The 135,328-nt window shown below is 44.1% G+C and overlaps 3 protein-coding genes across 6 annotated transcripts; 2 read left to right on the forward strand and 1 right to left on the reverse strand.

Annotated features, from left to right (window-relative positions):
* Window positions 1-5,608: 5,608 nt before the first annotated feature.
* On the forward strand, window positions 5,609-11,997 carry LOC129851246 (transmembrane protein 183A-like). Its single transcript, XM_055917657.1, has 8 exons — window positions 5,609-5,824; window positions 8,010-8,099; window positions 8,203-8,367; window positions 8,645-8,804; window positions 9,030-9,210; window positions 10,723-10,803; window positions 10,941-11,099; window positions 11,720-11,997. Exons 1-8 carry the CDS (start codon window positions 5,761-5,763, stop codon window positions 11,900-11,902), a joined length of 1,083 nt encoding a protein of 360 aa, XP_055773632.1. The 5' UTR covers window positions 5,609-5,760; the 3' UTR covers window positions 11,903-11,997.
* A 31,770-nt stretch (window positions 11,998-43,767) lies between these two features.
* LOC129851248 (transcription factor EB-like) lies at window positions 43,768-121,386 on the forward strand. Of its 4 annotated transcripts, none has more exons than XM_055917662.1 (13): window positions 43,768-44,229; window positions 50,043-50,226; window positions 54,369-54,462; window positions 64,192-64,296; window positions 66,033-66,200; window positions 74,046-74,144; window positions 74,244-74,432; window positions 103,151-103,240; window positions 109,828-109,945; window positions 111,223-111,279; window positions 117,731-117,806; window positions 117,957-118,104; window positions 118,504-121,386. In XM_055917662.1, the coding sequence occupies exons 2-13, from the start codon at window positions 50,132-50,134 to the stop codon at window positions 119,026-119,028; spliced, it is 1,764 nt and encodes a 587-aa protein (XP_055773637.1). In that variant the 5' UTR covers window positions 43,768-44,229; window positions 50,043-50,131; the 3' UTR covers window positions 119,029-121,386. The 4 variants fall into 4 exon arrangements, with proteins under 4 accessions (XP_055773637.1, XP_055773635.1, XP_055773636.1 ...); XM_055917660.1 differs by having other exon boundaries at window positions 43,862-44,229; window positions 74,244-74,441; XM_055917661.1 differs by having other exon boundaries at window positions 43,869-44,229; window positions 74,244-74,441; window positions 111,229-111,279.
* On the reverse strand, window positions 45,414-49,340 carry LOC129851247 (serine-rich adhesin for platelets-like; the record flags this gene model as incomplete). Its single annotated transcript, XM_055917658.1, has 2 exons — window positions 45,414-45,600; window positions 45,922-49,340. Coding segments are annotated over 2 exons (3,606 nt in total), but the record flags the coding sequence as incomplete, so codon positions are not given.
* Window positions 121,387-135,328: the final 13,942 nt, after the last annotated feature.

Here is a 135,328-nt window from a genome sequence, read left to right on the forward strand (position 1 = left end):
ACAAGGTTGGATTCCCCTTTGCCTCCAGAACACCCTGAATTCTTTGGGGCATGGATTCTACAAGGAGTGGCATTCAAACGCTACTCAATAGGTATCAAGGGACCTAACGTGTGCAGGAAAACATTACAAGACCGCCACCAGCCTGTACCATTGACACCAGGCAGGATGGGGCCATGGACTCATGCTGCTTACGCTAAATCCAGACTCGGCCATCAGCATGACGCAACAGGCACCGCGATTCGTCGGACCAGGCACTGTTTTTCCACTCCTCAGTTGTCCAGTGTTGGTGATTGCATGCCCACTGGAGTTGCTTCTTCTTGGTTTTAGCTGATATGAGTGGAACCCGGTGTGGTCATCTGCTGCAGTAGCCCATCTGTGACAAGAACCAATGAGTTGTGCGCTCCGAGATGTCGTTCTGCACACCACTGTTATACTGCACCGTTATTTGTCTGTTTGTGGCCCGTCTATTAGCTTGCACGATTCTTGCCATTCTCCTTCGACCTCTCATCAATGAGCTGTTTTCGCCCCCAGGACTGCTACTGACTTGATGTTTTCTGTATGTTGCACCATTCTCAGTAAACCCTAAAGTCTGTCGTGCGTGTAAAGCCCAGAAGGCTGGTCATTTCTGAGATACTGGAACCAGAGAGCCTGGCACCGACGATCATACAATGCTCAAAGTCACTTAGGTCACTTGTTTTGACCGTTCTAATGTTCAATTGAACAGTACCTGAATGCCTCGATGCCTGTCTGCTTGCTTTATATAGCAAGCCACGGCCAGGTGACTCACTGTCTGTTCGAGCGAACCATTTTCGTGAACTGTGTAGGCCTAATGAATAGCCTACCTATCCAAGACTAGGCTTCTGTTTGTCTTAATGTGTCGTTCAGAAAAACACCCCGCCTCGTGGCCCTAAATGCTGTAAATGCTACATTTACAGTTCATAAATCCCATTCCCATCTGATACATTTTCTAATGCATTTTCACCGATAAAGATTTGACATAAAAGTTCTAGTAGTACTATGGCTGACATTGCAATAGCCCAGGCTTGTAGAAATAAATGATATCAAAGTTTATTGGTAGCGTAAACAGATTTGCAGATGTTATCGCAGGTGCAGCGAAATGCTTGTGCTTCTAGCTCCAATAGTGAAGTACAATACACATAATCCAAAAAGTAAAAAGAAAGAAATTAAGAAAAATACAGTACCAATCAAAAGTCTGGACACACGTACTCATTTAAGGGTTTTCCTTTATTTTTACTATTTTCTACATTGTATAATAATAGTGAAGACATCAAAACTATGAAATAACAAATAGGGAGTCATGTGGTAACCAAAAAAGTGCTAAACAAATCAAAATATATTTTAGATTATTCAAAGTAGCCAACCTTTGCCTTGATGACAGCTTTGCACACTCTTGGCATTCTCTCAACCAACTTCACCTGGAATGCTTTTCCAACAGTCTCGAATGAGTTCCCACATATGCTTAGCACTTGTTGGCTGCTTTTCCTTCACTCTGCGATCCAACTCATCCCAAACCATCTCATTTGGGTTGAGGTCGGGTGATTGTGGAGGCCAGGTAATCTGATGCAGCACACCATCACGCTCCTTCTTGGTCAGATAGCCTTTACACAGCCTGGAGGTGTGTTGGGTCATTGTCCTGTTGAAAACAAATGATAGTCACACTAAGCGCAAACCAGATGGGACGGCATATCACTGCAGAATGCTGTGGTAGCCTTGCTGGTTAAGTGTGCCTTGAATTCTAAATAAATCACTGACAGTGTCACCAGCAAAGTACCCTCACACCTCCTCCTCCATGCTTCATGGTGAGAACCACACATGCAGAGATCATCTGTTCACCTACTCTGCGTCTCACAAAGACACGGCGGTTGGAACCAAAAATCTCAAATTTGGACTCATTAGACCAAAGGACAGATTACCACCGGTCTAATGTCCATTGCTTGTGTTTCTTGGCCCAAGCAAGTCTCTTCTTATTATTGGTGTCCTTTAGTAGTGGTTTCTTTGCAGCAATTTGACCATGAAGGCCAGATTCACGCAGTCTCCTCTGAACAGTTGATGTTGAGATGTATCTGTTACTTGAACTCTGTGAAGCATTTATTTGGGCTGCAATTTCTGAGGCTGGTAAATCTAATGAACGTATCCTCTGCATCAGAGGTAACTCTGGGTCTTCCTTTCCTGTGGCGGGACTCATGAGAGCCAGTTTCATCATAGCGCTTGATGGTTTTTCAAAGTTCTTGAAAAGTTTCTGAATTGACTACCATGTTTTAAAGCAATGATGGACTGTCATTTCTCTTTGCTTATTTCAGCTGTTCTTGCCATAATATGGACTTGGTCTTTCACAACACAACTGATTGGCTCAAATGCGTTAAGGAGGAAAGAAATTCCACAAATTAACTTTTAACAAGGCACACCTGTTAATTGAAATGCATTCCATGTGACTACCTCATGAACCTGGTTGAGAGAATGCCAAGAGTGTGCAAAGCTATCATCAAGGCAAAAGGTGGGTACTTTGAAGAATCTCAAATATAAAATATATTTTGATTTGTTTAACACTTTTTTGGTTACTACATGTTTCCATGTGTGTTATTTCATAGTTTTGATGTCTTCACTATTATTCTACAACGTAGAAAATAGTAAAAATAAAGAAAAACCCTTGAATGAGTAGATGTGTCCAGACTTTTGACTAGTACTGTATAAACATATAAGGGTGTGTAAAGACAGTATATGAATAGAAAAGGTGTGTACAGCAGTAGTTACAGTATATAGGATGATGAGCATGACTAGAACACTATATATATATATATATATATAAAGTGGGTAAAACAGTATGTAAACGTGTAGACCAGTGTTCAATGACTCTATGGACTGTAAATAGGGCAGCAGTCTCTAAGGTGCAGGGTAGAGTACAGGGGTGGTAGAAGGCTAGTAACAGTGACTAAGGCAGGGTTACCTTGACCCAGACCTGCTGTTTTTGAGACCTCTCTCCCTCTCTCCATCAACCGCACCTTTTGTCTCGACCTTTGAATGCTCGGCTATGAAAAGCCAACTGACATTTACTCCTGAGGTGCTGACCTGTTGCACCCTCTACAACCACTGTGATTATTATTTTACCCTGCTGGTCATCTAGGAACGTTTTAACATCTTGAAGCAAGATCTGTCTTTAATGGCCATGTACTCTTATAATCTCTACCCGGCACAGCCAGAAGAGGACTGGCCACCCTCCAGAATCTGGTTCCTGTCTATGTTTCGTCCTCGGTTCCTGCATTTATAGGGAGTTTTTCCTAGCCACCGTGCTTCTACATCTGCAGCCGACGTGAGTAAAACATTTAAACATGTTAACCCTCGCAAGGCTGCAGGCCCAGACGGCATCCCCAGACTCGTCCTCAGAGTATGCGCAGACCAGCTGGCTGGTGTGTTTACGGACATATTCAATCAATCCTTATCCCAGTCTGCTGTTCCCACATGCTTCAAGAGGGCCACCATTGTTCCTGTTCCCAAGAAAGCTAAGGTAACTGAGCTAAACGACTACCGCCCCGTAGCACTCACTTCCGTCATCATGAAGTGCTTTGAGAGACTAGTCAAGGACCATATCACCTCCACCCTACCTGACACCCTAGACCCACTCCAATTTGCTTACTGCCCCAATAGGTCCACAGATGACGCAATCGCAACCACACTGCACACTTCCCTAACCCATCTGGACAAGAGGAATATCTATGTGAGAATGCTGTTCATCGACTACAGCTCAGCATTTAACACCATAGTACCCTCCAAACTCGTCATCAAGCTCGAGACCCTGGGTCTCGACCCCGCCCTGTGCAACTGGGTACTGGACTTCCTGACGGGCCGCCCCCAGGTGGTGAGGGTAGGTAACAACATCTCCACCCCGCTGATCCTCAACACTGGGGCCCCACAAGGGTGCGTTCTGAGCCCTCTCCTGTACTCCCTGGTCACCCACAACTGCGTGGCCATGCACGCCTCCAACTCAATCATCAAGTTTGCGGACGACATTACAGTGGTAGGCTTGATTACCAACAACGACGAGACGGCCTACAGGGAGGAGGTGAGGGCCCTCGGTGTGTGGTGTCAGGAAAATAACCTCACACTCAACGTCAACAAAACAAAAGAGATGATTGTGGACTTCAGGAAACAGCAGAGGGAGCACCCCCCTATCCACATCGACGGGACAGTAGTGGAGAAGGTAGTAAGTTTTAAGTTCCTCAGCGTACACATCACGGACAAACTGAATTGGTCCACCCACACAGACAGCGTTGTGAAGGAGGCTTGTCACCAAAAGCACTCACAAACTTCTACAGATGCACAATCGAGAGCATCCTGTCGGGCTGTATCACCGCCTGGTACGGCAACTGCTCCGCCCACAACCGTAAGGCTCTCCAGAGGGTAGTAAGGTCTGCACAACGCATCAACGGGGGCAAACTACCTGCCCTCCAGGACACCTACACCACCCGAAGTCACAGGAAGGCCATAAAGATCATCAAGGACAACAACCACCCGAGCCACTGCCTGTTCACCCCGCTATCATCCAGAAGGCGAGGTCAGTACAGGTGCATCAAAGCAGGGACCGAGAGACTGAAAAACAGCTTCTATCTCAAGGCCATCAGACTGTTAAACAGCCATCACTAACACAGTAGAGGCTGCTGCCTATAGGCATAGACTAGAAATCAATGGCCACTTTTAGAAATGGATCACTAGCCACTTAATATAATGTTTACATATTTTGCATTACTCATTGAGTGGCTGCTGCCAACATACTGACTCAACTCCAGCTCACTTTAATAATGGAAATTGATGGAAATTGATCAAAAATGTATCACTAGCCACTTTAAACAATGCCACATAATATAATGTATATGTATATACTGTACTCTATATCATCTACTGCATCTTGCCATCTTTATGTAATACATGTATCACTAGCCACTTTAAACAATGCCACTTTTATATGTTTACATACCCTACATTACTCATCTCATATGTATATACTGTACTCTATATCATCTACTGCATCTTGCCTATGCCGTTCTGTACCATCCCTCATTCATATATCTTTATGTACATATTCTTCATCCCTTTACACTTGTGTGTGTATAAGGTAGTAGTTGTGGAATTGTTAGGTTAGATTACTCGTTGGTTATTACTGCATTGTCGGAGCTAGAAGCACAAGCATTTCGCTTGTGTATGTGACAAATAAAATTTGATTTGATTTGTTTTGGGTTTTAGGTTGGGTTTCTGTATAAGCACTTTGTGACATCTGCTGATGTAAAAAGAGCTTTATAAATATATTTGATTGATTGATAGATGACCAAATCGTTATATTTAGGAAGTCAGTGTGCTACAATGGTTTCATAGTAGCCGACCGTGTCTCTCTGCTGCTACACTGTAATAAGATTTTAGATGATGACGTAATCCTTTGGGAATTTAACTCCACCTCCATCCAGTGAGAGTGAACAGACTAATCTGACTGGCCAATGACCACTCAGAAGACGTCTTGTCCAATCAGATTCGAAAATGATGAGCTAGCCATTGAATAACGATACGAAGAAAGTCTCGCGTGATTTAACGTACGTAAACTCACTTACGTCAGTCCCATGATGGCTGAAGATCCTGGAGGAACATTTTTCAATTTCTCTCCCACTTTTTTATTTTTCTCTTTACCTCTGCTTGTCATAGAGACATGGCAGGATACACAGCCTCGATAAGCGGCCACAGACCCTTGTTACCGCCATGCCCAAGAAAGGGAACCGAAAACGGCTGAAATTTCGGGCCGGGGACGTCTGCTCGGAGTCAGGTACTGTAGTTAGCTTGCTAAAGCTAACTTGTTTCCCCTGCCGGTAACAGGCCGCCGTACGTAATCTGTAACGTACAGTGGTGCGCAGAGTGGGTGGGTCCTCGAGGACGAAAGTCAAACCACCCGATTCTGCTACCATCATTAATATTCAATACATTGCTTGTTCATATTAAGGACGATTTCAATGTTAGACATAAAAATAGAACGTTCAGATACAAATATGTAGGCCTATTTTTGGAGGATGTCATTCAGACATACCCACCAGTTGAGTTTAAAATTAAACGCTAAATTGGGCGTAGCTACGTCCGACTTTGGTATCAGAATTTACACCTGTTGCACCAACCTAAAATTAAACTAGTCGTAGCTAAATCCGGTGTAAGTAATGCGCGTTCATGATCATTTATGTTTTATAGTGATGGTTACTAGGCAGCGCCTCTATGCGTGCACGTTTTCTTAACCACAACTGGATGGATCAATCAATAATTACTGTTGGAATGAATATCACTGATGAAAATATTGAAATAAAGTAGGCTAATGACATTGAAAGCATGTATCATATTGTTCCTTACCGAAGCTCCCAGTCATCCAACAGTTTTAAATACTTTAAATCAATAGCTGTGTGTGGTGAACTATAATTTCAGCTCTTTATGATTGGGACAGCGTTATCGCGCTGGTTTGAGACAGGCGTGGGGACTCGTCTCAATAAATCCATTCAATGTCAGATTTTTGTTTTCACATACACTCCGTCTGGTTATTTGGTTACAATTAGGCTGGGAAAATGTTAGCCAAATTGAGGTGAGTGTTCATGATGATTACCGTCTACCATTGTTATGAGAACATTTTGCGTGTATGTTCTGTAGCCTATGAATTCCATGGTGAAGGAAGTCGGCTAGGCAAATAAGTGGCGGTGGCAGCTCATCTATTAGTCTGATAATATCTGAGACACATTTAGAAAAACCTGCGGAGGTTGTGAAATATGACACAAGACTCACATCCTTTTGAAAATATAGTTTGCTATTATTTTCTGTCTATATCATGAAATTGCACCCTACTCCTGCTCCCTACTGGGCGTTGAGTCTACTCCTGCTCCCTGCTGGGGGCATTGAGTCTACTCCTACTCCCTACTGGGCATTGAGTCTACTCCTGCTCCCTACTGGGCGTTGAGTCTACTCCTGCTCCCTGCTGGGGGCATTGAGTGTGCTCCTGCTCCCTACTGGGCGTTGAGTCTACTCCTGCTCCCTACTGGGCGTTGAGTCTACTCCTGCTGGGGGCGTTGAGTCTACTCCTGCTCCCTACTGGGCGTTGAGTCTACTCCTGCTCCCTGCTGGGGGCGTTGAGTCTACTCCTGCTGGGGGTGTTGAGTCTACTCCTGCTGGGGGCGTTGAGTCTACTCCTGCTGGGGGCGTTGAGTCTACTCCTGCTGGGGGCGTTGAGTCTACTCCTGCTGGGGGCGTTGAGTCTACTCCTGCTGGGGGCGTTGAGTCTACTCCTGCTGGGGGCGTTGAGTCTACTCCTGCTGGGGGCGTTGAGTCTACTCCTGCTGGGGGCGTTGAGTCTACTCCTGCTGGGGGCGTTGAGTCTACTCCTGCTGGGGGCGTTGAGTCTACTCCTGCTGGGGGCGTTGAGTCTACTCCTGCTGGGGGCGTTGAGTCTACTCCTGCTGGGGGCGTTGAGTCTACTCCTGCTGGGCGTTGAGTCTACTCCTGCTCCCTGCTGGGCGTTGAGTCTACTCAGACGTAGTTCATTGAAGGGCTTACAGGGTGCAACATGTAGAATTTTTAGGTCCGGCATAGATCACATTTTACATCGGACATAGTTACGACCAACTGGTGCAAGCGGCCGCACTACTAAGGGGAATCTCAGTAGTGTAGCTAGACTTGTTCTCCTCCTTGTCTTCCTTCCTCTGTTGTGTCCTGAAAAAGGTGCAAGGCTTTGTTCCAGCCGGTTCGAGGGCATGAAATCTGTGATGCGTTGTGGGTAAAGTAGTTAATTATGATGTAAGGTGATTTGTTGATCAGTCAGTAGGCAGTCGCCTACAATGTTGAACAAGCCCAAAGCCCAAAGTGTCTGACAATGCTTTCACCTAACCAGTGTTTTCAGGTCAGTGCAGACAAAGGAAAAGACCCATGCCACCCTTTGCTATTGTGAGTGATTGGTAAACGGCACCTTCTCCCCTCTCTTGCAGTGACAGTTGCTGATTTCGCCAATGCCGACCCAGCCGTAGTGAAGTCAGGGAGGGTAAAAAAGGCAGTTGCCAATGCAATTGAAAAAGAAGGTAGGAGCGTCATTCTAAATGTTTCCATTTGTTCTACAGACATTGTGTTTAATCGATAAACCACATTATTGTGCTTACTAACTTCACACTGTTTGTCCTGCAGTGAAGATGTTGTGTGGGCTAGAGGGGTCGCAGGGTTCCTTACAGGAGGTGTTCTCGTCAGCGTCCACCCTCACCGGAGACACCCTGGAGAGTAGCGACGACCTCGGGGAGGATGGAGAGAACGAGGCCAAACAGGCCCGCAAGAAGAAAAACAAGAGGAGGAAAGGTACACTTCACCTCCGTCTCTAGTCATGCGTTGGAAGAGTTGAGGACTGTGTTTCATTCCAGAGGGTCGCTCCCGTTCCCCTGTACTCGTTCATGCTCCTTCACAGATATTATACAGTGCAACTGGGTAGGTAATTGCAATAGGCTGTAAACTAGGCCATCTTTTCTTTCACCTTTCCAGTCGTCTCGGATCTGTAAGGGGAAGTGAACAAAGACAGATGGGTGTGAACAACCTTCCTGACTATAACAGCCCGTTGTTTGACTGTCTGTTTTCCCAGAGTGCAGTGAGTGCAGTGATGGGGAGGACTACACAGTGGATATCTGGCTGGTGCTGGCTTCCTATATCCGTCCAGAGGATGTGTGTACATTTGCTCTGATCTGCAGAAACGCCTGGACCGTCACCTGCACTGCTGCCTTCTGGACCAGACTATACAGGAGGTAGTGTTAGACCCTGTCATTCCCACAACCTATTTTCTAGGTGGGTTCCCACGGCTCTTGATATGACTTGAATCCTGGGAAGTCAGATTCACATTGCCCTTGAATTGGCACCTGAACGAGTTGTACCCTTCTTATTTACATATGCTGTTTTTCCGCCTCTCTCTATGCTCTCACTTTCACCTCCCTTTCTCTTTCTCCCTCATTCTTTCTTTCTCCCCCCCATAGACACTACAGTCTGGATACTCACCTGCCGTTCCGTCTGCAGCCAGACTCCATAGCCAGGAAGCGTTGTCTACGGGCTCGCGTGATTCGCTCCCTCTTCCACCTGTATGAGCCATTCAGCTCACGTGTCTCCCTGAACCCTGCCCTCCCAGAGTCCACGCCCACCACGCTACTCAACTCCAAGGTAAAGAACCAAGATGGCGCCAAGCAGGGAAACAGGCTAGTGGTTTCCAAAGAACTATTTGGTTTGTGGAGTTTGAAGTTCTCGCCTTCTTATTTGTATCCTGAGAGGGTCTGGGTACCTGATCTGTGCTGTAACTTACTAATCCTGCTCCATCAAATCCTGCCATTAATGTCCACTTGAACTTGTGCAATCAAATCCAATGTTATTGGTCACAGACACGTGTTTAGCAGATGTTTTACATGTGTAGCAAAATGCTTGTGTTTCTAGTTCCAACAGTGCAGTAATATCTAACAAGAATATCTAACAATTTCACAACAATACACACACATCTAAATAAAGAAATGGAGTTAAGAATATATAAATATTTGAACGAGCAATGCCAGAGTGGCATAGGCTAAGATACTTTTTATTGATTTATTTTTTATTTCACCTTTATTTAACCAGGTAGGCAAGTTGAGAACTCATTCTCATTTAGAATTGCGACCTGGCCAAGATAAAGTAGATCGGGCAGGGAGATACAGTATATACATATGAGATGAGTAATGCAAAATATGTAAACATTATATTAAGTGGCTAGTGATCCATTTCTAAAAGTGGCCATTGATTTCTAGTCTATGCCTATAGGCAGCAGCCTCTACTGTGTTAGTGATGGCTGTTTAACAGTCTGATGGCCTTGAGATAGAAGCTGTTTTTCAGTCTCTCGGTCCCTGCTTTGATGCACCTGTACTGACCTCGCCTTCTGGATGATAGCGGGGTGAACAGGCAGTGGCTCGGGTGGTTGTCCTTGATGATCTTTTTGGTCTTCCTGTGACATCGGGTGGTGTAGGTGTCCTGGAGGGCAGGTAGTTTGCCCCCGGTGATGCGTTGTGCAGACCTCACTACCCTCTGGAGAGCCTTATGGTTGTGGGTGGAGCAGTTGCCGTACCAGGCAGTGATACAGCCCGATAGGATGCTCTCAATTGTGCATCTGTAAATGTTTTAGGTGCCAAGACAAATTTCTTTAGCCTCCTGAGGTTGAAGAGGCGCTGTTGCACCTTCACCACACTACACTGTCTGTGTGGGTGGACCATTTCAGATTGTGAGTGATGTGTACGCTGAGGAACTTGAAGCTTTCCACCTTCTCCACTGCAGTCCCATCGATGTGGATGGGGGGGGGGGGGTGCTCCCTCTGCTGTTTCCTGAAGTCCACGATCCGCTCCTTTGTTTTGTTGAGGGAAAGGTTATTTTCCTGGCACCACTCCTCCGCCAGGGCCTTCACCTCCCTGTGTGCTGTCTCGTCGTTGTTGGTAATCAAGACTACCACTGTTGTGTCGTCCGCAAACTTGATGATTGAGTTGGAGGTGTGCATGGACGCGCAGTCATGGGTGAACAGGGAGTACAGGAGAGGGCTGAGCACACACCCTTCTGGGACCCCAATGTTGAGGATCAGTGAAGTGGAGGTGTTGTTTCCTACCTTCACCACCTGGGGGCGCCCCATGCTAAGTAAAGTTTTACCCGTTTTCTCCTCTGCAGTGTCTGCTGTTCTGGGTCAATAAGGTTGTGGGTACTCGACCTGATCCTATGTGGGAGTTCAACTTCAAGTTTGTGAAGCCGGTATGTATTCATGCCGAACTGTCTGAAGGACACTAGTGAAGCATGTTTACTTTACAATTAAAATGTTTGATTTCAAATTCAATCAGGGGTATGGTAGTTTCTATATGTTTCTATATGTTTCTGTCTCCCTCCACTAGGCGGTGAGGTGTAAGGGTGGTAATGCCACCCGGGGTCTGCTGTTGCCCCGTCAGTATGAGGATGTCAATGCTAACCCAGACTCAGACTGCTACTTGCTGCAGGTCACCACCCTGAACTTCATCTTTACCTCTGTCGTCATGGGGATGACCCTCGCCCTGGTCAGTACACCACTCTCCCTGGCTTTCACACTGAATTGAGTCTGTCTCCATCCATGAAGTTGCATTGTTAAAGGCCCAGTGTAGTCAAATCAGTTTTTCCTATGTTTTGTGTCATATTGTATAACAGCTGATGAAAGGGAGACTTTAAAAGGGGGAACAAATGTGGTCAGTGTCATTTCCTGATTGTTGTTGGTTGAAAATACAGTTGACACCTTCTAATCAGCAAGTTTTGCATGGGTAGAGTTTGGGCTTGGCTGGTGACATCACCAGGCGGTATAAGTTAATAAACCAACAAAGAGTTTCAGACCTCTGCCAATAGTGGCTAGTTGTCAGGTTACAGATCCCTTCCTTTAGGCCCCTCACTCAAATTCTTGCTTGAGAAATCGTTTTTTGCAATAAAGTGATTTGTTTCTTTTTTGCGATTTCTTTGAAAAGCGACTACAGTTAGATACTCAATGGTTACCTAGAAATGATTTAATATTGAGATAAAAGAACAGCTGCTTTGGGCCTTTTTAAAATCCCATTATGTGGTTGTAAGTCGTAGAGTGGGCCTGTTTTTATGATAGGCAAACCTGTGTCTCCGGTCTGTCTAACCCACTCTGTCTCTGTTCCCTTCCCAGTTCAACATCAACGTGAGCACGGACATGCGTCACCACCGAGTGCGCCTGGTATTCCAGGACTCTCCCCCCCAGCGGGGGAGGAGGGGGGAGCAGGGGGGGACACAGGTGGTGCTGGATCCTGTACACAGCGTGAGACTCATGGACTGGTGGCATCCGCAGTACCCTTCCTCCCCCTATATCTAAAACCCATGTCTCATCACGTGTAGAACCCTCTTACTATCCCACACACACATTACCCCCTTTACTCCTAAAACCCTGACTGTACCGTCTGCCCGTACACCTAGAACACCCAGTATCCCCTTACACCAAAAACCATCCACATTACCCCCCTTTACTCCTAAAACCCTGACTGTACCGTCTGCCCGTACACCTAGAACACCCAGTATCCCCTTACACCAAAAACCATCCACATTACCCCCCTTTACTCCTAAAACCCTGACTGTACCGTCTGCCCGTACACCTAGAACACCCAGTATCCCCTTACACCAAAAACCATCCACATTACCCCCCTTTACTCCTAAAACCCTGACTGTACCGTCTGCCCGTACACCTAGAACACCCAGTATCCCCTTACACCAAAAACCATCCACATTACCCCCCTTTACTCCTAAAACCCTGACTGTACCGTCTGCCCGTACACCTAGAACACCCAGTATCCCCTTACACCAAAAACCATCCACATTACCCCCCTTTACTCCTAAAACCCTGACTGTACCGTCTGCCCGTACACCTAGAACACCCAGTATCCCCTTACACCAAAAACCATCCACATTACCCCCCTTTACTCCTAAAACCCTGACTGTACCGTCTGCCCGTACACCTAGAACACCCAGTATCCCCTTACACCAAAAACCATCCACATTACCCCCCTTTACTCCTAAAACCCTGACTGTACCGTCTGCCCGTACACCTAGAACACCCAGTATCCCCTTACACCAAAAACCATCCACATTACCCCCCTTTACTCCTAAAACCCTGACTGTACCGTCTGCCCGTACACCTAGAACACCCAGTATCCCCTTACACCAAAAACCATCCACATTACCCCCCTTTACTCCTAAAACCCTGACTGTACCGTCTGCCCGTACACCTAGAACACCCAGTATCCCCTTACACCAAAAACCATCCACATTACCCCCCTTTACTCCTAAAACCCTGACTGTACCGTCTGCCCGTACACCTAGAACACCCAGTATCCCCTTACACCAAAAACCATCCACATTACCCCCCTTTACTCCTAAAACCCTGACTGTACCGTCTGCCCGTACACCTAGAACACCCAGTATCCCCTTACACCAAAAACCATCCACATTACCCCCCTTTACTCCTAAAACCCTGACTGTACCGTCTGCCCGTACACCTAGAACACCCAGTATCCCCTTACACCAAAAACCATCCACATTACCCCCCTTTACTCCTAAAACCCTGACTGTACCGTCTGCCCGTACACCTAGAACACCCAGTATCCCCTTACACCAAAAACCATCCACATTACCCCCCTTTACTCCTAAAACCCTGACTGTACCGTCTGCCCGTACACCTAGAACACCCAGTATCCCCTTACACCAAAAACCATCCACATTACCCCCCTTTACTCCTAAAACCCTGACTGTACCGTCTGCCCGTACACCTAGAACACCCAGTATCCCCTTACACCAAAAACCATCCACATTACCCCCCTTTACTCCTAAAACCCTGACTGTACCGTCTGCCCGTACACCTAGAACACCCAGTATCCCCTTACACCAAAAACCATCCACATTACCCCCCTTTACTCCTAAAACCCTGACTGTACCGTCTGCCCGTACACCTAGAACACCCAGTATCCCCTTACACCAAAAACCATCCACATTACCCCCCTTTACTCCTAAAACCCTGACTGTACCGTCTGCCCGTACACCTAGAACACCCAGTATCCCCTTACACCAAAAACCATCCACATTACCCCCCTTTACTCCTAAAACCCTGACTGTACCGTCTGCCCGTACACCTAGAACACCCAGTATCCCCTTACACCAAAAACCATCCACATTACCCCCCTTTACTCCTAAAACCCTGACTGTACCGTCTGCCCGTACACCTAGAACACCCAGTATCCCCTTACACCAAAAACCATCCACATTACCCCCCTTTACTCCTAAAACCCTGACTGTACCGTCTGCCCGTACACCTAGAACACCCAGTATCCCCTTACACCAAAAACCATCCACATTACCCCCCTTTACTCCTAAAACCCTGACTGTACCGTCTGCCCGTACACCTAGAACACCCAGTATCCCCTTACACCAAAAACCATCCACATTACCCCCCTTTACTCCTAAAACCCTGACTGTACCGTCTGCCCGTACACCTAGAACACCCAGTATCCCCTTACACCAAAAACCATCCACATTACCCCCCTTTACTCCTAAAACCCTGACTGTACCGTCTGCCCGTACACCTAGAACACCCAGTATCCCCTTACACCAAAAACCATCCACATTACCCCCCTTTACTCCTAAAACCCTGACTGTACCGTCTGCCCGTATACCTAGAACACCCAGTATCCCCTTACACCAAAAACCATCCACATTACCCCCCTTTACTCCTAAAACCCTGACTGTACCGTCTGCCCGTACACCTAGAACACCCAGTATCCCCTTACACCAAAAACCATCCACATTACCCCCCTTTACTCCTAAAACCCTGACTGTACCGTCTGCCCGTACACCTAGAACACCCAGTATCCCCTTACACCAAAAACCATCCACATTACCCCCCTTTACTCCTAAAACCCTGACTGTACCGTCTGCCCGTACACCTAGAACACCCAGTATCCCCTTACACCAAAAACCATCCACATTACCCCCCTTTACTCCTAAAACCCTGACTGTACCGTCTGCCCGTACACCTAGAACACCCAGTATCCCCTTACACCAAAAACCATCCACATTACCCCCCTTTACTCCTAAAACCCTGACTGTACCGTCTGCCCGTACACCTAGAACACCCAGTATCCCCTTACACCAAAAACCATCCACATTACCCCCCTTTACTCCTAAAACCCTGACTGTACCGTCTGCCCGTACACCTAGAACACCCAGTATCCCCTTACACCAAAAACCATCCACATTACCCCCCTTTACTCCTAAAACCCTGACTGTACCGTCTGCCCGTACACCTAGAACACCCAGTATCCCCTTACACCAAAAACCATCCACATTACCCCCCTTTACTCCTAAAACCCTGACTGTACCGTCTGCCCGTACACCTAGAACACCCAGTATCCCCTTACACCAAAAACCATCCACATTACCCCCCTTTACTCCTAAAACCCTGACTGTACCGTCTGCCCGTACACCTAGAACACCCAGTATCCCCTTACACCAAAAACCATCCACATTACCCTGCCTCCCTGTACAGCCAGAACCTTGCTTCAGCTCAACCTCCTACAGCCCCAGACACAAAACACCTACCTCCTCAGTACCCTGGCTCTCCAGAGACAACCCCTCAATACCTTCCAATCCCCTCACTTTGTCTACCCTCAGACCACCCTACAAGTTTATGTTGAACAGATGCAGAGACAATGTCATTGCTTTTAATATCTCCTCCTTTCTGTAACTGCTAAATCTTAGTTTAAGGCCATTTTTAAATGGGAGACTTTTGATTTTACATTTTGGTTTGACTTTAATTCTAGGGTCCAAAATTATGATTTTCTGCTTGTGTAATTGTATTTTATTTGATACCTGTAATCATTGGTACTTTGTAAACCCCTACACCTCCTCATGAAGGCTGTGATAGGAGCAGCATTTTATTTCCTGCTTATGTCTGTGTTAGAATGTTTCTGATTTGGGTTTATGAACACAAGGCCAGTCTTGTGTTCTATAATGATCAGGAGAAACATGCCAATCTTGCTTAATTTGTAAGGAGGGCGGTATTTGAAGAATCAACATGTAATACCCACAGGAGACCGGGTGGCAGCTCTGTTCTACTGTTCACTCAACGTCCAATCAAAATGACCTTTAGAACAGTAGTGTTTGATTTTAGTGTGAATATAGAAGTTTATCGTATGTAGTAGAAAGCAAAGCTTTTTGTTGATGATCAGACCTGAAATTGCTTTATTGTAAATGAATGTATAGCCGGTTGACCTTGTGAGGGACGTATGTATGTTTGGCTGTGAGAGCCAACCATCATTTCAGTCCCCATGTAAAGCCTGTGGATGCTGTCTGATTGTTTGGTCAACCTCCTGTACTGAAATACAACTGGAAAGAACCCCCTCCATTTTGTAAGATTTTGTTTTTACAGATTTAATAAGACAATAGACATCAGCTTAACATTTCCACCGACATAGATCCACCAAACTAGACGTGGCATTTGCAAAGACTGAATAGAACCCCCCTACATGCTGTGCTGTATTTATCAGTACAAATGAGGTTTCCTACTATCATATGTTTTGCATATGGTGATACCTACTTCAAATGTGGATATACAGCTTGAGGGGTAAACATGAGTAAATGAATACAGTACTCAGTCCTATGTGTTTCCTTGACAATAGTGCCCTCTTGTGGTCAACTAAGAACATGGAAAGTGTCAACTTTGAAGCACAATGAGAAGGTTGCTTGTACATTGATTTGATAGATTTTTGGGTAAAACAATTTAAACCATAGCAGTACAAAGAAATTCCAGAGGATCACACAGGTAGTCTAGTGGTTAGAGCGTTGGGCCAGTAACCAGCAGGTAGTCTAGTGGTTAGAGCGTTGGGCCAGCAGGTAGCCTAGTGGTTAGAGCGTTGGGCCAGTAACCAGCAGGTAGCCTAGTGGTTAGAGCGTTGGGCCAATAACCAGCAGGTAGTCTAGTGGTTAGAGCGTTGGGCCAGTAACCAGCAGGTAGCCTAGTGGTTAGAGCGTTGGGCCAGTAACCAGCAGGTAGTCTAGTGGTTAGAGCGTTGGGCCAGCAGGTAGCCTAGTGGTTAGAGCGTTGGGCCAGTAACCAGCAGGTAGCCTAGTGGTTAGAGCGTTGGGCCAATAACCAGCAGGTAGTCTAGTGGTTAGAGCGTTGGGCCAGTAACCAGCAGGTAGCCTAGTGGTTAGAGCATTGGGCCAGTAACCAGCAGGTAGCCTAGTGGTTAGAGCGTTGGGCCAGTAACCAGCAGGTAGCCTAGTGGTTAGAGCGTTGGGCCAGTAACCAGCAGGTAGCCTAGTGGTTAGAGCGTTGGGCCAGTAACCAGCAGGTAGCCTATTGGTTAGAGCGTTGGGCCAGTAACCAGCAGGTAGTCTAGTGGTTAGAGCGTTGGGCCAGTAACCAGCAGGTAGTCTAGTGGTTAGAGCGTTGGGCCAGTAACCAGCAGGTAGCCTAGTGGTTAGAGCGTTGGGCCAGTAACCAGCAGGTAGTCTAGTGGTTAGAGCGTTGGGCCAGCAGGTAGCCTAGTGGTTAGAGCGTTGGGCCAGTAACCAGCAGGTAGTCTAGTGGTTAGAGCGTTGGGCCAGCAGGTAGCCTAGTGGTTAGAGCGTTGGGCCAGTAACCAGCAGGTAGCCTAGTGGTTAGAGCGTTGGGCCAGTAACCAGCAGGTAGCCAATTGGTTAGAGCGTTGGGCCAGTAACCAGCAGGTAGTCTAGTGGTTAGAGCGTTGGGCCAGTAACCAGCAGGTAGTCTAGTGGTTAGAGCGTTGGGCCAGTAACCAGCAGGTAGCCTAGTGGTTAGAGCGTTGGGCCAGTAACCAGCAGGTAGTCTAGTGGTTAGAGCGTTGGGCCAGCAGGTAGCCTAGTGGTTAGAGCGTTGGGCCAGTAACCAGCAGGTAGTCTAGTGGTTAGAGCGTTGGGCCAGCAGGTAGCCTAGTGGTTAGAGCGTTGGGCCAGTAACCAGCAGGTAGCCTAGTGGTTAGAGCGTTGGGCCAGTAACCAGCAGGTAGCCTAGTGGTTAGAGCGTTGGGCCAGTAACCAGCAGGTAGCCTAGTGGTTAGAGCGTTGGGCCAGTAACCAGCAGGTAGCCTAGTGGTTAGAGCGTTGGGCCAGTAACCAGCAGGTAGCCTAGTGGTTAGAGCGTTGGGCCAGTAACCAGCAGGTAGCCTAGTGGTTAGAGCGTTGGGCCAGTAACCAGCAGGTAGCCTACTGGTTAGAGCGTTGGGCCAGTAACCAGCAGGTAGCCTAGTGGTTAGAGCGTTGGGCCAGTAATTAGTAGGTAGCCTAGTGGTTAGAGCGTTGGGCCTGTAACCAGCAGGTAGCCTAGTGGTTAGAGCGTTGGGCCAGTAACCAGCAGGTAGCCTAGTGGTTAGAGCGTTGGGCCAGTAACCAGCAGGTAGCCTAGTGGTTAGAGCGTTGGGCCAGTAACCAGCAGGTAGCCTAGTGGTTAGAGCGTTGGGCCAGTAACTGAGAGGTTGCTGGGTTGAATCCCCGAGCTGACAAGGTAAATCTCTGTCCTTCTGCCCCTGAACAAGACAGTTAACCCACTGTTCACCGGTAGAACGTCATTGTAAATAAGAATTTGTTCTTAGACTTGCCTAGTTAAATATAGGTAACAAAAACGTTGCATTGATATTACAGAAAATGACACCTGATCAAAATCAATTCATACGGGATCCACAAAGGCGGTTGGGCGAGACCCCCTAGGGCAGGGTTCCTCAACTGGTGGTCCATTTTCATTTAGACCCCCCCCCCCCCCCCCCAGGGTTCCTCAACTGGTGGTCCATTTTCATTTGGACCCCCCCCCCCCCCCCCCCCTGCCAGGGTTCCTCAACTGGTGGTCCATTTTCATTTGGACCCCCCCCCCCCAGGGTTCCTCAACTGGTGGTCCATTTTCATTTGGACCCCCCCCCCCCCCAGGGTTCCTCAACTGGCGGTCCATTTTCATTTGGACCCCCCCCCCCCCCCCCCCCAGGGTTCCTCAACTGGTGGTCCATTTTCATTTAGACCCCCCCCCCCCCCAGGGTTCCTCAACTGGTGGTCCATTTTCATTTGGACCCCCCCCCCCCCCCCAGGGTTCCTCAACTGGTGGTCCATTTTCATTTAGACCCCCCCCCCCCCCCCCCCCCCCCAGGGTTCCTCAACTGGTGGTCCATTTTCATTTGGACCCCCGAGTTTTCTGAGGGTGATTATTTATTTTTACACACTTAAAAACAACAGAAAATCAGCTTCAAGGGATTTTAATTTAGGAAATATTTTCAAAAGTATGCCCACGCATAATAGAGATATACACTGTACCAGTCTATTAGTTACCCCCCCCCTCCCATCATAATAGAGATATACACTGTACCAGTCTATTAGTTACCCCCCCCCCCCTCCCTCCCATCATAATAGAGATATACACTGTACCAGTCTATTAGTTACCCCCCCTCCCACCATAATAGAGATATACACTGTACCAGTCTATTAGTTACCCCCCCTCCCATCATAATAGAGATATACACTGTACCAGTCTATTAGTTACCCCCCCCCCCCCCTCCCTCCCATCATAATAGAGATATACACTGTACCAGTCTATTAGTTACCCCCCCCCCCCTCCCATCATAATAGAGATATACACTGTACCAGTCTATTAGTTACCCCCCCCTCCCTCCCATCATAATAGAGATATACACTGTACCAGTCTATTAGTTACCCCCCCTCCCACCATAATAGAGATATACACTGTACCAGTCTATTAGTTACCCCCCCTCCCATCATAATAGAGATATACACTGTACCAGTCTATTAGTTACCCCCCCCCCCCCCTCCCTCCCATCATAATAGAGATATACACTGTACCAGTCTATTAGTTACCCCCCCCCCCTCCCATCATAATAGAGATATACACTGTACCAGTCTATTAGTTACCCCCCCCTCCCTCCCATCATAATAGAGATATACACTGTACCAGTCTATTAGTTACCCCCCCCCCCCATCATAATAGAGATATACACTGTACCAGTCTATTAGTTACCCCCCCTCCCATCATAATAGAGATATACACTGTACCAGTCTATTAGTTACCCCCCCCCCCCCTCCCATCATAATAGAGATATACACTGTACCAGTCTATTAGTTACCCCCCCCCCCCTCCCTCCCATCATAATAGAGATATACACTGTACCAGTCTATTAGTTACCCCCCCCCCATCATAATAGAGATATACACTGTACCAGTCTATTAGTTACCCCCCCCTCCCATCATAATAGAGATATACACTGTACCAGTCTATTAGTTACCCCCCCCCCCTCCCTCCCATCATAATAGAGATATACACTGTACCAGTCTATTAGTTACCCCCCCCCCTCCCCATCATAATAGAGATATACACTGTACCAGTTTATTAGTTACCCCCCCCTCCCATCATAATAGAGATATACACTGTACCAGTCTATTAGTTACCCCCCCTCCCATCATAATAGAGATATACACTGTACCAGTCTATTAGTTACCCCCCCCCCTCCCATCATAATAGAGATATACACTGTACCAGTCTATTAGTTACCCCCCCCCTCCCATCATAATAGAGATATACACTGTACCAGTCTATTAGTTACCCCCCCCCCTCCCTCCCATCATAATAGAGATATACACTGTACCAGTCTATTAGTTACCCCCCCCCTCCCATCATAGAGATATACACTGTACCAGTCTGTTAGTTACCCCCCCCCCCTCCCTCCCATCATAATAGAGATATACACTGTACCAGTCTATTAGTTACCCCCCCCCCCCTCCCCATCATAATAGAGATATACACTGTACCAGTCTATTAGTTACCCCCCCCCCTCCCTCCCATCATAATAGAGATATACACTGTACCAGTCTATTAGTTACCCCCCCCCTCCCATCATAATAGAGAGATACACTGTACCAGTTTATTAGTTACCCCCCCCCTCCCATCATAATAGAGATATACACTGTACCAGTCTGTTAGTTACCCCCCCCCTCCCATCATAATAGAGATATACACTGTACCAGTCTATTAGTTACCCCCCCCCCCCTCCCTCCCATCATAATAGAGATATACACTGTACCAGTCTATTAGTTACCCCCCCCCTCCCATCATAATAGAGATATACACTGTACCAGTCTGTTAGTTACCCCCCCTCCCATCATAATAGAGATATACACTGTACCAGTCTATTAGTTACCCCCCCCCTCCCATCATAATAGAGATATACACTGTACCAGTCTATTAGTTACCCCCCCCTCCCATCATAATAGAGATATACACTGTACCAGTCTATTAGTTACCCCCCCCCTCCCATCATAATAGAGAGACTGGTACAGTGTATATATTAGTTACCCCCCCCCCCCTCCCATTCACACAAATGGTTTGCGCCTACAGACAATGAGTCACTGGCTGTGGCTTGCTCTATATATATATAAGTAGGCAGTCATCGAGGCATTAAGTTACTGTTCGATTGAATGTTACAATGGGTTAAACAAGTGACCTAAGCAACTTTGAGCGTGGTTATGATCGTCGGGGCCAGGCGTGTCGGTTCCTGTAACTCAAACGGCCAGCCTCCTGGGCTTTTCACGCATGACAGTGTCTAGAGTTTCCCCAGAATGTTGTGACAAACAGAACAAAGTCAGTGTCAGTCCTGGGGGTGAGAACAGCTTGTTGATGAGAGAAGGAGAATTGTGCAAGCTAACAGGTGGGCTGCAAATAACGGCTCAGTACAACAGTGGTGTGCAGCACGCACAACGCTACATAATAAACTGGCCAGTGAGTAAGTAATCGAATACAATTGTAAACAAGGTTTGAAATGATTATTTTAGTTAAATAATATATCTCTTTGGGCATATTGTGGTCAAGTTGCAGTCTAGAAATTATTTGTAATTATGTTCAGGTCCCCTGACCATCGCTCTAGAAAAAAAATCATCCTGCAGCTGAATTTGGTTGATAATCCCTGCCCTAAAGCCTAGGCTACCTGATTCAGGATGATATTGGCCTTGCGACCTCGCTGAAACAGATCCATTCAGTTTCAATACCATGCTATAATTGCAACACACATGCACGCATTAGTGAGAGGGAAGGCAAGGAAGGTGTGCACTATTGTAGGCCTATGCTCCATTAGAAAAATTGTCAGGCAGTCAGGAATGAGTGACCATTAAAGCCAATCCTGGGGCAACCATGAGCTGCGTGCACTGACAGTCAACGGGCATAACGTCACTCTCCCGAAAATACCCGTCCAACAGAACTACATCCCCCAGAATTCCCATCACGCTCTGCCATTGGTGGCCCGAGTTGTCACAAGTGCATACAGGTGACCAGGGACGCTCCGAACTCCGCTGACAACATCACAGCCAGCCGGACGAAAACAATCAGCAGCTGGAGAGCCACGGGAGAGTAGCAGCCATTCTACTGAAATTAGAACACACAAAGACGCCTCTTATTTATTTGTATTTTTTTTCGTAGTATGTGTGTGAGGGTCCTAGCCTTTCCGCGGACAGTATCGGAGCGCACTGGTGGAAGAGACACCTAGTTTCCAGAACCTGACTCTAACTTCGTATCGTCTGACCTTCATAGCGGGTAAGTGATATTCCACCGCTGAACTTCTGCTGCGCAAATCCACCACAAATGGGTCAACTCTGGGAAAAGTCACTGGGTTGCATGTATTGTGCGCCATAGTTCAACAGAACTTTGGAAATAGATTTCATGGTCATCTTGATAGAATGAAAGTTAATTAGCTCGAGCGTTCACTGACACTGCTAGATAAAAAGGCATGTGTTTTTATAAAAAAGGGCTTATAGTTTTAGTGCATTGAAAACACATTTTATATAACATTGTTTGCCTAATAAACAGTAGGCTAGGCAACTACATGTATTTGTTGATTTAAGTTGATTGTCTAGTCAGCTGCTTATTGTAAAGTTATTGGTATTTTTCTTTAAAAATTGACAGCTACGAACATGGTATGATCAATGTTTATGCTATGTTTAGTGCATTTTAGTGCACTTTCCCCTGAACTGTCAAATTCAATATCCTACCCAGATGCCTTTGCCATTTATGACCAACCTCTGGTTTCCGTGCAGCGCAGAGAAGGACTGGGCATATCATTGAAGACACTCTATCCAGAGCTATGCTGCTGCTATGTACAAGCCGTGTTTGTGATACTCAATATATGTAACGAGAACTGCTGGAAAGCTGCGCGCGGGGCACCAGACAGCCGAGCGATGGCCTCTCCTTCGCGGTCTACCGCGCGATCTTTCCGCTTAGTTACATACAGGGTGTGTTTGTTGTATGTGTGTGTGCATGTAGGCCATCATGTAGTAGGTTATGTTTGTGTTTATATATAGCAGGAGGGTTATTTCTACCTCGGGTTTGTTGCGCAGTGTGAATACTTCTCACTGAGCTGTGTGATGTTTGCTGTAACTCGAACAACCTACGCCACGGCCAAAGCCCTGTGAAGTGATGTCACATTCTGGGTGGTGGTCTTACAATACTTGACTGCTGCACCCAATGTCATCTGTTGGGTTTTACCTGTTGAATATTTAGGCAGGATATCCAGTGCTTTACCAGTTCTCTCTCGTTGGAGCACTCTCTCTTCCCATTGAGGGAAAAATAAGGAGCAGAAAAAAAGAGGGGATGAGGAGAGAGAGAGAGAGAGTGTGCTCCAACGAGAGAGAGAGTGCTCCAACGAGAGAGAGAGTGCTCCAACGAGAGAGAGAGTGCTCCAACGAGAGAGAGAGTGCTCCAACGAGAGAGAGTGTGCTCCAACGAGAGAGAGTGTGCTCCAACGAGAGAGAGTGTGCTCCAACGAGAGAGAGTGTGCTCCAACGAGAGAGAGTGTGCTCCAACGAGAGAGAGTGTGCTCCAACGAGAGAGAGTGTGCTCCAACGAGAGAGAGTGTGCTCCAACGAGAGAGAGTGTGCTCCAACGAGAGAGAGTGTGCTCCAACGAGAGAGAGTGTGCTCCAACGAGAGAGAGTGTGCTCCAACGAGAGAGAGTGTGCTCCAACGAGAGAGAGTGTGCTCCAACGAGAGAGAGTGTGCTCCAACGCTCACCTCGCTGTAGTCCATACTAGGCCTATTTGCAATAAATGTAATCCCATGAATATGACTAATAGCTCATTGTAATAACACACAATGAGACCTAGGGGTCCATTGCCTGACCCATCACTGGTCCATTTGATCATGTAGGCCATTTAGGACAATAGTGTTGAAAGGTCATTTGGTCAGGCCAAGTCAACTGGCCTATTGTCCATCTCACTATTATCTGACTATACGCCACTGTTATGTTTTAGAGGGAATCTCCCATTCTCACCCTGACTCAACAACTTTCACTATTAGGCCATTTCTCAGAAATGTCTTTATCAGTGTGACCTCAAAGCAACCTACTGACAAGGATTCATGTTCATATGCTCAATATCAGCAGGAGACAAGTCAAGTTCCAAGCAGAAACTGTGGATAAAATGATATCTGAGCCATTTTTGGAAGTAGTGGCAGACAGTTAAACTGGTATAACTAGTTAGTAACTTTCTGTAATGATATATCACATGTGTATTTCTACAGGTCATCAGCAGCACCACAGTGTAATATGGAGAACATGCAGTAGACTAGACCCAGACTCTGTAAATTAGGAAATCACTATTTGAGGAATGTGGATAGATGGACCTTTGTTTGGACGCGGAGGGATGCCTCTTATAAGCCCTGTCTGTCTGCAACACTCCCAGCATCACCTCTGTTCTTCCATACAGGATGACTAACTTCTAACTTGTGTCCCATTATGGGCCGGGTTCGATGCCCGATGAGATGTAAATATACTATAAGTTGAACACAATGTGCAGGTGAATGAGGCTGAGGTGAGATCAGATAGATACTGAAGACAGGGAGCCTCTTCTCCTCTCTGTGACCACGGTTCAAGATAAACAACAAGTCACAGATCATTGACAGGTACCTACAGTAGTGGCAGAGCACGCTCCACTCTCTGCTGCGTTAGTTCACACACACACACACACACACACACACACACACACACACACACACACACACACACACGAGTGCTAACAGGTTCAGCTGGGGGTCAGAGGACATATGGGAGGTAGGGGAACGACAGGCCTAGGGCGGCCATGTTTGTTTTGATGCGTCTGACTGACTCCAGATCAGATACACACTGACAGGACAGACAGGCTTGGAGAGAAGGTTACTCTGACACACACACACACACACACACACACACACACACACACACTGGTGAATCCACGTGTGTATCAGTTGCTATTGGTACAATCATGCAAGGTATAGGCCTACAGTAGACTCAGACTGAGTCGTATCTTTCCATTGCATGTGTTTGTTTAATATCGGCCTCAAGGTTCATTCTAAATTTCCATTCTCTTGGCGAGACACAAACCCCGCTTCTGTGTGTGTGTCTCAGTGCTGTGCATGACTGTTTGTGCTGTAGGTCATGAATTACAAAAATGTATATTGCCAATGACAAATATGAGAGGAGACAGTATTGCTAGCCCTTTCTTTGTAATATTTTAATGAAGATATTGAATGACTGTATGGTATCTGAGGTCAGACATCTTAATATGATTTAGTTATGAAACCATTGAACTAAATCCAGGTACACAGCCATTGACCTGCTCGCACAGAGACCTTGTGTGTGTGTGTGTGTGTGTGTGTGTTGGTGCCAGTTGGGCCTTTTTCTGTTAATGTGCAACCTGATCTGGACTGTCTCTCTCTTCTCTCTCTCCAAGACAGCTGATTGAGCTGGGGGGGGGGGGGGGGGGGGGGGGGTGAAAGGTCAGAGGCTGTTGAAATCAAACTGATCAGCTTGGCTTTCAAAACAAAATGCAGCTGCATTACACAAACTACTCTTGGAACATTTCAGTCTGCAGAAACTCACCGTAGGTCATATTGGGGACATTGTTTGATTACCTTCTAGTTCACCTGATGCCTGGTTACATTTCACAGCATACTTCTAGTGATCGTCTATCAGTAGCACATATTTCCTGTTTACAGCTTCTATTTCCTCAGAAAGGTGTGTGTCAGCTGTGAGACAGAACCTGATGGGCTTGTTCCAGTGCTCATGTTATGTCTGTATCCTGTTTGCTGTGTGTGTGTGTGTGTGTGAGCTGTATTTTCTGCCTTATTGGACTAGTGTCCACATGGAAGTGGTGGTGACAGGGTTCATTTACTACAGGTAAACACAGGCACCCAGAGATGGGGTCAGTGGTGCCTGTGATCAGATGAGAAAGAGCAGCAGGTGTGTGTGTGTGTAAACACATCCCCATCTCTTTCCCCACGTGGCACCGAGGACCCAGAGCCCTAAAGAGCAGGAGCAAAAGGTCTCCCATTAAGCCCGGCCCTGGTTCCTAGAAATCAGCTTATTGTAACACTTCCGTGCGGAGCTGTCTGATGCGTGTTTACTAGAATGCATTCATGGCTGAGGCTTCAGTAGCACACACAAGGTCTGTCATATTGACTGATATCACTTACATTAGGCAGGTTTCCATTGACCCAGGTTTATGCGACACAATCCTTGCGAAATGTGTAATGGAAACGGCAGATATAGGATACATTTGAAAATAAATCTCAAATTTTTTCTGTTCGACAGGGGTGGATTTTTCTTTAGTCAAACTTTATTGCGACCAAATGATGATGGAAACAGTGTTTTTGAATAAATGATGATTAGAGAATAATTTTGAAGGTATGCAGGGTAAGTCATTGAATTAATGATGATTAGAGAATAATTTTGAAGGTATGCAGGGTAAGTCATTGAATAAATGATGATTAGAGAGTAATTTTGAAGGTATGCAGGGTAAGTCATCGCGTATCTATAAAGCCTAAATATTTAGGCTTACTTTTTGCTAAATACATTTCAATCAAAAAAGGTCCAACTGGCACTAACGTTCTCATGTGCCAACATATCAGCACGATCCATGCCACGGTGAAACCTGCACTCCCGTAGAGTTTAAATAATTGGATGGGGAAACTTGCATCCAGCTGACCAGAAAAGCAAGACAAAGAAATGCAGGCCTTCTTGAAGGTCAGGACAAGGATTGTCTCATGAGAATGATTTGAATATGGCAAATATTAGTCCATTTTTGCTTTCTGTCCATGCTGTCTTTGGTGGCTACCTGAGACATGAAACAGATAGGTGGGATGGCATTATTGTCGTATAATTTGCCTAAATTGATCATGTAAACACGTCAACTACTTAATTATTCTTCGACACTAGGTTTTTATCAATGATGATATTTATTTTGGTCTACCGTCATTACCTTCAGTTGTTTTTATCATCACAAGATGCACCATAGCAGGTAATTGTCACATCTATTTTCTATGCAAACGTTCTAAATGTCGACAAAAAAATCACTGGACAAGTTAATGGAAACATTGCTAATATGTAATAACTATGTAATAACTATGTAATAACTACTACATACTAGCTACTATGTAATAACTATGTAATAACTATGTAATAACTATGTAATAACTATGTAATAACTACTACATACTAGCTACTATGTAATAACTATGTAATAACTACTACATACTAGCTACTATGTAATAACTAAGTAATAACTACTACATACTAGCTGCTATGTAATAACTATGTAATAACTACTACATACTAGCTACTATGTAATAACTATGTAATAACTACTACATACTAGCTGCTATGTAATAACTATGTAATAACTACTACATACTAGCTACTATGTAAAAACTACTACATACTAGCTACTATGTAATAACTATGTAATAACTACTACATACTAGCTACTATGTAATAACTATGTAATAACTACTACATACTAGCTACTATGTAATAACTATGTAATAACTACTACATACTAGCTACTATGTAATATCTATGTAACAACTACTAAATCCTAGCTACTATGTAATAACTATGTAATAACTACTACATACTAGCTACTATGTAATAACTATGTAATAACTATGTAATAACTATGTAATAACTACTAAATCCTAGCTACTATGTAATAACTATGTAATAACTACTAAATCCTAGCTACTATGTAATAACTATGTAATAACTACTAAATCCTAGCTACTATGTAATAACTATGTAATAACTACTACATACTAGCTACTATGTAATAACTATGTAATAACTACTACATACTAGCTACTATGTAATAACTATGTAATAACTACTACATACTAGCTACTATGGGAAATAATGATGTTGACCTTCAATGATTTGCAACTGAAGTCACGTACAGTGCATTCAGAAAGTATTCAGACCCCTTAACTTTTTCCACATTTTGTTAAGTTACAGCCTTATTCCAAAATGGATTAAATAGTTTCCCCCCTCATCAATCTACAGACAATACCCCATAATGACAAGCAAAAACAGGTTTTCTGAAATTGTTGCAAATTTATTCAAATAAAAAAATTGAAATATCACATTTACATAATTTTTCAGATCCTTTACTCAGTACTTTGTTGAAGCACCTTTGGCAGGAATTACAGCCTCAAGTCTTCTTGGGTATGACACTACAAGCTTGGCACCCCTGTATTTGGGGAGTTTCTCCCATTCTTCTCTGCAGATCCTCTCAAGCTCTTTCAGGTTGGATGGGGAACATCGCTGCACAGCTATTTTCATGTCTCTCCAGGGATGTTCGATCAGGTTCAAGCCCGGGCTCTGGCTGAGCCACTCAAGGACTTTCAGAGACTTGTCCTAAAGCCACTCCTGCGTTGTCTTGGCTGTGTGCTTAGGGTCATTGTTCTGTTGGAAGGTGAATCTTTACTGCAGTCTGTGGTCCTGAGCACTCTGGAGCAGGTTTCCATCAAGGCTCTCTCTGTACTTTGATCCGTTCATCTTTCCCTCGATCCTGACTAGTCTCCCAGTCCCTGCTGCTGAAAAACATCAGCATGATGCTGCCACCACCGTGCTTCACCATAGGGATGGTGCCAGGTTTCCTCCAGATGTGGCGATTGTACTCTTTGGCCTGAATGACAATCTTCATTTCATCAGACCAGAGAATCATATTTCTCATAGTCTGAGAGTCTTTAGGTGCCTTTTGGCAAACTCCAAGCAGGCTGTCATGTGCCTTTTACTGAGGAGTGGCTTCCATCTGGCCACTCTACCATAAAGGCCTGATAGGTGGAGTGCTGCAGAGATGTTTGTCCTTCTGGATGGTTCTCCCATCTCCACAAAGGAACTTTGGAGCTCTGTCAGAGTGATCATCGGGTCACCTCCCTGACCAAGGCCCTTCTCCCCTGATTGCTCAGTTTGGCTGGACTGCCAGTTCTATGAAGAGTCTTGGTAGTTTCAAACTTCTTCTATTTAAGAATGATGGAGGCCACTGTATTCTTGGGGACCTTCAATGCTGCAGAAATGTTTTGGTTCCCTTCCCCAGATCTGTGCCTCGACACAATACTGTCTCGGAGCCCTATGGACAATTCCTTCGACCTTATGGCTTGGTTTTTGCTCTGACGTCCACTGTAAACTGTGGGACTTTATATAGACAGGTGTTTGCCTTTCCAAGTCATGTCCAATCAATTTACTTTACCACAGGCGGACTCCAAGTTGTAGAAACATCTCAAATAAGATATTTCTGTTTTTAATTTTTAATATATTTGCAAACATTTCTTAAAACCAGTTTTCGTTTTGTCATTATGGGGTATTGTGTGTAGATTGATCATCATTTGTTTTATTTAATCCATTTTAGAATAATGTATCAAAATGTGGAAAAAGTCAAGGGGTCTGAATTCTTTCCAAATGCAATGTAGGCTGGCAAATCTAACAATTGTGGGAAAATTGATTTCCACTTGCTCCCTAACATGTACTGGCATATTCTGCCAATCACTACTGTTCTCCTCTTCCTTTTTGTTTTAAAAACCAAAACACCAGGGACAGACAGACTCCTGACCAGGGTGATGTGATGAGATTGGGGGGTGGGGGGTTTTGAAACATGGGCTGAATGTGTGACACTACTTCCTCTTCTTAGCCCCGCCCTCAGGGTCCCACTTCCTCTTTCTGGGTCTGAGATTTTGTGGTCTGTGTATCACCTCTTTGCTTGGTAGTAGTCATTTCTGGAGCCTGCTGGAGTTTTTCCTGACCACATGACCATAAAACATTTTGGGCCCACATTATAGGCTACAACGAAGGCTAAGAGTTCTTCCTGGCCAGCTCATATGGTCACTAAAAACTCCTGACCCTGTAAACTTTTCATAGCTAGTGCTACCAAACGTTTCCATATAATATAGCCTACACCATCACAATAAAGACATGATTTATTTTAGACAAGTCCAAAGAAACATGATTTGAAGAAAATGTTGCCTATCTCAGAAGAACAGAATAGCATCCTCTGAGTTGTCATTGTGTTAGGTCCTGATCTGGCTATATGACTGTGGGCTACACTGGTTCATTTAGCGGATGAGATTTGCTTAGCATTATTTTATAGTTTGAAGAATACAATTGAACATAGCTCAATAAAATAAAGTATATTTTCTCCAAATGATTTGAGGGAGTGTGCACATGCGTCTATTATGTGTTGAGCGGTTAACAAAGACACAGGTTCTCCTATATGCTTCATTTAGAGTTATTTATGCAACTTTAGTTGTGATACAAATGTTGGGCTATATGTTTGATTTTTAATACATTCTAAGGCAGCATGATGAGACTCCAAAGATGATTTGAAAAAAGTAGCATGAAAGGCATGAGCTCTACTTTGTTTTTTTGCGCAGGCTGTACACACTTCATCAGTCTCTCATTCACAATTTGACAAACACTTGATAATGCCTCAAATTTCCCGGCTGCATCCCCTTTTTGTGGCCGTAATGCCCCCTAAAAAAATCCATGCCTTTTGCAGCCAGTGGCATTTCTGCCCTTGGGCTGAATAAAATCATTATAATTCCGTTCTCCCTGCTGCGTGCCAAAGCACCTCTCACTCAAATGGCTCTCAGTCACGTGATCGGGTCTTTCTCACAGGCTACAAGTAAAGACGGATACATCGGGGATGCAACTGCCTGCGTCCTTATCCAATTCTGAGGTATATATTGAAGATATTGGAAGAACTGTCCCCATCTACTTTTCATCAGCCAACAAGATGAGTAGGCCTAACAAACAGCAAAAGCACTAGCCTGTGTCAATCAACTATCTCCCATAGTACAAGTTGACCTGTTCTGTGCAAGAAATACCTATTACAAACAGTTGTGGGATGCGATAGATCCCAAATGAACACAACAACTAGCATCAACTGTTTTAAGCAATGAACCTGACACTACAGATGAGAACGTTTAGCTTAAAATGATGATAAACTATTAGGCTATTTCTTCACAGTATAAGTGCAGCAATGCGCACACGGCAGGAGGCTATAAGCATGAATGTTCCATTAGCAGGAAAACACCGTTCTCAAAAGTGACCACAAATGTGATTAGGCATGTAATGCTGTTATTATAAAGGTGCATTTTTATGGTGAAATGATCTCCCCACACTTGAAACTCACGCACTACATATGCATGCCAGTTAGGCTCTACACCAGTTGTAAATTGGATTAGTGTGCTTCATATTAACAAATGATCTGGCCACTAGTTGTGATACCGACCTAATCTAAACATATAGGCCTATGGGCAAGGCTACATGAAGAGTGTGACTATGATTTGAAAAAGTTGCAAAAAAAGCATGGGCATCATTCACAAGCGATAATACATCATTCACAAGCGATAATACATCATTCACAAGCGATAATACATCATTCACAAGCGATAATACATCATTCACAAGCGATAATACATCATTCACAAGCGATAATACATCATTCACAAGCGATAATACATCATTCACAAGCGATAATACATCATTCACAAGCGATAATACATCATTCACAAGCGATAATACATCATTCACAAGCGATAATACATCATTCACAAGCGATAATACATCCTTCACAAGCGATAATACATCAATAAAATATCCCAATGTCCCAGGGCAGTGATTGGGGACACTGCCCTGTGTAGGTTGTCGTCTTTCGGATGGGACGTTAAACGGGTGTCCTGACTCTCTGAGGTCATTAAAGATCCCATGTGTAATGGCAGCCTTCCTCCTCTTCGTCTGAAGAGGAGGTGTAGCAGGGATCGGACCAAGACGCAGCGTATTCCGTGTTCAACATGATTTAATCAACAAGACGAAAACTGTGGACACTTACAACGATACAAAATAACAAATGTGGCAAACCGATACAGCCCTATCTGGTGCAGAGAAAACACAGAGACAGGAAACAACCACCCACAAACCCCAACACAAAACAAGCCACCTATATATGATTCCCAATCAGAGACAACACAAAACATCTGCCTCTGATTGAGAACCATATTAGGCCAAACATAGAAACAGACAAACTAGACACACAACATAGAATGCCCACCCAGCTCACGTCCTGACCAACACTAAAACAAGCAAAACACACAAGAACTATGGTCAGAACGTGACACCATGGCACTTATCATAAGAGTAGAGGTGTTAACCCCGGTGTCCTGGCTAAATTCCCAATCTGGCCCTCAAATCATCACAGTCACCTAATAATCCCCAGTTTACAATTGGCGCATTCATCCCCTTCCTCTCCCCTGTAACTATTCCCCAGGTCGTTGCTGTAAATGAGAACGTGTTCTCAGTCAACTTATCTGGTAAAATAACGGATAAATAAAAAACATTTTCACAAGTAATAATACATCATTCACAAGTGATAGGCTAGTATTGTCACTAATCACACTATTCTTAATATAATGTTGTCTTTACATATACTAAAGAACATATGTGTTAAATTTGTGTAGATTTAGAATGGACCATTTATCATGCGCCTGTCTCAAAACAGGGGCAGCGGGAAAAATACATTACATCTACAGTATGCACTTAAATAGAGAATGGAGGACGCTTTTCCTGTGGTTCAGGCAGGCAGGTAGTTTGGTAGGCTACTATTAACCATCAGCATCAGAGCTTGGAGGAACCTCATTACTGTGACTAAACGGTCACGTGGAATTTGACTGCCGTCATGACTCCACTGGTGTGGCTGTAATACGGTCACCGTAACTGTCACGCCCTGGCCATAGAGAGGGTTTTAGTCTCTATTTTGGTTAGGCCAGGTTGTGATTAGGGTGGGCAATCTATGTGTTGTATTTCTTTGTTTTTGGCCGAGTGTGGTTCCCAATCAGAGGCAGCTGTCTATCTTTGTCTCTGATTGGGAATCATACTTAGGCAGCCTTTTCCCACCTGTGTTTTCTGTTTTGTGTCTGCACCTTACAGGACTGTTTTGTGTCTGCACCTTACAGGACTGTTTTGTGTCTGCACCTTACAGGACTGTTTCGTTTCTCACTTTGTTATTTTGCTTGAGTGTTTTTGGTGAATAAATGATCATGAACACGTCCCACGGTGCGCTTTGGTCCACTTCTTCAGACGAGCGTTACAGTAACAACCCTATCTGAGTCCATATTTCCTCCTAAATGCATTAGAATAAATCTGCAGGCCTCAATCCCAAATGAATTGACTCAGTCCAACCCAACACCACTTTATTGGCAGGAAAAACATGAACAACATTACCAAAGCAGAGCGATAGGAAGAGATGAAAATGAAGGTAGCCTACTGAATATGGATTGATTATATAACACACTCAATCAGCCTGTTATGTGAACGGGATGACGTAAAGATAAACTCTACTATATCCTACACACACACACACACACACACACACACACACACACACACACACACACACACACACACACACACACACACACACACACACACACACACACACACACACACACACACACACACACACACACACACACACACACACACACACACATACAGTATACACACCCACACTTTCTCCCAGGCTGTTAAGTGAGGGTGAAGACACTAAAGACTATCTGTCTGTCCTACCATCCCTCCAGCTCAGTACTCAGACAAAGTTTTTTCTAGTGCTTAAAGCTGTTGGATATCAGCACTTCTGTCAGTGTTTAAATCACTCCTTCCCTTAGTGATGATAGCAGTACCTCAGCTCGCTGTCCTCCCTCCTCTCTAAGCTCAGTCTCAGCAGAACACTTATCTAGCAGGATTAGTAACGCTGGAAATCACAGCTATTTTAATAGGTTCTATATGACACAGATATGCTTTATTTGATAAAAACCTTCCTCTTTTGCTCACAGGGAATTATTCACAGGCGCTGACAGATTGTCTGTGTGATGGTGGGCTTGATTGTGCTTCTTTAATGTGTGTGTGCAGCATTCCTGCCTGGTGTTAAATTCACCAGAAACCCCTTCATGTTTGGTGATAGTAAAGGCGTTGCTGAGCAGATCCTGAGTTTCTGTTATAGTGACTCCCATGATGATGTCACCAGTATTAGCACATTGAGATATGATGCACGTACACTGTTTATTATTCTGTCAGCATTTACCGACACGGCCACCATCGGCAACAGCCCTCTACGCTCACTGACTAAGCTCCCAAAACATCTTACCCCTTCTCTCTCGCTCTCCCTCAGCCTTCCTCGCTTCCCTGTCCTCTCTCTGTCTGTCCCTGCTAGCCCATGTCTCTCTCTGTCTCTGTCTCTCTCTGCTAGCCCATCTCTGTCTCTGTCTCTCTCTGTCTCTCTCGTGTCTCTCTCTGCTAGCCCATCTCTCTCTCTGTCTCTCTCTGTGTTTCTCTCTGTCTCTGTCTGTCTCTCTCTGCTAGCCCATCTCTCTCTCTGTCTCTCTCTGCCTCTCTCTGCTAGCCCATCTCTCTCTCTGTCTCTCTCTGTCTCTCTCTGTGTTTCTCTCTGTCTCTGTCTGTCTCTCTCTGCTAGCCCATCTCTCTCTCTGTCTCTCTCTGTCTCTCTCTGTGTTTCTCTCTGTCTCTCTCTGTCTCTCTCTGCTAGCCCATCTCTCTCTCTGTCTCTCTCTGTCTCTGTCTCTCTCTGCTAGCCCATCTCTCTCTCTGTCTCTCTCTGTCTCTCTCTGTGTTTCTCTCTGTCTCTGTCTGTCTCTCTCTGCTAGCCCATCTCTCTCTCTGTCTCTCTCTGTGTTTCTCTCTGTCTCTCTCTCTGTCTCTCTCTGTCTCTGTGCGTGTGAATGTAGATGCCAGCTAGGTCAAAGGCAGGCATAGTTGTCATACTTTAAAGTGAGCAGCTCCCTGCTAATCCCCCCCTGATGTGGCGAGAGGGGGAGGGACAGAGAAAGAGATTGGGAGAGAGAGAAAAAGCGAGTTGCAAAGATAGAACAACAACAGTAACACAATTAGACCCAACCAAATCATGAGAAAACAAAAAGATATAATTTAAAAAACATGGCAAACTGGAATGTTGACCCTAAACAGAAAGTACACAGTGGAAGTATACCTGACCACTGTGACTGACTTTAATTAAGGGAGGCGTTGACTATGTACAGACTCTGAGCATTGCTATTGAGAGAAGCTGCCATATGCAGACCAGGCTATTTGCACACTGCCCACAAAATGAGGTGGAAACTGAGCTGCACTTCCTAACCTCCTGCCAAATATATGGCCATATTAGAGACACATACTTCCCTCAGATTACACAGACCCACAAAGAATTCCAAAACAAATCCAATTTTGATAAACTCCCAAATCTACTGGGTGAAATACCAGTGTGCATCACAGCAGCAAGATTGGTGACCTGTTTCCACAAGAAAAGGGCAACCAGTGAAGAACAAACACCATTGTAAATACAACCCATATTTATGTTTATTTATTTTCCCTTTTGTACTGAGGGGGAAGAGGCGTTGCCGTGCCCTCTTCACAACTGTGAGGGTGTAAAAAAAAAAAATATATATAATAATCTTGTCGACAGAGAGTCGTCTGTTTATTCGACCAATCGATTGGTCGAAATGGTTAAACGTTTATTTTTCCATATATAGACACACCCTATATTTGAATAAAATCCACTATATGTATGCTACTGAGCTTGTCTGATGCTTTATGCTCCTCCCGCTGATGCTGGCTTTCGCAGATTCTGCTTTTAAGCTCCTGAAGTTAACCGGTAATAGGCTACACCAGCGGCCGACAACCTTTTACATTTGGAGTGACGAGTTATCATACCATTTCTACTGATCTGCGCACCAGTTGTGATTTTCATCTGCACATTTTCATGGAACAGTATAATTTAATTTATAATAAGGTCTTCATAGCTCAAAATCAATGTCATGTGGCTATTAATCAAAACTCCAGCTAAATGAAAATGATACAAATCTAAAAGTAACTGCTATTGCCAATATGTAAAAAGAGACTACATAAAGCCAACAAATAAAAACATTGCAGCCTGCAGGTAGAAAATATCCTGATTTCAAAATGAGTATTCTATAAATCACATTGTCTACGCCTGGCCGGTCTGCAAGGAACTGGAAACATTGTATCAACTATTATCTTGGTCAACCTGAAGCTTGCAATATTGTAATTTTCAGTTTCCTGCACAGTGAGCTCTGGACAGACCGACACAGCTGTAGGCTATCCGCTGTAGGCTATCACCTGTAGGCTATCCGCTGTAGGCTATCACCTGTAGGCTATCAGCTGTAGGCTATCAGCTGTAGGCTATCAGCTGTAGGCTATCACCTGTAGGCTATCAGCGGTAGGCTATCAGCTGTAGGCTATCAGCTGTAGGCTATCAGCTGTAGGCTATCAGCTGTAGGCTATCCGCTGTAGGCTATCAAAAAAGTAATCAGCTGGGCCTATGTTATGACGTTTCCACAGGATCAGAGGATGACATTTTGTTATCAAAAGGGAGAGAGCTGGAAATGTTTTTCAAATAGACTACGTTGAGGAACTATTGTCATTCTCAATGGATGTAAAAACACACTTTGTTCTCTTACTGTTTGTTACTTACAGTGATGGTGAGTTAAGACAATCAGAAATACTATCAGATCCCCCAGTAGGCACATTTCTAGGTCTACATCTGATTTCTAGGTCTACATTTGATTTCTAGGTCTACATAGGTCTACATTTGATTTCTAGGTCTACATTTGATTTCTAGGTCTACATTTGATTTCTAGGTCTACATAGGTCTACATTTGATTTCTAGGCCCACATTTACACTCAGGCCAGGTAGTCTAGGCCTAGTTCTATGTGTAATCAAGAGTCTTTACTCAAGATTAACAGGAGTGATCCAAACAAAAGACAATGAATACATTGACTCGTAAATGGAATTAAATAAACCTTTTTTCTCAAGGTTATCCTAGTTTGTGCGCTCTGCCAACAACGTGTCCACTCCTACAGTGACAACAGTAAGACTGAAATAATAATAAAAATACTTTATATAGACAAATAAAACTCATAGAATGAAAAGGAAAGTTTTCCATCTTCCTAAATCTAAGGGTGGTTTTAAACTTCCAGACATGGAATTGTATCAACTCACCACCCAGGCTTTTACTTGCCACATGTAGTTAAATTCACTACAGAGGAACAATGGGAACATATTGAAGATGCTCATCCACCTAGTTCCAGTGAAGGGAAATCTTAACGCTACAGCATACAATGACATTCTAGACCATTTCTGTGCTTCCAACTTTGTGGCATCAGTTTGGGGAAGGGCCTGCACAGAGCCCTGACCTCAACCCCATCGAACAACTTTGGGATGAATTGGAACGCCGACTGTGAGCCAGGCCTAATCGCCCAACATCAGTGCCCGACCTCACTAATGGTCTTGTGGCTGAAGCAATGTTCCAACATCTAATGGAAAGCCTTCCCAGAAGAGTGGAGGCTGTTATAGCAGCAAAGGGAGGACCTGTTACGCGGAGCAGGTGAACCCAAGAGCAGACTCAGACGAGGAAACTGGGATAAGGTGACCAAGGTATTTATTGAAAAACGGGGAAGATGGGGTGAAGGCCAGGGAAAGCTCTGGCGGGTTGCAGGGAGCCAGGTGCTGAAGCTGAGGCTGGAGCGAGGGGAATTAGGGCTGGGTAAGCAGGTCTGGAGAGGAATCCAAGGAAACAGTAGAGTGGGGAGTCCAGGACAGGGTAGAAGGACTGACAGGACAGGGTAGAAGGACTGACAGGACAGGGTAGCAGGACTGACAGGACAGGGTAGCAGGACTGACAGGACAGGGTAGCAGGACTGACAGGACAGGGTAGCAGGACTGACAAGACAGGGTAGCAGGACTGACAAGACAGGGTAGCAGGACTGACAAGACAGGGTAGCAGGACTGACAGGACAGGGTAGCAGGACTGACAGGACAGGGTAGCAGGACTGACAGGACAGGGTAGCAAGACTGACGAGCCGTGGGGCTGGAGACAGGGACCAGAGTCGTAGCGGAGAGGACAACGGCGCCAGGCAAGGGAAAACAGGATCTATGCAGGAACAAACGGCAAAAAACGCAGACTGACTGAGCAGAGGTTACGATCTGGCAGTGTGGAAGTGGCAGGACTGAGTATTTGATTAGGTCTTGATTATGGAACAGGTGCAGCTGGTGGGGATCTGCTCTGTCTCAGCACACCTGTTTCTGCCCACACAATCACACACAGAGAGAGAGAGGGAGAGAGCACTGGGGGAGTGGGGGCAGGTTAGGGAGACACAGGATGAGCAGTAGAGGGCGTGACAGGAGCAGATGTAACAGGACCAACTCCATATTAATGCCCATGATTTTAGAATGAGCTCTTCGACAAGCAGGCGTCCATATACTTTTGATCATATAGTGTACTATAAAGTACAAAAGTTATGGGCAGAATTAGAAAGTTGGCTGTCAGAAGTATTACAATGGAAATTAAGATTTAATCCGTCTGTCAGCATATTTCAAGACATGAAATATGAGTGCTGGAAATCAACCAGTCCTCCGTCGCTAACACAATGGAAATCAACCAGTCCTCCATCGCTAACACAATGGAAAGGTCAAATGCTTTATTATCTGAATGTTGAAAGTGCGTGGGTGACGGAGAGAAACAATGGTTTAAAGCGATGAGAGTGATGCGGGAGATGGGGGTGTGAGCAGGTGGGTCTGTGCAGGGTGATGTTGTGGATGGGGGTGTGAGCTGGTGGGTCTGGGCAGGGTGATGTTGTGGATGGAGATGGGGGTGTGAGCAGGTGGGTCTGGGCAGGGTGATGTTGTGGATGGGGGTGTGAGCTGGTGGGTCTGGGCAGGGTGATGTTGTGGATGGGGGTGTGAGCTGGTGGGTCTGGGCAGGGTGATGTTGTGGATGGGGGTGTGAGCTGGTGGGTCTGGGCAGGGTGATGTTGTGGATGGGGGTGTGAGCTGGTGGGTCTGGGCAGGGTGATGTTGTGGATGTTATTGTGCGTCTGTATGTTGTCATTTGTATGTGTATGCTATGTATAGTAAAAAAAATATATAATAAAAACATTGAAAAAAAGAACATGGTATTCCGTCTGGCCCAGCTGCAAAAACTGTTAATTGTTAACATGTTTCAAAGTTTTGCTCCCATCGGCCACGGAGACATCGATCATTTACATCATTTAGCTCTCAGCGAGAACGATTTACAGGAGCAATCGCTCAAGGGGACATCGATTTCTTTTTCACCTAGTCGCCTCGTGATTCAAACCAGCAACCTTTCGGTGACTGGTCCAACTCTCTTACCCGCTAGGCTACCTGATCACACAGTCTTACAGAAAAACAGGGGCTTTCATGCAAGGCATAGTGTTATATTCCTTGAAGCGAACATTAAAGGCATTTAGCTCGTTTGGGAGTTCTGCATTGCTGGGCAAGTCATGGCTGGGTTTCCTTTTGTAATCTGTTATCGTCTACAAGTCCTGCCACATACAGTGAGCTCAAAGTATTGGGACAGTGACTCATTTTGTTGTTTTGTCTCTGCACTTTGAAATGATACAATGACTAGGTTATTGATACAATGACTAGGTTATTGATACAATGACTAGGTTATTGATACAATGACTAGGTTAATGAGACAATGACTAGGTTAATGAGACAATGACTAGGTTAATGATACAATGACTAGGTTAATGATACAATGACTAGGTTAATGATACAATGACTAGGTTAATGATACAATGACTAGGTTAATGATACAATGACTAGGTTATTGAGACAATGACTAGGTTAATGAGACAATGAGTAGGTTAATGAGACAATGACTAGGTTAATGAGACAATGACTAGGTTAATAATGAGACAATGACTAGGTTAATGAGACAATGACTAGGTTAATGAGACAATGACTAGGTTAATGAGACAATGACTAGGTTAATGATACAATGACTAGGTTAATGATACAATGACTAGGTTAATGATACAATGACTAGGTTAATGATACAATGACTAGGTTAATGATACAATGACTAGGTTAATGAGACAATGACTAGGTTAATGAGACAATGACTAGGTTAATGAGACAATGACTAGGTTAATGAGACAATGACTAGGTTTATGATACAATGACTAGGTTAATGATACAATGACTAGGTTAATGAGACAATGACTAGGTTAATGAGACAATGACTAGGTTAATGATACAATGACTAGGTTAATGAGACAATGACTAGGTTAATGATACAATGACTAGGTTAATGATACAATGACTAGGTTAATGATACAATGACTAGGTTAATGATACAATGACTAGGTTAATGAGACAATGACTAGGTTAATGAGACAATGACTAGGTTAATGAGACAATGACTAGGTTAATGATACAATGACTAGGTTAATGAGACAATGACTAGGTTAATGAGACAATGACTAGGTTAATGAGACAATGACTAGGTTTATGATACAATGACTATGAGGTTAAAGTGCAGACTGTCAGCTTTCATTTGAGAGGATTTTCATCTATATTGGGTGAACCTATAGAAATTACGACACTTTTTGTACATAATCCCCCCATTTTAGGGGACCAAAAGTATTGGGACAAATTCACTTATACAGTATGTGTATTAAAGTAGTCGAGTATTTGGTCTCATACTCCTAGAACGCAACGATTCCATCAAGCTTGTGACACTATAAACTTGTTGGATGCATTTGCTGTTTGTTTTGGTTGTGTTTCAGATTATTTTGTGCCCAATACAAATGAATGGTGAATAATGTATTGTGTCATTTTAGAGTCACTTTTATTGCAAATAAGAGTAGAATACGTTTCTGAACACTTCTACATTAATGTGGATGCTACCATGATTATGGATCATCATGAATGAATGTTGAATAATGATGAGTAAGAAAGTTACAGACACACAAATATACTACCCCTAAGACATGCTGAACTCTCACCATTACAATAACCGGGGAGGTTAGCATTTTTTTTGGGGGGGGGGGGGTTATGATACAGTATTTGTACGTCTGTAACTTTCTGACTCAGCATTTGGTCCCCACGAGGATAGTAAAACAAAGTTGTGTGTGGGCCCGGCCTCCTCTCTCCATAGGCCATTGTCAGGAGCACAACTCTTTCTTGGTCAGATTTCCATCCCACACAGACGCTTAGGGATTGGTCAACAACAACCGGCATGCAGCTGCTCTAGCCAATCAGCAGGCTGCCTGCCCCAGCCCTGCCCTTGCCCCAAAATAACACTGTAAATACACTGCTGTCTCTATCAGGCTATTAAAGGTGCCCCAGTGTGTTTGCAAACAAGGCCTTGTTGTTAGCACGTATGAATGTGAGAACCATGCCCCCCAGTGTTTCAGTGAGCCTATGAGACGAGAGTTCAGTGCAAGTCTGTGTTAACTCATACCGCTGAAACAGATGTGTCTGAATATATCTAGTAGGTTTGTATGGCAACCACAGGCTGGGGATGGAGAGACCCTAGCAGAGAGGTGAGGAGAGGGGAAGAGGGGAAACGTTGGGTACGCTGGTCCTTTTTAAAGCACAACACGCTTCCCCTTAAAAAAGCCTTACTAAATCAGCCTGCTGAATCTCTCTGTTGTTGGTGGTGTGTCACCCTGGGGCAGATCCTGATTGATTAGTCAAAGGCCACATTCTAAAACACACTGACCAACCAATCAATACGCTCGACACACAGCACTGTCCACAGTGCTCCCCAGACCCATTCTGTGGTGTGAGATAGTTTGGCCATCACAATTTCAACCAATAGCATTAGGATAAACATAACTATATTATATAACTAGAAGACATAGTTTGATAATACTCAAGGGGCCAGAGAATTTGCAGAATTGTAAATCCTGTTTGATTGAAGGTCCATAAAAATGTGTTGTAGTGAAGAGGTCATGACCTTTAGAGAATGAACCTATGTTCAGCATGCTGTTCCTGTGTCCGAGGTCACATAGCCAGGAAATGCATACACCAACAGTGTTGTTGGTTCTGATTGGTTATATATTTAGTAAATGCTGTTCAGTGACAACCATCTCATCAGGGTACGAGAGACAACCAGATGTTCACTACCTAGCAACTGTCCCATTCACCTTCTTATCACCATGGTTATCTGTATCAGTAACCGCCGCAACCCAGGAGGAGTTAGCTGAAACCCACTAGTGGGCCGGACCAACTAGAGAGAATCAAATACCTGATTTAATCTGGGTCAACTGGGACTGACTGATCTACAAAATAGTTATTTGTGATGCAAGTTGATATCAAGTTTTTAATGTCACCTGCACAGTGAAATGCCTCTTGTACATCAGTGAATCACGGCTCGCTGGCAGTGCCGTCTGCAATGTTGAACAAGCCCACTGCCTTCCTCACCAGCACTGAGGTGAGGAATTTGGTATTTGTGTTGTCTTGATTTGTTTTGTCTGGTTGTTCCTTTGAGTGATCACATGACTTGTGGTTCTTGTAAACATGAACCCAGTGACCCAGGCAATCACAGGGTTGCTCTGTGTGTGTGAGTCAGTTGTTATGCAACCTCGTTTCTGGTAAAGGGAACCTCACACTTCCTGTAAAATCACTACTACATCAAGAAGGAGCTTTTCTCCTCTGTAGAGACTCAGAGGTTCAGCCTATCAGGGAGGTTGGTACAAAGATCTTTAGTGGTTCACCCTATCAGATGTGTCTGAACAGGATCAATACAGAGACTCCACTACACACCCAATTGGAAGGGTCAGAAAAATGACCCTCAGGGACACAGCCAATCGGAGGGGTCAGAAAAATGACCCTCAGGGACACAGCCAATTGGAAGGGTCAGAAAAATGACCCTCAGGGACACAGCCAATCGGAGGGCTCAGAAAAATGACCCTCAGGGATACAGACTATGAGACCTTGGCGTGGTACAGCATAGTGGAGAGGTGTGACTGGGGAGTGAACTGAGTCACTTCTCTGGGGTCAGGCTGTCGAGACACTGTCTTCTATCTCTCATCTGTGTGTCAACACCAGACCTGAATCGGGAAACAGGATATGATCTCGTAAAGGGGCAAAATGGGGATGGGAATGGGAAGTAGGTAGAAGCTGCCCTTAGCCACTGATACAGGGTCAGATGTTAATTAATCCCACCCTCTAATGATTTAGGATTGTGAGTAGGGTCATCTGGTTAAATACTACCTAGAGTGCAGAATTGCACCAGCAGAGGGGGCTAAACTATTTTCTGAACAGACTGGAGAGAAACACTTACCTGTGTACAGGTAGAATGTGTGTGTGGTTGTGGGAGTGTGGGGGGGGGGGGTTAAAGGACACTGACTGAGTGAACACAGTGCACAGTTCCAGAAAAACCTGGATTTATTATCCACATATCACTTATTGTTTTTGTAAGCTGTCATTCAACCAGTATCAACCTGTTTGGACCAACATTTCCTTAAAATAATCACAAGGACGGACATGTTTTTAAAAAGTTATCATTGTTGTCATGGTATGAGAAATTCAGTTTGTTGTGGTTGTTCACCTATTATATTTTTCTAAATGGTTTGGGCAAAGTTTGATTCTGCCTCTGTACTCATGCCTTTATGTCTCAGCATTGTCATTCCTTATGCTGGTAGCTGATGGAAAATGCCCTCATTAATTTCCAGTCTGTCATTGTTAATAGCAGAGGGAGTTGTTGCTCACATGGTTGAACAGCATTCTGTCATGTAACAGACAACATTATGGTCTGCTACCATTCTGTTGAAGATACCAAGCACTATAAACATGTAATACCTGTGTGTGTTATCAGAGAACCATAGCCTGGAGAGCCTTATCGCTCTGAGAGCCTTATCGCTCTGAGAGCCTTATCGCTCGGAGAGCCTTATCGCTCGGAGAGCCTTATCACTGTGGAAGGGTGTGTGTGTGTCAGTGGAGTCTGTGCGATTCGAGGGCGTCAGGCCCCGTCTCTCAGAGACGTAGCTGCCCCCTCTTTCTTGGCATTTGTGTCTGTGTTTTTGTGTGTGTTTCAGCCATACTCACAGCTCACAGGGAAGGTGAATGGATTTCCCAGCTTGGGGCAGAGTTCTGTGTGTGTTTGACAGGGGGCATCTGCTGCGGGGTTCCGGACACTGAGTCCCCTTTGTTCCTCCCACGGACAGCGATATTCTGGACACCCTGGCATTCATTTATGAGGAGGAGGAGGAGGAGGAGAGGAAACGCAGTTGGTTTGGGGAGGAAGGGGCAGTGACTAACCCTGTCCCTGTGACTCTTTGAGTGGAGAGGCCGTGTCACGAGCAGAGACCAGAGAGAGACTGTATAAGAGCTCAACCCGGCTAGCAGAGTACTCTCTCTGAGTGTCTGTATGAACGCTGTGTAGTGGTGTCTGGAATACAGTAACAGACAGTATGTTGATCTGACGATTGTTGAATTGTCCGCCTCCCTGGTAAGGATGTAGGATCATCCGTGTCGTGATCTTTCCCCCCTTCTGCCTCTGTTTCCATCTGGCTGTGGGATTGTCTCTGTTTGGATATAATACGATACAATATGACTGGACTGACTGTATCAGCAGTTTGTGACTGGACAGTAAGCAAGGAATGGGATATAATTTGTGACTGGACTGTAAGCAAGGAATGGGATATAATTTGTGACTGGACTGTAAGCAAGGAATGGGATATAATTTGTGACTGGACTGTAAGCAAGGAATGGGGTATAATTTGTCACTGTGCAAATAGGTTGTTTGAATGCATGCTTTGTGTGGTGGGTTGGTGAGTAGACTGGCTTCATTGAGTCACAGATATATCCTTGATTAATGGATAACTTGCCATGGAGAATGGAACAGTCATGTTTATATAAGATTGGATGGAAATCTCAGTTATGTAAATCCAAACTGCTACTGTTACTGCTACTGTAATTGTTACTGCTACTGCTACTGCTACTGTAACTGTTACTGTAACTGTTACTGTTACTGCTACTGTTACTGCAACTGTAACTGTTACTGTAACTGCTACTGTAACTGCAACTGTAACTGCTACTGTAACTGCTCCTGTAACTGCTACTGTAACTGCTACTGTTACTGCTACTGTAACTGCTTCTGTAACTGTTACTGTTACTGCAACTGTAACTGCTACTGTAACTGCTACTGTTACTGCTACTGTAACTGCTTCTGTAACTGTTACTGTTACTGCAACTGTAACTGCTACTGTAACTGTTACTGTTACTGCAACTGTAACTGCTACTGTAACTGCTACTGTAACTGCTACTGTTACTGCTACTGTTACTGCTACTGTAACTGCTACTGTAAGTGCTACTGTAACTGTTACTGTAACTGCTACTGTAACTGTTACTGCAACTGTAACTGCTACTGTTACTGCTACTGTTACTGCAACTGTTACTGCTACTGTAACTGCTACTGTTACTGCTACTGTTACTGCTACTGTAACTGCTACTGTTACTGCTACTGTTACTGCAACTGTTACTGCTACTGTAACTGCTACTGTTACTGCTACTGTAACTGCTACTGTTACTGTTACTGTAACTGCTACTGTAACTGTTACTGCTACTGTAACTGCCACTGTAACTGCCACTGTTACTGCTACTGTTACTGCTACTGTTACTGCTACTGTAACTGCTACTGTTACTGCTACTGTAACTGCTACTGCTACTGCTACTGCTACTGTTACTGTTACTGCTACTGTTACTGCTACTGTTACTGTTACTGCTACTGTAACTGCTACTGTAACTGTAACTGCTACTGCTACTGTTACTGTTACTGCTACTGTTACTGCTACTGTTACTGTTACTGTAACTGCTACTGTAACTGCTACTGTAACTGCTACTGTAACTGCTACTGTTACTGCTACTGTAACTGCTTCTGTAACTGTTACTGTTACTGCAACTGTAACTGCTACTGTAACTGCTACTGTTACTGCTACTGTAACTGCTTCTGTAACTGTTACTGTTACTGCAACTGTAACTGCTACTGTAACTGTTACTGTTACTGCAACTGTAACTGCTACTGTAACTGCTACTGTAACTGCTACTGTTACTGCTACTGTTACTGCTACTGTAACTGCTACTGTAAGTGCTACTGTAACTGTTACTGTAACTGCTACTGTAACTGTTACTGCAACTGTAACTGCTACTGTTACTGCTACTGTTACTGCAACTGTTACTGCTACTGTAACTGCTACTGCTACTGCTACTGTTACTGTTACTGCCACTGCCACTGCTACTGTAACTGTTACTGTTACTGCTACTGTTACTGCTACTGTTACTGCTACTGCTACTGCCACTGTTACTGCCACTGTTACTGTTACTGCTACTGTAACTTTTACTGTTACTGTTACTGTTACTGCTACTGTTACTGCTACTGTTACTGCTACTGCTACTGCTACTGCTACTGTTACTGCTACTGCTACTGTTACTGTTACTGTTACTGCTACTGTTACTGCTATTGTAACTGCTACTGTAACTGTTACTGTTACTGCTACTGTTACTGCAACTGTTACTGCTACTGCTACTGTAACTTTTACTGTTACTGCTACTGTTACTGCTACTGTTACTGTAACTGCTACTGCTACTGTAACTGTAACTGCTACTGTTACTGTAACTGCTACTGTTACTGTTACTGCTACTGTTACTGCTACGGTTACTGCTACTGTCACTGCTACTGTTAGTGCTACTGTTACTGTTACTGCTACTGTTACTGTTACTGCTACTGTTACTGCTACTGTTACTGTTACTGCTACTGTAACTGCTACTGTAACTGCTACTGTAACTGCTACTGTTACTGCTACTGTTACTGCTACTGTAACTGCTACTGCTACTGCTACTGCTACTGTTACTGTAACTGTAACTGTAACTGCTACTGCTACTGTTACTGTTACTGTTACTGCTACTGTAACTGCTACTGTAACTGCTACTGTTACTGCTACTGTTACTGCTACTGTTACTGTTACTGTAACTGCTACTGTAACTGCTACTGTAACTGCTACTGTTACTGCTACTGTTACTGTTACTGCTACTGTTACTGCTACTGTAACTGTTACTGTTACTGTTACTGTTACTGTTACTGCTACTGTAACTGCTACTGCTACTGCTACTGCTACTGCTACTGTAACTGTAACTGTAACTGCTACTGCTACTGCTACTGCTACTGTTACTGCTACTGTTACTGCTACTGTAACTGCTACTGTTACTGCTACTGTTACTGCTACTGTTACTGCTACTGTTACTGTTACTGTAACTGCTACTGTAACTGCTACTGTAACTGCTACTGTTACTGCTACTGTTACTGCTACTGTAACTGTTACTGTTACTGTTACTGCTACTGTTACTGCTACTGTTACTGTTACTGTAACTGCTACTGTAACTGTTACTGTTACTGTAACTGCTACTGTAACTGCTACTGCTACTGTAACTGCCACTGTAACTGCCACTGTTACTGCTACTGTTACTGCAACTGTTACTGCAACTGTTACTGCTACTGTTACTGCTACTGTAACTGCTACTGTTACTGCTACTGTAACTGCTACTGCTACTGCTACTGCTACTGTTACTGCTACTGTTACTGTTACTGCTACTGTTACTGTTACTGCTACTGTAACTGCTACTGTAACTGTTACTGTTACTGCTACTGCTACTGTTACTGCTACTCCTACTGCTACTGTTACTGTTACTGCTACTGTTACTGCTACTGCTACTGTTACTGTTACTGTTACTGCTACTGTAACTTTTACTGTTACTGTTACTGTTACTGCTACTGTTACTGCTACTGCTACTGTTACTGTTACTGCTACTGCTACTGTTAATGTTACTGTTACTGCTACTGTTACTGCTATTGTAACTGCTACTGTAACTGCTACTGTTACTGTAACTGTTACTGCTACTGCTACTGCTACTGTTACTGCTACTGTTACTGCTACTGTTACTGCTACTGTTACTGCAACTGTTACTGCTACTGTAACTGTTACTGTTACTGCTACTGTTACTGCAACTGTTACTGCTACTGTAACTGTTACTGTTACTGTAACTGTTACTGCTACTGTAACTGTTACTGTTACTGTAACTGTTACTGTAACTGTTACTGCTACTGTAACTGTTACTGCTACTGCTACTGTTACTGTTACTGTAACTGTTACTGCTACTGTTACTGCTACTGTAACTGCTACTGTAACTGCTACTGTTACTGCTACTGTAACTGCTACTGTTACTGCTACTGTAACTGCTACTGTTACTGCTACTGTTACTGCTACTGTAACTGTTACTGCTACTGTAACTGTTACTGTAACTGTTACTGCTACTGTAACTGTTACTGCTACTGTTACTGCTACTGTAACTGTTACTGCTACTGTAACTGTTACTGCTACTGTTACTGTAACTGTTACTGCTACTGTAACTGCTACTGTAACTGCTACTGTAACTGCTGCTGTTACTGCTACTGTAACTGCTACTGTAACTGCTACTGTAACTGCTACTGTAACTGCTACTGCTACTGTAACTGTTACTGCTACTGTAACTGTTACTGCTACTGTTACTGCAACTGTAACTGCAACTGCTACTGCAACTGTTACTGTAACTGCTACTGTAACTGCTACGGTTACTGTTACTGCTACTGCTACTGTAACTGCCACTGTTACTGTTACTGCTACTGTTACTGCTACTGCAACTGTAACTGCTACGGTTACTGTTACTGCTACGGCTACTGCTACTGTAACTGCTACTGTAACTGTTACTGCTACTGTAACTGTTACTGCTACTGCTACTGTAACTGCCACTGTTACTGCTACTGTTACTGCTACTGCTACTGCTACTGTAACTGCCACTGTTACTGTTACTGTTACTGCTACTGTTACTGCTACTGCAACTGTTACTGTTACTGCTACTGTTACTGCTACTGCAACTGCTACTGCAACTGTTACTGCTACTGCTACTGCTACTGTAACTGCCACTGTTACTGTTACTGCTACTGTTACTGCTACTGCTACTGTTACTGTAACTGTAACTGTTACTGCTACTGCTACTGCTACTGCTACTGTTACTGTTACTGTTACTGCTACTGCTACTGTTACTGTAACTGTAACTGTAACTGCTACTGTTACTGCTACTGCTACTGCTACTGTTACTGTAACTGCTACTGCTACTGCTACTGTTACTGTTACTGTAACTGCTACTGCTTCTGCTACTGCTACTGTTACTGCTACTGCTACTGCTACTGCTTCTGCTACTGCTACTGTTACTGCTACTGCTACTGCTACTGCTACTGTTACTGTTACTGTAACTGCTACTGCTACTGTTACTGCTACTGCTACTGCTACTGCTACTGTTACTGTTATTGCTACTGCTTCTGCTTCTGCTTCTGCCACTGCTACTGCTACTGCTACTGCTACTGCTACTGTAACTGCTACTGCTACTGCTACTGTTACTGTTACTGTAACTGCTACTGCTTCTGCTTCTGCTACTGTTACTGCTACTGCTACTGCTACTGCTACTGCTACTGCTACTGTTACTGTTACTGTTATTGCTACTGCTACTGCTACTGCTACTGCTACTGCTACTGTAACTGTTACTGTAACTAGTTACTGTTGCTGCTACTGCTACTGTTACTGTAACTGTTACTGCTACTGCTACTGTTACTGCTACTGTTACTGCTACTGTAACTGTTACTGCTACTGCTACTGCAACTGTTACTCTAACTGCTACTGTAACTGTAACTGTAACTGTTACTGCAACTGTTACTGTAACTGCTACTGTAACTGTAACTGCTACTGTTACTTGCTTCTTTCGTTGTCACAGTCAGTGAAACAATGTATATTTTGAAGCTTAATGTTATCTTCTATAATTTATACCGAATTTGGTGTGTCCACTGGCTACTGATACTGTTCCTTTATTAGGGCTATTATGTGTGTCTGTTGTATTTGGAAGTGAAATATTCATTTCTCATGTCTGAATCAGTTCCTGATTAGTGGGGCAGGATGAAAACCTTGAGTTCTGTGGACCTGAATGTGAAGAGCCGTTGTTTAAGATTTGTGGTTGAAATGGATGTTTCCCTGGCCTGGTGTAACAGGAAGTTGTTGCCTCACTCCTGACCTTAGGAGTTGTGAAATCTGAGGCGACGAGGAAGGGAAACATAGAGTTGTGGTTGTTTTGGTGATCTAGCTCTTTTGGGTTTACCTAGGACTGATTTGGAATATGAAAAGGACTGCACCTCTCATTGTAAAGTGTCTTTCTCTCTTCGTCTTTTCCACTGACATAAAGATGTGGACAGGTGAAAGCAACATCCTGGTAACTTACATGCTGAGCTCCTCCTCTTCCTGTAGAGCATAAGGCCGCAGAAAGCCTCCGCCATGCCGGGTGGCCCTCCGCTTGCCCTCTGCTTTCTGATCAGTGCCAATGAAGGAGATGAAGCTACGTTGGGACTCTTGAGTTCTACCCCATTTAAGTAATGTGCTGAGCTCATGGTTTGGGAGGGTGGGCCGGGAAATGGGGGGTTATTTTTAGAGTTCTGTTGACTCCAAACTAACAGAACAGGAGATGAAGGGATGAATGTGTTATTAGTGTGTCATTTCTCCGTCTGTCTGCTAGTTCACTGAAATGGATTTCAGAACATTACATGTTAGGCCATAATATATGAGCAGCTTCATAAATCACACCCTCTTCAGGGGTATGTGCCGTTGTGATGAATGCTTTCGAGAACTATTGCAGCCATATGGAAACTCCTCATCACATCATGCACACACACACCCACACGGTCCATTGCATCAATTGTTTTGGAAAGTCATTTCTATTATAAGCCTGAGCATGTGTGCTGTCCACATGTTGCCTAACCATGGCCTATGATGCCAGACCACCTGACTAGAACAGTTCCTTGTACTACTGTAATATCACCATGTACTCCCTTGTACTACTGTACTATCACCATGTGCTCCCTTGTACTACTGTAATATCACCATGTACTCCCTTGTACTACTGTAATATCACCATGTACTCCCTTGTACTACTGTAATATCACCATGTACTCCCTTGTACTACTGTAATATCACCATGTGCTCCCTTGTTCTACTTTAATATCACCATGTACTACCTTGTACTACTGTACTATCACCATGTGGTCCCTTGTTCTACTGTAATATCACCATGTGCTCCCTTGTTCTACTTTAATATCACCATGTACTACCTTGTACTACTGTACTATCACCATGTGGTCCCTTGTTCTACTGTAATATCACCATGTGCTCCCTTGTACTACTGTAATATCACCATGTTCTCCCTTGTTCTACTGTAATATCACCATGTGCTCCCTTGTACTACTGTAATATCACCATGTGCTCCCTTGTACTACTGTAATATCACCATGTGCTCCCTTGTACTACTGTACTATCACCATGTGCTCCCTTGTACTACTGTAATATCACCATGTTCTCCCTTGTTCTACTGTAATATCACCATGTGCTCCCTTGTACTACTGTAATATCACCATGTGCTCCCTTGTACTACTGTAATATCACCATGTGCTCCCTTGTACTACTGTAATATCACCATGTTCTACCTTGTACTACTGTAATATCACCATGTACTCCCTTTTTCTACTGTACTATCACCATGTTCTACCTTGTACTACTGTACTATCACCATGTGGTCCCTTGTTCTACTGTAATATCACCATGTGCTCCCTTGTACTACTGTACTATCACCATGTACTCCCTTGTACTACTGTAGTATCACCATGTGGTCCCTTGTTCTACTGTAATATCACCATGTACTCCCTTTTTCTACTGTACTATCACCATGTACTCCCCTGTACTACTGTACTATCACCATGTTCTACCTTGTACTACTGTAATATCACCATGTGCTCCCTTGTACTACTGTAATATCACCATGTGCTCCCTTGTACTACTGTACTATCACCATGTGGTCCCTTGTTCTACTGTAATATCACCATGTGCTCCCTTGTACTACTGTACTATCACCATGTGGTCCCTTGTTTTACTGTACTATCACCATGTACTCCCTTTTTCTACTGTACTATCACCATGTACTCCCTTGTACTACTGTACTATCACCATGTACTCCCTTGTACTACTGTACTATCACCATGTGGTCCCTTGTTCTACTGTAATATCACCATGTGCTCCCTTGTACTACTGTAATATCACCATGTACTCCCTTTTCTACTGTAATATCACCATGTACTCCCTTGTACTACTCTAATATCACCATGTACTCCCTTTTTCTACTGTAATATCACCATGTGCTCCCTTGTACTACTGTAATATCACCATGTGCTCCCTTGTACTACTGTAATATCACCATGTGCTCCCCTGTACTACTGTAATATCACCATGTTCTACCTTGTACTACTGTAATATCACCATGTACTCCCTTGTACTACTGTAATATCACCATGTGCTCCCTTGTACTACTGTAATATCACCATGTGCTCCCTTGTACTACTGTAATATCACCATGTGCTCCCCTGTACTACTGTAATATCACCATGTTCTACCTTGTACTACTGTAATATCACCATGTACTCCCTTGTACTACTGTAATATCACCATGTACTCCCCTGTACTACTGTAATATCACCATGTACTCCCCTGTACTACTGTAATATCACCATGTACTCCCCTGTACTACTGTAATATCACCATGTACTCCCTTGTACTACTGTAATATCACCATGTACTCCCTTGTACTACTGTAATATCACCATGTACTCCCTTGTACTACTGTAATATCACCATGTGCTCCCTTGTTCTACTTTAATATCACCATGTGCTCCCTTGTACTACTGTAATATCACCATGTTCTCCCTTGTTCTACTGTAATATCACCATGTGCTCCCTTGTACTACTGTAATATCACCATGTGCTCCCTTGTTCTACTTTAATATCACCATGTGCTCCCTTGTACTACTGTAATATCACCATGTTCTCCCTTGTTCTACTGTAATATCACCATGTGCTCCTTTGTACTACTGTAATATCACCATGTGCTACCTTGTACTACTGTAATATCACCATGTGCTCCCTTGTACTACTGTAATATCACCATGTACTCCCTTGTACTACTGTAATATCACCATGTGCTACCTTGTACTACTGTAATATCACCATGTGCTCCCTTGTACTACTGTAATATCACCATGTACTCCCTTGTACTACTGTAATATCACCATGTGTTACCTTGTACTACTGTAATATCACCATGTACTCCCTTGTACTACTGTAATATCACCATGTACTCCCTTGTACTACTGTAATATCACCATGTACTCCCCTGTACTACTGTAATATCACCATGTGCTCCCTTGTACTACTGTAATATCACCATGTACTCTCCTGTACTACTGTAATATCACCATGTACTCCCTTGTACTACTGTAATATCACCATGTACTCCCTTGTACTACTGTAATATCACCATGTACTCCCTTCTACTACTGTAATATCACCATGTGCTCCCTTGTTCTACTTTAATATCACCATGTGCTCCCTTGTACTACTGTAATATCACCATGTTCTCCCTTGTTCTACTGTAATATCACCATGTGCTCCCTTGTACTACTGTAATATCACCATGTGCTCCCTTGTACTACTGTAATATCACCATGTGCTCCCTTGTTCTACTTTAATATCACCATGTGCTCCCTTGTACTACTGTAATATCACCATGTTCTCCCTTGTTCTACTGTAATATCACCATGTGCTCCATTGTACTACTGTAATATCACCATGTGCTCCCTTGTACTACTGTAATATCACCATGTGCTCCCTTGTTCTACTGTAATATCACCATGTGCTCCCTTGTACTACTGTAATATCACCATGTGCTCCCTTGTTCTACTGTAATATCACCATGTGCTCCTTTGTACTACTGTAATATCACCATGTGCTCCCTTGTACTACTGTAATATCACCATGTTCTCCCTTGTTCTACTGTAATATCACCATGTGCTCCATTGTACTACTGTAATATCACCATGTGCTCCCTTGTACTACTGTAATATCACCATGTGCTCCCTTGTTCTACTGTAATATCACCATGTGCTCCTTTGTACTACTGTAATATCACCATGTGCTCCCTTGTTCTACTGTAATATCACCATGTGCTCCTTTGTATTACTGTAATATCACCATGTGCTACCTTGTACTACTGTAATATCAACATGTGCTCCCTTGTACTACTGTAATATCACCATGTACTCCCTTGTACTACTGTAATATCACCATGTGCTACCTTGTACTACTGTAATATCACCATGTGCTACCTTGTTCTACTGTACTATCACCATGTACTCCCCTGTACTACTGTAATATCACCATGTGCTCCCCTGTACTACTGTAATATTACCATGTACTACCTTGTACTACTGTAATATCACCATGTACTCCCTTGTACTACTGTAATATCACCATGTGCTCCCTTGTACTACTGTAATATCACCATGTACTACCTTGTACTACTGTAATATCACCATGCACTACTGTAATATCACCAGGTACTACCTTGTACTACTTGTACTACCTGAATGTGTATTGCTGTATCTCATTGGTTTCTCTCTCTCTCTGTCTGTAGTGTGCAGCCCACCCTCTCCGGGGTGTCCAGAGATGTAGAGAGCAGCGTGAGGAGCACAGCCCCATCTTTCCCAGCAGCACTTTCTCACCAAGAGGTAACATAATGTTTGTGTGTGTCACTGTGTTTGCTTCTCACTGTATATCTCTGTGTGTTCCTGTGTGTTAGATACTGTATTCAGAGAGAAGGGGAGAAGCAGGGTGTGCCAGGGCTCATGTGAATGTGACTTCCCTGGTTAAATCATGGATACAAGGCGAGAGATTGAGATATTCCTGGTCAGGTGGTATGACGTGCTAGTGGTCAATGTTAAAGGAACTGGTGCCTGGGGTCACCTGGATTCACCTGCTCCTGACTCCTAACCTGTCCATGTCCCTGTAGAGAAGCAAGGAAACCCCTCAACTCTCTGTTCCCTCTCGGGAGTCTCTGTGGTTGAGTCTTCTCAAACCACCTCTCCTCTCACAGAGTGGATACAGGCCGGCTCTGTCTGTGATCTCAGACGGTGGTCGGTGTGTTTGCTTTGTGTGTTTAAAGTGTATTAGGTGTATCTGCTCTGAGGGTGAGCAGCAACTGTATACCACATACACTGTCTCTCGATAAAGGAGGGTGTGTGTTTCTCACTACCTACAGCAGTGTCTTGTATTGGATGACACTGCATCTGATGTAACAAAAATAAGATTAAGTGAAATTTCCCTATAAAGGACATCAGACACCAGCCAAAGCTTCAGACTGAGAAATAATTGTTTTCAAATACCTGAGAATCAGATACAGTCGGTATTAAATTGTACTGTATATCTATTTTTAGTTTTAGCTACCGTATATCAAAACAGACCCTGTATCAGAACAGTCAGAGGCAGTACAGGAGCAGGGTTGTGGTGTGTGTGTCGTTGGGGAAGTGTTGGGGGTCTGTGGGTTTGTGGGTTTGTGGTTTAGTAGTTTAAGGTTAAGTTGTGTGTGTGTGTGTGTATAGTCAGAATCACAGTTAGAGTGTGTATCCATGGTCGTCGGATGCAGCTGTTTGTGTGCGTGAGACCAAACGGGAAGGAACAGGGGACTCACACTGTCACCATAGCAACTCTGACACATGACACCCCACCCTGACACCCCACTCGTCTGAGGTGTGTAGGTCTGCCGGTAACGGCTGTGTACTGGCTGTATTCTGGCATGCCACGGACACACTAGCGGAAGGGTCTGTGCTCTGTGACAAGTGTTCCACACGGGCCCACGCACAAGTAAGGGGACGGGCACAGGTACCAAATCTGACAGAACTCTCACCCACTCCTTCTTACTACCACATGCACGCTCGCGCACACACACACACAGGGCTCAGGGGAACAGGGTGTTCTTCAAAAGGGGAACAGAGAGTGAGGAGTTATTTTAGGCTTTAGGTCGGGCCGGCAGACATTTCACAGCGGAAAGGCGTGTGTGTGTGTGTGGGTGGGTGCGGGTGTGTGTTTGTGGTAGTGAGAAGAGGGGTAGAAGTCTGTATGACTTTAAATCTGTGCCCCTCCCTTACTGGACAATCCTGGAACCCCCTTACCCAGGAATGACCACTCTGTACTGATTGATTGGAACCTGGCTGAGATGAGCAGGAGAGCAGGAGGGCTGATCACACTCCCGTAAGCTTACTACACTGTGTACTGGACACACTCTACGTAATGCTGAGGGAGGTAAACATGCAGGATTTCATTCATACTTCTTCTGTTTGCTTGTGTTATTCATACAAATATCTTACACAGTATTTGTGAGCATTGAATGGATATCAAAGGAGGATGGGACCGGAAAGAGTTGTCATGGATCTTAACCCGTTTTGATGCCATGCAGGAAGATAAGTTAGTTGTTGTCACTTTGTCACATCATGAATTGGCACCCAGCCAGCCAGCCTATCATATCATGGTTTCCTTTATATGTTGAAATATTAACAGGTGTCTGTGTGTGCTAGCATCTATATCATTTGTCTATTCATGACAGTATTAAACTTCCATAAACTGTTGTACCAATGTCAAGCTGTGTGTGTGTGGTTTTGTCTCTCTGTGTGTCTTTCTATTGTCTATATTCATTCTTCCATTCATGTGGGTACCTCCAGGTGTGTGTGTCCTTCTATCCTCCCATTCCTCCTCCTGCAGCGTGGCTGTGCCCCTGCCATGGAAATAGACAGCTGCCTTTTTATTCTCTGGCACAGATGACCCACAATCCAGTTATAAGCGCGCCCCTTATTTAGCTCTGCCCTGGGCAGAGACTGTAATAAGGTGTGTGTGTGTGTGTGTGTGTGTGTGTGCAGCCCTGATTTAGCTGCTGTGGGACGTTATAAGGAGCTAGCGCCAATGGTACCACCAGAACTATAAATAGACTCACACACATTAACAACCTGAGCTGATGTTCCAGCCTCTGTTCTCTCTGTCTGTCTGTGTGTGTACGTCTCTGCACGTGTACAATGTATGTGTAATTCCCAATGCTTCTCCAATGTATGCTGTGTGTCTGTGTGCACATGTATTTATGTTAGTACGTAAGTATCTGCATGAGTATCAGCGAGTAAACGTGTTTGTGTTTGACTAATCTGTAGTGTAGTTCAGTTCTAACCCCTGACCCTGCCCCCCTCCTGTCTCTCCCCACCCACTCCCTGATGAGAGAGAGCTTTGAAACAAAGCCGCTGTGACATCACAGCACCCGGCACACAATGGCTGCTTTTTGCACCCACCGCGTCACAGATGCCTGCAAAACTGAGTGTATGCCAGGCAACTGGAGGGCCATGTGGGAGAACCCACTGCCGGGTAGCGGTTTGTCAGTAAGTGAGATGTGGAAGGAACTGAAAGCATGTGTGTCAGCAGCAGGAGAGGGGAAATAGAGAGGTACCCATGTACAGTATATTAATCTATGTATTACGTATCATTGCCACCATGCAAAGCTACAGCTACAGTGCTTTCAGAAAGTATTCAGACCCGTTGACTTTTTACACATTTTGTTATGTTACAGCATTACTCAAATTTATTAAATTGTTTTTTTCTCCCTCATCAATCTACACACAATACTCCATAATGACAAAGCAAAAACAGGTTTTTAGTTGTTTTTTTTGCAAATGTATAAAAAATAACATATGAGAATCTTGAGAGTCTTTAGGTGCCTTTTGGCAAACTCCGAGAGTGCTGTCATGTGCCTTTTACTGAAGAGTGGCTTCAGTCTGGCCACTTCCATCAAGGCCTGATTGGTGGAGTGCTGCAGAGATGGTTGTCGTTCTGGAATGTTCTCCCATCTCCACAGAGGAACTCTGGAGCTCTGTCAGAGTGACCACCGGGTTCTTGGTCACCTCCCTGACCAAGGCCCTTCTCCCCGATTGCTCAGTTTGGCCGGACGGCCAGCTCTAGGAAGAGTCTTGGAGGGTCCAAACTTCTTCCATTTTAAGAATGATGGAGGCCACTGTGTTCTTGGTGACCTTCAATGCTGCAGAATTGTTTTGGTTCCCTTCCCCAGATCTGTGCTTTGACACAATCCTGTCTTGGAGCTCTATGGACAATTCCTTTGACCTCATGTCGTGGTTTTAGCTCTGACATGCACTGTTAACTGTGGGACCTTATATAGACAGGTGTGTGCCTTTCCAAATGATGTCAAATCACTTGAATTTACCACAGGTGGACTCCAATCAAGTTGTAGAAACATCTCAAGGTTGATCAATGGAAACAGGATGCACCTGAGCTCAATTCCGAGTCTCATAGCAAAGGGTATGAATACTTGTGTAAATAAGTTATTTCTATGTTTGTTTTGTTATACATTTGCAGAAATGTCTAAAAACCTGTTTTCCTTTAGTCATTATGGGGTATTTTGTGTAGATTTCTGAGATGTTATATATTTAATCTATTTTAGAATAAGACTGTAACGTAAGAAAATGTGGAAAAAGTCAAGGGGTCTGAATACGTTCCGAATGCATTGTAACTGCCAAAATAAAGAAAACACCAACATATAGTGTCTTAATAGGGTGTTGGCCCACCATGAGCCACCAGAACAGCTTCAATGCGCCTTCATATAGATTCTACAAGTGTCTCTGGAAGTCTATTGGAGGGATGTGATGCCATTCTTCCATGAGAAATTCCAGTTGGTGTTTTGTTGAAGGTTGTGGAAAACGCTGTCTCCAGAATCTCCTATAAGTGTTCAATTGGGTTGATCTGGTGACTGAGACACACACACCATTTAAACCCCCCCTGCTCCTTTGAGACCCCTCTTTCAAAGTCACTGAGATCTCTTCTTCTAGCCATGGTAGCCAAAATAATGTCAAACTGGGCATTTTTATACATGACCCTAAGTATGATGGGATGTTAATTGGTTAATTAACTCTGGAACCACACCTGTGTGGAAGCACCTGGTTTCAACATACTTTGTATCCCTCCTTTACGATGTCATCATGGTGAGCGTGAACTGAGTGTGTATGAGAGTGAGAGAATGCACAGGCAGCACTGAGCATTGAAGGAGGTGGTGTCCCGTAGGGTAGCTCAACCAGACAGAAGTTTTGCCTTTTTCGCATAATATTTCCAATCGTTTACCTTGGGGTAGGAGTAAAAAGTATATTTGGAACTGAACATGATTAACTATGTTGAGAGTGTTAGCATGCATTAGCATTAAACTAAGTTAAACTTTGCCATATCACGCAAAGGTTTGCTTCTGAATCTCAGCTAGCATTCTAAGCTAAACCAGCAAGAGCACATTGAGACATGCTGGGAGACTAGCATGTTGAACTAAACCAGCAAGAGCACATTGAGACATGCTGGGAGACTAGCATGTTGAACTAAACCAGCAAGAGCACATTGAGACATGCTGGGAGACTAGCATGTTGAACTAAACCAGCAAGAGCACATTAAGACATGCTGGGAGACTAGCATGTTGAACTAAACCAGCAAGAGCACATTGAGATGTGCTGAAATCATTGGCATGCTAACATGAAGGGCCTTTTCTTCTATTGTGTTTTTGACTGTACATTTGTTTGTGTGTAACTCTGTGTTGTTGTTTTTGACTGTACATTTGTTTGTGTGTAACTCTGTGTTGTTGTTTTTGACTGTACATTTGTTTGTGTGTAACTCTGTGTTGTTGTTTTTGACTGTACATTTGTTTGTGTGTAACTCTGTGTTGTTGTTTTTGACTGTACATTTGTTTGTGTGTAACTCTGTGTTGTTGTATGTGCCGCACTGCTTTGCTTTATCTTGGCCAGGTCACAGTTGTAAATGAGAACTTGTTCTCAACTGGCCTACCTGGTTAAATAAAGGTGAAATTAAATAAATAAAAATGAAGCTCAACTAGATCACCAAGATATGCAGGAAATATCATCATGCTAAGCTAAACGTAGGAGTGGACACAGAGGCACTCTGGATGGCATTCCTAGGCGAGCCGATTGAGTTTGAAAATGTAATCACCCAATTCGTCAGGGCCTATAAATACAACCAGAGGCATTGTGTCTGTCAGTGTGTAGCTAGTGGTGTAATAGTGTTAATAGTAGCAGTAGTGGTGTAATAGGGTTAATAGTAGCAGTAGTGGTGTAATAGTGTTAATAGTAGCAGCAGTAGTGGTGTAATAGTGTTAATAGTAGCAGTAGTGGTGTAATAGTGTTAATAGTAGCAGTAGTAGTGGTGTAATAGTGTTAATAGCAGTAGTAGTGGTGTAATAGTGTTAATAGTAGCAGTAGTGGTGTAATAGTGTTAATAGTAGCAGTAGTAGTGGTGTAATAGTGTTAATAGTAGCAGTAGTGGTGGTGTAATAGTGTTAATATTAGTAGTAGTGGTGTAATAGTGTTAATTGTAGCAGCAGTAGTGGTGTAATAGTGTTAATATTAGTAGTAGTGGTGTAATAGTGTTAATAGTAGCAGTAGTAATGGTGTAATAGTGTTAATAGTAGTAGTGGTGTAATAGTGTTAATAGTAGCAGTAGTAGTGGTGTAATAGTGTTAATTGTAGCAGCAGTAGTGGTGTAATAGTGTTAATAGCAGCAGTAGTGTTGTAATAGTGTTAATAGTAGCAGCAGTAGTGGTGTAATAGTGTTAATATTAGTAGTAGTGGTGTAATAGTGTTAATAGTAGCAGTAGTAATGGTGTAATAGTGTTAATAGTAGTAGTGGTGTAATAGTGTTAATAGTAGCAGTAGTAGTGGTGTAATAGTGTTAATAGTAGTAGTGGTGTAATAGTGTTAATAGCAGCAGTAGTGGTGTAATAGTGTTAATGGTAGCAGTAGTGGTGTAATAGTGTTAATAGTAGCAGTAGTAATGGTGTAATAGTGTTAATTGTAGCAGCAGTAGTGGTGTAATAGTGTTAATTGTAGCAGCAGTAGTGGTGTAATAGTGTTAATTGTAGCAGCAGTAGTGGTGTAATAGTGTTAATGGTGGCAGCAGTAGTGGTGTAATAGTTTTAATAGCAGCAGTAGTGGTGTAATAGTGTTAATAGTAGCAGTAGTAGTGGTGTAATAGTGTTAATAGTAGTAGTGGTGTAATAGTGTTAATAGTAGCAGCAGTAGTGGTGTAATAGTGTTAATGGTATCAGTAGTGGTGTAATAGTGTTAATAGTAGCAGTAGTGGTGTGATAGTGTTAATATTAGTGTTAATATTAGTAGTAGTAGTGGTGTAATAGTGTTAATAGTGGCAGTAGTGGTGTAATAGTGTTAATAGTAGCAGTAGTAGTGGTGTAATGGTGTTAATTGTAGCAGCAGTAGTGGTGTAATAGTGTTAATAGTGGCAGCAGTAGTGGTGTAATAGTGTTAATAGTAGTAATGGTGTAATAGTGTTAATAGTAGCAGTAGTGGTGTAATAGTGTTAATGGTATCAGTAGTGGTGTAATAGTGTTAATAGTAGCAGTAGTGGTGTGATAGTGTTAATATTAGTAGTAGTAGTGGTGTAATAGTGTTAATAGTGGCAGTAGTGGTGTAATAGTGTTAATAGTAGCAGTAGTGGTGTAATAGTGTTAATAGTAGCAGTAGTGGTGTAATAGTGTTAATAGTAGCAGTAGTGGTGTAATAGTGTTAATAGTAGCAGTAGTAGTGGTGTAATAGTGTTAATAGTGGCAGTAGTGGTGTAATAGTGTTAATAGTAGCAGTAGTGGTGTAATAGTGTTAATAGTAGCAGTAGTAGTGGTGTAATAGTGTTAATAGCAGCAGTAGTAGTGGTGTAATAGTGTTAATAGTGGCAGTAGTGGTGTAATAGTGTTAATAGTAGCAGTAGTGGTGTAATAGTGTTAATAGTAGCAGTAGTAGTGGTGTAATAGTGTTAATAGCAGCAGTAGTAGTGGTGTAATAGTGTTAATAGTAGTAGTAGTGGTGTAATGGTGTTAATAGCAGCAGTAGTGGTGTAATAGTGTTAATAGTAGCAGTAGTAGTGGTGTAATAGTGTTAATAGCAGCAGTAGTAGTGGTGTAATAGTGTTAATAGTAGTAGTAGTGGTGTAATAGTGTTAATAGTAGCAGTAGTGGTGTAATAGTGTTAATAGTGGTAGTAGTAGTGGTGTAATAGTGTTAATAGTAGCAGTAGTAATGGTGTAATAGTGTTAATAGTAGTAGTAGTGGTGTAATAGTGTTAATATTAGCAGTAGTGGTGTAATAGTGTTAATAGTAGCAGTAGTAGTGGTGTAATAGTGTTAATGGTATCAGTAGTGGTGTAATAGTGTTAATAGTAGCAGTAGTGGTGGTGTAATAGTGTTAATAGTAGTAGTAGTGGTGTAATAGTGTTAATAGTGGCAGTAGTAGTGGTGTAATAGTGTTAATAGCAGCAGTAGTGGTGTAATAGTGTTAATAGTAGCAGTAGTGGTGTAATAGTGTTAATAGTAGCAGTAGTGGTGTAATAGTGTTAATAGTAGCAGTAGTGGTGTAATAGTGTTAATAGTAGCAGCAGTAGTGGTGTAATAGTGTTAATAGCAGTAGTAGTGGTGTAATAGTGTTAATAGTAGCAGTAGTGGTGTAATAGTGTTAATAGTAGCAGCAGTAGTGGTGTAATAGTGTTAATAGTAGCAGTAGTGGTGTAATAGTGTTAATAGTAGCAGCAGTAGTGGTGTAATAGTGTTAATAGCAGTAGTAGTGGTGTAATAGTGTTAATAGTAGCAGTAGTGGTGTAATAGTGTTAATAGTAGCAGTAGTAGTGGTGTAATAGTGTTAATAGCAGTAGTAGTGGTGTAATAGTGTTAATAGTAGCAGTAGTAGTGGTGTAATAGTGTTAATGGTATCAGTAGTGGTGGTAGTTGATGTAGTTGTGGTTTGTGTTTGGCTGGTCCTGGTCAGGTGTTGGTTCTCTGTGTGCTGCCATGCTGTAGTAGAGAGGGCTCTTGGAGTCAGAACGCTGTGCGTGCGTTTGGACCAGCCAGTATGCACAAAGCGGGCACTGAAATGTACACGGCAGACAACAGGCGGCCTCAGTCCTTCTCAATAGGAGCTGCCCTTCTTATTGTACCTCACACACAGTGAGCTTCTCTCTCTCTCTTTCCCTTCTCTCTCTCCATGCCCATGTATGGCCTGTGTATCTGATGAAGGTTGTTATGTCTGCTCTGATTGGTTGACGTCTCTCTGGCTTCTTATTGTGCATCTGGATGAAACGGTAGAAACATACTCTCAGGCCACGGCTGCACTTTTATTCACATTGACTTATATTTCATTTGTCTGAAAGGAACAGTCCCAGATAGTAGAATAACAGCAGATCAGGTGTAGTTGTAACACTGCTGAAAGGGGAACTCTGGGGCTCTCCTAAGTGAGAGAAGGGTGGGTTGGAGGTGGAGGAGGAAGGGTGTGGAGGTGGGCGATGGTGAGGGTGTTCCCCCTCACATGACCTCCACACAACAACCGGACCACATGACTCCCACATGACTTCCCCAATGGTAACCATGGGTACGCTCCTAGGCCCAGGGGCTGGAGGGGGTTGGTCTGATGTGCCCACACCTCCACCCTACCCCTCCCGTCTCCCCAAACCTCCCCCACCCAGCCTCCACTGCCTCCTAATGCACAGTGTTATTCAATCTCAACCACAGAGAGGAAAGGGCATTAAAAGTAGCATGCACTTGAGATTCCTTTTAGTTTCAAACTGTAAATATGATGATGTTTTTGTCTTATTCTGGAGACCAGGTTTCTATGATTGAATACGGCCCTTACCTACTCTTAAGATGCCTAAAGACTTAGTGTATTATCATGCTGAAAGACTGGCTACTGTGCTTGTCATACACTGAAGGGACAAGGCAGTTCATCATAGTGGCATTGGTTTCATTTGTCACTTGATTATGTTTTCACACACTTTAACGTTACATGATGTGAACACATAGGCAGTACTGATAGTTCGTGACCTGGGATCCAGTTGTCCTCATCACCCCTTTTCCAAAGCCATGGGGGTAGCTGCTAGTTAACAGACAGTGAATATATGGCATTGTCTGTGTCTGATATGGAAACATTGAGGGATGTTATTAATTAGATAGTTTATGTACTGGCCAGACATCATATGACCTGCTAATACAGCATAAACAGACTGATGCATTGTGGTCTACTGTATTGTACATTTACTTTATATTCCATGTGTCCTGACAGGGGTACAGACAGACCTGGAGGGATGTGGTTGTGGATTATATCCCTGTTGATTACACTAATTGATTAGTTGGTAAGAAATGTGATTTGAATATCTAGTTTTCCAGGTCTGACTGAGATGATTAGAAGGTAAAAGGACATGGTTGGTGATGTCAGGGACCACAGTGGCAGGACTCATGAGGCCTTACACCTGATGCACCTGTGTGACTTTCTAACATAGTATTCTAACACCACCTTTACTCTCCCTCTTCCCTCAGCTTCCTCACTCTCTCCCTCTTCCCTCAGCTTCCTCACTCTCTCCCTCTTCCCTCAGCTTCCTCACTCTCTCGGGCTGGACTGCAGTGCGTCTGCGTCGGCTCGCCCTCCCCTCCCCCCTCGCCCCCCAGCCATGGCCTCACGAATAGGGCTGCGGCTGCAGGTAAACACATTTTGGACTGATTGATTTATTGGTTAATTGATTGATTGGTTAACAGACAGATGTACACTATTACTGTATACAGTAGATCAATTAATTGACTGACTGACTGACTGATGTCTTGAATGAGTGATGTATTGACTGACTGACTAACTCATTCATGTATTGACTGACTGATTGATGTATTGACTGAGTGACTGAGTGACTGACTGACTAATGTATTGACTGACTGACTGATGTATTGACTGACTAACTGATGGACTGACTGACTGACTGACTGATGGACTGACTGACTGATGTATTGACTGACTAACTGATGGACTGACTGACTGATGTATTGACTGACTAACTGATGGACTGACTGACTGATGTACTGACTGACTGACTGATGGACTGACTGACTGATGTATTGACTGACTGACTGATGTATTGACTAACTGACTGACTGACTGACTGACTGACTGACTGACTGACTGACTGACTGACTGACTGACTGATGTATTGACTGACTGACTGACTGATTGACGGATTGATGGATGTATTTCATTGACTGATTGTCGGATGTATTTGACTGACTGACTGATTGATGTATTGACTGACTGACTGACTGATGTATTGACTGACTGACTGACTGATGTATTGACTGACTGACTGACTGATGGATGCATTTGACTGACTGACTGACTGATGTATTGACTGACTGACTGACTGACTGACTGATTGATTGATTGATGTATTGCCTGACTGACTGATTGATGTATTGACTGACTGACTGATTGATGTATTGACTGACTGACTGACTGACTGACTGACTGACTGACTGACTGACTGACTGACTAACTGATGGACTGACTGACTGATGTATTGACTGACTGACTGATGTATTGACTGACTGACTGACTGACTGACTGATGTATTGACTGACTGACTGACTGATTGACGGATTGATGGATGTATTTCATTGACTGATTGTCGGATGTATTTAACTGACTGACTGATTGATGTATTGACTGACTGACTGATGTATTGACTGACTGACTGACTGATGTATTGACTGACTGACTGACTGATGGATGCATTTGACTGACTGACTGACTGATGTATTGACTGACTGACTGACTGACTGATTGATTGATTGATGTATTGCCTGACTGACTGATTGATGTATTGACTGACTGACTGACTGACTTACTGACTGACTGACTGACTGATGGATGGATGTATTTGACTGACTGACTGACGTATTGACTGACATACTGACTGACGTATTGACTGACTGACTGGCTGATGTATTGACTGACTGACTGATTGATGTATTGACTGACTGACTGATGTATTGACTGACTGACTGATGTATTTTACTGACTGACTGACAGATGTATTGACTGACTGACTGATGTATTGACTGACTGACTGACGGATGTATTGACTGACTGACTGATGTATTGACTGACTGACTGACTGATGTATTGACTGACTGACTGATGTATTGACTGACTGACTGACTGATGTATTGACTGACTGACTGATGTATTTTACTGACTGACTGACTGATGTATTGACTGACTGACTGATGTATTGACTGACTGACTGACTGATGTATTGACTGACTGACTGATGTATTTTACTGACCGACTGACTGACTGACTGACTGATGTATTGACTGACTGACTGACTGATGTATTGACTGACTGACTGATGTATTTTACTGACTGACTGACTGATGTATGTATTGTCAGCTGATGCGAGACCAGCTGCAGCAGGAGGAGCAGCGGGAGCGGCAACTGCAGCAGAATGCGGCCCTGCAGTACATGCAACAGCAGCGTATGTCTGCCCCTGCACCCAGCCCTGCCATCAACGCTCCACAACACTGCCAGAGCATGCAGGTGCCTGTGGAGGTCCTCAAGGTAAGACCGAGAGATGGAGAGTAGGTGTGTGTGTCCTCAGGGATTGCGCACACTCAGTCAACACCCACACTCAGTCAACACCCACACTCAGTCAACACCCACCCTCAGTCAACACCCACACTCAGTCAACACCCACACTCAGTCAACACCCACACTCAGTCAACACCCACACTCAGTCAACACCCACACTCAGTCAACACCCACACTCAGTCAACACCCACACTCAGTCAACACCCACACTCAGTCAACACCCACACTCAGTCAACACCCACACTCAGTCAACACCCACTCTCAGTCAACACCCACACTCAGTCAACATCCACATTTAGTCAACACCCACACTCAGTCAACACCCACTCTCAGTCAACACCCACACTCAGTCAACACCCACACTCAGTCAACACCCACATTTAGTCAACACCCACATTTAGTCAACACCCACACTCAGGCAACATCCACATTTAGTCAACACCCACATTCAGTCAACACCCACATCAGAGGGAGGCGGGGTTGAAGTGAGGGAAGGATTCAGGCTGAAAAGTTAAACGGGAAGTTTAGTTTGATCAGCAGCAGCAGCAGAAAGGTGAATTGATTAGAAGTACAGTGTGCCAAGTGGGGAGATGAAGAGAGAGAGAGGGTATAGAGGAGGGAAAAGCAACAATGGAAATGGAGGATAAAGAATGGGGACGGAGAGTATTCACATCCCTTAACTTTTCATGGACTCACTCTGTGTGCAATAATTAATTTTAAGATAACTGTATGTGTGGGGTACATATATCATCTGTAAGGTCCCTCAGTCCAGCAGTGAATTTCAAACAGATTCAACCACAACGACCAGAGAGGTTTTCCAATGACTCGCAAAGAAGGGCACCTATTGGTAGATGGGTAAAAATATAAAAAGCAGACAGTGACTATCCCTTTGAGCATGGTGAAGTTGTTAATTACACCTTAAATGGTGTATCAATACACCCAGTCACTACAAAGATAAAGCCTTCCTTCCTAACTCAGTTTCCGGAGAGAGAGGAAACCGCTCAGGGATTTCACCATGAGGCCAATGGTGACTTTAAAACACTTACAGAGTTTAATGGCTGGATAGGGGAAAACTGAGGATGGATCCACAACATTGTACACTGCTCAAAAAAATAAAGGGAACACTTAAACAACACAATGTAACTCCAAGTCAATCACACTTCTGTGAAATCAAACTGTCCACTTAGGAAGCAACACTGATTGACAATAGATTTCACATGCTGTTGTGCAAATGGAATAGACAAAAGGTGGAAATTATAGGCAATTAACAAGACACCCCCCAAAACAGGAGTGATTCTGCAGGTGGTGACCACAGACCACTTCTCAGTTCCTATGCTTCCTGGCTGATGTTTTGGTCACTTTTGAATACTGGCGGTGCTCTCACTCTAGTGGTAGCATGAGACAGAGTCTACAACCCACACAAGTGGCTCAGGTAGTGCAGTTCATCCAGGATGGCACATCAATGCGAACTGTGGCAAAAAGGTTTGCTGTGTCTGTCAGCGTAGTGTCCAGAGCATGCAGGCGCTACCAGGAGACAGGCCAGTACATCAGGAGACGTGGAGGAGGCCGTAGGAAGGCAACAACCCAGCAGCAGGACCGCTACCTCCGCCTTTGTGCAAGGAGGTGCACTGCCAGCGTCCTGAAAAATGACCTCCAGCAGGCCACAAATGTGCATGTGTCTGCTCAAACGGTCAGAAACAGACTCCATGAGGGTGGTATGAGGGCCCGACGTCCACAGGTGGGGGTTGTGCTTACAGCCCAACCCCGTGCAGGACGTTTGGCATTTGCCAGAGAACAGCAAGATTGGCAAATTCGCCACTGGCGCCCTGTGCTCTTCACAGATGAAAGCAGGTTCACACTGAGCACATGAGCACGTGTGACAGACGTGACAGAGTCTGGAGACGCCGTGGAGAACGTTCTGCTGCCTGCAACATCCTCCAGCATGACTGGTTTGGCGATGGGTCAGTCATGGTGTGGGGTGGCATTTCTTTGTAGGGCCGCACAGCCCTCCATGTGCTCGCCAGAGGTAGCCTGACTGCCATTAGGTACCGAGATGAGATCCTCAGACCCCTTGTGAGACCATATGCTGACACATGCACATTTGTGGCCTGCTGGAGGTCATTTTGCAGGGCGCTGGCAGTGCACCTCCTTGCACAAAGGCGGAGGTAGCGGTCCTGCTGCTGGGTTGTTGCCCTCCTACGGCCTCCTCCACGTCTCCTGATGTACTGGCCTGTCTCCTGGTAGCGCCTGCATGCTCTGGACACTACACTGACAGACACAGCAAACCTTTTTGCCACAGTTCGCATTGATGTGCCATCCTGGATGAACTGCACTACCTGAGCCACTTGTGTGGGTTGTAGACTCCGTCTCATGCTACCACTAGAGTGAGAGCACCGCCAGCATTCAAAAGTGACCAAAACATCAGCCAGGAAGCATAGGAACTGAGAAGTGGTCTGTGGTCACCACCTGCAGAATCACTCCTGTTTTGGGGGGTGTCTTGCTAATTGCCTATAATTTCCACCTTTTGTCTATTCCATTTGCACAACAGCATGTGAAATTCATTGTCAATCAGTGTTGCTTCCTAAGTGGACAGTTTGATTTCACAGAAATGTGATTGACTTGGAGTTACATTGTGTTGTTTAAGTGTTCCCTTTATTTTTTTGAGCAGTGTAGTTACACCACAATACTAACCTAAATGACAGAGTTAAAAGAAGGAAACCTGTACAGAATATAAATATTCCAAAACATGCATTCTGTTTGCAACAAGGCACTAAAGTAATACTGCAAAAAATGTGGCAACGCAATTCACTTTTTGTCCTGAATACAAAGAGCCATGTTTGGGGCAAATTCAATACAACACATTACTGAGTACAACTCTCCATATTTCAAGCATACTGGTGGCTGCATCATGTTATGGGTATGCTTATAATTGTTAAGGACTGGGGAGTTTTTCAGGATAAAAAGTTAACAGAATGGAGCTAAGCACTGGCAAAATCCTAGAGGAAAACCTGGTTGTCTGCTTTCCAACAGACACTGGGAGATTACTTCACCCTTCACCAAAACAATAACCTTAAACACAAGGCCAAATCTAAACTGGAGTTGCTTACCAAGAAGGCAGTGAATGTTCCTGAGTGGCCAAGTTCCAGTTTTGACTTAAATCTGCTTGAAATGACAATCAGTCCATTTTAATCCCACTTTGTAACACAACAAAATGTGGATAGGGGTGTGAATACTTTCTGAAGGCACTGTTGGTGAAAAAGAGAAAACATACCGGAGATGATAGAGAAAGGGTAGAGATTCAGGCAGAGAAAGAGAGGGGGATTTAGGAGAAGGGGTAATCCACTCACGTGTTGCTGAGGGTCAGCCAGCCTCACTGAGCTCCTCCTGGGTGCAGTGGAGGTGGTCAGGGCTGGATCACTTCTGCTAGGTGGACTGGACTAGAAAGGGGTGGAAACAGCAAAGACCGAGAAGGAAACGGAGAAGGAAAGAAATACAGAGATAAAGAGACTGAGAATAAAATGCGGTGGAACAGCAACAAGGTAGGTTGACGGAGAACCAGTCTTCATCATGACATGGCCCGCTGTGTGTGTGTGTGTGTGTGTGTGCATGCGTGCGTGCGTGCGTGCGTGCGTAGATATGACCGGCAGAAGTCAGATACTGTACTGACAGCAGGAGATAAAGGTTATCTGACATTTTGTCTGATTCCACAGATGTCAGTGAATGTTCTTATCAGTGTGTGTGAGTAGAGTGTACATTCTGTCTCTCTGTCAGTATCTCTCTGGTTCTTCTCTGTGTTGTGGGTTCATACTGTGTTTGTGTGTGTGTGTGTGTGTGTGTGTGTGTGTGTGTGTGTGTGTGTGTGTGTGTGTGTGTGTGTGTGTGTGTGTGTGTGTGTGTGTGTGTGTGTGTGTGTGTGTGTGTGTGTGTGTGTGTGTGTGTGTGTGCGTCTACATTTCAGGGGAGGCGACGGTGGGTGAATTAGAATTATACATACGTGTAGAAGTTAACTTCCTCCAAGTAGTGAGGAAGTCTCTGCTCTATATCTTCACCTCTGTACTGTTGACAACTGTTGGTCGAAAACTATATCAGTCTTCCTGTAATTCCTTTCACTTAGTGCATGTGGAGTTTACTTGTTCTGACAGAGACATGAGTTATGACAAATAGATCTGACTGCTGTTACTGTTTTGTCCCTGTGGGCCCATAGCAACGTGTCACTGATAGTTTTTCAACTGTAAAAAAACAGACCCACACTTACTCACGGGCACACACACACACACACACACACACACACACACAGTATGTACCATACTATACTCTACCTTACTCTACTCTACCCTACTCTACCCTGCTCTACACTACCCTACTCTACCCTGCCCTATTTTACTCTACCCTGCTCTACACTACTCTACCCTGCCCTATTCTACTCTACCTTACCCTACTCTACCCTGCCCTACCCTACTCCACCCTACCCTACTCTACACTACCCTACTCTACACTACCCTATTCTACTCTACTCTACCCTACCCTATTCTACTCTACCCTATTCTACTCTACCCTACTCTACCCTACCCTATTCTACTCTACCCTGCTCTACACTACTCTACCCTGCTCTACACTACTCTACCCTGCCCTATTCTACTCTACCTTACCCTACTCTACCCTGCCCTACCCTACTCCACCCTACCCTACTCTACACTACCCTACTCTACACTACCCTATTCTACTCTACTCTACCCTACCCTATTCTACTCTACCCTATTCTACTCTACCCTACTCTACCCTACCCTATTCTACTCTACCCTGCTCTACACTACTCTACCCTGCTCTACACTACTCTACCCTGCCCTATTCTACTCTACCTTACCCTACTCTACCCTGCCCTACCCTACTCCACCCTACCCTACTCTACACTACCCTGCCCTATTCTACTCTACCTTACCCTACTCTACCCTACCCTATTCTACTCTACCCTATTCTATTCTACTCTACCCTGTTCTACCCTACCCTATTCTACTCTACCCTATTCTACTCTACCCTATTCTACTCTACCCTATTCTACCCTACCCTATTCTACTCTACCCTATTCTACCCTACCCTATTCTACTCTACCCTATTCTACTCTACCCTACCCTATTCTACTCTACCCTACCCTATTCTACTCTACCCTACCCTATTCTACCCTACCCTATTCTACTCTACCCTATTCTACCCTACCCTATTCTACTCTACCCTATTCTACTCTACCCTACCCTATTCTACTCTACCCTATTCTACCCTACCCTATTCTACTCTACCCTATTCTACTCTACCCTATTCTACTCTACCCTACCCTATTCTACTCTACCCTATTCAACTCTACCCTATTCTACCCTACCCTATTCTACTCTACCCTATTCTACTCTACCCTATTCTACTCTACCCTACCCTATTCTACTCTACCCTAATCTACTTTACCCTATTCTACTCTACCATATTCTACAACTACCCTATTCTACTCTACCCTATTCTACTCTACCCTACCCTATTCTACTCTACCCTATTCTACTCTACCCTACCCTATTCTACCCTACCCTTTTCTACCCTACCCTATTCTACCCTACTCTATTCTACTCTACCCTATTCTACTCTAACCTATTCTACTCTACCCTACCCTATTCTACCCTACCCTATTCTACTCTACCCTATTCTACTCTACCCTATTCTACTCTACCATATTCTACCCTACCCTATTCTACTCTACCCTATTCTACTCTACCCTACCTTACTCTACTCTACCCTACCCTATTCTACCCTACCCTTTTCTACCCTACCCTATTCTATTCTACCCTACTCTGCCATATTCTATTCTACACTACCCTATTCTACTCTACCCTATTCTATTCTACCCTACTCTACCCTATTCTATTCTACCATACTCTGCCATATTCTACTCTACCATGCTCTACTCTACCCTACTCTACCATATTCTATTCTACTCTACACTACCCTATTCTACTCTACCCTATTCTATTCTACTCTACATTACCCTATTCTACTCTACCCTATTCTATTCTACCCTACTCTACCATACTCTTTTCTATTCTACTCTACCCTATTCTATTCTACTCTACCCTAACCTATTCTACTCTACCCTATTCTACCCTACTCCACCATACTCTACTCTACCCTATCCTATTCTATTATACCCTATTCTACCATACTATTTTCTACTCTACCCTAACCTATTCTACTGTACCCTATTCTACCCTACCCTACTCTACTCTACCGTACCCTATTCTACCCCACTCTACCCTATCCTATTCTACCCTACCCTTTTCTACCCTACCCTATTCTATTCTACCCTACTCTGACATATTCTATTCTACCCTACTCTACTCTACCGTACCCTATTCTACCCTACTCTACCCTATTCTACACTACCCTACCCTATTCTACTCTACCCTATTCTATTCTACCCTACTCTACCCTATTCTACACTACCCTATTCTACTCTACCCTATTCTATTCTACCCTACTCTACCCTATTCTATTCTACCCTACTCTACCATATTCTACTCTACCCTACCCTATTCTATTCTACCCTACTCTACCATATTATATTCTACTCTACCCTACCCTATTCTATTCTACTCTACCCTACCCTAATATACTCTACCCTACCCTATTCTATTCTACCCTATTCTACCATACTCTACTCTACCCTATTCTATTCTACCCTACTCTACCATACTCTACTCTACCCTACCCTACCCTATTCTATTATACCCTATTCTACCATACTATCTTCTACTCTACCCTAACCTATTCTACTCTACCCTACTCTACCCTACTGTATTCTACTCTACTCTACCGTACCCCATTCTACTCTACCCTACTCTACCCTATTCTACTCTACTCTACCGTACCCTATTCTACCCTTTTCTACCGTACCCTATTCTACCCTACCCTTTTCTACTCTACCATACTCTATTCTACTCTACCCTATTCTACCATACTCTATTCTACTCTACCATACTCTATTCTACTCGACCCTACCCTATTCTACTCTACTCTACCACACGCTACTCTACCCTACTCTACTCTATTCTACTCTACCACACTCTACTCTACTCTACTCTATTCTACTCTACCGTATTCTACTCTACCCTACTCTACTCTATTCTACTCTACCACACGCTACTCTATTATACTCTACCACACGCTACCCTACTCTATTCTACTCGACCCTACTCTATTCTACGCTACCCTATTCTACACTACCCTATTCTACTCTACTCTATTCTACTCTACCATACTCTACTCTATTATACTATACTCTACCATACTCTACTCTATTATACTATACTCTACCATATTATACTATACTCTGCCATACTCTACCATATTATACTATACTCTACCACACTCGACCCTACTCTATTCTACTCTACCATACTCTACTCTATTATACTATACTCTACCACACTCTACCCATTCTACTCTAACCCATTCTACCCTACCATACTCTACTCTATTACTACCCTCTATTACGACCCCCTATTACTCCCTGGTCAGGCCTGGGGACTACAGGCTTTACAATGTTGGGGTTCCATACACAACAAACTGTTGTGGCTCATACCAATGGACAACAAACTATTGTGGCATTGTGGCTCATACCAATGGACAATGGACAACCAGCACGCAATAGTAAATGAAGCTGTTGCCATAGTTCAGAGAGAATTCAGTAATGTATGTCTGATAGGATGAGCAGTTTGTCTGATTATGATGTCAACTGTGTTTAAGTCTTGGTGTGGTGTGTTACGTGTGTGTGTTCAGGTGCAGACTCACTTGGAGAACCCTACAGACTACCACATCCGCCAGTCCCAGAGACAACAGGTGAAAGAGTACCTCTCCACCACCTACGCCACCAAGCAGGTACCTCACAGTCTGCCTCTTTCTCTCTGTCTCTATCTGTCTTGGTCTCTCTCTCCCTCCATCTCTTTCTTCAACACTCTCTCTCTCCTCTCTGTGCAGACGGTGCATGCAGTAACAGGGGTGGTCCAGCCATCCCCTCCCCCCACTCTGGCTCCCCCGGGGGCCTCTTCCTCGGCCCCCCCTCCTCTCCACTCCCCCCGGCTCCGTACGGAGCAGCTCATCACAGGAAACAGCGCACCCAACAGCCCTATGGCCATGCTCAACATCGGCTCCAGCCACGAGAACGAGGTACACGAGGTACTTACACACACACTTGCACACATACAATCCATACACACCCTCACACTCACACACTCACACACAGCAAATACACACAGGGATATCCAACGATTCTGGAGGGCTACTGTGTTGAATACTTCAGGAATACATACAGTTCATGAACACACAGATGCAAACGACGTATGCACACAATCACAACACAGATATACTCTCTCACACTCAACTCATCACAGATATACTCTCTCACACTCAACACAGATATACTCTCTCACACTCAACACAGATATACTCTCTCACACTCAACACAACACAGATATACTCTCTCACACTCAACACAGATATACTCTCTCACACTCAACACAGATATACTCACTCAACACAAACACAGATATACTCTCTCACACTCAACACAACACAGATATACTCTCTCACACTCAACACAGATATACTCTCTCACACTCAACACAACACAGATATACTCTCTCACAACACAGATATACTCTCTCACACTCAACACAACACAGATATACTCTCTCACACTCAACACAGATATACTCTCTCACACTCAACACAACACAGATATACTCTCTCACACTCAACACAGATATACTCTCTCACACTCAACACAACACAGATATACTCTCTCACACTCAACACAACACAGATATACTCTCTCACACTCAACACAACACAGATATACTCTCTCACACTCAACACAGATATACTCTCTCACACTCAACACAACACAGATATACTCTCTCACACTCAACACAACACAGATATACTCTCTCACACTCAACACAACACAGATATACTCTCTCACACTCAACACAACACAGATATACTCTCTCACACTCAACACAGATATACTCTCTCACACTCAACACAGATATACTCTCTCACACTCAACACAACACAGATATACTCTCTCACACTCAACACAGATATACTCTCTCACACTCAACACAGATATACTCTCTCACACTCAACACAACACAGATATACTCTCTCACACTCATCACAACACAGATATACTCTCTCACACTCAACACAGATATACTCTCTCACACTCAACACAGATATACTCTCTCACACTCAACACAGATATACTCTCTCACACTCAACACAACACAGATATACTCTCTCACACTCAACACAACACAGATATACTCTCTCACACTCAACTCAACACAGATATACTCTCTCACACTCATCACAACACAGATATACTCTCTCACACTCAACACAGATATACTCTCTCACACTCAACACAGATATACTCTCTCACACACAACACAGATATACTCTCTCACACTCAACACAACACAGATATACTCTCTCACACTCAACACAACACAGATATACTCTCTCACACTCAACACAGATATACTCTCTCACACTCAACACAGATATACTCTCTCACACTCAACACAGATATACTCTCTCTCACTCAACACAGATATACTCTCTCACACTCAACACAGATATACTCTCTCACACTCAACACAGATATACTCTCTCACACTCAACACAGATATACTCTCTCTCACTCAACACAGATATACTCTCTCACACTCAACACAGATATACTCTCTCACACTCAACACAGATATACTCTCTCACACTCAACACAACACAGATATACTCTCTCACACACAACACAAACACAGATATACTCTCTCACACTCAACACAGATATACTCTCTCACACTCAACACAACACAGATATACTCTCTCACACTCAACACAACACAGATATACTCTCTCACACTCAACACAGATATACTCTCTCACACTCAACACAACACAGATATACTCTCTCACACTCAACACAGATATACTCTCTCACACACAACACAGATATACTCTCTCACACTCAACACAACACAGATATACTCTCTCACACACAACACAGATATACTCTCTCACACTCAACACAACACAGATATACTCTCTCACACACAACACAAACACAGATATACTCTCTCACACTCAACACAGATATACTCTCTCACACTCAACACAACACAGATATACTCTCTCACACTCAACACAGATATACTCTCTCACACTCAACACAACACAGATATACTCTCTCACACACAACACAGATATACTCTCTCACACTCAACACAACACAGATATACTCTCTCACACTCAACACAGATATACTCTCTCACACTCAACACAACACAGATATACTCTCTCACACTCAACACAGATATACTCTCTCACACTCAACACAGATATACTCTCTCACACTCATCACAACACAGATATACTCTCTCACACTCAACACAGATATACTCTCTCACACTCAACACAACACAGATATACTCTCTCACACTCAACACAACACAGATATACTCTCTCACACTCATCACAACACAGATATACTCTCTCACACTCAACACAACACAGATATACTCTCTCACACTCAACACATATATACTCTCTCACACTCATCACAACACAGATATACTCTCTCACACTCATCACAGATATACTCTCTCACACTCAACACAGATATACTCTCTCACACTCAACACAGATATACTCTCTCACACTCAACACAGATATACTCTCTCACACTCAACACAGATATACTCTCTCACACTCAACACAGATATACTCTCTCACACACAACACAGATATACTCTCTCACACTCAACACAAACACAGATATACTCTCTCACACTCAACACAGATATACTCTCTCACACTCAACACAACACAGATATACTCTCTCACACTCAACACAGATATACTCTCTCACACTCAACTCAACACAGATATACTCTCTCACACTCAACACAACACAGATATACTCTCTCACACTCAACACAAACACAGATATACTCTCTCACACTCAACACAGATATACTCTCTCACACTCAACACAAACACAGATATACTCTCTCACACTCAACACAGATATACTCTCTCACACACAACACAGATATACTCTCTCACACACAACACAGATATACTCTCTCACACTCAACACAACACAGATATACTCTCTCACACTCAACACAACACAGATATACTCTCTCACACTCAACACAGATATACTCTCTCACACACAACACAGATATACTCTCTCACACACAACACAAACACAGATATACTCTCTCACACTCAACACAACACAGATATACTCTCTCACACTCAACTCAACACAGATATACTCTCTCACACTCAACACAACACAGATATACTCTCTCACACTCAACACAGATATACTCTCTCACACTCAACACAACACAGATATACTCTCTCACACTCAACACAGATATACTCTCTCACACTCAACACAGATATACTCTCTCACACACAAACACAGATATACTCTCTCACACTCAACACAACACAGATATACTCTCTCACACACAACACAAACACAGATATACTCTCTCACACTCAACACAGATATACTCTCTCACACTCAACACAACACAGATATACTCTCTCACACTCATCACAACACAGATATACTCTCTCACACTCAACACAGATATACTCTCTCACACTCAACACAGATATACTCTCTCACACTCAACACAACACAGATATACTCTCTCACACTCAACACAGATATACTCTCTCACACACAACACAACACAGATATACTCTCTCACACACAACACAAACACAGATATACTCTCTCACACTCAACACAGATATACTCTCTCACACACAACACAACACAGATATACTCTCTCACACTCAACTCAACACAGATATACTCTCTCACACTCAACACAGATATACTCTCTCACACACAACACAACACAGATATACTCTCTCACACTCAACACAGATATACTCTCTCACACTCAACACAACACAGATATACTCTCTCACACACAACACAAACACAGATATACTCTCTCACACTCAACACAACACAGATATACTCTCTCACACACAACACAACACAGATATACTCTCTCACACACAACACAAACACAGATATACTCTCTCACACTCAACACAACACAGATATACTCTCTCACACTCAACACAGATATACTCTCTCACACTCAACACAGATATACTCTCTCACACTCAACACAGATATACTCTCTCACACTCAACACAACACAGATATACTCTCTCACACTCAACACAGATATACTCTCTCACACACAACACAACACAGATATACTCTCTCACACACAACACAAACACAGATATACTCTCTCACACTCAACACAGATATACTCTCTCACACTCAACACAACACAGATATACTCTCTCACACTCAACACAGATATACTCTCTCACACTCAACACAACACAGATATACTCTCTCACACTCAACACAGATATACTCTCTCACACACAACACAAACACAGATATACTCTCTCACACTCAACACAGATATACTCTCTCACACTCAACACAGATATACTCTCTCACACTCAACACAACACAGATATACTCTCTCACACTCAACACAGATATACTCTCTCACACACAACACAACACAGATATACTCTCTCACACACAACACAGATATACTCTCTCACACTCAACACAGATATACTCTCTCACACACAACACAAACACAGATATACTCTCTCACACACAACACAACACAGATATACTCTCTCACACACAACACAAACACAGATATACTCTCTCACACTCAACACAGATATACTCTCTCACACTCAACACAACACCGATATACTCTCTCACACTCAACACAACACAGATATACTCTCTCACACTCAACACAACACAGATATACTCTCTCACACTCAACACAGATATACTCTCTCACACTCAACACAACACAGATATACTCTCTCACACTCAACACAGATATACTCTCTCACACTCAACACAGATATACTCTCTCACACTCAACACAACACAGATATACTCTCTCACACTCAACACAGATATACTCTCTCTCACTCAACACAACACAGATATACTCTCTCACACTCAACACAACACAGATATACTCTCTCACACTCAACACAACACAGATATACTCTCTCACACTCAACACAACACAGATATACTCTCTCACACTCAACACAGATATACTCTCTCACACTCAACACAGATATACTCTCTCACACTCAACACAGATATACTCTCTCACACTCAACACAGATATACTCTCTCACACTCAACACAACACAGATATACTCTCTCACACTCAACACAGATATACTCTCTCACACTCAACACAACACAGATATACTCTCTCACACTCAACACAACACAGATATACTCTCTCACACTCAACACAACACAGATATACTCTCTCACACTCAACACAGATATACTCTCTCACACTCAACACAACACAGATATACTCTCTCACACTCAACACAGATATACTCTCTCACACTCAACACAACACAGATATACTCTCTCACACTCAACACAGATATACTCTCTCACACTCAACACAACACAGATATACTCTCTCACACTCAACACAGATATACTCTCTCACACTCAACACAGATATACTCTCTCACACACAACACAGATATACTCTCTCACACTCAACACAACACAGATATACTCTCTCACACACAACACAACACAGATATACTCTCTCACACTCAACACAACACAGATATACTCTCTCACACTCAACACAACACAGATATACTCTCTCACACTCAACACAGATATACTCTCTCACACACAACACAGATATACTCTCTCACACTCAACACAACACAGATATACTCTCTCACACTCAACACAGATATACTCTCTCACACTCAACACAACACAGATATACTCTCTCACACTCAACACAACACAGATATACTCTCTCACACTCAACACAACACAGATATACTCTCTCACACTCATCACAACACAGATATACTCTCTCACACTCAACACAGATATACTCTCTCACACTCAACACAACACAGATATACTCTCTCACACTCAACACAGATATACTCTCTCACACTCAACACAGATATACTCTCTCACACTCAACACAACACAGATATACTCTCTCACACTCAACACAGATATACTCTCTCACACTCAACACAACACAGATATACTCTCTCACACTCAACTCAACACAGATATACTCTCTCACACTCAACACAACACAGATATACTCTCTCACAACACAGATATACTCTCTCACACTCAACACAGATATACTCTCTCACACTCAACACAGATATACTCTCTCACACTCAACACAACACAGATATACTCTCTCACACTCAACACAGATATACTCTCTCACACTCAACACAGATATACTCTCTCACACTCAACACAGATATACTCTCTCTCAAACAACACAGATATACTCTCTCACACTCAACACAACACAGATATACTCTCTCACACTCATCACAACACAGATATACTCTCTCACACTCAACACAACACAGATATACTCTCTCACACTCAACACAGATATACTCTCTCACACTCAACTCAACACAGATATACTCTCTCACACTCAACACAACACAGATATACTCTCTCACACTCAACACAACACAGATATACTCTCTCACACTCAACACAGATATACTCTCTCACACTCAACACAACACAGATATACTCTCTCACACTCAACACAACACAGATATACTCTCTCACACTCAACACAGATATACTCTCTCACACTCAACACAGATATACTCTCTCACACTCAACACAACACAGATATACTCTCTCTCACTCAACACAGATATACTCTCTCACACTCAACACAACACAGATATACTCTCTCACACTCAACACAGATATACTCTCTCACACTCATCACAACACAGATATACTCTCTCTCACTCAACACAGATATACTCTCTCACACTCAACTCAACACAGATATACTCTCTCACACTCAACACAGATATACTCTCTCACACTCAACACAACACAGATATACTCTCTCACAATCAACACAACACAGATATACTCTCTCACACTCAACACAGATATACTCTCTCACACTCAACACAGATATACTCTCTCACACTCAACACAGATATACTCTCTCACACTCAACACAACACAGATATACTCTCTCACACTCAACACAGATATACTCTCTCACACTCAACACAACACAGATATACTCTCTCACACTCAACACAGATATACTCTCTCACACTCAACACAGATATACTCTCTCACACTCATCACAACACAGATATACTCTCTCTCACTCAACACAGATATACTCTCTCACACTCAACACAGATATACTCTCTCACACTCAACACAACACAGATATACTCTCTCACACTCAACTCAACACAGATATACTCTCTCACACTCAACACAACACAGATATACTCTCTCACACTCATCACAACACAGATATACTCTCTCACACTCAACTCAACACAGATATACTCTCTCACACTCAACACAGATATACTCTCTCACACTCAACACAGATATACTCTCTCACACACAACACAGATATACTCTCTCACACTCAACACAACACAGATATACTCTCTCACACACAACACAACACAGATATACTCTCTCACACTCAACACAACACAGATATACTCTCTCACACTCAACACAACACAGATATACTCTCTCACACTCAACACAGATATACTCTCTCACACTCAACACAGATATACTCTCTCACACTCAACACAACACAGATATACTCTCTCACACTCAACACAGATATACTCTCTCACACTCAACACAACACAGATATACTCTCTCACACTCAACACAACACAGATATACTCTCTCACACTCAACACAACACAGATATACTCTCTCACACTCAACACAGATATACTCTCTCACACTCAACACAACACAGATATACTCTCTCACACTCAACACAGATATACTCTCTCACACTCAACACAGATATACTCTCTCACACTCATCACAACACAGATATACTCTCTCACACTCAACACAGATATACTCTCTCACACTCAACACAACACAGATATACTCTCTCACACTCAACACAACACAGATATACTCTCTCACACTCAACACAACACAGATATACTCTCTCACACACAACACAGATATACTCTCTCACACTCAACACAACACAGATATACTCTCTCACACTCATCACAACACAGATATACTCTCTCACACTCAACACAACACAGATATACTCTCTCACACTCAACACATATATACTCTCTCACACTCATCACAACACAGATATACTCTCTCACACTCATCACAGATATACTCTCTCACACTCAACACAGATATACTCTCTCACACTCAACACAGATATACTCTCTCACACTCAACACAGATATACTCTCTCACACACAACACAGATATACTCTCTCACACTCAACACAAACACAGATATACTCTCTCACACTCAACACAGATATACTCTCTCACACTCAACACAACACAGATATACTCTCTCACACTCAACACAGATATACTCTCTCACACTCAACACAACACAGATATACTCTCTCACACTCAACACAACACAGATATACTCTCTCACACTCAACACAGATATACTCTCTCTCACTCAACACAACACAGATATACTCTCTCACACTCAACACAACACAGATATACTCTCTCACACTCAACACAGATATACTCTCTCTCACTCAACACAACACAGATATACTCTCTCACACTCAACACAGATATACTCTCTCTCACACAACACAGATATACTCTCTCACACTCAACACAACACAGATATACTCTCTCACACTCATCACAACACAGATATACTCTCTCACACTCAACACAACACAGATATACTCTCTCACACTCAACACAGATATACTCTCTCACACTCAACTCAACACAGATATACTCTCTCACACTCAACACAACACAGATATACTCTCTCACACTCAACACAACACAGATATACTCTCTCACACTCAACACAGATATACTCTCTCACACTCAACACAACACAGATATACTCTCTCACACTCAACACAACACAGATATACTCTCTCACACTCAACACAGATATACTCTCTCACACTCAACACAGATATACTCTCTCACACTCAACACAACACAGATATACTCTCTCTCACTCAACACAGATATACTCTCTCACACACAACACAACACAGATATACTCTCTCACACTCAACACAGATATACTCTCTCACACTCAACACAACACAGATATACTCTCTCACACTCAACACAGATATACTCTCTCACACTCATCACAACACAGATATACTCTCTCTCACTCAACACAGATATACTCTCTCACACTCAACTCAACACAGATATACTCTCTCACACTCAACACAGATATACTCTCTCACACTCAACACAACACAGATATACTCTCTCACACTCAACACAACACAGATATACTCTCTCACACTCAACACAGATATACTCTCTCACACTCAACACAGATATACTCTCTCACACTCAACACAGATATACTCTCTCACACTCAACACAACACAGATATACTCTCTCACACTCAACACAGATATACTCTCTCACACTCAACACAACACAGATATACTCTCTCACACTCAACACAGATATACTCTCTCACACTCAACACAGATATACTCTCTCACACTCATCACAACACAGATATACTCTCTCTCACTCAACACAGATATACTCTCTCACACTCAACACAGATATACTCTCTCACACTCAACACAACACAGATATACTCTCTCACACTCAACTCAACACAGATATACTCTCTCACACTCAACACAACACAGATATACTCTCTCACACTCATCACAACACAGATATACTCTCTCACACTCAACTCAACACAGATATACTCTCTCACACTCAACACAGATATACTCTCTCACACTCAACACAGATATACTCTCTCACACACAACACAGATATACTCTCTCACACTCAACACAACACAGATATACTCTCTCACACACAACACAACACAGATATACTCTCTCACACTCAACACAACACAGATATACTCTCTCACACTCAACACAACACAGATATACTCTCTCACACTCAACACAGATATACTCTCTCACACTCAACACAGATATACTCTCTCACACTCAACACAACACAGATATACTCTCTCACACTCAACACAGATATACTCTCTCACACTCAACACAGATATACTCTCTCACACTCAACTCAACACAGATATACTCTCTCACACTCAACACAACACAGATATACTCTCTCACACTCAACACAACACAGATATACTCTCTCACACTCAACACAGATATACTCTCTCACACTCAACACAACACAGATATACTCTCTCACACTCAACACAACACAGATATACTCTCTCACACTCAACACAGATATACTCTCTCACACTCAACACAGATATACTCTCTCACACTCAACACAACACAGATATACTCTCTCTCACTCAACACAGATATACTCTCTCACACACAACACAACACAGATATACTCTCTCACACTCAACACAGATATACTCTCTCACACTCAACACAACACAGATATACTCTCTCACACTCAACACAGATATACTCTCTCACACTCATCACAACACAGATATACTCTCTCTCACTCAACACAGATATACTCTCTCACACTCAACTCAACACAGATATACTCTCTCACACTCAACACAGATATACTCTCTCACACTCAACACAACACAGATATACTCTCTCACACTCAACACAACACAGATATACTCTCTCACACTCAACACAGATATACTCTCTCACACTCAACACAGATATACTCTCTCACACTCAACACAGATATACTCTCTCACACTCAACACAACACAGATATACTCTCTCACACTCAACACAGATATACTCTCTCACACTCAACACAACACAGATATACTCTCTCACACTCAACACAGATATACTCTCTCACACTCAACACAGATATACTCTCTCACACTCATCACAACACAGATATACTCTCTCTCACTCAACACAGATATACTCTCTCACACTCAACACAGATATACTCTCTCACACTCAACACAACACAGATATACTCTCTCACACTCAACTCAACACAGATATACTCTCTCACACTCAACACAACACAGATATACTCTCTCACACTCATCACAACACAGATATACTCTCTCACACTCAACTCAACACAGATATACTCTCTCACACTCAACACAGATATACTCTCTCACACTCAACACAGATATACTCTCTCACACACAACACAGATATACTCTCTCACACTCAACACAACACAGATATACTCTCTCACACACAACACAACACAGATATACTCTCTCACACTCAACACAACACAGATATACTCTCTCACACTCAACACAACACAGATATACTCTCTCACACTCAACACAGATATACTCTCTCACACTCAACACAGATATACTCTCTCACACTCAACACAACACAGATATACTCTCTCACACTCAACACAGATATACTCTCTCACACTCAACACAACACAGATATACTCTCTCACACTCAACACAACACAGATATACTCTCTCACACTCAACACAACACAGATATACTCTCTCACACTCAACACAGATATACTCTCTCACACTCAACACAACACAGATATACTCTCTCACACTCAACACAGATATACTCTCTCACACTCAACACAGATATACTCTCTCACACTCATCACAACACAGATATACTCTCTCACACTCAACACAGATATACTCTCTCACACTCAACACAACACAGATATACTCTCTCACACTCAACACAACACAGATATACTCTCTCACACTCAACACAACACAGATATACTCTCTCACACACAACACAGATATACTCTCTCACACTCAACACAACACAGATATACTCTCTCACACTCATCACAACACAGATATACTCTCTCACACTCAACACAACACAGATATACTCTCTCACACTCAACACAGATATACTCTCTCACACTCATCACAACACAGATATACTCTCTCACACTCAACACAGATATACTCTCTCACACTCAACACAGATATACTCTCTCACACTCAACACAGATATACTCTCTCACACTCAACACAGATATACTCTCTCACACACAACACAGATATACTCTCTCACACTCAACACAAACACAGATATACTCTCTCACACTCAACACAGATATACTCTCTCACACTCAACACAACACAGATATACTCTCTCACACTCAACACAGATATACTCTCTCACACTCAACACAACACAGATATACTCTCTCACACTCAACACAACACAGATATACTCTCTCACACTCAACACAGATATACTCTCTCTCACTCAACACAACACAGATATACTCTCTCACACTCAACACAACACAGATATACTCTCTCACACTCAACACAGATATACTCTCTCTCACTCAACACAACACAGATATACTCTCTCACACTCAACACAGATATACTCTCTCACACTCAACTCAACACAGATATACTCTCTCACACTCAACACAACACAGATATACTCTCTCACACTCAACACAACACAGATATACTCTCTCACACTCAACACAGATATACTCTCTCTCACTCAACACAAACACAGATATACTCTCTCACACTCAACACAGATATACTCTCTCACACACAACACAGATATACTCTCTCACACACAACACAGATATACTCTCTCACACTCAACACAGATATACTCTCTCACACACAACACAGATATACTCTCTCACACTCAACACAGATATACTCTCTCACACTCAACACAACACAGATATACTCTCTCACACTCAACACAACACAGATATACTCTCTCACACTCAACACAGATATACTCTCTCTCACTCAACACAACACAGATATACTCTCTCACACTCAACACAACACAGATATACTCTCTCACACTCAACACAGATATACTCTCTCTCACTCAACACAACACAGATATACTCTCTCACACTCAACACAGATATACTCTCTCACACTCAACTCAACACAGATATACTCTCTCACACTCAACACAACACAGATATACTCTCTCACACTCAACACAACACAGATATACTCTCTCACACTCAACACAGATATACTCTCTCTCACTCAACACAAACACAGATATACTCTCTCACACTCAACACAGATATACTCTCTCACACACAACACAGATATACTCTCTCACACTCAACACAGATATACTCTCTCACACTCAACACAACACAGATATACTCTCTCTCACTCAACACAGATATACTCTCTCACACACAACACAACACAGATATACTCTCTCACACTCAACTCAACACAGATATACTCTCTCACACTCAACACAACACAGATATACTCTCTCACACTCAACACAGATATACTCTCTCACACACAACACAGATATACTCTCTCACACACAACACAACACAGATATACTCTCTCACACTCAACACAACACAGATATACTCTCTCACACTCAACTCAACACAGATATACTCTCTCACACTCAACACAACACAGATATACTCTCTCACACTCAACACAGATATACTCTCTCACACTCAACACAACACAGATATACTCTCTCACACTCAACACAGATATACTCTCTCACACTCAACACAACACAGATATACTCTCTCACACTCAACACAACACAGATATACTCTCTCACACTCAACACAGATATACTCTCTCACACACAACACAGATATACTCTCTCACACACAACACAAACACAGATATACTCTCTCACACTCAACACAACACAGATATACTCTCTCACACTCAACTCAACACAGATATACTCTCTCACACTCAACACAACACAGATATACTCTCTCACACTCAACACAGATATACTCTCTCACACTCAACACAACACAGATATACTCTCTCACACTCAACACAGATATACTCTCTCACACTCAACACAGATATACTCTCTCACACTCAACTCAACACAGATATACTCTCTCACACTCAACACAACACAGATATACTCTCTCACACTCAACACAGATATACTCTCTCACACTCAACACAACACAGATATACTCTCTCACACTCAACACAGATATACTCTCTCACACTCAACACAGATATACTCTCTCACACTCAACTCAACACAGATATACTCTCTCACACTCAACACAACACAGATATACTCTCTCACACTCAACACAGATATACTCTCTCACACTCAACACAGATATACTCTCTCACACTCAACACAACACAGATATACTCTCTCACACACAACACAAACACAGATATACTCTCTCACACACAACACAAACACAGATATACTCTCTCACACTCAACACAACACAGATATACTCTCTCACACACAACACAAACACAGATATACTCTCTCACACTCAACACAGATATACTCTCTCACACTCATCACAACACAGATATACTCTCTCACACTCAACACAAATATACTCTCTCACACTCAACACAGATATACTCTCTCACACTCAACACAACACAGATATACTCTCTCACACTCAACACAACACAGATATACTCTCTCACACTCAACACAACACAGATATACTCTCTCACACTCATCACAACACAGATATACTCTCTCACACTCAACACAACACAGATATACTCTCTCACACTCATCACAGATATACTCTCTCACACTCAACACAGATATACTCTCTCACACTCAACACAGATATACTCTCTCACACTCAACACAACACAGATATACTCTCTCACACTCAACACAGATATACTCTCTCACACTCAACACAGATATACTCTCTCACACACAACACAACACAGATATACTCTCTCACACACAACACAAACACAGATATACTCTCTCACACTCAACACAGATATACTCTCTCACACTCAACACAACACAGATATACTCTCTCACACTCAACACAGATATACTCTCTCACACTCAACTCAACACAGATATACTCTCTCACACTCAACACAGATATACTCTCTCACACTCAACACAGATATACTCTCTCACACACAACACAACACAGATATACTCTCTCACACTCAACTCAACACAGATATACTCTCTCACACTCAACACAGATATACTCTCTCACACTCAACACAACACAGATATACTCTCTCACACTCAACACAGATATACTCTCTCACACACAACACAACACAGATATACTCTCTCACACTCAACTCAACACAGATATACTCTCTCACACTCAACACAGATATACTCTCTCACACACAACACAACACAGATATACTCTCTCACACTCAACACAGATATACTCTCTCACACACAACACAACACAGATATACTCTCTCACACACAACACAAACACAGATATACTCTCTCACACTCAACACAGATATACTCTCTCACACTCAACACAGATATACTCTCTCACACTCAACACAACACAGATATACTCTCTCACACTCAACACAACACAGATATACTCTCTCACACTCAACACAACACAGATATACTCTCTCACACTCAACACAGATATACTCTCTCACACTCAACACAGATATACTCTCTCACACTCAACACAGATATACTCTCTCACACTCAACACAGATATACTCTCTCACACTCAACACAACACAGATATACTCTCTCACACTCAACACAGATATACTCTCTCACACTCAACACAGATATACTCTCTCACACTCAACACAGATATACTCTCTCACACACAACACAGATATACTCTCTCACACTCAACACAGATATACTCTCTCACACTCAGCACAGATATACTCTCTCACACTCAACACAACACAGATATACTCTCTCTCACTCAACACAACACAGATATACTCTCTCACACTCAACACAACACAGATATACTCTCTCACACTCAACACAGATATACTCTCTCACACTCAACACAACACAGATATACTCTCTCACACTCAACACAGATATACTCTCTCACACTCAACACAGATATACTCTCTCACACTCAACACAACACAGATATACTCTCTCACACTCAACACAGATATACTCTCTCACACTCAACACAACACAGATATACTCTCTCACACTCAACACAGATATACTCTCTCACACTCAACACAGATATACTCTCTCACACTCAACACAACACAGATATACTCTCTCACACTCAACACAACACAGATATACTCTCTCACACTCAACACAGATATACTCTCTCACACTCAACACAACACAGATATACTCTCTCACACTCAACACAGATATACTCTCTCACACTCAACACAACACAGATATACTCTCTCACACTCAACACAGATATACTCTCTCACACTCAACACAACACAGATATACTCTCTCACACTCAACACAACACAGATATACTCTCTCACACTCAACACAGATATACTCTCTCACACTCAACACAACACAGATATACTCTCTCACACTCAACACAGATATACTCTCTCACACTCAACACAGATATACTCTCTCACACACAACACAGATATACTCTCTCACACTCAACACAACACAGATATACTCTCTCACACACAACACAACACAGATATACTCTCTCACACTCAACACAACACAGATATACTCTCTCACACTCAACACAACACAGATATACTCTCTCACACTCAACACAGATATACTCTCTCACACACAACACAGATATACTCTCTCACACTCAACACAACACAGATATACTCTCTCACACTCAACACAACACAGATATACTCTCTCACACTCAACACAACACAGATATACTCTCTCACACTCATCACAACACAGATATACTCTCTCACACTCAACACAGATATACTCTCTCACACTCAACACAACACAGATATACTCTCTCACACTCAACACAGATATACTCTCTCACACTCAACACAACACAGATATACTCTCTCACAACACAGATATACTCTCTCACACTCAACTCAACACAGATATACTCTCTCACACTCATCACAACACAGATATACTCTCTCACACTCAACACATATATACTCTCTCACACTCAACACAACACAGATATACTCTCTCACACTCAACACATATATACTCTCTCACACTCAACTCAACACAGATATACTCTCTCACACTCAACACAGATATACTCTCTCACACTCAACACAACACAGATATACTCTCTCACACTCAACACAGATATACTCTCTCACACTCAACACAACACAGATATACTCTCTCACACTCAACTCAACACAGATATACTCTCTCACACTCAACACAACACAGATATACTCTCTCACAACACAGATATACTCTCTCACACTCAACACAGATATACTCTCTCACACTCAACACAACACAGATATACTCTCTCACACTCAACACAACACAGATATACTCTCTCACACTCAACTCAACACAGATATACTCTCTCACACTCAACACAACACAGATATACTCTCTCACACTCAACACAGATATACTCTCTCACACAACACAGATATACTCTCTCACACTCAACACAGATATACTCTCTCACACTCAACACAGATATACTCTCTCACACTCAACACAGATATACTCTCTCTCACTCAACACAGATATACTCTCTCACACTCAACACAACACAGATATACTCTCTCACACTCATCACAACACAGATATACTCTCTCACACTCAACACAACACAGATATACTCTCTCACACTCAACACAGATATACTCTCTCACACTCAACTCAACACAGATATACTCTCTCACACTCAACACAACACAGATATACTCTCTCACACTCAACACAACACAGATATACTCTCTCACACTCAACACAGATATACTCTCTCACACTCAACACAACACAGATATACTCTCTCACACTCAACACAACACAGATATACTCTCTCACACTCAACACAGATATACTCTCTCACACTCAACACAACACAGATATACTCTCTCACACTCAACACAGATATACTCTCTCACACTCATCACAACACAGATATACTCTCTCTCACTCAACACAGATATACTCTCTCACACTCAACTCAACACAGATATACTCTCTCACACTCAACACAGATATACTCTCTCACACTCAACACAACACAGATATACTCTCTCACACTCAACACAGATATACTCTCTCACACTCAACACAACACAGATATACTCTCTCACACTCAACACAGATATACTCTCTCACACTCAACACAGATATACTCTCTCACACTCAACACAACACAGATATACTCTCTCACACTCAACACAGATATACTCTCTCACACTCATCACAACACAGATATACTCTCTCACACTCAACACAGATATACTCTCTCACACTCAACACAGATATACTCTCTCACACTCAACACAACACAGATATACTCTCTCACACTCAACTCAACACAGATATACTCTCTCACACTCAACACAACACAGATATACTCTCTCACACTCAACACAACACAGATATACTCTCTCACACTCATCACAACACAGATATACTCTCTCACACTCAACTCAACACAGATATACTCTCTCACACTCAACACAACACAGATATACTCTCTCACACTCATCACAACACAGATATACTCTCTCACACTCAACTCAACACAGATATACTCTCTCACACTCAACACAACACAGATATACTCTCTCACACTCAACACAACACAGATATACTCTCTCACACTCATCACAACACAGATATACTCTCTCACACTCAACTCAACACAGATATACTCTCTCACACTCAACACAGATATACTCTCTCACACTCAACACAGATATACTCTCTCACACACAACACAGATATACTCTCTCACACTCAACACAACACAGATATACTCTCTCACACTCAACACAACACAGATATACTCTCTCACACTCAACACAACACAGATATACTCTCTCACACTCAACACAGATATACTCTCTCACACACAACACAGATATACTCTCTCACACTCAACACAACACAGATATACTCTCTCACACTCAACACAACACAGATATACTCTCTCACACTCAACACAACACAGATATACTCTCTCACACTCAACACAACACAGATATACTCTCTCACACTCAACACAACACAGATATACTCTCTCACACTCAACACAGATATACTCTCTCACACTCATCACAACACAGATATACTCTCTCACACTCAACACAGATATACTCTCTCACACTCAACACAACACAGATATACTCTCTCACACTCAACACAGATATACTCTCTCACACTCAACACAACACAGATATACTCTCTCACACTCAACTCAACACAGATATACTCTCTCACACTCATCACAACACAGATATACTCTCTCACACTCAACTCAACACAGATATACTCTCTCACACTCAACACAGATATACTCTCTCACACTCAACACAACACAGATATACTCTCTCACACTCAACACAGATATACTCTCTCACACTCAACACAACACAGATATACTCTCTCACACTCAACACAGATATACTCTCTCACACTCAACACAACACAGATATACTCTCTCACACTCAACTCAACACAGATATACTCTCTCACACTCAACACAACACAGATATACTCTCTCACACTCAACTCAACACAGATATACTCTCTCACACTCAACACAACACAGATATACTCTCTCACACTCAACACAGATATACTCTCTCACACTCAACACAACACAGATATACTCTCTCACACTCAACACAGATATACTCTCTCACACTCAACACAGATATACTCTCTCACACTCAACACAGATATACTCTCTCTCACTCAACACAGATATACTCTCTCACACTCAACACAACACAGATATACTCTCTCACACTCAACACAACACAGATATACTCTCTCACACTCAACACAGATATACTCTCTCACACTCAACACAACACAGATATACTCTCTCACACTCAACACAGATATACTCTCTCACACTCAACACAGATATACTCTCTCACACTCAACACAGATATACTCTCTCACACTCAACACAGATATACTCTCTCTCACTCAACACAGATATACTCTCTCACACTCAACACAACACAGATATACTCTCTCACACTCATCACAACACAGATATACTCTCTCACACTCAACACAACACAGATATACTCTCTCACACTCAACACAGATATACTCTCTCACACTCAACTCAACACAGATATACTCTCTCACACTCAACACAACACAGATATACTCTCTCACACTCAACACAACACAGATATACTCTCTCACACTCAACACAGATATACTCTCTCACACTCAACACAACACAGATATACTCTCTCACACTCAACACAGATATACTCTCTCACACTCAACACAGATATACTCTCTCACACTCAACACAACACAGATATACTCTCTCACACACAACACAGATATACTCTCTCACACTCAACACAGATATACTCTCTCACACTCATCACAACACAGATATACTCTCTCTCACTCAACACAGATATACTCTCTCACACTCAACACAACACAGATATACTCTCTCACACTCAACTCAACACAGATATACTCTCTCACACTCAACACAACACAGATATACTCTCTCACACTCAACTCAACACAGATATACTCTCTCACACTCAACACAACACAGATATACTCTCTCACACTCAACACAGATATACTCTCTCACACTCAACACAACACAGATATACTCTCTCACACTCAACACAGATATACTCTCTCACACTCAACACAGATATAGTCTCTCACACTCAACACAGATATACTCTCTCTCACTCAACACAGATATACTCTCTCACACTCAACACAACACAGATATACTCTCTCACACTCAACACAACACAGATATACTCTCTCACACTCAACACAGATATACTCTCTCACACTCAACACAACACAGATATACTCTCTCACACTCAACACAGATATACTCTCTCACACTCAACACAGATATACTCTCTCACACTCAACACAGATATACTCTCTCACACTCAACACAGATATACTCTCTCACACTCAACACAACACAGATATACTCTCTCACACTCAACACAACACAGATATACTCTCTCACACTCAACACAGATATACTCTCTCACACTCAACTCAACACAGATATACTCTCTCACACTCAACACAACACAGATATACTCTCTCACACTCAACACAACACAGATATACTCTCTCACACTCAACACAGATATACTCTCTCACACTCAACACAACACAGATATACTCTCTCACACTCAACACAACACAGATATACTCTCTCACACTCAACACAGATATACTCTCTCACACTCAACACAACACAGATATACTCTCTCACACTCAACACAGATATACTCTCTCACACTCATCACAACACAGATATACTCTCTCTCACTCAACACAGATATACTCTCTCACACTCAACTCAACACAGATATACTCTCTCACACTCAACACAGATATACTCTCTCACACTCAACACAACACAGATATACTCTCTCACACTCAACACAGATATACTCTCTCACACTCAACACAACACAGATATACTCTCTCACACTCAACACAGATATACTCTCTCACACTCAACACAGATATACTCTCTCACACTCAACACAACACAGATATACTCTCTCACACTCAACACAGATATACTCTCTCACACTCATCACAACACAGATATACTCTCTCTCACTCAACACAGATATACTCTCTCACACTCAACACAGATATACTCTCTCACACTCAACACAACACAGATATACTCTCTCACACTCAACTCAACACAGATATACTCTCTCACACTCAACACAACACAGATATACTCTCTCACACTCAACACAACACAGATATACTCTCTCACACTCATCACAACACAGATATACTCTCTCACACTCAACTCAACACAGATATACTCTCTCACACTCAACACAACACAGATATACTCTCTCACACTCATCACAACACAGATATACTCTCTCACACTCAACTCAACACAGATATACTCTCTCACACTCAACACAACACAGATATACTCTCTCACACTCAACACAACACAGATATACTCTCTCACACTCATCACAACACAGATATACTCTCTCACACTCAACTCAACACAGATATACTCTCTCACACTCAACACAGATATACTCTCTCACACTCAACACAGATATACTCTCTCACACACAACACAGATATACTCTCTCACACTCAACACAACACAGATATACTCTCTCACACTCAACACAACACAGATATACTCTCTCACACTCAACACAACACAGATATACTCTCTCACACTCAACACAGATATACTCTCTCACACACAACACAGATATACTCTCTCACACTCAACACAACACAGATATACTCTCTCACACTCAACACAACACAGATATACTCTCTCACACTCAACACAACACAGATATACTCTCTCACACTCAACACAACACAGATATACTCTCTCACACTCAACACAACACAGATATACTCTCTCACACTCAACACAGATATACTCTCTCACACTCATCACAACACAGATATACTCTCTCACACTCAACACAGATATACTCTCTCACACTCAACACAACACAGATATACTCTCTCACACTCAACACAGATATACTCTCTCACACTCAACACAACACAGATATACTCTCTCACACTCAACTCAACACAGATATACTCTCTCACACTCATCACAACACAGATATACTCTCTCACACTCAACTCAACACAGATATACTCTCTCACACTCAACACAGATATACTCTCTCACACTCAACACAACACAGATATACTCTCTCACACTCAACACAGATATACTCTCTCACACTCAACACAACACAGATATACTCTCTCACACTCAACACAGATATACTCTCTCACACTCAACACAACACAGATATACTCTCTCACACTCAACTCAACACAGATATACTCTCTCACACTCAACACAACACAGATATACTCTCTCACACTCAACTCAACACAGATATACTCTCTCACACTCAACACAACACAGATATACTCTCTCACACTCAACACAGATATACTCTCTCACACTCAACACAACACAGATATACTCTCTCACACTCAACACAGATATACTCTCTCACACTCAACACAGATATAGTCTCTCACACTCAACACAGATATACTCTCTCTCACTCAACACAGATATACTCTCTCACACTCAACACAACACAGATATACTCTCTCACACTCAACACAACACAGATATACTCTCTCACACTCAACACAGATATACTCTCTCACACTCAACACAACACAGATATACTCTCTCACACTCAACACAGATATACTCTCTCACACTCAACACAGATATACTCTCTCACACTCAACACAGATATACTCTCTCACACTCAACACAGATATACTCTCTCTCACTCAACACAGATATACTCTCTCACACTCAACACAACACAGATATACTCTCTCACACTCATCACAACACAGATATACTCTCTCACACTCAACACAACACAGATATACTCTCTCACACTCAACACAGATATACTCTCTCACACTCAACTCAACACAGATATACTCTCTCACACTCAACACAACACAGATATACTCTCTCACACTCAACACAACACAGATATACTCTCTCACACTCAACACAGATATACTCTCTCACACTCAACACAACACAGATATACTCTCTCACACTCAACACAGATATACTCTCTCACACTCAACACAGATATACTCTCTCACACTCAACACAACACAGATATACTCTCTCACACACAACACAGATATACTCTCTCACACTCAACACAGATATACTCTCTCACACTCATCACAACACAGATATACTCTCTCTCACTCAACACAGATATACTCTCTCACACTCAACACAACACAGATATACTCTCTCACACTCAACTCAACACAGATATACTCTCTCACACTCAACACAACACAGATATACTCTCTCACACTCAACTCAACACAGATATACTCTCTCACACTCAACACAACACAGATATACTCTCTCACACTCAACACAGATATACTCTCTCACACTCAACACAACACAGATATACTCTCTCACACTCAACACAGATATACTCTCTCACACTCAACACAGATATAGTCTCTCACACTCAACACAGATATACTCTCTCTCACTCAACACAGATATACTCTCTCACACTCAACACAACACAGATATACTCTCTCACACTCAACACAACACAGATATACTCTCTCACACTCAACACAGATATACTCTCTCACACTCAACACAACACAGATATACTCTCTCACACTCAACACAGATATACTCTCTCACACTCAACACAGATATACTCTCTCACACTCAACACAGATATACTCTCTCACACTCAACACAGATATACTCTCTCTCACTCAACACAGATATACTCTCTCACACTCAACACAACACAGATATACTCTCTCACACTCATCACAACACAGATATACTCTCTCACACTCAACACAACACAGATATACTCTCTCACACTCAACACAGATATACTCTCTCACACTCAACTCAACACAGATATACTCTCTCACACTCAACACAACACAGATATACTCTCTCACACTCAACACAACACAGATATACTCTCTCACACTCAACACAGATATACTCTCTCACACTCAACACAACACAGATATACTCTCTCACACTCAACACAGATATACTCTCTCACACTCAACACAGATATACTCTCTCACACTCAACACAACACAGATATACTCTCTCACACACAACACAGATATACTCTCTCACACTCAACACAGATATACTCTCTCACACTCATCACAACACAGATATACTCTCTCTCACTCAACACAGATATACTCTCTCACACTCAACACAGATATACTCTCTCACACTCAACACAACACAGATATACTCTCTCACACTCAACACAACACAGATATACTCTCTCACACTCAACACAGATATACTCTCTCACACTCAACTCAACACAGATATACTCTCTCACACTCAACACAACACAGATATACTCTCTCACACTCATCACAACACAGATATACTCTCTCACACTCAACTCAACACAGATATACTCTCTCACACTCAACACAGATATACTCTCTCACACTCAACACAACACAGATATACTCTCTCACACTCAACACAACACAGATATACTCTCTCACACTCAACTCAACACAGATATACTCTCTCACACTCAACACAACACAGATATACTCTCTCACACTCAACTCAACACAGATATACTCTCTCACACTCAACTCAACACAGATATACTCTCTCACACTCAACACAACACAGATATACTCTCTCACACTCAACACAACACAGATATACTCTCTCACACTCAACACAACACAGATATACTCTCTCACACTCAACACAGATATACTCTCTCACACTCAACACAGATATACTCTCTCACACTCAACACAACACAGATATACTCTCTCACACTCATCACAACACAGATATACTCTCTCACACTCAACACAACACAGATATACTCTCTCACACTCAACACAACACAGATATACTCTCTCACACTCAACACAACACAGATATACTCTCTCACACTCAACACAACACAGATATACTCTCTCACACTCATCACAACACAGATATACTCTCTCACACTCAACACAACACAGATATACTCTCTCACACTCAACACAACACAGATATACTCTCTCACACTCAACACAACACAGATATACTCTCTCACACTCAACACAACACAGATATACTCTCTCACACTCAACACAACACAGATATACTCTCTCACACTCATCACAACACAGATATACTCTCTCACACTCAACACAACACAGATATACTCTCTCACACTCAACACAGATATACTCTCTCACACTCAACACAACACAGATATACTCTCTCACACTCAACACAACACAGATATACTCTCTCACACTCAACACAGATATACTCTCTCACACTCAACACAGATATACTCTCTCACACTCAACACAGATATACTCTCTCACACACAACACAACACAGATATACTCTCTCACACTCAACACAGATATACTCTCTCACACTCAACACAACACAGATATACTCTCTCACACTCAACACAGATATACTCTCTCACACACAACACAACACAGATATACTCTCTCACACTCAACACAGATATACTCTCTCACACTCAACACAACACAGATATACTCTCTCACACTCAACACAACACAGATATACTCTCTCACACTCAACACAGATATACTCTCTCACACTCAACACAGATATACTCTCTCACACTCAACACAGCACAGATATACTCTCTCACACACAACACAGATATACTCTCTCACACTCAACACAGATATACTCTCTCACAACACAGATATACTCTCTCACACTCAACACAGATATACTCTCTCACAACACAGATATACTCTCTCACACTCAACACAAACACACACGTTTGCACACACTGTTGTACTAAAGCTCATGTCTAGACAAACATAAAAGCCCGTCTCAGCTGTGATAATCTGTGAGAAAGTGATGTTCTGTAATTCACTGTATTTCTGAGGGGGCTAACCTGACCTCAACAAGACATAAATCATGGACACATTCCCTTGGTCCATAAAGCCTAGAACGTGTGGGATTGAACATATAACCCTGCAATATCTCCTATACAACTTGATTACCAGGCTGTATAAAGAGAGGATTTAGGGATTACCTTATATTCTATTCACAGTTTATGAAGGCATCATTATGACAGCATTGCACCTTATTATGATGGATCGCAACCTACCATCTCTGCTGTGTGTGTGTGTGTGTGTGTGTGTGTGTGTGTGTGTGTGTGTGTGTGTGTGTGTGTGTGTGTGTGTGTGTGTGTGTGTGTGTGTGTGTGTGTGTGTGTGTGTGTGTGTGTGCACGCGCACGCGCACGCAAATACCGGCTATTGATCTCGGTGGCATCCACAGACCCAGGGCCAGCTCTATAAAGGTGTTGTACAGCAGTGTGCACCCAAAGGTCGCTGTGTTAGCTAACTGAGGCTAACTAGCTCTGATTATCATTGCACTTTAAATGCTCCATTATGGCCTCGCTAAAGTAATTACAGCATAATGCATGACAGGGGGATAACACACACTGCAACGCCCTTTGAACCCCACAGACTTTGGTCCACACACACACACACTGGCGTAGCAACACATGTAACTTCCCCAGCATCTTCTACAGACCTGAGCAGACCAGCAACTTTAGAGTTCAGAAGTGCATCACTCAACTACAGAACAGTTAGTTAGCCTCAACTAGCCTCAGCCTCAAGTCAGTTAACAGAACAGTTAGTTAGCCTCAACTAGCCTCAGCCTCAAGTCAGTTAACAGAACAGTTAGTTAGCCTCAACTAGCCTCAGCCTCAAGTCAGTTAACAGAACAGTTAGTTAACCTCAACTAGCCTCAGCCTCAAGTCAGTTAACAGAACAGTTAGTTAACCTCAACTAGCCTCAGCCTCAAGTCAGTTAACAGAACAGTTAGTTAACCTCAACTAGCCTCAGCCTCAAGTCAGTTAACAGAACAGTTAGTTAACCTCAACTAGCCTCAGCCTCAAGTCAGTTAACAGAACAGTTAGTTAACCTCAACTAGCCTCAGCCTCAAGTCAGTTAACAGAACAGTTAGTTAACCTCAACTAGCCTCAGCCTCAAGTCAGTTAACAGAACAGTTAGTTAACCTCAACTAGCCTCAGCCTCAAGTCAGTTAACAGAACAGTTAGTTAACCTCAACTAGCCTCAGCCTCAAGTCAGTTAACAGAACAGTTAGTTAACCTCAACTAGCCTCAGCCTCAAGTCAGTTAACAGAACAGTTAGCAGAACAGTTAACCATCAGCTGAGAGTCTCTAGTCCAGTTAGAGAGGAACATAGACCATTCCGTATGTTGCAGTCCAGCCAAGGTGCATACTGTCCATCGAAGAAGCTTACTGTACAAGGTGCATACTGTGCATTGAAGAAGCTTACTGTACAAGGTGCATACTGTGCATCGGAGAAGCTTACTGTACAAGGTGCATACTGTGCATCGGAGAAGCTTACTGTACAAGGTGCATACTGTGCATTGAAGAAGCTTACTGTACAAGGTGCATACTGTGCATCGGAGAAGCTTACTGTACAAGGTGCATACTGTGCATTGAAGAAGCTTACTGTACAAGGTGCATACTGTGCATCGGAGAAGCTTACTGTACAATGTGCATACTGTGCATTGAAGAAGCTTACTGTACAAGGTGCATACTGTGCATTGAAGAAGCTTACTGTACAAGGTGCATACTGTGCATCGGAGAAGCTTACTGTACAATGTGCATACTGTGCATCGGAGAAGCTTACTGTACAATGTGCATACTGTGCATCGGAGAAGCTTACTGTACAAGGTGCATACTGTGCATCGGAGAAGCTTACTGTACAATGTGCATACTGTGCATCGGAGAAGCTTACTGTACAAGGGGCATACTGTGCATCGGAGAAGCTTACTGTACAATGTGCATACTGTGCATCGGAGAAGCTTACTGTACAAGGTGCATACTGTGCATCGGAGAAGCTTACTGTACAAGGTGCAAGAGATGGTCAATAAAGAGTTAATGATAACTTTTCACATAATTCATTTGAACAACCTTTTTCCAGAGAGCTGGCTCACACTTATATAGGGAACTTCATTCACCACCAATGTGTAGCACTTATCTGCAAGAAACGTCTGGCATGATAATGAAGTTGATCTACTCAGTTTGCACAACATGGCTGCCTTGGTCTGTCTGTATATGATGTGGCATCACTGATCTTAGTGTACTTGAATGTATAAGTATTTAAACAGTTTTTCACTTCTTGTTCTTGGCACAGATGGATGAGGTCATCGATGACATCATCAGCATGCAGTCGAGCTATGATGACATCCAGCAGTACATTGACCCTGTTCAGATGTCCAACACAGTAAGTATTATACCATACAGTCAGTACATTTTCAACCTAAGTGGGATTGTCAAGGATTGAACACTTCTGAACTGGGTTGAATTGACTATTCCAGGGGTTAGGTGGGTTAGGTGGGTTAGGTGGGTGTGTGTCGAGATGGATGGATAGATAGGACTAATATACTGAAGAAAAATAAACCGCTCAAAAAAATAAAGGGAACACTTAAACAACACAATGTAACTCCAAGTCAATCACACTTCTGTGAAATCAAACTGTCCACTTAGGAAGCAACACTGATTGACAATACATTTCACATGCTGTTGTGCAAATGGAATAGACAACAGGTGGAAATTATAGGCAATTAGCAAGACACCCGCAATAAAGGAGTGGTTTTGCAGGTGGTGACCACAGACCACTTCTCAGTTCCTATGCTTCCTGGCTCATGTTTTGGTCACTTTTGAATGCTGGCGGTGCTTTCACTCTAGTGGTAGCATGAGACGGAGTCTACAACCCACACATGTGGCTCAGGTAGTGCAGCTCATCCAGGATGGCACATCAATGCGAGCTGTGTCAAGAAGGTTTGCTGTGTCTGTCAGCGTAGTGTCCAGAGCATGGAGGCGCTACCAGGAGACAGGCCAGTACATCAGGAGACGTGGAGGAGGCCGTAGGAAGGCAACAACCCAGCAGCAGTACCGCTACCTCCACCTTTGTGCAAGGAGGATCACTGCCAGATCCCTGCAAAATGACCTCCAGCAGGGTGGTATGAGGGCCCGACGTCCACAGGTGGGGGTTGTGCTTACAGCCCAACACCGTGCAGGACGTTTGGCATTTGCCAGAGAACACCAAGATTGGCAAATTCGCCACTGGCGCCCTGTGCTCTTCACAGATGAAAGCAGGTTCACACTGAGCACATGAGCACATGTGACAGACGTGACAGAGTCTGGAGACGCCGTGGAGAACGTTCTGCTGCCTGCAACATCCTCCAGCATGACTGGTTTGGCGGTGGGACAGTCATGGTGTGGGGTGGCATTTCTTTGGGGGGTCGCACAGCCCTCCATGTGCTCGCCAGAGGTAGCCTGACTGCCATTAGGTACCGAGATGAGATCCTCAGACCCCTTGTGAGACTATATGCTGGTGCGGTTGGCCCTGGGTTCCTCCTAATACAAGACAATGCTAGACCTCATGTGGCTGGAGTGTGTCAGCAGTTCCTGCAAGAGGTAGTCATTGATGCTATGGACTGGCCCGCCCGTTCCCCAGACCTGAATCCAACTGAGCACATCTGGGACATCATGTCTCGCTCCATCCACCAACGCCACGTTGCACTACAGACTGTCCAGGAGTTGGCGGATGCTTTAGTAGGTCTGGGAGGAGATCCCTCAGGAGACCATCCGCCACCTCATCAGGAGCATGCCCAGGCGTTGTAAGGTGGTCATACAGGCACGTGGAGGCCACACACACTACTGAGCCTCATTTTTACTTGTTTTAAGGACATTACGTCAAAGTTGGATCAGTCTGTAGTGTGGTTTTCCACTTTAATTTTGAGTGTGACTCCAAATCCAGACCTCCATGGGTTGATACATTTGATTTCCATTGATAATTTTTGTGTGATTTTGTTGTCCGCACATTCAACTATGTAAAGAAAAAAGTATTTAATAAGAATATTTCATTCATTCAGATCTAGGATGTGTTATTTTAGTGTTCCCTTTATTTTTTTGAGCAGTGTATAAACGCAAATGCAACCATTTCAACGATTTTAGTTACAGTTCATATAAGGAAATCAATTGAAATTAATTAATTAGGCCCTAATCTATAGATTTCACATGACTGGGCAGGGGTGCAGACATGGGTGGTCCTGGGAGGGCATAGGCCCACCCACTTGGGAGCCAGGCCCAGCCAATCAAAATGAGCTATTCCCCACAAAATGGCTTTATTACAGACAGACTCCTTAATTTCATCAGCTGTCCGGGTGGCTGGTCTCAGACGATCCCACAGGTGAAGAAACCAGAAGTGGAGGTCCTGGGCTGCCATGGTTACACGTGATCTGCGGTTGTGAGGCCGGTTGGACGTACCGCCAAATTCTCTAAAATGACGTTGGAGAACGCTTATGGTAGAGAAATGAACATTACATTTTCTGGCAACAGCTCTGGTGGACATTCCTGCAGTCAGCATGCCGATTGCACACTCCCTCAAACCTTAAGACATCAATGGAATTGTGTTGTGTGACAAAACTGTACATTTTAGAGTCCCCAGTACAAGGTGCACCTGTGTAATGATCTTGCAGTTTAATCAGCTTCTTAATATGCCACACCTGTCAGGTGGATGGATTCTCTTGGTAAAGGAGAACTGCTCACTAACAGGGATGTTTTATTTCAGCTCATGGGACCAACACTTTACATGTTGCGTTTATATTTTTGTTCAGTGTAGTGTATGATCTGCCCTTTACGTACTCCTCTTGACGTTCCTCTACCCATCTCTCACCACTTTCTGCCTCTCCCGTGTCCTTTCTCACCCCTCTATCTACCTCTATCACCCGTCTCTCACCCCTCTCTCACCCCTGTCTTACCCCTCTCTGTTCTATTTTGGTCCCAGTCCACCCCTCCCTGTGTGAGTCAATGGGGTGATTATGCCGACTCATCAGTACTAAGGCTGTGACTGGGCTCTGAGGGGAGAAAGAGACGCGTTGTTCCGTTTATCAGAATCCCTCCATCTGAAGCTACAGACTCTTCTGTATGTTTGTGTCCTATCTGAGAACTACTGTTGTTTGTGTCCTATCTGAGAACTACTGTTGTTTGTGTCCTATCTGAGAACTACTGTTGTTTGTGTCCTATCTGAGAACTACTGTTGTTTGTGTCCTATCTGAGAACTACTGTTGTTTGTGTCCTATCTGAGAACTACTGTTGTTTGTGTCCTATCTGAGAACTACTGTTGTTTGTGTCCTATCTGAGAACTACTGTTGTTTGTGTCCTATCTGAGAACTACTGTTGTTGTTATTACTGTTGCATTTAGCTTCCCAAACTTCAAAATGGCCGATATTTGATGTTGGCGGGGGGGCAGTGGGCCTGTGGTTTTTTGTTCCTCAGTGTTTAATGAATAACTGCTAATCTATATTGGCTTCAATTAGCTGTCTGCTGCTGCTGCCTTCCCACCTCAGGGGAAACCTTCAGTTGTTTTAAAGGACTCTAAGTAGTTCATTGATTTTAAATTATTGACGTGAAGTGCTGCAGTTTTGAAAGAGAGAGGAAGAGGGGCATTCCTAGCCCTAAAAAAGTCTGTGGTCTGAGAGCGTCTTTCTTCGAGCAGAAGCACAGAGCTCTGGGTTTTAAAGGAATGGCTCCGAATGAACAATTAAACCACCGCTAGGTAGAGTACAACTTGTTTACAAGGCATTTGGAAAGAGAGGAAGAGGGAAGGAGAGGTGGAGGAGAAGGAGGAGGGGAATGGGGGAAAAACAGGCTGAAAGTCCAGTTAGGGGAAAGTTCATTGTATAGCCGAGAGGTAGAAGAGAGAGGGATTTGGTGAGATTGGTTAGTCTCTGAAGAGGGCTGGGGCGAGCCAGTGAGTCAGTGTGAGAGACTAAGAGGGAGACGTATCCAGAGAAGGACGAAAGGAGGAAGGAGATGAATAAGACGTATGCCATCGTGGAGGTGATAGATGGGGAACAGATCCAACTGGTAAGAGGTCTGCGCTCTGGTTTGTGTGTGTGTCTGTGTGTGTGCATGCATTTGTGTGTGTGGTTGGGAAATATGAGGTTTGTGTATTTGTTCCCCCATCTTGGTCAGTAGTGAGGCAGGAGAGTTAGGAGAGTTATGCCCCCCTCCCTCATGACCCCTCTCTGGATTGGCTGGGGCTGGGGCAGGGCGGGTCATCTCTAACTCCCAGCCTCGAGTCTCTGATTAGGGGATGAGTCTAGTCCTCAGGCCCCTGGGGCTGCAGGCTGGAGGCTGGAAGGAAGCAGCACTTTGATATGGAGCGGTTGAGCTGAGCCCTATCGCTGTGGGCAAACTTCCAGTGAGGGACACGCTCGGCCATTAGAGAGAGAACTGCATGGGACATTAACTGTCTGGCATGACAGCGTAAAGGTCACTGTGTGTGTGTGTGTGTGTGTGTGTGTGTGTGTGTGTGTGTGTGTGTGTGTGTGTGTGTGTGTGTGTGTGTGTGTGTGTGTGTGTGTGTGTGGAATGGAAGGGCATTCTCTGGGTTTATCTCTTGGTGTTCCTGGTTCAGTTGATTGGCTCTTGATCACTCAGTACTGTGTGTGTTGTGTTGGGTGTGTGTGATTACATAATATTCAATATCATAGTCATTGATTAGATTTAGCTATTTGGAAATTGATTGCCCGTCCAGGAGCTAAACTGAGCGGTGTGATTTGCATCCTGGGACAGTGGTATAAAGTGGCTCTGTGCATGGATTCAGCTGTCTGTATGGAGTATTGATGGTGAGGGAGATAAGGTATTCCCATCGCATTGCTACAATTTTGCACCAGATGTGCAACAAATCAGCGAAGAAGATTTTTTTAGTTCTGTAGATACTTAATATGCAGACCTCTAAACAGTTATGCTGTTCTCTCTGTCAAGGTCTCTGTGCTCTGCTGAGATGTTTATAATGAGATCCCTCAGGGCTAATGTCAGTTACCTTACAAATCTTCTCTCTGCTTTTGGAGGTTCTTTCCTCGTTAACTTTCCTTAAACACTGAGTTTTCCCCTAATGAATGAAACTCATCTGCTAATCCGTGAGCAGGATTATCATGGTATACTCCCTGGAATCTGTGAGTTTAAGGAAAGCTTGGGAACGCCACTGAGAGAATGCCAGGCATGACTGACTTGCGAGAGTGAGAGTTTGTTATAAATGGACATTATCGGGTCATGCTGATTGTGTGTAGGATGGGAGACAGTCACAGAGAGGGGAGAGGAAGGGACAAGGAGAGGAGAGGGTTACACCTAACTCTTAACTTCATGTCCCAGATTTAAGATAACGGAGAGGAAGACCCTACTGAAGACGTCATTTCCTTTTGATCAGTGTACTGTAGATCTGTTTGCTTGATGAGTGATCAGAGGTCTCCGTCCACTTAGCGGTCTGTTTTGAGCCTGTGGTTTAACTGTGTGCATGTGTGAGTGAGACCGGGCTGCTCGTCAGTAGTCTCAGTGATAAGGTATCTACCTCTCCTATCAGTCAAGCCTCATTAGTATTGCAAAGGAGATATTCAGCCACATCCTCTTGTGTGGAATTCAAAGTGTTTCTTTATTATTGGAGGTTTCATCTTCAAATCCCTTATCAGGGTGCTTGACTAGTAGTAGCCCATAGGGCCTGCTACGTAACCTCTACACAACCTCTACACAACCTCTACAGAGGAGACCGCAAGTCTTCCAAACAGAGGCTGGGCTAGAGATATGGTCAGAGAATAAAGCTGTAGAGATAAGAAGAGAGACCGATAGTCAATAATTGTGTGTCTGTCAGAGCAGAGGCAGTTAGAGGCAGTAGTTTCCAGGTGTGATATTGGCCTGTTATCTTCTGCTATCTGCTCTTTACAGCCACTAAACATGTAACACACTGTGTGTTTATTAAGTTCCCTCAGGCTCAGAGGGCTAACCAGGGTTACGCACAATATGATGCCATATAACTCCCAGGAGACACTGCCTTCACCATTCTGTCTTCGAATTCTCTCCGTCTCCCCCTCTCTCTGTCTCTCTCTGTCTCTCGCTCTAAATTCAATTTAATTCAAAGGGCTTTATTGGCATGGGAAACATATGTTTACATTGCCAAAGCAAGTGAAATGGATAATAAACAAAAGTGAAATAAACAATAAAAAATGAACACTAAATATTACACTCCAGTTCCAATGGAATAGAGACATTTCAAATGTCATGTTATGGCTATATACAGTGTTGTAACAATGTGCAAAATGGAAAATAAATCAACATAAATATGGGTTGTATTTACAATGGTGTTTGTTCTTCACTAGTTGCTATTTTCTTGTGGCAACCGTTCACAAATATTGCTGCTGTGATGGTATTTCACCCAATAGATATGAGAGTTTATTAAAATTGGATTTGTTTTCATATTCTTTATGGGTCTGTGTAACCTGAGGGAAATATGTCACTCTGTCTCACTCTCTCTGTCGCTCTCTGTCTCTCTCTCTCTCTCTCAATCAGTTAATTGAGGGTGATCTCAGGAAACAGTGTTTATGGAAAAGAAATGTGTTCCTAGGTTGTGTTTCGTGCTTCGTTTCCTGAATTCTGTTGTGTATCAGGCTATCAAACAACCGCCAGGACTTAACGTGGGGTCTAAACTGCCCTGAAAATAGAGTGCCTTGTAAGAATAGTTTATCTAACTATCATTTCCCCATCTGAAGGATGTGCTTGGTGTCAGTGTTGGAACCCATTCTTCATTGAACTTGATAGGAGAGTAAGTGACTAGTCATTTGTAAGAGATTAAGTGAAGATACTTCATCTGAAGTATTAGCATGCATAACCCCTGTTTAACCCTTCAATCTCCTCTTTCCATGGATTCTCCTCTCACAAAGAGAGTGACCCCAATGACCAATCCTCTGTGTTATTGATATTATAGAGTGTAGGTTATGCGATGCTCATTCTGATGTGTCCCCTCCTCAGCTCCCTCTGTCCAGCAGTCACCTGGACGTGTACACGGGCCCTGGGATGACCGGTCAATCCATCGCCATGACCAGCAACTCCTGCCCTGCCAACCTGGCCATCAAACGAGAGCTGACGGGTAGGACCAATCACAGCCGCAGGCACAGCCATGGCAACCAATCAGAGACAAGCTTAGACACACAGCAACCACACAGCTCTCAGAGAAATAGCAACCAATCAGAGAGAGACCTGCAGGCCAAAATGGTTTCCTACCAGTTTTCCCACCTGGTTTTCGAGGTCTCAATCAGATGCTGAGTAAACCAGGGTATAAGAGGAGGCTGGTGGGAGGAGCTATAGGAGGACGGGCTCATTGTAATGGCTGGAATGGAATGAATGGAACGCTATCAAACACATGGAAACCACATGTTTCACTCCATGCCATTATAAGGAGCCCGTCCTTTTACAGCTCCTCCCACCAGCCTCCTCTGCAGGGTCTATTTTTCTCAAAACGACGGGTTCATTGAACGTCACTTCTGCTGTGATGAAATTAAATTAATAAATGAAGCAATGTAGTTCTTCATTGACAGTTACGGGGAAACACTGTATCCCAGTTGAGTGAGTTAAAGTGATCTGCACACTCTCTATCACCCCAAACTACAAACAGACGTCACACTCTCTATCACCCCAAACTACAAACAGAAATCACACTTACTACACACTCTTTCACACATGTGCATCCTAATGCACATTTGACACACACACAAATGAATATGCGTGCTTCACACACTCAGCAGAGGAGCACCACATAAACATCCCAATGGGTTCATGGCTGTTAACATGTTATGAAACAGTGTTTTTCTGAAGCCACACGTTTCTACTGTAATGTGTCATTTCACACCCGTTTGTGAGGGCCAGCCTGTGACATCAATCAGCCCAGGTTTCCTTTAGTAATGTTTCACAGGACCGACCGTCTCATGGGGATGTACATACCGTCTCATGGGGACGTACATAGCGTCTCATAGGGACGTTCATACTGTCTCATGGGGACGTACATACCGTCTCATAGGGACGTACATACCGTCTCATGGGGACGTACATACCGTCTCATGGGGACGTTCATACCGTCTCATGGGGACGTACATACCGTCTCATAGGGACGTACATACCGTCTCATGGGGACGTACATACATCTCATGGGGACGTACATACCGTCTCATGGGGACGTACATACCGTCTCATAGGGACGTACATACCGTCTCATCGGGACGTACATACCGTCTCATGGGGACGTACATACTGTACCGTCTCATAGGGATGTACATACCGTCTCTAAGGTTTTTTTGGCAGCTGATAGTAGTTAGTGTTGATGGGTTGTGTGAGGACAGTGTTAGTTCATTGCTTGTTGTTTTTGTCAAGATGCAGAAGCCCGTGCGATGGCCAAGGAGAGACAGAAGAAAGACAACCACAACCTGAGTGAGTTTATTCTGCCCTTTCCCTTGTTCTCTCTCTCTCTCTCTCTCTCTCTCTCTCTCTCTCTCCTATCTGTCTCTCTCTCTCTCTCTCCTATCTGTCTCTCAATTCAATTCAATTCAATTCAATTGACTTTATTGACATGGTAGGTTCGTTATTACTTACATTGTCAAAGTATATATATCGAAAAATAAAAATCAAATATATATGTATATATATACAAAATATATATATATTAAATGGTGGGACCAACAGTAATAATACTAGTAGTAGTGGACATGGGATTACCATTAACAACAACAACAATATTAATCAGAACAACAATAAATTAAAGCAACAGTAGTAGACCAGTGTCAATATGACTTGAGAAGACATATGACCTGGTATGAAAGACAAAACAAAACTAAGCTAAATGGGAAATATTATCAATATTACTTTGCATTTTTCACTGGCTGTCCCTCAGGTTGTGGCAGGAGGACACATATTTGGCTGCCAAAACTGCACATTTTGGCTTTTCACCCAATAAATATTTGATTTTTTCTTCATCTTTTATAGTTTCAAATTCTTTGTATTGAGTTATAATTTTGGGAAAGAAATATGCTCTTAGGTCTGAGTATTTGTCACAGTGTAGTAGGAAATGCACCTCTGTCTCTACCTCTCCTCTGGAGCAGAGTGAGCACAGCCTGTCCTCTCTGGGCAGCCAGGTTTGTCTGTGACGACCGGTCTCTATAGCCAGACGGTGCTCACTGAGTCTGTACCTAGTCAATGTTTTCCTCAGTTTTCTATCAGTCACAGTGGTCAGATAGTCTGCCACCATGTACTGTCTGTTTAGAGCCAAATAGCATTGAAGTTTACTTTGATTTTTTGTGGTGTCTTTCCAATAGGTTATATATTTTTCTTTTTGTTTTGTGATGATTTGGTTGGGCCAGATTTTCTGAGGGCTGTCCCGAGGCTCTATGGGGTTGGTTTGGGTTGGTGAACTGAGCCTCAGAACCAGCTGGCTGAGGGGAGTCTTCTCTGGTTTCATCTCTTGACATTGTAGAGCTGTGTGATGGAATGTTTTAGGGTCACTTGTTTTTAGATGGTTGTAAAATTTTATGGCTCTTTTTTCTATTCGAATGAGGAGGGGGTATTGGCCCAATTCTGCCCTACATGCGTTATTTGGAGTTTTTCTTTGTACTTGCAATACAGTCTTGCAAAACTCTGCATGCAATATTTCAGTTGGATGTTTGTCCCATTTAGTGAATTCATTATTAGAGAGTGGACCCCATACTTCACTGCCATATAGAGCAATTGGTTCTATAACTGATTGAAAAATTTTGAGCCAGATTCTAATTGGAATTTCAATTTTGATGTTCCTTTTAATGGCATAGAATGCTCTTCTTGCTTTGTCTCTCAGCTCATTCACAGCCATGTGAAAGCTACCTGTGTTGCTCATATTTAGTCCTAGATATGTGTAGTTTTTGGTGTGTTCTAATAGAACTGTGTCCAAATAGAATTTATATTTGTCATCCTTATTTCCCGACCTTTTTTGGAATATCATTATATTTGTTTTTTTTTAGGTTAACGGTCAGAGCCCAGGTCTGACAGAACCTGTGAAGACGATCTAGGTGCTGCTGTAACCCCTCTTTAGTGGGAGACAGCAGCACCAGGTCATCTGCGTACAGCAGACACTTGATTTCAGTGTTGTGTAGGGTGATACCAGGTGCTGCCGATTCTTCTAATGTTTTTGCCAATTCATTAATGTAGATGTTAAATAATGTTGGACTTATTGGGCAGCCCTGTTTCACTCCCCGCCCCTGAGAGAAGAAGTCTGTTTGCTTGTTGCCAATTTTAACCGCACATTTGTTTTTAGTGTACATTGATTTAATAAAATCATATGTTTTCCCTCCAATACCACTTTCTATTAGTTTATAAAAAAGACCTTCGTGCCAAATTGAATCAAATGCTTTCTTGAAATCTACAAAACACGAGTAGATTTTGCCTTTGTTTTGGTTAACTTGTTTATCAATTAGAGTGTGGAGGGTGTAAATGTGGTCTGTTGTACGAAAATTTTTCAGTAATCCAATCTGGCTTCTGCTCAGGACGTTGTGTTCGTCAAGGAAATGATGTAGTCTGCTATTTATAATACTGCAGAGAATTTTCCCCAAGTTGCTGTTAACGCAAATTCCTCTGTAATTATTTGGGTCAAATTTGTCTCCATTTTTATAGATTGGTGTGATCAATCCCTGGTTCCAAATATCGGGGAAAATACCTGCAGTGAGGATAATGTTGAAGAGTTTGAGTATAGCCAATTTGAATTTGTGGAATTTGAATCTCTCTCTCTCTCTCTCTCCTATCTGTCTCTCTCTCTCTCTCTCCTATCTCTCTCTCTCTCTCTCCTATCTCTCTCTCTCTCTCTCCTATCTCTCTCTCTCTCTCTCCTATCTCTCTCTCTCTCTCTCTCTCTCTCTCTCTCTCTCTCTCTCTCTCCTATCTGTCTCTCTCTCTCTCTCTCTCTCTCCTATCTGTCTCTCTCTCTCTCTCTCTCTCTCCTATCTGTCTCTCTCTCTCTCTCTCTCTCTCTCCTATCTGTCTCTCTCCTATCTGTCTCTCTCTCTCTCTCCTATCTGTCTCTCTCTCTCTCTCCTATCTGTCTCTCTCTCTCCTATCTGTCTCTCTCTCTCTCTCTCCTATCTGTCTCTCTCTCTCTCTCCTATCTGTCTCTCTCTCTCCTATCTGTCTCTCTCAATTCAATTCAATTCAATTCAAGGGGCTTTATTGGCATAGGAAACATGTGTTAACATTGCCAAAGCAAATGAGGTAGACAATACACAAAAGTGAAACAAACAAAACGAATTAACAGTAAACATTACACATACAGAAGTTTCAAAACAATAAAGACATTACAAGTGTCATATTAAATATATACAGTGTTGTAACAATGTACAAATGGTTAAAGCACACAAGTTAAAATAAGTAAGCATAAATATGGGTTGTATTTACAATGGTGTTTGTTTTTCACTGGTTGCCCTTTTCTTGTGGCTCTCTCTCTCTCTCTCTCCTATCTGTCTCTCTCTCTCTCTCTCCTATCTGTCTCTCTTGCAAAGTTGAATATGAATGAGTTTGCACTTTTTGAACATCCCTCTCCTGTTTACTATCTCTCTCTGTTTAAAGTACACCTCTCTCTCTATCTCTTTCCCTCTACACACACACACACACACACACACACACACACACACACACACACACACACACACACACACACACACACACACACACACACACACACACACACACACACACACACACACACACACACACGAACACACACACACACACACACACACACGCACACACCGTGGTAATTCAGCTGATACAGGGCAACCACAGGTGGATGTTTAACCCACACCTTTCTGCTGCTCTGGCACTAAAGTCTAATTGCCTGTCACACTAGTTTTTTAGGGTGTATATGTGGAGTGCCTGTGTTAAATCAAAATGGTATTTGAAAAAGTGCCGAATACAACAGGTCGTTACAGCAGTAAAATAACTATAGCGGGGCTATATACAGGGGGTACTGGTCAATGTGCGGGGGTACTGGTCAATGTGCGGGGGTACTGGTCAATGTGCGGGGGTACAGGTCAATGTGCGGGGGTACAGGTCAATGTGCGGGGGTACAGGTCAGTGTGCGGGGGTACAGGTCAGTGTGCGGGGGTAGAGAGTCAGTGTGCGGGGGTACAGAGTCAGTGTGCGGGGGTACAGAGTCAGTGTGCGGGGGTACAGAGTCAGTGTGCGGGGGTACAGAGTCAGTGTGCGGGGGTACAGAGTCAGTGTGCGGGGGTACAGAGTCAGTGTGCGGGGGTACAGAGTCAGTGTGCGGTGGTAGAGAGTCAGTGTGCGGGGGTAGAGAGTCAGTGTGCGGGGGTAGAGAGTCAGTGTGCGGGGGTAGAGAGTCAGTGTGCGGGGGTAGAGAGTCAGTGTGCGGTGGTAGAGAGTCAGTGTGGGGTGGTAGAGAGTCAGTGTGCGGTGGTACAGAGTCAGTGTGGGGTGGTAGAGAGTCAGTGTGCGGGGGTACAGAGTCAGTGTGCGGGGGTAGAGAGTCAGTGTGCGGGGGTAGAGAGTCAGTGTGCGGTGGTAGAGAGTCAGTGTGCGGGGGTACAGAGTCAGTGTGCGGGGGTACAGAGTCAGTGTGCGGGGGTAGAGAGTCAGTGTGCGGGGGTAGAGAGTCAGTGTGCGGGGGTAGAGAGTCAGTGTGCGGGGGTAGAGAGTCAGTGTGCGGGGGTAGAGAGTCAGTGTGCGGGGGTAGAGAGTCAGTGTGCGGGGGTACAGAGTCAGTGTGCGGGGGTACAGAGTCAGTGTGCGGGGGTAGAGAGTCAATGTGCGGGGGTAGAGAGTCAGTGTGCGGGGGTAGAGAGTCAGTGTGCGGGGGTAGAGAGTCAGTGTGCGGGGGTAGAGAGTCAGTGTGCGGGGGTAGAGAGTCAGTGTGCGGGGGTACAGAGTCAGTGTGCGGGGGTACAGAGTCAGTGTGCGGGGGTACAGAGTCAGTGTGCGGGGGTACAGAGTCAGTGTGCGGGTGTAGAGAGTCAGTGTGCGGGGGTGGAGAGTCAGTGTGCGGGGGTGGAGAGTCAGTGTGCGGGGGTGGAGAGTCAGTGTGCGGGGGTAGAGAGTCAGTGTGCGGGGGTAGAGAGTCAGTGTGCGGTGGTAGAGAGTCAGTGTGCGGTGGTAGAGAGTCAGTGTGCGGGGGTAGAGAGTCAGTGTGCGGGGGTAGAGAGTCAGTGTGCGGGGGTAGAGAGTCAGTGTGCGGTGGTAGAGAGTCAGTGTGCGGTGGTAGAGAGTCAGTGTGCGGGGGTAGAGAGTCAGTGTGCGGGGGTAGAGAGTCAGTGTGCGGGTTAGAGAGTCAGTGTGCGGGGGTACAGAGTCAGTGTGCGGGGGTACAGAGTCAGTGTGCGGGGGTACAGAGTCAGTGTGCGGTGGTAGAGAGTCAGTGTGCGGGGGTACAGAGTCAGTGTGCGGGGGTAGAGAGTCAGTGTGCGGGGGTAGAGAGTCAGTGTGCGGGGGTAGAGAGTCAGTGTGCGGGGGTAGAGAGTCAGTGTGCGGGGGTACAGAGTCAGTGTGCGGGGGTAGAGAGTCAGTGTGCGGGGGTACAGAGTCAGTGTGCGGTGGTAGAGAGTCAGTGTGCGGTGGTAGAGAGTCAGTGTGCGGGGGTACAGAGTCAGTGTGCGGGGGTACAGAGTCAGTGTGCGGTGGTAGAGAGTCAGTGTGCGGTGGTAGAGAGTCAGTGTGCGGGGGTACAGAGTCAGTGTGCGGGGGTACAGAGTCAGTGTGCGGTGGTACAGAGTCAGTGTGCGGGGGTACAGAGTCAGTGTGCGGGGGTACAGAGTCAGTGTGCGGTGGTAGAGAGTCAGTGTGCGGGGGTACAGAGTCAGTGTGCGGGGGTACAGAGTCAGTGTGCGGGGGTACAGAGTCAGTGTGCGGGGGTACAGAGTCAGTGTGCGGGGGTACAGAGTCAGTGTGCGGGGGTACAGAGTCAGCGTGCGGGGGTACAGAGTCAGTGTGCGGGGGTACAGAGTCAGCGTGCGGGGGTACAGAGTCAGTGTGGGAGTAGTAGTTTGCGGGACACAATAAGCTGCAGGAATGCTACTGTCCCCCTCTCTCTCACACACACACACACACACAAACACACACACACACACACACACACACACACACACACACACACACACACACACACACACACACACACACACACACACACACACACACACACACACACACACACACACACACACACACACACACACACACACACACAGAGAATAAAGACATGTCAGATGGTGTCTATATACAGTGTTGTAACGACGTGCACATAGTTCAAGTAAAAAGATCTGAAAATAAATCAACATAAATATGGGTTGTATTTACAATGGTGTTTGTTCTTCACTAGTTGCCCTTTTCTTGTGGCAAGAGGTCACCAATCTTGCTGCTGTGATGCACACTGGTATTTCACCCAGTAGATATGGGAGTTCATCAACATTGGGTTTGTTTTGGAATTCTTTGTGGAACTGTGTAATCTGAGGGAAATATGTGTCTCTAATATGGTCATACATTTGGCAGGAGGTTAGGAAGTGCACCTCAGTTTCCACCTCATTTTGTGGGCAGTGAGCACATAGCCTGTCTTCTCTTGAGAGCCATGTCTGCCTACGGCGGCCTTTCTCAATAGCAGGGGTATATCTGTCTGTTTATAACCTCCAATAACCTCCAACACTCATCTACTCATCTACACTATAAGTCTTTATTGTGGCTATGCTGCACAAAGCCAGCAATAACAGCAGGAGTATATAGTCACCTCATTGTATTTGCGTGTGGCTGCGTATATGCATGCATTTGTGTTCATGTTCTTGGGTTGTCGAAGGCCTCACATGAAATTCCAAATGCCATTGTTGCAACACATTTCCCATCTTTTCCTGTGGTTTAGTTGAGAGAAGGAGGAGGTTCAACATCAACGACCGGATTAAAGAGCTGGGCGGTATGATCCCCAAAACCAATGACCTGTAAGTCATCTCACTTCACTGTGTGTTGTTGTTTGGTCTTCGATGTCTAAGTGGTATGATGTAAACTTACGTGGGCTTCTTCTTGTATGCCTATGTGCAACTAGACTATGGTCATCAGAAACAAACGTGTTCTTCTGGAATGTTCTGTAGGGACGTGCGCTGGAATAAGGGCACTATTCTGAGGGCCTCAGTAGAGTACATCAAGCGGATGCAGAAGGACATGCAGAGGACCAGAGAGGTAGAGAACAACTTCAAGAGGATGGAGATGGCCAACAAACAGCTGTGGCTGCGCATCCAGGTAACACACACGCATACACACACACACACACACTCACACGCATGCAGTACATACATTAAAGAGCATGTATGAGCTTTAGAATGCCGTGCCATGCAGTTCATCATCTCTTCCTCCTCTCTGTCTCTCTCTGTCTCTCTCTGTCTCTCTCTGTCTCTCTCTGTCTCTCTGTCTCTCTGTCTCTCTGTCTCTCTGTCTCTCTGTCTCTCTGTCTCTGTCTCTGTCTCTGTCTCTGTCTCTGTGTCTCTGTCTCTGTCTCTGTGTCTCTGTCTCTGTCTCTGTCTCTGTCTCTGTCTCTGTCTCTCTCTCTCTCTCTCTGTCTGTCTGTCTGTCTGTCTGTCTGTCTGCCTGTCTGCCTGCCTGTCTGTCTGCCTGTCTGTCTGTCTGTCTGTCTGTGTGTAGGAGTTGGAGATGCAGGCTCGTCTGCACGGCCTCCCCAGCTCCTCTCCCTCTGGGATGGGTTCTGGTGACCTGATGGGTTCCTACGTCAAACAGGAGACCAGCCCTGAGGAGAAGCTCCACCAGCAGCAGGCTCAGGCCCAGGGCCAGCAACACCTCCACCACCCCCAGTCCCACCACCTCCAGCCTCAGCAGGGACAGCTCGGGCAGCTGCCCCCTTTGCCCCCTCACCTCCAGCCCCAGCTTCCCCTCCAGTACTCAGCCGTGGGCAGCTCCCAGCCCTTTGACTTTGCCCAGTCGCTGGACTTGTGTGACGGGGTGCCTGGCTTCCCAGAGGGCCTGTCGGGGCTTGGGGAGCTGGGCGGCCTTGGTACCCAGGGAAGGAGAGGCGAGCTGGGCTTCCTGATGATGGACGAGCCCCTGTCTCCTCTGGGTGGAGACCCCCTGCTCTCTGCCATGTCCCCTGAGGCCTCGGTCGACTCCAGCCGCAGATCCAGCTTCAGCATAGAGGATGCAGATATACTGTAGATGGATTATACATACACACACTGTAGAACCACACACATAGTGTGTACACACACACACATATGGTACGTAATGTACACAGTAGAAATAGACCCAGAGCACTGATATACTGTGACATGTGTATGCTCTGTTCAACAACCCTGCCAGCATACATTTGCACTCTAAACTCCCTCACACACACTCCAAGCACGCTGTACAAACACTGATACACACTTACACACACAAACTTGACATTCTCATAGATGCACACCCTTTCTTAGCACTCGTATAGATACACATTCAACAGCAATATGAGAAATGAAACAATGTTTCAGATTGAAATAATTGTGTCCTACCACTGTAAATATCAGAGCACCTCTGAATGATAAACAATCTATTACACACACACACACACACACACACACACACACACACACACACACACACACACACACACACACACACACACACACACACACACACACACACACACACACACACACACACACACACACACACACACACACACACACACAGCATAGACACATTCTAGTTCACTCTAACACAGAAGAGCCCCTGTTATTTGAAGGGAAATATGTGAGGCACTGACAAAGGTTTGAGACACACAGACCTCGACCCCTTACTTTGTAAATCACACTGGCATGACCTCGAGTCTGCAAGCTACTGCCTTCTCCTGTGTCACCTATGACCTTTAGCCTTGTGGGTACTGCCAAGTGCACTCCATGACCTCTGACCCCTGTGTGAACTCTGAAAGTTGAGGAGAGAGGTGTTGTAGCGATGCAAGGGGTTATATAGCTCCACAGGTTTCTAAGTAGTGCCACTGTGTAGCATCATAGGGTGCTATGTAGCGACTCAGGATCTTCTGTATCCCTGACCCAAACCTGCCAATGGGCCTTGTGTTAGCCACCTGAAGCCCCACTCTCTCTGGCTGAGATGGAGGGTGGGGAGAGGAGAGGGTGGGAGAGGGTTGTCTTTTAGTAAGTTGTACTGTATAGTTAGGAGAGGAGCAGTCATAGAGATTGGCTTAGATAACCCAGTAATGTCTTTGTCTCCACTGTAACACACACACACACACACACACACACACACACACACACACACACACACACACACACACACACACACACACACACACACACACACACACACACACACACACACACACACACACACACACACACAGCAGTGTGCCTTGAGGCTGTGTTCAAATCAAGACTTTGATCGAGACTTCAGTACCTCACCCAGTCTGTGCTTGTATAACTGTCAGCTTTGGGTCAACCAGGTTAAACTAGACACTCACCAGGTACTAACCAAACCAACTCTGTAGAAACCAAACTACGGCCGTACAATACATAAATATACTAACAGGTAAACAAATGACTTTCAGATTTGGGTGAGGGACTGAGGGCAACGCTTTGATTTGATATGGCTTATGATCAGTACAGAAAAAAGGATGAAAAATTATGATTTTAAAGGTATTTGTTTGTATTCTATTATAGTTTGTTGCTGTATTTGATTTGATCTCCCAATGCACTGGAACCTATATTATTTAATTGACTTTGTACATGAAATAATTTTCAGTTTTATGCCACTTAAAATGTATTTTATTTGTATTTGTGCTTTTTATTTTATTTTATTCCTAAAGTACCTTTTTCTCTAATAGCCATTTAAAAGTGAAAGTATTTAAGCCACTTGCGTGACAGTGTACGACCAGTGGGGAGCCATATTCTATACTTGTCTTTGTGTAAGAGTTATTCACATTTCACCAGGCTTTGAAGAGTTTAGAAGATTGTGTTCCTTTACAGAATGATGTCATTTTTATATTGATTGGGATTTTCTCTCTTTTTTAACCTATAGAAATTGGAGCCAGAGACTAAGTTGAGATGTGATTTTATTTTATTTTATTAAGTTTTAATTGTGATTTTTGTGAATGTGAAGATGGCCTGTACTGGTACCAAGCCAAACCCAAGCAACACAAGAACAGGGTATTTTCCTTCATGGTGCCACTTTTGACCCGACTTTGGTTTCCATTTAGACTACTTCCTTCTGATGGAACTCAGAACTACCATCGAGGAGTTCTGTTGCCATAGCGTTGGCATAGCCTTGAACAAACCTGACCTTCTCTCTGTCTGCCAGAGTTCGCCTTTACCCTGCTCCAATGTTTGTAATCAATTGTTTTACTTCTGTGTATATTGTCCAGCCAACATTTTAAAGAGCTTGTCTGCAGATAATGTGGCGTGTTGTCCTCTCTGTGACTGTCCCCCTCCCCATGTCACTGTATTTGACTGACTCTGGCCGACTGGTCAGGGGAAACTGGCATTCTGGTTTTGCTTTGGATATAAAATGTTTTACCAAAATCCACCCAGCGCTCCCAGAGTGTTTCTTTAGTGTTTGTGTGAGATGCATACCGATGAAGAGGGGGGGGGGGGGGGGTGTGTGTGTGTGTGTGTGTGTGTGTGTGTGTGTGTGTGTGTGTGTGTGTGTGTGTGTGTTGGTGTGTGTTGGTGTGTGTTGGTGTGTGTTGGTGTGTGTGTGTGTGTGTGCCACAGAGTTTGATCAGTGTCTTGGAACAGCTTCATCATACTGTTAGACCTGACACCAACATTGCTGTTCCTATTTTACTCCACCAGGGAGAGTCAGAGACCCATCTGACAAGCCCAGCCAGGGTCCCTCTCTCTCTCGCTCTTTTTCTCTCACTTTCAATTCAATTTCAATTGAACCTCTATGGGATCAGTGTACCCCCCGCTCGACGGTTGAACTAACGCAGGCTAATGTGAATAGCATGAGGTTGTAAGTAACCAAAACATTTCCCAGGACATAGATATATCTGATATGGGCAGAAAGCTTCAATTCTAGTTAATCTCACTGCACTGTCCAATTTACAGTGACATAATACCAAGCTATTGTTTGAGGAGAGTGCACAATTATGAACTTGAAAATGTATTAATAAACTAATTAGGCACATTTGGGCAGACTTGATATAATATTTTCAACAGATATGCAATGGTTCATTGGATCAGTTTAAAACATTGCACATCCACTGATGCCATCTAGTGGTCAAAATCTAAATTGTGCCTGGGCTGGAATAACACATTATGACCTTTCTCTTGCATTTCAATCATCATGGTACAAAAAACACGTTGTTTTCTTTGTATGATCTTTTACCAGGTCTATTGTGTTATATTCTCCTACATTCATTTCACATTTCCACAAACTTCAGGGTTTCCTTTCAAATGGTACATAGAATATGCATATCCTTGCTTCAGGTCCTGAGTTACAGGCAGTTAGATTTGGGTATGTCATTTTAGGTGAAATATGTAAAAGAAGGGTCCGATCCTTTATTGGCATGGGAAACATATGTTAACATTGCCAAAGCAAGTGAACTAGTTATAATAAACAAAAGTGAAATAAACAATACAAATTAACAGTAAACATTACACTCACAAAAGTTCCAAAACAATAAAGACATTACAAATGTCATTATGTACAAATATTCCTCTATATCTCTTAGCTCATTATACTCCATAACAATGACTGGAATAGAGCTGCAATGCAATTAACCTATTTTTAAATACCATTTTATTAGGGCAGAGAGGGGCTTAAAATAGGACAAGGAGGAAGGGAGGGCGGGCGGGAAGAGGGAGTAGAATGAGTATGCTGTAATTTCACAATGGCTCTCTTTCCACGTCTCTCAAAGCATACCAACACAGCAACACAGGTACAGCTTTACAATCATTCTTTATCTGAAAACAACAAAGACAAACTGTACCAGAGAGAAATGAAGATTGAATAGGTCCTGTAATCTTTGGATTGTCTAGTATAAAATAGCCAACAACCACAATGTATTATGAAAGCCAATATTACAGTTGAGACGTGTGTATTTGTGCAAATCCATCAATGTCAATGTGTTTGTATTTGTAAAACTTGGGAGTTTAGAGTTCTGAGTTAGAGTTTGGGCCAATGTTTTGTCTGTAGTTATTATTGGGCCTTGTGTTCTCTTTAGTTGTGAGCCATGTGGTTTCCCCCACCAACCCCTCAACACCCCTCTCTCCTCAGCACATGGTGTGGTCCATCTGTCCTCTCAAAACTCTGATACATCATGCCTCCCAAATATGGGCGAGTGTATATACCTGAATACTTTATATTTTAGTACACACACCAGTGGAGGCTGGTGAGGGGAGGACGGCTCATAATAACGTCTGGAATGGGGTCAATGGAAGGGTATCAAAGATGTGGCTTCCTTGTGGTTGATACTATTCCATTGACTCCATTCCAGACATTGTTATGAGCCATCCTTCCCTCTGCAGTATCCACTGATACACACACACACACACACACACACACACACACACACAGACACACACACACACACACACACACAGTTGATAGTGTGGTAATCAAACATTTCCATTGAGTGGGTTGAAACCTACAATGTCACGGGTCACAGGGAAGAAAATGGGGCATAAAGAATGTTGTCTGGTATAAAGGTGGGTGGGTCACAAGAATATTGTAAAACCTTGAGGAGGTTGTGGGTGTGTATGGGTACATGTCTCTGTGTGTAGAGTTGTCTTCAGCGTTGTCATTGAGAGTGTGGTAGCTTTCCTAGTGTGTGTGTGTGTGTTCATTAGAGTGGTCACCAGTCAGTGCAGTTCATTAGAGTGGTCACCAGTCAGTGCAGTACATTAGAGTGGTCACCAGTCAGTGCAGTACATTAGAGTGGTCACCAGTCAGTGCAGTACATTAGAGTGGTCACCAGTCAGTGCAGTACATTAGACTGGTCACCAGTCAGTGCAGTACATTAGATTGGTGACCAGTCAGTGCAGTTCATTAGAGTGGTCACCAGTCAGTGCAGCTCATGAGAGTGGTCACCAGTCAGTGCAGTACATTAGAGTGGTCACCAGTCAGTGCAGTACATAGACTGGTCACCAGTCAGTGCAGTAGGTGGTCTTGCCACCCTCCTCCCTCTTCTCCTCCCTCTCCTGATTCATTAGGTCCAGTGCTTCCATGGGGTGATCCATACCTGCAGTTAAACAGCCTTTCTGGGCTTAAATCAGGGCAACCCCCCCACACACACACTCTCTCTCTCCAAAGTGTGTGTGGCTGGTGTTCATCGTCCATCCAAAGTCCCATTCTCCCAGGTCTTTATGATGCTAATGCACTCCCCAGTCTAATAAATCCCAGAGCTGAAGTGCTGAGATCTTATGGCTCGCTTAGAACAGTACCCCCCTCCCCACACATACACCTCTAACGCAACCCACCCACACACCTCCCTCGGCAGTAGAAGTGCCTTCCTTGCACCTGCAAGTATTCCTGGGTGGCTCTCTGGCAGAGAGAGAGGGAGAAGTCAAACACGAAAGCATAATTTAAGTAGTAGCGTAATATTAGCCTGTTGGTCCGGGGGCCTTTAGCACTGCGGAACCATTGCGATAAAGAGACCTCCAGAGTCCAGACCAGAGCAGGGAGCCTGTTCACCTCCTTTCCCCACAGTCGGGCCTGTGGCCTGGGCTTAGCAGCAGCACAGCCCCACCCCCCTGATCACAAATGGACTCTATGGATGAATAGCGGAAGAGGGGAGGAGAGCCGGGGAGGAGAGCCGGGGAGGAGAGACGGGGAGGAGAGACGGGGAGGAGAGGCGGGGAGGAGAGCTGGGGAGGAGAGCCGGGGAGGAGAGACGGGGAGGAGAGACGGGGAGGAGAGGCGGGGAGGAGAGACGGGGAGGAGAGACGGGAGGAGAGACGGGGAGGAGAGCCGGGGAGGAGAGGCGGGGAGGAGAGATGGGAGGAGAGACGGGGAGGAGAGACGGGAGGAGAGAGGGGAGGAGAGACGGGGAGGAGAGGCGGGGAGGAGAGGCGGGGAGGAGAACGGGGAGGAGAGACGGGGAGGAGAGGCGGGGAAGAGAGGCGGGGAGGAGAGACGGGAGGAGAGACGGGAGGAGAGACGGGGAGGAGAGGCGGGGAGGAGAGACGGGAGGAGAGACGGGGAGGAGAGACGGGGAGGAGAGGCGGGGAGGAGAGGAGGGGAGGAGAGCCGGGGAGGAGAGCCGGGGAGGAGAGAGGGGAGGGGAGGAGAGACGGGGAGGAGAGACGGGGAGGAGAGTCGAGGAGGAGAGACGGGGAGGGGAGAGGTGCGGAGGAGAGACGGGGAGGAGAGACGGGGAGGAGAGGCGGGGAGGAGAGACGGGAGGAGAGACGGGGAGGAGAGGCGGGGAGGAGAGATGGGAGGAGAGACGGGAGGAGAGACGGGGAGGAGAGACGGGGAGGAGAGAGGGGAGGAGAGACGGGGAGGAGAGGCGGGGAGGAGAGGCGGGGAGGAGAACGGGGAGGAGAGACGGGGAGGAGAGGCGGGGAAGAGAGGCGGGGAGGAGAGACGGGGAGGAGAGACGGGAGGAGAGACGGGGAGGAGAGGCGGGGAGGAGAGACGGGAGGAGAGACGGGGAGGAGAGACGGGGAGGAGAGGCGGGGAGGAGAGGAGGGGAGGAGAGCCGGGGAGGAGAGCCGGGGAGGAGAGAGGGGAGGGGAGGAGAGACGGGGAGGAGAGACGGGGAGGAGAGTCGAGGAGGAGAGACGGGGAGGGGAGAGGTGCGGAGGAGAGACGGGGAGGAGAGACGGGGAGGAGAGGCGGGGAGGAGAGACGGGAGGAGAGACGGGGAGGAGAGGCGGGGAGGAGAGATGGGAGGAGAGACGGGGAGGAGAGACGGGGAGGAGAGAGGGGAGGGGAGGAGAGACGGGGAGGGGAGAAGCGGGGAGGAGAGACGGGGAGGAGAGACGGGGATGAGAGACGGGAGGAGAGACGGGGAGGAGAGACGGGGAGGAGAGCCGGGGAGGAGAGCCGGGGAGGAGAGACGGGGAGGAGAGACGGGGAGGAGAGACGGGAGGAGAGACGGGAGGAGAGACGGGAGGAGAGACGGGGAGGAGAGCCGGGGAGGAGAGAGGGGAGGGGAGGAGAGACGGGGAGGGGAGAGGGGAGGAGAGACGGGGAGGGGAGAGGCGGGGAGGAGAGACGGGGAGGAGAGACGGGGAGGAGAGACGGGGAGGAGAGCCGGGAGGAGAGACGGGGAGGAGAGAGGGGAGGAGAGACGGGGAGTGGAGAGGCGGGGAGGAGAGACGGGGTGGGGATAGAAAGGAAGATAATCAAAGGTTATTTTACTTGTTCAATAAATAGTGAACAAGGAGCTCCATTCAGGGCTGGGAATGTGCCCATTATCAGATTAGGCTGAATTCATGATCTCTCTCCCTCTCTCTCAATTAAATTACATTTAAATTCAAAAGGCCTTTATTGGCATGGGAAACATATGTTTACATTGCCAAAGCAAGTGAAATAGATAATAAACAAAAGTGAAATTAACAATAAAAATGAACAGTAAACATTACACTCACAGAAGTTCATTCATTTAAAATGTCATATTATGTCTATATACAGTGTTGTAACGATGGAGAAAGTACAAAAGGAAATGGAGAAAGTACAAAAGGGAAATAAATAAACGTAAATATGGGTTGTATTTACAATGGTGTTTGTTCTTCACTGGTTGCCCTTTTCTTGTGGCAAGAGGTCACCAATCTTGCTGCTGTGATGCACACTGGTATTTCACCCAGTAGATATGGGAGTTCATCAACATTGGGTTTGTTTTGGAATTCTTTGTGGGTCTGTGTAATCTGAGGGAAATATGTGTCTCTAATATGTTCATACATTTGGCAGGAGGTTAGGAAGTGCAGCTCAGTTTCCACCTCATTTTGTGGGCAGTGAGCACATAGCCTGTCTTCTCTTGAGAGCCATGTCTGCCTACGGCGGCCTTTCTCAATAGCAAGGCTATGCTCATTGAGTCTGTACATAGTCAAAGCTTTCCTTAAGTTTGGGTCAGTCACAATGGTCAGGTATTCTGCCACTGTGTACTCTCTGTTTAGGGCCAAATAGCATTCTAGTTTGCTCTGTTTAAAGAAATATATATTTCCAATGTGTCATATAATTATCTTTTTGTTTTCTCATGACTTGGTTGGGTCTAATTGTGTTGCTGTCCTGGGGCTCTGTGGGGTGTGTTTGTGTTTGTGAACAGAGCCCTAGGACCAGCTTGCTTAGGGGACTCTTCTCCAGGTTCATCTCTCTGTAGGTGATGACTTTGTTATGGAAGGTTTGGGAATCGCTTCCTTTTAGCTGGTTGTAGAATTTAACGGCTCCTGGATTTTGATAATTAGTGGGTATCGGCCTAATTCTGCTCTGCATGCAATATTTGGTGTTTTACGTTGTACACAGACTATATTTTTTGCTGAATTCTGCAAGCAGTCTCAATTTGGTGTTTGTCCCATTTTGTGAATTCTTGGTTGGTGAGTGGACCCCAGCTCTCTCTCTCTTTCAGCCTGTCCCACATTCTCTTTCTGTTGCTTTCATGCCACTCCCATTCTCTTCCCCCTCTTCCTCTATCTCAGCTTCTTTCCCTCCTTTTCCCATCTCTGTCCTATCTGTCTTTGTGTCTATCTGTCTGTCGCTGTGCTGTGTGAGTCCCAGCCCCTCTCAAGGGGCCAGCATGTCACTCAGCTCCAGGCCCAGCGAGGGGAGGTGAAAGGGAGCTGATTGAGCTAATTTAGCCCCTGGATGAGAGAGCAGGGAAGGCCTCACCCTCCACTAATAGACAGACATCAAAATGGAGATGAGGGATGACTATAAAAACCAGACAGATTTTTTTTATGTATTTATCCTTTTCTGTCCAAAGGGATGAGGAGGAGAAACTTTTATGAACAGTTACGGAATGACATTGTGAAGTTGGTAAAGGTTTATGTGTATTGCCGTGTGTTAAAAATTCTGATATTGCTTATTGATCTTTCCCCCTCCATTATGTCACCGTCAATCACTGGTCTGGTTGATGATCTTGTCCGGCCTCTGACAGCCCGTATATCCACGCTGCCCAAAACCTCGGCTCTTAGTGCTGATCTGAAGGTTGGACCTGTTTTATGGATTTGCTGGTCTCAGCCATAATGACAGAAAGCCTAACGAAGACAATTGGCTGCTGAGATGTTGCTTTATGACTTTTTGATAAATCATAGGAACAAGAGTGAGAGGCTAGATGGCTTCTTTTAGTATTTTAAGACCGAATCCTAACTTCAGCCATCAATCATACATGGATGTCTCGTCAATGAGAGACTTGTGTGAAAATGTGAGTTAAACGCTGGCTCTTTAGTCATTAGGTAGGAAGTCTGATGAAGGTCAGTGGGGATTATTTGTCTGAGTTTTTCTTCGACTATTTGCACAGGACCAGGAGTGTTTCATAAACCACACGACCTGACCAGGGAAAACTCCAGGTCGTACTCATGATCACCTGGAGGTGACACACCTGGCGGCGGGAGATTGAAGCATCCGGCATGGGGTGGAACCAGATTGAGAAGACACCCTAGACAGAGTGAGATGGAGAGGAGTCGTCAATGGCCTCTGGTCCCTGGGGAGCGATGGGCCTTAGTAAGTAACCTACTCAGGATCTGTTTCAGACTCTCAAAAACATCAGTAGAACTAGTGTCTTCTACCATAGTGTCTTCTACCATAGTCTCTCAGTCCCAGCCTTGATCTGTATTCCTGACTCGTCCAGTGTGAGGGCCTGATGGGCTTTATGTAAATGAGCACTTTGTCCCTGTCCAATGGCAGGCCTCAGAAAGGTAATAATAAAGGTGGAGCTGTGACACACTGGGGGTCGTGTCACTGCGGTAACAGGCCTCTCATCTAATAAGGTCACGAATGCTCAGTCGCTTCCTCTCTTTCTTCACCCCTTCTTTTTTTCTCTTCCTTCCCTCTGTCCACCCTTCTTCCTCTACATATTTAATAGTCTTTTCTGACTCCTCACACCTTGTCACATCTCTCTCTTCACTCCTTCCCTCTGTCCACCCTTCTTCCTCTACATATTTAATAGTCTTCTCTGACTCCTCCTTGTCGCATCTCTCTCTTCACTCCTTCCTTACCTCTGTCTGTTCTTTTAATATTTAATCCTCCTCTCTGACTTCACATGCCTTCATCTCTGAAAGGAGCCCAAATTGGCAGGAGAGATGAATAATGTGCCTGCCATTAACACCCAGAGAGAGGGATCATTCTTCTCATGTGTGGAGGAGAGGAGAGACAAGGCAGCGAGAGGTGTAAATGAAGGGAGGACAGGGGGCTGACATCGCTCAGTCTTGGGACATACGCACCAACACGCGCGCACACACACACACACCTTTTGTTTCAGAGAGCTGTGGCAGGAATAAGGAGATGTGCAAGGGAAGGGGGCAAGGAGCTGACTGGGTTCAGTCTTGTGGGGATCTTTATGGACCACAGATCAAACTGTATTCCCAGGCTGTGGCCTGCAACCTGCTGCCTGATGGAGTAACAGACAGAGAGATTGAGGAAAACGAGCCCTATAGAGCCCTCTCCCAGCAGCCCGATCCAGTCAGCTAATGATTGGGTTTTATTGTTTCAGTGAGCTGACTATTTATTAATAACTCACTCGCTCTTCACAAATTGTAAGCTAGCTGGTTACAGTGCTTCCTAAAGACATCATTGACATGTGGAAAACAAGGTCGGCTATCAGCTGATCATAGATGTTGTTGTAAATCAATTGTCAATCAAATGCTTTGCTACTGTGGTAGTAATCTTGATATTTACACAAGGTAGTTAGCTACACACACTCGACCGGTGACTGCATCTCAAGCCATGCATGTTTGGAGACCAGGCACGTGCAATCTCCTTACCGGGCAGACAAGCGGGCAGTGGGTTCAGAACAACAGGGCACACCCAAAAGGGCACTTGGTGAGTGGGAGGGAAAAGGGCAGGTGCTCGTGCCTGGTATAGTGGGGGTTGAGAAACCCCTCTATCAGAGATCAGGAGGGTGCCCTGCTCTCAGATGGCCAGTAGGGGGAGGAGAAGGTCCACACACAGATCACCCTACCCCAATAAGGTGCAGGGTTTAAGAAGGAATCGGGCTTTAATGTAAAGTTACGTGTTAAGAGAATAAGAAAACATGAGTGACCTGTATCACTTTGAGGTAGTAGGTGAACTCTGAGTTCTCCATACCACGCCTAAGGAATGGGCTACATTGAAGACTGCAGGGAAGGTGACATCATTGTACTGAAGGTGAGCTAGCTTTGACTAGATACCGTCCACTACACAGGGAACATGTGTCCCGCTCTAACAGACTTCAACTTAGTTGCCGTGACTTGAACTTATAGAGTTTGACGTCTGCTCTCTATAAGGCTTAGACTGATCCTGCCATGCCCAGTGCTTACCTTGGAGTGACAGAGACCTGATGCTGAACACAGTAGGCTTTGTTCCTATCACAGCCTTTTTGACATGTCTCTTTCTCACCCGAATCAGTCTCTCTTTACTTCTCTTTTATACTCTCATCCTTTCACTCCTCTCTCTGTTCCCCTATTTCCACCCCCATCTCTCTCATGCAGAGATCCACCCGTTGCAGAGCCAATCACGATTGCAGACCAGCAGCAAATTACAGATTGACCCCTATCCTTATACATCCTGGGCACTGCATAGATCAGAAAAGACTAGAAAGGAAGTCCTGCCATGGTCCTCAGACTGTTTTGTAGAAGGAGCTAGCGTTGGACTGGATGTCCTTGACGACCAATGGGCCGTGAGGATCCCACAGTCACTATCACCCCGACATGCACAATACAATCTATCCTAAGCTTTAAACATATATTTGTCTATTTGTTATTATTATTACTGTTTGTCCTTCCATCCACCCATTCATCCATTCATCCATCCATCCATTCATCCATCCATTCACCCGTCCGACAAGAGATGAAATCCTCTTTCATTTGTTCTATTTCATGGTGAGGATGTGAGCCAGAGCTGCGTCTGTTTGTTTCAGTGAGCTGACTGAAGGTCGCTGAACTTTTACAGCCCCCAAACCTAGCAGAATTATACAGCCTACAGCACTTCTCATTTCCACACTTCTCTTCTTCTCTTCTCCGGTTCCCAGAGACTTGTAGATAACGTCATGACGGCGTCGTCCTCAATCACTCTGGTACAGGGAGCTTTAAAGTTCTCTTCTAAAACTGACACTGTTCCAATCCTACTTAACCCCCCCCCTCCTCCCCCCTCCCCTCCTCCTAAGTATACTACCTAACCCTTGTGAACTTCAGTCAGAGTTACAGAAGACCCACAATACCTCTGGGAGTGGGCTACCGCTGAGACAGAGACAGAGACAGAGACAGAGATAGAGATAGACAGAGACTTAGCCGCCTGCTATTCTCTCCCTCGCTCCGTTAATAAGAAAAGTTTCTCTTCTCTCCTCTGTGGCACAGCACTGAGATAAAGCTAGGGATCACACGCACGCACACAGACACACACACACACACACACACACACACAGACACACACACACAGACACACACACACAGACACACACACACAGACACACACACACACACAGACACGCACGCACACAGACACACACACAGACACACACACACAGACACACACACACACACGCACACAGACACACACACACAGACACACACACACACAGACACGCACGCACACAGACACACACACAGACACACACACACAGACACACACACACACACGCACACAGACACACACACACAGACACACACAAACAGACACACACACAGACACACACACGGACACACACACACACAGACACACACACACACACACACACACACACACACACACACACACACACACACACACACACACACACACACACACACACACACACACACACACACACACACACACACACACACACACAAGCAAGGGATCACTCCTCCGCACAGAGCTTTACCTAAGCATAGGACTCAGTAAAAACCTCACCCATATTACTGAGGGAGAGAGAGTGCAGAGAAGAAACAAGTTTTGTCTTTAAATGCAACAGAAAGCTGGTTAGAATTAGAGGGCGATTTCCAAAAAGGTCAATGTATTCAGACAATATCCTAAGAGGGAGGAAATTTAATGCCCCTTTTTTGGTTGAATTAATTCATTATAATATTAGGCTAGGTCAAGGGGGCCCTTTTCACAGTGATTAAGTGAGCACATATTCTTAAAATACTCTCCAAGTCTCCTGGGCCCTGTGCTTGTGAACCTGAGGTGAGTCAGACAGAGATATACATTAGATGAGAGGGTAGAGGGATACAGAGAGGTGGACTGATTCACCTTCATGGCAGACACCACTGGCTTATTTATTTACACCCGCAACAGAGGTTCCTTCTAAATCTTTTCTCCATGGAGATGTCTGTCTCTCTTAGTCCCCTGGTCTGTTCTGGAACTGTACCCTGGTCTGTTCTGGAACTGTACCCTGTTCTGTTCTGGAACTGTACCCTGGCCTGTTCTCGAACTGTACCCTGGCCTGTTCTGGAACTGTACCCTGGTCTGTTCTGGAACTGTACCCTGGTCTGTTCTGGAACTGTACCCTGGTCTACTATCAGCTTCATCTTGAAATGTCACAGATATAGTGAATAGTTTCACTCGCTGTGGCCAGTGCATGTGTGTGTGTCTATAAATACTAGTGTTTGGCCCTGCCACCATGACTAATATAGAGCCCCCACCCTCCTTGAATGTCCCTCCCTCTCCCCTCTCCGTCTCCATGAGCATGGCTGACCTTTGACCATGCTAGAGGTGTTCTATGTCCCTCAGCTGTCAATCACACATCACCAAGGGGTTGTGTTTAACGTGTGTGTGTGTGTGTGTGTGTGTGTGTGTGTGTGTGTGTGTGTGTGTGTGTGTGTGTGTGTGTGTGTGTGTGTGTGTGTGTGTGTGTGTGTGTGTGTGTGTGTGTGTGTGTGTGTGTGTGTGTGTGTGTATAAAGCATACTTAAAACATGCCATGTCTGACAAAACCCCTCTTCACACATATGGAACCTCCCAATTTAGAGCTGACCCTCTGATCTGTCAATCAACATTCAGGATGGCCATTTTAGATCATTTGAACAGCCCCTTCCTACCCCTCTCAATGTCACTGACCTCATGATGATGTTGAACTGGCCCATCACACACACACACACACACACACACACACACACACACACACACACACACACACACACACACACACACACACACACACACACACACACACACACACACACACACACACACACACACACACACACACACACTTCCCCATATGTGACACTCAGCCTTTCTTCAACATTAATGATCAAAGCCAAATGAAAGCCGTGCTGGTTTCACACACGGGGATAAGGGTGAGGAGAGGAGAGAAGGGGGTTAGGAGGTAGGAGGAAAGAGTAGGGCTGAGGAGAGGTTGTGAGGAAAGGAAGGGGTAGGGGTTTGGAGATTGAGAATGATGGAGGAGGAGAGGAGGAGAGTGAGGGGTAAGGAGTGGAGGAGGTGGACAGCAGGAGAGGAGAGGAGAGGAGAGGAGAGGAGAGGAGAGGAGAGGAGAGGAGAGGAGAGGAGAGGAGAGGAGAGGAGAGGAGAGGAGAGGAGAGGAGAGGAAAGGGTCTGGTAAAGGACTGGGGAAGCCAGACCAGGGTGCCTGTGGGTTCTGTAGTTCCTGTGTTCAATTCCATGTGAAGCTGTTGGTTTAGCTGTGTCACTAGGTTAGCTAGTGTTAGCGATGGATGTAGCAGCTCACATCGGCCACCACCATATGACCTCACAAACGCGCGTGTGGTTGCACGGACACACACACATACTAAACACCACAGGCAGTGTGCCGAGCTGCATGATCTCACTAAACATTCAGGTACAATTAATTATTCCTTCCTGATCTAACGAACGCCGCGCGCTGATTGGACACCCCGAGGGGGCTGGGGCATTCTTTTAAAAACACTTTCTGGTCATGAATTTTAATCACCCCAAATGTATTGATTAATCATTTATTAAGTTACTGAAGGGATGCCAGGTGGGCATAATTTAAGAAAGAATAGTAAAATGCTTTTGGGGAGTAAACTCTGTGAAGTGGAGACAGAGGGAGGGGAAGAATAAGCTATTTATCCTGTTAGAACTGCTGTTTTATTTAAAGGAATATTTCCAGGCTATTATTAAAGAGTCATTGGTCCTGTTTGGAGTTTCTAGGAGTGGGCATTTTGAAAATGTTTTGCTCATTTGCGGGAATTAAGAGTTTTTCACTCTTTATTTTATCGCAGCAGCGTGTCTGCTGAAGGCTAGACAGACAGCTTAGGATAGTCTCTCTCTCTCTCTGTGTGTGTGTGTGTGTGTGTGTGTGTGTGTGTGTGTGTGTGTGTGTGTGTGTGTGTGTGTGTACCTCACTCAATAACCTACCACTAGATATGTACATGAGTGTAGCCAGCAGTTGTTAAGCGAAAACATAGCGTATGATAGAATCAAAGTGCTGTGTGTGTGTTTGTCCTCACACGTGTGTTTGTCCTCACACGTGTGTGTGTGCTATGGGTTAACCTGGTGAACAGGACCTTAGTGGAAACAGCACAAATTACAAATTACCTGCCTTATTAGACCTGACCCCAAATTTCCTCCCCATGAATATTCATTATGCAGGCCGCTCGCCGCGCCCAGAAATGACTTCCCCTTCTCCGCTGAATAAGAGTGATTAATGAAATTCTCCCCAATATGAATCCATCATTCCTGGGATGGTAATAAGGACCCAATTAATCCCTCAGTGGGTGGGACTCAGCAGGAATGCTGGGAAGACCGTTCCTGACAGCTCTCCAACTCACGCCGGAAGCACAGCCTTACAGAACACGTCCCTGTGCCTCTATCTGTCTCTCTTCTTCTCCATCTTCCTTTTTCATCCTCTGTTTCTCTTGATCATGCTGGGACAATGGCTGCTCAGATCACACCTTTACTTTACTTTGAAAACCACAACTAATAGTAGGCCAGAGACACATTGTGGGGGCTTCCTTTGGGGTTGAACCTACAAGTCAACTACTATCACTCCTCCCTCTAGGTGTGTGTCTGTTTTTGTCGTTCTGTGACTGAGGTGCTGTTTTGGGTGGGCACCCCTGCCCCCCCTCTCTTCTGGTTAATTTCATGTTCTGGTGCATTCTGAGATGGCTCATCTGGCAGCCAAATATTTGTGTTGGGAGGCTGGCTAATCTAGGGACCACACGCACGCACACACACACACACGCACACACACACACACACACACACACACACACACACACACACACACACACACACACACACACACACACACACACTTATGTGCGTCTGGAGGGTAGGTGTGGGAGGGAAGTGTGTACAGTGCATTCGGAAAGTATTCAGACACCTAAACTTTTTCCACATTTTGTTACGTTACAGCCTTATTCCAAAATGGATGAAATAGTTTTCCCCCTCATCAATCTACAGACAATACCCCATAATGACAA

Source organism: Salvelinus fontinalis, chromosome 3 (genome assembly GCF_029448725.1).
Source record: "Salvelinus fontinalis isolate EN_2023a chromosome 3, ASM2944872v1, whole genome shotgun sequence".
NCBI classification, from domain to species: Eukaryota; Metazoa; Chordata; class Actinopteri; order Salmoniformes; family Salmonidae; genus Salvelinus; species Salvelinus fontinalis.

Coding starts and splice junctions, on each gene's coding strand:
- LOC129851246 (XM_055917657.1), top strand. CDS start 5,761: ATGCCCAAGAAAGGGAACCGAAAACGGCTGAAATTTCGGGCCGGGGAC. Junction 10,804..10,940: donor ACTTCAAGTTTGTGAAGCCG/GTATGTATTCAT, acceptor TCCCTCCACTAG/GCGGTGAGGTGTAAGGGTGG. Junction 11,100..11,719: donor TGGGGATGACCCTCGCCCTG/GTCAGTACACCA, acceptor TTCCCTTCCCAG/TTCAACATCAACGTGAGCAC.
- LOC129851248 (XM_055917660.1), top strand. CDS start 50,132: ATGCCGGGTGGCCCTCCGCTTGCCCTCTGCTTTCTGATCAGTGCCAAT. Junction 54,463..64,191: donor CAGCACTTTCTCACCAAGAG/GTAACATAATGT, acceptor CTCTTCCCTCAG/CTTCCTCACTCTCTCGGGCT. Junction 64,297..66,032: donor GAATAGGGCTGCGGCTGCAG/GTAAACACATTT, acceptor ATGTATTGTCAG/CTGATGCGAGACCAGCTGCA.